Raw genomic sequence first — 144,179 nt, 5'->3', positions numbered from 1 at the left:
AATGGGATTTAATGGCCCATAATCTTGAACGCTGCACCTGCTACTCCCAAAAAATAAAAACCTTACAGGACCCCTTGAGGAACTTGGTTATATGGGTTTTCCAAGTCCACGTAGTACTTGTAAACTACCGTGAACCCTTCTCTATCCTTATATGGATGAAAAGCTGCTCCAGTTTTCCATAACTAGGATGGAATCTGCATTGTTCCTTATGGACCTGAGGTTTCACAAATTGACATACCCCCCTTCCCATGACTATAGCATAGACCTTCTCAGGGAGTCTGAGGTGTGTGATCCCCCTGAAGTTGGAACACATCCTCTGGTCCTCTTTCTTAGCAATTATGATCACTATCTCTGTCTACTAATCCAAAGGCACTATACATGACTTCCCTGCAATATTTAAGAGGTGTGTCCTCTAAGACGGCCCAACAACATAAAGAGCCTTCAAGAACTCAGGGCAAATCTCATCTACCACTAGGGCCTTAATGATGGAGAGTTTTTTTGACTACTTCAAAGATCTCAAACCTATGATTGGCAAGTCCTCCTCTGAGTCTTCCAACCTTACTTCCTCCAAGGAAGGCATGTCTCTGAGATTCAGAAGGTCCTTGAATTCCTTTTTCTACCACCCAACAATGTCTCCAGTTGAGGTCAACAACTCTCTTTGTACACAGCAGGGACGCCCTGTTTCTCCCTTTTAGGCATAGCCAAAGGATAGAAGAGTTCCAGTACAGTGACCTCAAGATTGCATCTTTGTTTTTTTCAGGTGATGTGGTCCTGTTAGCATCATCGAGCTGTGACGTGCAGCATGCTTTCCAGCTGAGAGTGAGGCTACTGGGATGAGGATAAGCACCTCTGAGGAAAGTTTAAGTATCTCATGGTATAGTTCACGAGTGAGGAAAGAGACAGGGTGATTGGTTTAGAGTCAACAGTAATGCGGACGCTGTACCGTTTTGTCGTGGTAAAGAGAGAGCTAAGCCGGAAGGCAAAGCTATCAATTTACCAGTCAATCCATGTTCCTACCCTCACCTATGGTCACAAGGTTTAGGCAGTAAATGAGATAGTGGGTGCAAGTGGCAGAAATGAGTTTTGTCCACAGGGTGTCTGGGCTCAGCCTTAGAGATAGGGTGAAGAGCTCAGACATTAGGTCAGTGCTCAAAATAGAGACGCTGTTCCTCTGCATTGAAAGGAGCTAGTTGAGGTGGTCCAGGAATCTATTTATGACTTCTGGACGCTTCCCTGGAGAGATGTTTTGGGCATGTCCAACCGGGAGGAAGTCCCAGGGCAGACCTAGGACATTATTCACATTGTTTGTTTCGGCACCACATTAGTCAATCATTCCATTTTTGCAGCTGCCATTGATAAACTTCCACACACTTCATATGCATTTTTCAAAGAGAAAAATACATAAGCAGACCAACAGGAACACATAATCCATTCATAAAGTATGACATGGCTATAGGTCAGGTCAGGTTGGGGAGCATGTGCTGATGCAGCGCGTTGTCGCACCCACCACATGGCAACTCCTCAGGGTCCCAGCTGGCGACCCTCTTGGCAGACATTCCAGTCCCACCCCCCGGAAATGGCCATCCATCTGTCACAGCCAGGTGTTACATGGTCCAGCTACTCGGCAACGAAGATCTTGCAAGCCAGATCACCCTCAGGAAAACGCACCACATGGTCATAGCGCTGTAACTGATGCTCCCTCACAATGCAGGTAATGTGCTTCATTTGGGACTCCTCTAGCAATCAATCATTTGACAGAAAGTGAAACAAATGGTACCCAAGGATTCTCCAAAGAGACACAATATGGAAGGAGTCCAGTCTTTGCCTCAGCTCATTGGGTAATGTCCATGTCTTGCAGCCATATAACAAAACAGGGAGCACCAGGATTCTAAAGATTTAGACCTTCGTCCTCTTGCAAAGATTTTGGAATCACCACACACCCCTTTCCATTGACATCATGACCCCCATGCTCTCCAAGTCCATTTGCTGACTTCATAGGAAGATTCACCAGAGACATGAATGTCGCTACCGAGGTAAGTAAATTGACAAGTTTGACATTCTCTCCGCAGACAGACACATTACTGATGGCTGTGTATCGAGTCAGAATAGTGCCCTATATACAGTACTTGTATGTGTACAGTACTTTCCAATTTGCACCCGTAAAATGAAATTTGCTCGCACTGAACACAATTTTCATTTGCAAAGTACTGAACAGAAATACGTGTCACGTGATCTGTACTTGTATATGAAGATTTGTGAATGAAAGTGAAAAACATTTTGCAAATACACGTCAATATTTTTTGTAAATGCGAAACCAAACACCTTCATAAAAATATTTTTTACAAGGATAGAATGGTTTTCAAGTACAAAACCTGTATTGCAAATCCAAGTCCTCTTGCAAATACCAACCTGCGAGTGCAAATTCACACTTGCGCACATAAATAATTTTGGCACTAACTTGCCTAGTGCTTTGCAGATAAATATTTGCTCGAAAATTAATTAATCAAATTAATTCATTCACTAAATGTCTGTCCATAGCTGTGCCTAAAAAGTCATTAAAGGCCTGGATCTTGCTTTTTATCCAGGACTCTCGCAATCCCAGCCACTCAGAGTCCTCACTCAGTCTCTTGAGAGCCCCGATCAGAGCCTCCATTGACTCAGCTAAGATCTCAGAACAGAGTAAGAGCAAGAACACACCCCTGGCAAAGCCCAAAATCAACTCGGAAGAACGCAGAGGTTCTCTTCCCACTCAGCACAGCATTCACAGTACCAGTGTACAGGCAAACCATGACGTCCAGCAACTTCAAGGGGATCCCATGAAGTCATTTTCCTGGAGAAATAAGATGTTCCACATGCCTACCCAGATGGGTCGCCTCAAACTGGGACCTAAGTGCCGCCATGTAGCGGGTGACGCCTCTGCATCACACCAGCCCCAATCCCCAACAGGCCTGATCCTATTAGCTCTCCGACAGTTTAGACTCTTCCGGGGATGAGACTCCCGTGGGCTTTCCCCAATCCCTGTCACGATGCGTGGAACCTTCCTGTGGGCAGCTGCAGCAGAGCTATTCCCACAGAGAGCAGAAGGGTGTCATGCCTGTTTAGAGTGAGCTGCTGTGAAGTGTATTACAGTAGTTGGAATGCCAATCCCGCTACCAACCCCCAAAATTTTCACTGCAAGTTAGAGAATCACTTTCAGGGCCGGATGCAGTTTAAAGTCATACCTAGGACATATAATACATTATAGCCATATTTATTATGCATTATGAGTGCTCTGTGAAGCTCTAATCTATAATGCACTATAAATAGCTTCATAATGCATTATACTGGCTTATACTAAAGGAGAAACTAAAGCATCTGCTAAAGAGATAAATGTAATGTAATTCTAAAGAACCTTACCATGTTCTCAATGGATAGCTGGAATGTGGTGATCTGGCGAATGATTTCATTGTCCCGTTTAACTTCATTGACACATTGTGCTAAGTCCTGTAAGACACAGGTGACAGCCCATATTACTGGTAAGTGAACAGAAGGATGATATGACAACTGAATATGCTCAGAAAAGTTGAACAAATAAGTGACAGGTTGAGTATTTATGGAGGGGAGAAGATGGACAGAGATAAAAGTAATTGGAGAAGATTAATCGGTAAATCAGAGAGATACTAAGGGCATGTTTGAGTGTCAGGGACTTACTCTCATGGCATCGAGGGCAGTACGCAGGTTCTCCTTCTCAGATGGGTTGGAGGTGTGCTTCACAAGCTCCTGAGAGCATAACAATACACAAAATCTGACAATAAATGTCTGTGCAATGTGTTTGTTGTCTAAGATACATTGTCATTTAAATGCTAGTGTTGTACCTGTAAAAGAAGATGGTATTTCAAGACCCTCTGCATGGGAACCATTAGAAGATCTCGAAGAGAAAATCTTCCACTGTTTGCTCTTTTGGAGCACTCCTGAGACAGAGGACAGAGAGAAAGCAATTTAGGCTGCACTTAAAGGTTGACGTTATCTTCTTAAAGATTGACCTTAGCGCTCAGTGTGAACGTCTCTTACCTCTAACTTCATTCGAACATCCTCCTTCATATTGGCCATCTTATCCAAGTGCTTTGTAGCTGATTCTACTTGACTACAATAGCGTCCATAAAGTAATAACCTGCGGATGCAGAATTATCGAGTCTAGTTCTACATACTGAAGGCTATAAAAGATACAACCATTATTTCAAGAGATGCAAAGAAAGATAAGATGGAACTTTATTGATCCCTATGGAGGGAAATTTCTTTATCAACTAGCACAGAAAGGTATATAATAAGGTAAATGGAAAGGAAAATCAGCAATAAAATAAGTTGTTCCAATATGGTAAATTTAGCGCAAATGGCTTTTGTGCAAATGGATTTTTTATATCACAGCTACATACCAGAAGAGATAAGCATAGACTTCATAAGTAGTTCATTATTTGAATTAAATGTATGTACATTGCTGTGCAAAAGTCGTAGGTAGTCAAAGAAAATGTGAATAGGATTAGAGTTTTCCCCATAGAAATGAATGGAGATTCCCCACAAAGACATAAATACAAACCAGTGTATGTGTGTGTGTGTGTATGTGTGTGTGTGTGTATGTGTGTATGTGTGTGTGTGTGTATGTGTGTGTGTGTGTATGTGTGTGTGTGTGTGTGTGTGTGTGTACCTCTCTTTGTATTTGATGAAGATCTGGTAAAGGTTCTCTGCCCCATACAACTGGATGGAGTTTCGGATCTCTTCCAGCAAGCTGTGGTGAGTCTCAGCAAGCTCCTACATCAATGCAATATTCACAGTGCAGATGGTCAACATTTCACCTGAATGCAACATAAACAATACATACTAGGTATGAAATGAATGTAGTAATGCTTGGATGTATGGCATATAAAACAAACATAGAAAGTGTATATAACAAAAATCACATAAGTAAAAGAAATACTGAATGAAGAGTTTTGGCTTTTCAGGGAACAAAGCATAATTCCTGAAATCCCTGAGGACTGGGAAAGAACTGTTAAGCATTTGTGTAGAGCACACATTTTAAAAGGTTCAGAATTCTATGTTCAGAGGAGTTTAAGTATTTTGGGGTCTTGTTCATGAGTGAGGGAAGAAGAGAGCAGGAGATCGACCGATGGATCGGTGCAGCATTGGCAGTAATGTGGACACAGTACCCTTCTGGCAAGGCGAAGACTGTGATGAACCGGAAGTCGAAGATTTTGATTTACCGGTCAATCTACGTTCCTATCCACACATAAGCTCATGAGTTCTGGGTAGTGACAATGAGAAACAATGAGATTGAGAATACAAATGGCAGAAATAAATTTCCTCCGTAGGCTGTCTGGGCTCAGCCTTAGAGATAAGATGAGGAGCTTGGCCAATCGGGAGGGGCTCAAAGTACAGCTGCAGCTCCTCTGCATTGAAAGGAGCCAGTTGAAGTGGTTCAAGCATCTATCTAGAATGCTTCCTGGATGGCTCCCTGGGGATGGCTCCCTGGGGATATGTTTTGGGCATGTCAAACCAGGAGGAGGCCCCAGGGCAGACCCAGGACATGCTGGAGAGATTATATCTCTCAGCTGGCCTGGGGAGGCCTTGGTATTCCCCTGGTGGAGCTGGAGGAGGTGGCTAGTGAGAGAGAGGGCTAGGCATCCCTGCTTATACTGCTGCCCCCACGACCTGACCCCAGATATGCAGCAGAAAATGGATAGTTGGATAGATGGAATTCTATATTTTGCCGTAAATGCATAATTGTAAAGGTTGAAGACTGTAAAAACAAAAGAGGACAAGTAAGAAGATTATGAAGCGACATTCACCTCAATGTTGATGAAAATGTTCTCCAAGTCTTGTGGCTGTAGGAAACGTTGAAGTGGCTTCATGAAGTGCTGTGGGAAGCAGAGTATGTCATGGAGAGCAACTGTTTTAGCACAGCACGTGAACCTGCACTATGACATTTTTGAAGAATATCTCTGTCTAACGTATTTTATTTCCGGTGTACCTGTGATAAACTCTTCTTCCTGGTTCAAACAGAATCATATTTTTAGTGTCTGTATCTATTTAACTGATATTTTATATATTTTTAAAATATAAATCTTCATAGCATAAAAAGTAACACCTGAATAACATCATACACTGTTGGTGTGAAAAATGATTCATTCATACTAAATAAAATGAAAAGTTTGTTCATGACTGTGGACTGCTGTTTGATCCACTGGTGATAGTATGTCTATGTGTGTAAATGTGTGTGTACATTTATAAAATGGACTCCAGCATCTCTGTGTATTTATGGGTGTGCTAACTTTATAATGAACTCCAGCATCTCTGTGTATTTCTGGGTGTGCCAACTTTATAATGGACTCCAGCATCTCTGTGTATTTCTGTGCATGCTACCTTTAACATGGACTCCAGCATCTCTGTGTATTTCTGAGCGTGCTACCTTTAACATGGACTCCAGCATCTCTGTGTATTTCTGACTGTGCTACCTTTAACATGGGCTCCAGCATATCTGTGTATTTCTGAGTGTGCTACCTTTAAAATGGACTCCAACGTGTCTGTGTATTTCTGACTGTGCTACCTTTAACATGGACTCCAGCATCTCTGTGTATTTCTGACTGTGCTACCTTTAACATGGGCTCCAGCATATCTGTGTATTTCTGAGTGTGCTACCTTTAAAATGGACTCCAACGTGTCTGTGTATTTCTGACTGTGCTACCTTTAACATGGACTCCAGCATCTCTGTGTATTTCTGACTGTGTTACCTTTAACATGGACTCCAGCATCTCTGTGTATTTCTGACTGTGCTACCTTTAACATGTACTCCAGCATCTCTGTGTATTTCTGACTGTGCTACCTTTAACATGGACTCCAGCATCTCTGTGTATTTCTGACTGTGCTACCTTTAACATGTACTCCAGCATCTCTGTGTATTTCTGACTGTGCTACCTTTAAAATGGACTCCAGCATCTCTGTGTATTTCTGACTGTGCTACCTTTAACATGGACTCCAGCATCTCTGTGTATTTCTGACTGTGCTACCTTTAACATGGGCTCCAGCATATCTGTGTATTTCTGAGTGTGCTACCTTTAAAATGGACTCCAACGTGTCTGTGTATTTCTCCTCTGTCTGTTTGATCTCCTGTAGGCAGCAGCCCCTCTTATCCACCTCGCTCATCTTCTGCTGCTATGGGAAGATCAGTTGGCTCATTATCATGAAGCTACCACAGAAGAAGTCAGTTACTTCACTGGTGATTGTATAAATATATTTCAGTTTATTCATTCATCATCCCTCTCTCCATCCCTCCATGCATGTATACATCCGTCCATGTTCTATTCACTTCTTAGGTACAGGGTCGTAAGGTGGCCCAAAGCCTCTCCTAAGCAATATAACACATTTGACAGGGCTACTCCCTGGAAGGGATGTCAGTCCATCACAGGGCACATTAAGAGCAATTCAGAGACATTAGTTTCCCTAATGGTACCGTAAAAGACAATTGTATTATCCAAAGGAAATCATAGGACATTACACAAACTCCACATACACAGATGCGGACAGGAATCTGTCAGTTATGGCCTATAGCTCAAAACCATTCAGTAAAGTTACATATTATATTTCATGGCTCAGATTCATTCAGGTTATTGTTTTTTTTTACATATGAGCATTACTATCACAGCTAAGACCACAATCGAGCCATGAATTTCACAGCCGTGGGTAGAGTCCATTCCTTGTACTCAAAAACATTTAAGCAAGGCACGCCACTAATCATCAAAGCATTAATCAGGGTTCTCTAATGACTCTTACAGTCATAAACAAAATGCTTGCCTGGTCCTTGCAACTATCAGCACAGTGTTTTCCATTACAATCTTTGCTATGTAAAGCTTTTTACTGTCAGCTTTTTTTCCCCATATTGCCCTGCTCACCACTTCCTGGGGGGCGTCCACTTGCATCAGGTGCTCATAAATCTCGTCCCCCTCATTGGCCTCATCCTCCACACAGTCATAAAGGTCATCATCTTCATCTGCTGTGTCACTGTGTAAACAATACATACAGACTGTACAGTAAGACACACAGAAACTCATTCACTACACACAGAATTACATGCTGACTGTTATACACCCGTATAATGCACACCATACATATGTACACTATGTACACAAACTGTGTTCAGGTAGAAGATTCAGACACAGATCACATGCATGTTCAAGCTGTCTGCAGACATTCAGACAAAGATGAACTCACTCTATCTGGTCAGAAAGACCACTGTAGATTTCTTCATCTGGAACACTACCCTCAACAGGAAACGGCCTGTAAAACAGGAGAAGTTAACGTCTGCTGAACCATCACTGGCTAGAACAGTCTAACCAGGAAATACATTAGTCTAACTTGGATACATACTAACCAAAGCAGACTTACCTGGAGACACATGCAATCTCATATGTACCAAGTTTGCATTGCCTGTCTTGCCAATCTGTCCTGGATTAATAACATCTAAGCTGATAGAAGTGAAATCCCTCTAAAGTGTTGTCTATTCATAAGAACATAAGAACTATACAAACGAGAGGAGGCCATTCGGCCCATCGAGCTCGCTTGGGGAGAACTTAACTAATAGCTCAGAGTTGTTAATATCTTATCTAGCTCTGATTTAAAGGAACCCAAGGATTCAGCTTGCACTACGTTATCAGGAAGACTATCCCATACTCTGACTACACACTGTGTAAAGAAGTGCTTCCTTAAATCCAGTTTGAAATGTTCTCCCGCTAATTTCCACCTATGGCCACGAGTTCTTGTATTTGAACTAATGCTGAAGTAACAATTTGGTTGAACAGCATCCAAACCTGTTAGAATCTTATAGACCTAGATCATGTCCCCCCTCAGTCTGCTTTGCTTGAGGCTGAACAGATTTAGCTCAACTAACCTTTCCTCGTATGACATTCCTCTAAGATCAGAAATCATTCTTGTGGCCCTACGCTGCACCTTTTCTAAGGCCGCAATGTCCTTTTTAAGATATGGTGACCAAACCTGCACACAATATTCTAGGTGAGGTCTCACCAAGGAATTGTATAATCTTAGCATTTCCTCCCTTGACTTAAACTCCACACACCTGGAGATATACCCCAACATCCTATTGGCCTTTTTTATTGCTTCCCCGCACTGGCGAGACTGAGACATGGAAGCATCAACATACACACCAAGGTCTTTCTCATAATCAGCTACCTTTATTTCAGTAGGTCCCATAAAATACCTGTACTTTATATTTCTGCTCCCTACATGGAGTACCTTACATTTGTCTATGTTAAATTTCATCTACCAGGTATCGGCCCAGTCACTAATTAAATCAAGATCCCGCTGTAGCTGCTGAGCTGCTAGTTCAGTATCTGCTACACCACCCACCTTGGTGTCATCTGCAAATTTCACCAGTTTACTGTATATATTGGTGTCTATATCATTTATGTAAATTATGAACAATAGTGGTCCTAAAATTGAACCCTGTGGTACCCCACTATGAACGCAGGCCCACTGTGACATTGTGCCTCTTATAACTACTCGCTGCTTCCTTTCTGTCAACCAGTTATCAATCCAGGTCGCTACAGTTCCTTAAATACCTGTCGCTTTGAGTTTAAGTAAGAGCCTCTTGTGGGGGACAACATCAAAAGCCTTTTGGAAATCTAAGTAGATGACATCATAGGCCTTCTTATCATCAACTTCCTGAGTAGCTTCCTCAAAAAACTCCAACAGATTTGTTAAACAGGATCTACCTCTCCTAAATCCATGCTGGCTATCCCTCAAAATGTTATTTGAGTCCAGGTAATCTACCATTTTCTCTTTGATTATAGCCTCCATAACTTTACCAGTTATACAAGTTAGACTGATTGGCCTATAGTTTGACAAATTACTTCTATCCCCTTTTTTGAAAATGAGCGTTATGTTGGCATGCTTCCAATCAGAAGGTACCATACCTTCAGATACGGATTTTTGAAACAGTAAAGTTAAGGGTCGGCAAATAATATCCCTCATCTCTTTTAACACTATAGGTAAGATGCCATCAGGGCCCTGTGATTTATTTATTTTGAGCTTAGCTAGGCTTTGCAAAACATCAGCTTCAGTTATATATATATTAGTTATAGACGATGCTGGATTAGTAATAAGAACTGGTAAGTTACTAGTGTAGTATTTGTTTTCAATTATAAGACTCTTACTATCCTGCAGATTAGTAATTTCAGCTTTTAGAGCTCTTTTAGATTTAAAATACTGGAAGAAACTTTTAACATCATCCTTAGCCTCCAATGCAATCTTCCTTTCAACATTCCTTTTAGCTCATTTTTTAACTCAGCCTGTAGATTTAGATACTCTTGCTTTATTCTGTCATCGTCAGTTATTTTCCATTTCTGGAACAAAGCCCTTTTCCTCCTTACTTTATACTTTATTTCCCTAGTAAACCACCTAGGTTGCAATTTCCTAGATTTATTCTTGCAGGAAACAGGTATGAAGTCCTCTTGCACTTGCAATAATGTGCTTTTAAAAAAATCCCACGCCTCTTCAACAGTTTTGATATTTAACTCCATCCAGTTCACAGTTTCTAGTTTTAATCTCATACAATTGAAGTTATCCTTTCTAACATTATATATTTTTGATTTGGACTTTGCTTTTCGGGCACTAGACTTAACCTCAAATTTAACCATGTTATGATCAGGTTAAGCTCATATCGTGACAGTAACCTGTTATTTAGACTACAACATGCACCACAACAGTAACATAAGGAAAATTCTGGTACTTACTGTATTCCACGTTCAATTGCAATTGATGTGTATGATAGAATGGACAGTGTATCGATGACCTGAAACACAGGAAGCAATATCGTAATCAAATCGGCATTAAATAGTATAAGCTATAGCACAATGCTGCAATGTTCTTTATTGATTTTTCCCAGTAACACTTTACTTGAGGAAAAATAAATTATGTAGTGTTATTCTGTTACTTATGTATTAATTAACCACAAACTAAGTATTGATTACATGCTTTGATGCATCTTTTATCTCAAATTACTATATTTGTTACTATATCTGTTAATTCTGTAAACCATTGTGAACTACTTAAATAACTACTAAAGAAACTACTGAAGGTAATAGATAGCACAAGTGAAACACTGGTCTCAGGTTTGTTTATTATGAATGAATCTTGATGCATCTTTTATCTCAAGTAGCTGCTATATTTGTTAATGATTTGTACTTCAGTAATAACTGAGATACTACTAAGTATTTGTGCCCCCTCAAGTTTTTCCCAAACAGAAGTTAAAAAAGACAAACCAAGTTCACCAATATGGGATAATGTCATTTTATTTCCTTACCATGTAGGGTGACAGAAAATGGACATTTAAAAGAAGTTTTGTGAACATGATTTTAGACATATTGTTCAGGTGAATTTTTTTATCAAGACTTATTTAAACATTTACATTTACGGCATTTGGCAGATGCCCTTAGCCAAAGCGACTTACATATGTCTAAAAGTAAACATATTTCTAATGGCTTAATCTGCTTATGCTTTGTGGAGCTTTTCTAAGAGTGTTTCTCAAGGATCCAAAGCACTGAAAGTCAGTTACTTAACATGTTTGTTGAATGGAAATTGTGTTTTCTTAAGTCTTCCACACATCATACCAAAAAATACACAATTGAACAGTCAGATTTTTGCAGAGAATCACTATTTGTCAGATGTTAGTGTCAACACCCACAACATATATTCTTGATTATGATATGACAATCAATTCTATTAACTTTCAAATTAACAGTCCTACATAGGATAGGTTTGGGAGCATGCACTGATACAGCACGTTGCCACATCCAAACCTCAGGATCTCTGTTGGCACCCCCGCCTAGGCTGACACATGGTCCAGTCCCATCCTCTGGAAATAGCTGTCTGTCTGCCACAGCCAGGTGTTATGTGGGTGTGTCCTTAACCTGGTCCAGCGTCTCAGGTCCTCAACAATGAGGGTCCAGTGAGTCACATCACCCTCAGGGAATCAGGCACATGGCCATAAGGCAGTAACTGACATTCCCTCACAACGTAGGCAGTATGCTTCATTCAGGACTCTTCTAGCAACCGCTCATTTGACACAAACCAGCGGTATCCAAGGATTCTCCAAAGAGATTCAGTACCAATGGAGTCCAGTCTTCATCTCAGGTCACTGGATAGTGTCCATGTCTTGCACCCATATAGCAAAGCAGGGAGCACCAGGACTCTAAAGACTTGAACCTTCATCCTCTTACAAACATATCAGGAGCACCACATGCCCCTTTCCAGCGACCTCATGAGCCCCCATGCTCTCCCAATCCTTCTACTGACTTCATGTCGCTGCCAAGGAAAGTGAACCTCTCAAGGAGGTCGGCATTCTCTCCGCAAACAAACACACTGCTGATGGCTGTGCCCAAGAGGTCATTAAAACCTGGATCTTGGTTTTTATGCAGGACACTCATAATCCCAGACATTAGACTCCTCACTCAGTCTCTTGAGAACCCCGATCAGAGCATCCATTGATTCTGTGAAAATCACAGCATCTTTGGCAATGTCAAGATCAGTAAAAAAAATTTCACCAACAGATGCCCCATGTCCATTGCACCCCATGATCCTGCCCGACACCCAGTTCATGGAGTAGGAGCAAGAACACACCCCTGACAAACCCCACAATTGAATGGAAAGAACGCAGTGGTTCTGCCTCCACTCTGCACAGCACTCCGAGTACCAGTGTACAGACTGGCCACGACATCCAGCAACTTTGGGGGGAACCTGCAAAGTCTCAGGATGTCCTACAGGGCAGGACAATCAAAAGTTGATCACTTTACAAAAATAGACAAAGCCTGCAAAGAAACTCCAATATTAGGGACAACAAGTTCTGTTTTCCAGACAGTTGGGATGACGCCTGACTCCCAAATGGAAGCAAAGATTGCTTGCAATGCCAGGACAGCCTTACCACCAGCCTGGAGAAGTTCACCCCAGATACCACAGATTCCTGCGGCCTTCCCTGCCCCCAGCTGATTCACCACCTGTAAAATCTCAGTGAAATTGGGTGGTTCACAGCTAATCAGAGGATCAGCCTCAAGAACTGTGGACCCAGAGATGTCCACCATCCTAGCCGGTGCATCAGCTTTAAACAGCTGCTCAAAGCTGCCAGCCCAGCAAGTCACAACTGCAGCATCATCTGTAAGACTGTTCCATCACTCATCCTAACTGCAAATTTCGGAGGAACAGATTCAGATGTGCATAATGCTTCGATTCCTCTGTAAGCAGGATGTGTGTTGCTAGACCATAGATGGTGTGACACTCATTAGAAGATGGTGTGACACTCATTAGAAGCAGCCTTATTTTGAAATTTGGCCAGGTCTAGCCTCATTATCCTAATATGTGGTAGCCTACCGGACCTAAGCTGAATCTTCAGAATAGCAACAACAAACAAACAAATTTATTTTTGTATAGCACATTATCACAACATTACAAAGCGCTTTACAGCATCCACACCCAAAGCCCCCAGTGAGTAAGCCAACAAGTCTGTGGTGAGAATTCACAAACTGGGCACTTCTGTAGACCCTGCACTTCTGTAGTAGCCTCCAGCATCTTCCCATAAGGATGTGATCGATCTCCTTCGCCAAAACAACAGTACTGGTGTACCAAGTCCAATGATGCAGCTCAGGACACTGGAACCAGGATCCAGCAATCTGCAACCCCTGACCCACTTTCCCCCGTGTTCCCAGACCTATGGGGACTGACACAATCCTGTCAGTGCCATTGGTCACACTGCAGTCACCCATGACCAGAGGAGTGTCACCTCATAAGCACCGATCACCCAGCTAGCAAAGTTGTGAATAAAATATCTCCCTCTCTGAGACATCACTCACCGCAGCATAAGCATACACTGAGACAACAGAGAAGATAACCAGAGAGTTCCATAATCTGACTCTCATAATATGCTCGTTGAAAGAGTGACATCAGCCAATCCACCACAGCAACAACTACTCCCTGAGTATGGCAGTCATCATGGCAACCAGACCAATAATATGTATACCCACCTACAGAGATCTGGCCACTTCCTGGTCTGTGTACCTCAGAGAACAGTTTAACATCATACCCAGTCTTACATAGTGATAATTAAATGAAAATGACACAAGTCCTCATGTTCAATGTCAGACTTGAATGCTTGGTTTCCTGGCGTCATCTTTAAGAATCTGATTTGATGTTGATGAGTTGCTGTCTTTCTCTCGTTAGGAGTTTATCAATAACCTCTGGCTATTGCCCCACTGTTTTCACATAGTCACATGTTCTGCTTGCCTTTCATATACATATATGCACACACAATTTGGTTCTCAGCAGTCAGTCAGAAACAATCTGGGACCAGTTGCCCATGATTGCTCTTAAAATAAAAGAAACATTTCATAACATTTAATTTATTAAAATCTAAATCTAACAACATTTAATTTATTTAGGTAGCTATATTATTACAATGTAAATTTGTGACATTAGATTGGATTAAACCTCTCAACCAAAAACTAAGATCGTTCGTTTATTAAGACACAAAGGAAATGAAAATGATGTGAGGGAAAAGAGAGAATAATAAAAATATAAAATAGAGAAGAAAACAGCAGCCTGCTCATTGCCGAGGTGTATTTGCATAGACATGATCAAGAAGCTGAGCCCTTCGACTACTTGCACACCCTGGGCCTTGTCACCATGCTTCCTGAACTCTGCAGCGAAACCAAGAGCAAAAGCGTGACCCAGATATGTGATGCCTGTAAGAAAAACCACATGCAGGCAAGAGTGAGTGAGCGAGTGGGTGGGGAGAGGAGGGACAGTGCTGGGAACGTGCATTATGCTCTCATTGAATGGGTGAATTGGAATGAAGAGGAGTCAGGGTTAAAGAGGGATGAGTTACTGGATGAGACAGATAGGAGTGAACTGGAATGAATCAGAGTCCGGGCTGTAGTGGGACCAGTTAATGGATGAGGCAGAGAGGGGTGAACTGGAACGAATAGGAGTCAGGACTAAAGAGGGATGAGTTACTGGATGAGGCAGAGAGGAGTGAGCTAAAATGAGGAGGCCAGGCTAAAGATGTACAAGTTATTAGATGAGGCAGAGAGGAGTGAGCTGGAGCTGAATGGCCTTAGTACCACATTGTGAAGACTGCATTAATACCATGGCAGCTAGCTGTCTTCCATTCATGTTTCAGTTCAGGCATGATAGCTCAATCTTTCCAGAAATGCTCATCTAGACATTTGATTTAAAAAAATATCCTCTCTGTGGTATTTCATGCAGAGTGAAGAGAGTTTATAAATCAGACACTAAGAAAGAGTATAAAACTTAGCTGCAGTTGTTTTCTGTATGAACAGATTGCTTTACAGAAACAAGTGTTCCTATCTCTAATAAAGGCAACGATCACAAGTTTTATTATGAAAAATGTCATTTACATTAACAGTATAGGCACTTCCAATAACTTCCTGTTTCTTAAGGACATAAAAGGATTGAGACACATGTTTAAGACCACCATCAGCCTTGTAGAAAGCACAGAACCACCACAATAGCATGTAGAATGTTACAGACTCCTGGCCATCAGGGATACATGCAATCTTAGAACATGCCACTGTTGTATCAGTCCCATGCATGGATTATTGGAAGGAAAAAAGATCATATTCTATATATCATTCAATATTTAGGTATGTTCATACCACGGCTGGGGAGAGCATCAGTGTTCGCTCTGGGCACCCTGCCCGCGATGCTACCAAATGCTGTGGACACTTTCTAACGTAGATGGAGTAGACAGTGACAAGGTTGCTCAGAATGCTAAGTTTTGCAAAGTTATTAAAGCAGCCACAAGGCAAACAAATATGTAGCTTATCTTTGTGCTGACTGCCGATAGGGTGTAATTTGTCAAATTGGTATTGTTGTGAGTCAGTTAATTGCATTCCTGCTTAAAATCAAGTGTTCCGGAAGGAAAATGTTGCCTATAAATTGTGTTTTATTCCTTTTCAAATTTATCTTTACACTATGGATAATTGAGAGGTAGTTGCTTATGCAGCACAGCATTTGTCCAGCTGGGTGCCTTGCAATTTGTCTACAGTAAGTTCGATTTTTTATTATATTTTTTTTCCAGTGGTACATGCCAGTACTTAGTCTTAGCCAGAGCCCAACACCACCACACCTTCGTCCTCTTGTGTCTGGAGTGCCACACACCCCTTTCCAGCAACCTCATGACCCCTATGCTCTTCCAATCTGTCAGCTGACTTCATAGGAGTCACCAGAGGTTGACACCTTCCCTAGAGACAGACACACTACTGATGGCTGTGCCAAAGAAGTCATGAAATATTAAATGCCTGGATCTCGGTCTTTATCCAGGACACCCACAATCCCAGACATTCAGAGTCCTTGCTCAATCTCTTGAGAGCCCCGATCAGAGCCTCCACTGACTCCGCTAAGAACACAGAACAGAATATGAGCAAGAACACACCCCTGGCGAAGCCATCAACTGGGAAGAACGCAGAGGTTCTCCCTCCACCCTGCACTGCACTCACAGTACCAGTGTACAGGCTGGTCATGACGTCCAGCAACTTTGGGGGATCTCACGAAGTCTCAGGATGTATGACTAAATGGTGATCTTGCCGGAGAGACAAGACCTTCCACATGCCTACCTGGATGGGTTGCCACAAACTGGGACCCTAGTGTCATGCAGCAGGCAACGCCTCAGCACCACACCAGCCCCGATACCCAGCAGGCCAGACCATATTAGCTCTCAGATGGTTTTGTCTCATCCAGGGATGGGGCCCCCGTAGGCTTTCCCCCATCCCCATCATGGTGCGTGCTGCCTTCCTGTGGACGGCTGCAGCAGACCTACTCTCATGGAGAGCAGAAAGGTATCGTGCCTCTTTCAATCGAGTAGTTGTGAGTTGTTTTACAGTGGCTGGAGTGCCAATCCTGCCACCAACCCCCAAAAATAGTTTCCCTGCAAGTTGAAGGACCGCTTGCAGGGCCAGATGCAGTTTAACGTCATACCCAGGACACTTAAATGTTATATGTGCTTAAAAATAATATGCTCAAACATTACATTACTGTGCCACTACTTCATATTTTTAATGCCATTTATCATTATTTTCTCCAGCTAAGCAAAGTGTGCTCTTTGCCATGTATGATGTGCTGGTAAAATTAAAAAAGAGGTTAACAAAACTGCTCATATTAACATTGCTTACATAGCTAAAGTTTAAAATTTGTACTTCATATTTAATACGAGGTGCAGTGGTTAGCACTGTCGCCTCACAGCAAGAAGATCCTGGGTTCGATCCCAGGGTGCCTTTCCGTGTGGAGTTTGCATGTTCTCCCCGTGCATTTTGGGTTTCCTCCCACAGTCCACAGACATGCAGATTAGGTCAACTGGCTACTCTAAATTGCCCATAGGTGTGAATGCGAGTGTGTGTGGCTGTTTATCTGTATTGGCCCTGTGGTGAACTGGCAGCCTGCCCAGGGTGTACGCTGCCTCTCACCTGATGATGCTGGGATTGGCTCCCCATGCCTGCATTCCCACTTGCCTCTCCCTCCTACTTATGCTGCCATAGCCATATCTGCCGGAGCTTGCACAATGCACTTCATATTGCACTCACCTAACTGTTAGCACTGCCTATAGTCTTCCCTACTTTGACTAATTGCACATTTTATTTCCCCTACTCCTCCTGGGGTGTGCTGCCTGGAGTCCTCAATCTATCAAGATGTCCAGCACACCCTGCTACATGAGACGTCGCCACTACCCATGACGTCCTTGCATCCAGCTCGCTGTTCTGCCTGTGTCATCCTCCATGTATGACCCGCTGCCTTACTACTGGTTGCCTTGTTGGAAAGCTCTGCCTCCTCAGTGAACAAAAGGCCCTAACAACCGTACCATTAACATTCCAACTGACCATTGGTTTGGGGACTTATCTGACCAATAACTTATCAGTATACCTGAAGGGGATTCCAAAGAGATCACAACCTTAAAGCAATATACAGGAGTACAACAGTAATCCTAACATCTGGTCAGAGATTGGTGTATCACCATCTTCAAAGAAGACCCATTGCTTGGTTTAGTATTTAAGGAAGGGTTCACAAGAAAGTTGGGGGGCATATTCTGTAGCTAGAACCCGTACATGGTAAGTGTGATTAGCATATTCACTGTGAGTAGCCTTTACAGAGCTCCGGTTAACTGCGGTGCAATTAACATCTGTAGCCGGTTCTGTCTCACAACTACCATGTGCATCTTCTGTTAGGATATCTATAACTTTGTCTCTGTGCTGTCTTGCATGTGTATAATGTATTATATCATTATCATTATAACATTATATCAGTCCCTGTGTTGTGGTTTTCACTGGTGATGGATGTTTGTTGTTTTACAATGTTTTGATTATTCTGGAAGTATATTTTACTACTTTACCTTAAGGCAATCTGCACTGAGCACTAAAGCAGTTTCTTTTCTTGGATTACTGGTCATGGGAAAATGAAGTTCAGAACAAGCAAACTTTCCCAACAGGGTGTGTCCATCCATCCATCCATTATCTATACTGCTTAATCCATCTGGGTCGTGGGGAAGCTGGAGCCAATCCCAGCATCTTCAGGTGAGAGGTGGGGTACACCCTGTGCAGATCGCCAGTCCATCACAGGGCCAACACAGACAAACAGCCACACACACATTCACAGTCACACCTATGGGCAATTTAGAGTAGCCAGTTGACCTAAGCTGCATGTCTTTGGACTGTGGGAGAAAATCAGAGCACCCGGAGGAAACCCACGCATGCATGGGGAAAACATACAAGCTCCACACAGAAAGGCACCCTGGGTGACCCGGGGCCCAAACTCAGGACCTTCTTGCTGCGAGGCAACAGTGCTAACCACTGCACCACCGTGCCACCCACAGGGTATGTCGTGCTTAATTTGCATTTAGCCAAAGATGGTGATAGGCTATATTTGAAAGTCTGTAAGGCTGGTGATGAAGGCAGTGGGATCTTCTGTTACTTCTGGAGATCTACAAGGTATGCATTGATCCATGACCAATATACGGAAGTCCAATGTTTTCTTCTACTGAAAAGATCTCTGCAAACACCCATTTCCAATCACCAAAATAGCTATTCAAAACTTGCCTGTTACTTCCTCTTTTTGTGAGTTTTGTTTCCCTGTTAGAATTATAAAACGCTGAGTGGATGTGTGTATGTTCTAGACCAGGGGTGGGGAACCTGATCCATAGAGGGCTGGTGTGGGTGCAGGTTTTCGGGATAGCTTCTCAATCAGCCAATAACAGTTGGTTCCCAGGACTGGAGTTGAGAACCACCGCTTTATTATTGGCTGATTGAGAGGTCATACCAAAAACCTGCACCCACACCGGCCCTCCATGGAACAGGTTCCCCAACCCTGTTCTAGACACTATATCAAAATATATCCTAGAATACTGAATGGTGTTATACAAATTCGCAGGTACACATTTATTAGATATGCAGAGCATGTAGTCTTACCTTAGCAAAGTCCCGCACATCAAACAGGTCAAAAGCTTCAAAGAGCTCATTCTTCTTCAGCCCAAAGGATTCCTGGCAGGCATTCAGGAAGGTCCTGATGTTCTTCAGGCAAAGGAACTGTGGATGGCAAGAAATGTCAGCGGAATATCCACGTCTATGCTAGTATGAAGCTGGAATTCACCTGGGAGTTACTAGGGTCAATGTAATCTTGGATATGAGCTCTATTTCTGTGAGTAGTGTTCTATGCTCATTAGAGCAGGAGAAGAGGAGGAGTCGTAAGGAAGATCTCAACAGGTCCTAAAAACATGTTTTAGTTATTTGTGGTGGGCACAGGCACACAGAGGCATTCCTATGGCCATTTGCTGATGGATGATACATCAACAAGGACAGTATCAAGAAACCAGCAGAGCAATAAATATGTGCGAAACAGCACAGCAGAAACTGTGGCTAGAAAACTAATGTTCAGGGGTGGCAATCGAGACTACAGAGGGTACAGACAAGAGATTTGATTCTGACAAAACTAAAGTAAAAAGTAAAAGTAGTGTGGACTTCCTTACAAAGTCTTTTTTAGAATTATCCTCAGCTGTGTAACAGACTTTTTGACAGTTTGCTTGGATATGTGCCTGGTTTCTATGGAATGCATTTAAATGAAAGCTGGGAGCCTTCCCATGATCCTGATCAGGATAAGAAATTAGAAGATCCCTCAAATCACCTGAGAAATACATTTAGTCAGGGACTACTGCTTTTTCTGAAGGTTTTCTTGTTTATTTTAATTGCTCACTCTCACAGTGCAGGGAGCAAAGGTTATGTGAGTCTAAATCCCCACTATTTAATTGAGTGATTGTTTGATATAGTAAACTGTCAAGGGTAATGTCAAGAACCAATTTTATTAGGAATACTGTATATGCAGTTTTTAAACATCAATTACTATGGTATGTTCTATGGAGTAATTTGACAAATATCAAAAGATTTAATAATCCTATCAACCAAAGACCACACACACACACACATTCAAGATTTAAGCAAATTATTGCCATTGTGTAACTCAACAAAATTATGTTTATGACAACCCCAAAGGTGCATTAATAAGGTGCCAGCCCAGGGGAGGTCCTCTGTGATGGTGACTCCCATAAACTTGAAGCTGGATAATCTTTCCACAGCCTGTGCTTTGATTCTTACTGGATTGTGATTGATATTTTTAGTATTCCTAAAGTCCTCAATGATTTCTTTGGTTTTTTTTTTGGTATTTAAGACCAAATTGTTGGTGTCACACCATGCTGATAGGTTCTGAACCTCCTCCTTATATGCAGCTTCAACATCATTTGATATGAATCCAATAACAGTCGTATAATCTGCAAATTTAACAATAATGTTTGATTTGTGAGTGAGTTGACAGTCATGGGTGAAAAGTGCATGGATGAGGGGACTTAGCATAGAGCCTTGTGGCACACTGGTGCTCAGGGTGAGGATGGATGATGTGCACTTTCTCAACCTGTCAGACTGGGGGCTGTTGGTGGAAAAGTCCAGTAACCAGTTGCATATGAAGGGGGTTAAACTGTGTTGAGCTTGTTGATCAGGTGGCTTGTTTAAAAGCCTTGCTGTAGTCAAGGAAGAGCATCTTAATGTAGGTGTTGGGCTTTTCCAGGTGCAAGAGGACAGCATGCAAAGCCACACAGTTAGCATCCTCAGTCAAGCGGTCCAATAGGCAAACTGGTGCTGGTCTAGATCAGCTGGGACAGAGGCTTTAATGTGGGTGAGTATCAGTCGTTCAAAACACTTTGCGATGACAGGAATGAGAATAACTGTTTGGTAGTCATTAAGACAGGTAATCATAGGAGTTTTTGGAACAGGCACTATGGTCGTGGATTTCAGGCTCACTGGAACTGTACAATAGGAAAGAGAGAGGTAGAATATTACTATTAGCTATAAACTATTAACACTTCACAGCAGCTCAGTCTAAACAGGAACGATACTCTTCTGCTCTCTGCAGGAGTAGCTCTGCTGCAGCTGCCCACAGGAAGGCTGCACACATCTTGATGGGGATGGGGGAAAGCCTTCAGGAGCCCCATCCCTGGTAGAGTCGAAACTGTCTGAGAGCTAATAGGGTCAGGCCTGTTGGGGATCGGGGCTGGTGTGGTGCTGAGGCATCGCCTGCTGCATGGCAGCACTTATGTCCCAATTTGAGGTGGCCCATCTGGGTAGGCATGTGGAACATCTTGTCTCTCCAGCAAGATGACCATCTTCCTCTGCTGTCAGGGGAGCTTCGTAAACTCAGCATTTCGGTGGTGGTACTCTGTGAGGTACACAAACTGGGGAGTGGCCTGGTCTCTGTAGGTGGATGCCCTTAGCCTCATCATTGAACTTGTTACTCCAACACTGATGGTGTGGCAAAGAATATCCTCGTGGGCAGACACTGGACGCTCCTGCAGAACTGCAGAGTCTACAGAAGTGCCCAGTTTGTGAATTCTATCTACAGACTTGTTGTTCCCACTCTGAAGATTCAGTTTAGATCCAGGAGGCTATCACCTACTATGAGAATGAGGCTGGACTTAGCCAGACTCCAAGATCAAGATGTTTGGGTGCCAATGATGCTGTGATCTTCGCAGAGTCAATGAAGGCTCTGATCAGGGCTCTTGAGAGACTGAGCAAGAAGTCTGGGTATCTGGGTTTGCGAGTGTCCTGGATAAAAACCAAAATCTAGGTCTTTAATTACATCTTAGGCACAGCCATCAATAGTTGGTTTGACTGTGTCAAATGAGAAGTTGCTAGAGGAGTCCCAAATGAGGCACATTACCTACATTGTGAGGGAGCATCAGTTACGGCACTACAGCCATGTGATTTCCCTGAGGGTGACCCGGCTCACAGGATCCTTGTTGCTGAGGACTCGAGGGGCTGGACCAGGCTGAGGGGATGCCCACATAACACCTGGCTGCAGCAGATAGATGGCCATTTCCAAAGGGCAGGATTGGACCATATGTCTGCCTGGGGGGTCGCTAGCCAGGATCCCGAGGAGTTTCGCCATGTGGTGGGTACAACAACGCACTGCATCAGCACATGCTTCCCAATAGTGATGTGCGGGTCGACCTGTGACCCACGGGTAACCGCGGGTGACCCGTGTGTGCGGGAGGTTTTAAGGCAGACATTTTAAAAATATCGTGGGTGCGGGCGGGCGGGTCAAAAAGTTACAAAACGCATTTCATTATCGATCAAAACATGTTGTGAACGGGGTCAGTGTATATTTTTCAATTTTGGAGTTTTCAATTTGTAGGATAAGCTACTAGTTTGGTGAAATATCATGTGTGTGTTTGTGTGTGTGTGAGAGAGATGTCTTTCGTGCAATTTTCCGCAACCCTTCAATAAATAACGACGTAAAAATCGATCTTTCAGTTTCTTTCTTGTTGCTTGGTACACAGTTAACCTTGCATAAAATTGTGTCATCATCTTCAATTCAGGGTACCTGCGGTAATGGAAAACCTGGAAAAGTTTTGGAATCTCCTGACGGGTCAGTTTGGGGCGGGTGTTAAAAAAAGCCGACCCTCGGAACACTAGTATTCAGTATGCTGGAAAATCTCCAAAAAAAGGCAACAGTGCCTTGTAGTTTTATGTGTTGCAATATCCAGTCGGAGCTCATCCATTTTGTTAGTGAGTGATGTAGCATTCACAAGAAGAGCACTAGGAAGAGGGGTTCTATGCAGAGCAGCTTTTAGCCTAGCTAGCAAACCCGCGCATTGCCCCTCTTCTGCTTCCTCTCCCTGCACCATCTGCATCATCTCCCTCCAGGGGTAAGAGTCAGCGTAAGTCCTGGTGATCTGAGTATCTTTGCTTCCAAGTTATAATACTGATCTGTACAGTTCGAGACGATCTGTAAAAGCTTCTGGCGACTATAGTATACAGTATGTTCACCTTTGTTTGTAGGACAGGAATAGTCAGTATTAAAAATGTTATTAAAATAAAAGAACACCTATTGGGGGAGCATGAAGCCACTGCATCTATGCGTGCCACCATCTTGAATCTTGTATAATAAGACTGTCAAATATTTTCACAAGTAAAAATATACACACACAATAATGGCTGCATTGACCAGATCATATCAAAGAAGTCCTTAAAAATTACTTCCTCTTCAGAAGCTGCTTCAACTTAATAATCATTTGTCCAGTAGTGGTGGAAAGTTCAGGTTCACAACAAGATTTTGTTTTAACCAACTAGTTGAATACTCTGTGAATGACTCTTTATACTCAACTGGTTGGTTGAAACAAAATCTTGGTCTGGATTTTTACTTTCTGAACCTGAACTTTCCACCTCTGCTGTCCAGTTCCTCCTTCTGAGTTGGATGCTTGTCAGTGTCACAGAGAATGTTACACTCTATGATCTGGCATGGCAAACTCCCATCACTGGTCAGTGGCCCTGCTTAGGATCAGCCAAAAGTCTCATGATCTTTGCATTTTACATTTTACTTTATTTAGCAAATACTTTTATCCAAATGACTTCTAGGTGAGAAAATTAATAATTACAAAGAAACAAATAATCTTTGCAGCTCAGAACTAAAAAAAGTGCCCTCCAAAACATTTGGGACAAAGACACAATATTCTTTGATTTGCCCCTGTACTGCACAGTTTAAAATTTCTAATCAAACAATTCAAAAGTGATTAAAGTGAACATTATAGACTTTAATTTAAAGGTATTTGCATACATTTTGTTTTCAGCATGTAGAAATTACAGCATTATTACAGAGGGCAGTGTATGTCTGATGGGAGAGATCACATGACAATGCTAATAAAGTTACAACTAATTAAGTAATTAGTAGTCATATAGCAGGAGGTTAGAAGAGGTGCCTGTAACTGGATGGTCATAGAGTTGCAGAGTCATGTCACTGCTGGATCCTTGACCAAGGCTCTCAAGCCTGCTTTCTGAAAAATGCATATAATTTTGGATAAAAGCATCTGCTAAATGAAGAAAAATGTATCTATGACATTGCTAGTATGAAAAAAGACCATCAAAAATAACTGTGCCCTGGGAAACTACAATTTCTGTGAAAAGAATCAGAAACCTTCTCCTGCTGTTTTAAGCAGGCTGGGCAGTTCTGTATAAAGTGCAGTCACACAGCAGATAGCTTGGTTAGCAGGAACAGGGGAGAGCTGTTCGGAAGTGGAAACAGAATTGGGTAACCACTGTGTAATGTGAGATTCGGAGAATCAGAGCCTGTAGTGTGATTCTGTCAGTGTGCAGTGCTGTCCCGTAGTAAATCACAGACACCAGAGAGACTGCATTTTCATAGCTACCTGCCAGTCAGTCATAACGTGTGAATAGACAGCTTTCATTTAAAGGATAAAACTGTAAATTTGGATTTTTTTTTTGTTAAAAGAGGAACTTCAAATAATCAGGCAGTGGTGAGTCACAGTGATTTTAGTTCACTGGATAATGCCATTACACAGCAATGGTCATTTTGACCAGAGCAGGCTTGTGAGTGACGCACATTTTCACACAGTTTGGTACAGTATGGAGCCGTGGAGTATCCTTCCTCTGTATTTATTCTGTTGTGACCAAGTTCCAATGTTCCAGCAGGACATGGTGGTTAGCAGTCAGATCCTTTGTTACTTCAGGGGATCTACAAGGTCTGCATTGATCGATGACCAATATACTGAAGTCCAATGTTTTCTTCTATTAAGAATACCTCTGCAAACACTCTATTCGAAAGCTCTACAGAAGGAATATCTCACCAGATATCTTTCTCCACAGGCTCAAAGAGGGGAAAAACTTTTTTTTTCCCATTAGAGAGTTCCCTGGTACATTAATATATAGACTATCAGGTATTCATGAAACAGAAGACATGAGAATTCAAATGACATGATTTTCATATCAGATTCAGTGAGATACAAGGGCAGTATGAACATTTTGTATGGAAATCTGTATGTAAATTATCCAGGAAGTGTTGCTTAAGCTTTTTACAAACGAGTGGAGGCTATTTGGCCCATCAAGTTCGTTTGGGGAGAACTCAACCAATAGCTCAGAGTTATCAAAATCTTATCTAGCTCTGATTTAAAGGAACCCGAGGTTTTAGCTTGCACTACACTAACAGGAAGACTATTCCATACTCTAACTACAGTACATGCTGTGTAAAGAAAAGCTTTCTCAAATCCAGTTTAAAATATTCTCCCGCTAATTTCCACCTATGGCCTTGAGTTCTTGTATTTGAACTAATATTGAAGTAACTATTTGGTTGAACAGCATCCAGACCTGTTAGAATCTTACATACCTGGATCATGTCCCCTCTTAGTCTCCTTTGCTCGAGGCTGAACAGATTCAGCCCAGCTAACCTCTCCTCCTAGGACATTTCTCTAAGACCAGGAATCATTCTTGTAGCCCTACGTTGAACCCTTTCTAAGGCAGCAATGTCCTTTTTAAGGATTAGGTGACCAAAACTGCACACAATATTCTGGGTGGGGTCTTACCAAGGAATTGTATAACCTTAGCATCACCTCCCTTGACTTAAATTACACACACCTAGAGATGTAACCCAACATCCTATTGGCCTTTTTAATTGCTTCCCCACACTGGCAAGAGTGGGACATGGAAGCATCAACATACACACCGAGGTCATTCTCATAATTAGCTACCTTTATTTTAGTGGAACCCATAAAATAACTGTACTTTATATTTCCACTCCCTGCATGGATTACTTTACATTTGTCTCAATTAAATTTCATCTGTCAGGTATCAGCCCAGTCACTAATTAAATCAAGACCGCACTATAGCCTCATCTGCAAATTAAACCAGTTTACTCTATTCATTGGTGTCAATATCATTAATGTAAATTAGGAATAACAGTGGTCCTATAATTGAACCCTGCGGTACCCCCACTATGAACGCCGGCCCACTGTGACATTGTGCCTCTAATAACTACCTGCTGCTTCTTGTCTGTTAAGCAGCTTTAAATCCAAGCTGCTACAGTTCCTAAAATCCCTGCTGCTTGTGGGGGGCAACATCAAAAGGTATCTGGAAATCTTAGAAAATCATGATCACATCGTAGGCCTTTTTGTGGTCAATTTGTCTTATAGCTTCCTCAAAGAACTGAAGTAGATTAAACAGGATCTACCTCTCCAAAATCCATGTTGGCTATCCCTCAGAATGTTATTTGAATCCAGGTAATGTACCATTTTCACTTGGAATTATAGCTTCCATTACTTTTCCAGCTATGCAAGTTAAGCTAATTGGCCTATAGTTTGATGGATTACTTCTATCCCCTTTTTTGAATATGGGCGTTATAATACCATGCTTCCAGTCAGAAGGAACCACACCCGCAGATAACAATTTCTGAAATAGTAAAGTTAAAGGTTGGCTAATAATATCCCTCATCTCTTTTAAAACTATAGGTAAGATGCCATCAGGGCCCTGCAATTTATTTATTTATTTATTTAGAACCAGCTTCAGGTATATCTATATTGGTCATGGACAACACTGGATTATTAATGAGTCGGTATGTTACTTGTGTCCTCTGTAATGAATACCCATGCAAAACAATCATTAAACTCATTAACTATATCAGTTTAATTTTCAGTTGTAAGATCCTTACTATCCAACAGATTAGTGATTTCAGCTTTTAGAGCTCTTTTGGAGTTAAAATATTGGAAGAATCTTTTAATGTTACTCAGCCTTTAATGTAACTTTCCTTTCGACATTCCTCTTAGCGAGTCTAATATTATTTTTTAACTCAACCTTTAGACTCCTGCTTTATTTTGACATCATAAGTTATTTTCCATTTGTGGAACAGAGCTTTTTTCCTCCTGACTATAGTCTTAATTTCCATAGTAAACCACCTTGGTTACAGTTTCCTAGGTTTAGTTTTGCTGGAAACAGGTATGAAGTCCTCTTGCACTTGCAATAATGTGCTTTTTAAAAATTCCCATGCCTCTTCAACAATTTTGTTTTTAACTCCACCCAGTTTACAATTTCTAGTTTCAGTTTCATACTGTTAAAGTTAGCCTTCCTAACATTGTATACTTTTGTTTTTGACTTTGCTCTTCAGACACAAAAATTAACCTCAAATTTAACCATGTTATGATCACTATTATCAAGTGGACCTAAAACCTTAAGTTTTCCATCCTATCCTGGTTATTAGAGAAAACAAGATCGTGAATGGCTTCTCCCCTGTTAGGGGTTTTAACAAACTAAGTAGAAAAGCAATCCTGTACCATCTCATTTAGTAGAGCCAGAGATGTCCCACTGTATCCCAGGTAAATTAAAATCACCCATAACTACAACATCATTTTTATTGCTCATAATCCTGATCTCGTCGTATAACATTTTGCTTTCCTCTGCAACTACATTAGGTGCTCTATAGCAAACACCAACTTGAGTTTTTAGCATTTGTGATTTTAGCAACTAGTTTTTTTTTTATCAGTGAGATCCCTTGCCTGCAAGTTTTCTTTTACATATGCTGCAACACCACCTCCCCATTCAGTCTCCACAAAACAACGTGTAACCATTAATATATTCTTCTCCATCATTGTCACTCAACCATGTTTCTGTTACTGATCTAGTGTTAGGGGCTGTGTGTGGCTCAGTGGGCTAAGCCTGTGTGCCTGTATTCACAAGGTTGCTGGTTCAAACCCAGCCTCAGCATGTCTGTGGGTCCTTGAGCAAGACCCTTAACTCCCAGCTCCCTGCTATGGGTGGCTGCCCTTTGTGGAGACCTTACTGTACAAAGAGCAAGTTGAGGGAGGTGTGAAGATAATTTCCCCAATGAAAGTATTGATTATTATTATAAGAGCCTTATGAAATAAAAGCCTTTAAGTCATGAATTTTGTTTCTACTACTCCTTGTGTTTGCACACAGCAAAGAGTAGGCCTTTTACAGTGCCCACTTTCATAATTATTTGGGGCTTTCCACCTTCCCCCTCCTACATTCTTAACTAACCTCCCTGCCCCCACCAGTCCTTAGTTTACACACTCCTCAAATACTCTACACATATGCCTCCCCAATACACTAGTTCCCTCCAGTTCAGATGCAACTCATCTGGCTTGAACAGGTCCCACCTGTTCCAGAAGGTCCTGCAGAACAGCCCTCCTACTCTTGCCTATGTTGTTGATGCCAACATGCATGACGACTACTGGATCCACTCCAGCTGGGGCCAAAAGCCTGTGCACAGAAGGTTCCCTACCTGCGCACCAGGCAGGTAAGATACCGTACAGAACCCTCTATCACATAACACATAACTTTCTATACCTCTAATAATTGAATCCCCCACTACCACAACCTCCATCTTCCTGGGGGGAGGGGGCTCCTCAGTGTCCATGGGCCAATCTGCCTCCCCAGTCTCATCCAGCTCTAAAGCTGGAAGCACCTGAAAAGTGTGTACACCCTTTCTTACTTCTCTGACCTATGGTCACCCAGCTCTCTCGACCTCTCTGTTCTTCATTCTCCCCCCTCCCCACTTGTGGTGTGCACACTATCTCCCTAAAAGGCATTTTAATCTCCTCTATCTCCATGTTGTCATGAACCTTGACCATGAGTGAGTCCAACAGTCTGACTGGACGCAAGATATCCATGCTGTTGCAGTTATAGTCTGCCAGAGTCAGACCCTGATACAGACTGGAATCCAATCAGCATACCAAGATTTAGATACAAGTCACTGAATGTCACAACAAGGAATCCAATCAGCATACCGAGATTTAGATACAAGTCACTGAATGTCACTACAAGGAAGGTAATCAGCATACTGAGCTTTATATACAGCCTGCTTAAGCAATTGATATGGTTATATATATGTATGTATGACAATGACCATCACATTGGTATTATTTGTTAAACACTATGGTATCACCATATTTATGCACACATTTCATAGAAAGCATAACTACTCCGAAAAAAAACAACAAATCACATTATTCGATCTTTATTCTTGAATCTTTGATCCTTTGAAATACTTTGATCCTGTGTTAAATTATTTGTTTAATTATTTGTTTTTTTTTATAACATAGGCTGTTTGCTATTGTAATAAATATTGCAAGAATACAGATTCCTGTACAAATATATGTAGCTGCAAGGATCAGTCAAATAGGAGATGCATGAATGTCTCATATATGGCTTCGGGCTGTACAGGATATGAACATGGCTGCCAAAACATTACATTTGAATGAGCCAAGGCCTCATAAAATGCTATTGAATGTGACAAAGACATACAGGGCAGGGCTCAAATCTTATACATCTTATACATCTCCACAGAACTCCTGCCTGTCCAATACCTAGTACTAATACACAGTCACTGGCCCACACACATGAAACTGGCACATTTACCAAACACCAACACATCAGCTACCTACAAGCCTTCCCACATGCCTGTTACACCACACACCAGCCATGCACCTATGTTTGCAAGAGTGCATGCCTATTTGTGTATACAGTTACCCCTTCGCATTGCAAGGGTTGGAGTGGAAGATCCTAGCAAATGTGAAAATTTGCAAACAATACTTGGGCCCATTACTATAAATGCAAAATTAATGGCACTGAAAAAGATTAAACCTACTATGAGAAATGCTAGATTTCACAGTCACAAAGACAACTAACACGTGAGTGAGGCTGGCTGCTGAGATGCATGGCATGCCAAAGCCAAGATGTATAGATGCCACTGTGCAAATTTTTGACAAAAATCTTCCCATTTAGTTGTTCTCGGCCAACTCAAGAATGATCGAAACTGTGAATGCCAAATTTGTGAATCTGGAGGGGAAGCTGTAATTGGATGTGATAGTATGACCTTAAATATCTATGTTTGCAAAATAGTGCCATTCTGTTTTAATTTACATTTTATGCAGTGTGGGTTATATAGCAACAGAGGATAATCAAGAGGCTGCTAACCCAGCTCTCAGGATGGACTCATGCCCGTTTATAGAAGTATAATCACACAGTATAATTGGGCTAGAGCCTGTGAGCGTAAATGAAGGAGGCTGTGTGTAATAATGGATGCACACAATGTGACACATAGATGTGACACGGACAGGCTGGAAATGGGTGAAGTAGCTCACCTGTGACATTTGTGGTCGCAGATTGATGTCCCTCAGGTTGATGGACAGCGGACGCAAGTTGTTGAGCAGTTGACAGAGGAGAACACCATCCCGCAGTGCGTGGACCAGCTCGCACACCTGGGCACTGTCACAGGTGACCCGGTGCTTTTCAGGCAGGACCCGGCACTGAATGAGCCACGCTGCACACTGCCTCCACAGGTCCATCTCGGGTCAAAAGGAGGCTCCGTTGCTCCCACTGCTTGTCTTTGTGCTCTTTCTGTGCTCCTCTGCTCTGTCTGTCTTTCACTGCCTGGCGGATGTTCTGCAAGTTTTAGCTGCACACTCAACTTCCTCTTTCCTGACCGCAGTTATGAGCAGTTTGTCTGTTTGCCTACAGATCTGTACTTGTTTTTGTGCACCTATAGGATTATATGCTTCTGCATGTGACTGTTACTCCACGCAGCCACGCTTGGTTGAGAAAGACAGTTTACTTCACTGGGTATCTGTTGGTGCTTGCATGTCTTTACTAATAAAAGAGAAGCCTTGCAGTTACAGAACCAACAGGAAGTTTGCAGCAAAGGCATATGGTAGCGTGGGAGCTGTAGTGTGCAAAGGGGAGGAGCTAAACAGGCAAACTGACCTGCATACAGCTTGTGCCTATGAACATACATAAAGATACAGTACTGTACAAAAGTCTTAGGCAGGCAAAGAAAATGATGTTTAGATTATCCTCATGTTGGTGTAAAACTATGATATTATGCATGTCAAAGTGTGTCAGCGTAGCCATTTCAGAACCTCTGCTAAAATCACCCCAGTATTTGCAGTGACTGTCCAGTGCAGCCATGTATTTTTTGACTTGGCTACTAGCATACCTCATACAGCTAGTCAATCTGTCACTGACTTTTAAACCAATTTATTTAATTATTTAACTGAAATTTAACAAAATCATGGAACGGCTGAGGTGCCCCTGAGGAGAACTTCCAACTAGATATCAGTAACTTTTTAGAAAACAGAAGAAATTATTACTAGTTTTTATTGCGTTACTCTTAATTTGCACATGTTCTAATGTTAAATTGTGTTTTTTGTTCTAAGCCAAAGTACACTTGCTACCCAGATAAACAGCTTTAAACATTTATTTGGACTGCCTAAGACATTTGCACAGTACTGTATATCTCCACTACTTTTAATGTTAAAGTTCATATTCTAATTGCTTAGCATAAGAAAGTGGCTGTGTGCACTTGTGATTTGGAGCAAACAACAACAGTGAACTAAATGTATTGCTTTGATTACACTCAACTTTGTAATTAGTTGTTGAATACATTAATTTCTTCCTTCCTTCATTTTTGTTCTCTTGGTGATTTTCACCACCTCCTGCTTTATACTGCACTGTGCCCTGCAAAAAATGCTGTTTGACACCTTGTATTGTGGTGGGAGAGCCATCTGCTGGGGGACAGGAAGTCTTACCTCAAACAGAAACACCTTGCCTCAAAATTGGATGATGTTGCTTCTACATATGGTGTGAGGACACTTCAACCAATCAGTCTTCTAATTAGTAATCTAATTAGGGAGTTGCAGAGAAAACCTGCACACGCAACCGTTTGTGGATAAGATTGCCCACCCTTGCCGTTGAAGAACATACTTTTCTTTTGAACATTTTCACTGAACAGTATAAATGAGTAAAACTGTTAAATCTTAATGAGTACTCAAACAATGCAATTTCATAGAAGCAGTGGAAGCCTGCAGTAGTGATAGGAAATCCTCCTAGTGTGCTGTGGGACAATAGCACCCTGTAGTAATATTGTGTCCCCCTTGTGTGTGGTGTGATAAGAGCATCCTGTAGTGAAATGTGCCCCCCTAGTGTAGAGTGCGAGAAGAGCACCCTGCAGTCATAGCATGGCCTGGCCCAATCCCTGACTGTGCCTGGATTATCTAAAGGAAAAAAAGGTACTGTATATTCTATATAATATTCATTATTAGTAGTACACATTGTGGCCCAGGAGTAGGGGCAACAACTCCCTCACTGTGCCACCTGCTGAAAATTTTCTGGCTGCTGTGCCAAGGGGCCAGGATAGAGTAATTCTGTGCAATTTGTTGTCTCTCCAGAGTGATAGCGTGGTGCGTCAGATGCGGAGTGACACATCTGCCGTGGTCTCACAGCGGGCAGCACAGCGTGGCTGGTGCTCACAATGATGTTGTGGGTAGGGACAGGAATGCTGCTGCTATCTCTGCTTTCGCTAGGGCATCAGCAAGTGAAGCTGGCACCCACAGCTAGCCATGCTGGAGTAGCTGCTCTGGTGACAGTGCCTTGACAATGGCATGGAGAACCAGCTCCTCCTGTAAGGCACTGGGTGGAGTGAGTAATCGCTGTCCTGCCTCTACTGACTCACCATCTGCCCTCTCATAGCCCATTCTGATAGCTGCTGTTCAACAGGGGTCAGACTGTGGAGGATGTGAACTGTTTCCCCCTCCAGTGCCTGGTGTGCCACAATCTCCACATTGGCCCACTAATTGTGCCAAGCCACATGGTGCACTTCAGCAAGATAAGGCTCCAGGGGCTCCTTCCTACCATAATGCGAGAGCAGTCTTCATCCCAGCCCTGCTGCCTCCACTCCCACTGGCGTGCTCTGCTGCAGAGCCATGGCTCCCTCGTCTGGCTGATAGGGGCAGCATGGTTGATGGAAGATGTTAGACCCATGGTATCGCCCAGGGAAGGCACAATGCTCAGTCCCTGGGCTCACAAAATGAACGTGCCATCTGTAAGTCTTTTGTTTGAGACCAAATGTATGTTATTTATATAATATTTCATATGTTTAAATTTAGCTTAATGAAAAAGTGCTATTTTAGAATTAGTGCACTATTTTATATTACAATCTTAACAACAGTTGAATTAGTTGAGTCATTAAAGACCGCATGTTCAAACTTAAGACTATCGCATAACAGATTTACAGTTGTTTTTTGGAGGAATCTGTGGAGGGTAGAGGGAGACCAAAAATGTGTGTGTGTGTGCGTATGTGTGGATTATGCTTATAAATAGTCCCAACAATGTAATACATACCTGTTATTTTTACGCTGTGGGGATCATTCTTCAGGTCCTTACAAAGATCTGTGAATGCAATCAAAAATCTAAAAATGCTAAAACCTCGACCCACGAACAGTCCTGTTCACAAACATTCACACATAGTGGCAACTGTGTATTGTTTGTTTACAGTACAAACAAAGAAGTTCATTGGCATACGTGTAGCATCACGAAATGTACATAAAAATTTTAGACATATGAAAATAACGTACAGTATAATAAAAAAAAAATCACATTTTCGAAATTACTGTATTGTTTTTCACTGTTACTCAGTCTTTTAATGTTAATTGTTTAGCTTTTTGGGAGGATGTTTTGTGGTTCTATTCCGAGTTTTGGTGTGACTAGCCTGCCAACAAGCCTATGCTCAGTTGTGTATTGGTCTCCCTTCCGTAAACGTATGCTCTCTCTCTCCCTTTTTTGCTCTTTAAGGTTATTGTAATTTAAGTTTATATTGTTGGTCACAGAAAAACAAAAAAACTTGAAAAAAATCAGTGTTTCTGAAGTTCGAGCGAATTATTTGTATTTACATCATTTTAAATGGGAAAAATTGATTAAGGTCGTGAACTTTTCAGGTTTCAAACTGAGTTCTCATACAATTTAGGTTTGTGAGCCAATGTATGACTGTATTTTGTTTGGTTTCTTATGGTTAGGGCTGGGTAGGTGTAAAATTCGTCATGTTGGGCTTAGAGTTTTCCCCATAGAAATGAATGGAGAGTCCCCAAAAAGGTATAATTACAAACCGTTTCAGTCTGAGCCAGTCACTCAGTCCACTGAGCTACATGGCAGTCCAGGGAGCAAGGAAAATACAAAGATTGAATGAATGAAGGAAGTGACGGAGGACAGGATGGTCAGCAACACCTGCTGGTCAAAGGGGGAGGAGATTCAAAGGGCTAGGTTGGACGGGCGCTGATCCTGATACAGACACGGAGGAAAAGCACCTCTATTCAGATTAAACTACTCAGCACTCCAAACAGCATTACGCAAATACAGACACGGAGGGAGCGCATCGCGGTCCGGGATCGCTTACTCAGCCCTCCATACGGCATTACGCAGATACAGACACGGAGGGAGCGCACCTCGGTCCGGGATCGCTTACTCAGCCCTCCATACGGCATTACGCAGATACAGACACGGAGGGAGCGCACCTCGGTCCGGGATCGCTTACTCAGCCCTCCATACGGCATTGCGCATGTACAGACACAGAGGGGGCGCACCTCTGTCCACGCCTGGCGCTTTTGGGTGCGGCGCTCGGGGTTGTGCCAGCTGCTGGTGTCACAATAACTTGTACGCTGTTTATCTCCGGACCTTGCTTGACAAATGTGTAATGCATCCGGTAGTCATGGAAAAGGTTGGGACCGGTCGAGCGACAGTTAATTTTTCCGAAGTATATTTATAACAGAATTATTACATCCACATTAAATCTCGTATGCGATAAAGTAGCAGATGTTTGAATAACTAAGGTGGGGCAAGGGTTGCACCCAGCGAATACGAAGTGGCAGACGGTCAAGGTGTATATACGACCTGATATACAGCCGTCGGTGGCTAGTTTTCCCACATGGAAAGCCTGATCTGACACCGTGTGGAATCCGTGGAATTTCCCTGCGGAAGGGGCTCCGAAAGCCTGTGAGGACTCGCCCAGGTGAGGCACAGTGGAGAGGAGACGGAGTTTCAGTACGTATGGTGCTCTGGATTAATGATAAGAGGATAAGAACGTGCTTTCTCCATGAATACACGGGTAAGTGGCCGTTCGCTTTGCTACTGCGCTGCTTTAAGGATATTCTGTAATGCCCAAAGTTAATTAATAACTTATAACTACGGAAATGTTTGATAAGAGCCCAATATAACGTTACTGTGTCAAAGCAACCATTTGTTTTTCTGGGAAAAGATCGTTTTTTTAATATTATGATATTAGGATAGTAAGTTTTGTGTATGTGATATACACAAATTAAATTAAAAATAAATTTAAAATGTGATATAGATGACGACCCGAGCAGTAAACCGGCCTTTCTGTAGTTTTCGATTTTAACATCGATAAATTAGTAAATAAAAAGGAAAGAAAAAAGGAAAAATAAACAGTATTAGTCATCGTATTTTCTCTTCTGTCCTTCACACATAACACAGGGAACTGGAGTAGGTAAGGACGACTAAAGTGTCTCAATATTGAGACTTTACTAATTAACGCAGTATTAGGTTTCACCTCTTATTTTTTGTAAAATTTACTTTATTCAGCTGATTATCTTTGCGATGCAGATTTGTGCATTGTCCATAATAAGACACCAGAGTTAAGATAAGATGGAGAATGTATTCCTGAGAACAGTTCAAAAGTCTTCATCGGTGTGACATTACAGATTTCCACAGCATGTGCTGTTTTCCCTTTATCCGGATAGACACAAAGCGCAGGACACCCGTTTGGGGCACGGATGGGATGGGTCAGGAAGGAAATCGCTATAAAAAGGCAGCATATCTCACATTAAAATTATGGTCTTGGCAGCGTGTTTATCCTGTACAGTATGTGTCCTGAAGTACCACAGCAGCTAAGCTGAATAGCATATGCATGTATTTTAAACCACTATATCTACATTATTTGACAAAATCCTACTTGGTTCTGTATATTTGCCAGCTGGGTTGAGATCAGTTTTTCCCATACATTCATACTGTCCAGACATTATAGCTTGGGGTGTTTAAGTTTCAAACGTTTCAAACTAAAGCGTTTTTAACTTTGCCAGAGAAGAAACAAAACTTAGCAAGCGTTGCAAGTTTAGTTATTGTTGTTTTTCAAGATTATCTAGTATAGGTTTTAGAAATCATCTTAAAGTTTACCTCTGCTTTTGCATGAGCTCTGCAGGTGCTTTCAGACCCATTCATGATCATTTTTATCCTTGCTGTTTAAATCACTCCTAGAAGGGTTTTTGACAAATGTACTTCTTTTGAACTCCATTTTTGCTATATAAATATCACAATGTTTACTACAACAAAAATCACAGTGGGATATTTGATTTTTTCCCCCAATATCATGCAGCTCTAGCATATTAGAACAAATACTTTTTTATATCTTGTCGTGCCATCCAGATCTTCTTCTGGTTTGTCCAACCAGATCACAATTAAAGCTTGGGTCTCTTAATTCACCCATGCATTCATTATATAGTTTATCATTCTTTTCTGAGTCCGTAAATTTTTCAGGAGGGCAGTTATATTGTGTTTCAGAGGCAGGTTATTTGCATAACCAATCAACAAAGAAAGTGGTTGCAAGTCCCACACCAAAGTACCAAAAAAAGTTCCCCAGCTGGTTTGGCGCTTTAGGTACTTGAGCTTTTGGTACTGGTACTTGACCGGAAGGGAAAGTACTGAAAGAACCATACCTGGTGCAGTGGAAAAGCATCCTTACACAGTCAGAGGCCCCTGGGCTATTTGAGTGTTCAGAGACCCCCTAATATATTCTACGATGATGAAGCAAAGGAGGGAGAAACAAGTGCAGACATGGAAACCAATGACTGTAATAAATGTATTTCAAATGTAATAAATATTTAGTGAAAAATAAGAAAGTCCAGCAGACAAATATCATAAACAAGGAACACTCAAGAACAAGTAATATGATCATTCAGGAACAAGCAAGGAATCAAAAACAGGTAAAAGAAGATTGCTTGGAGTTAGTCACAGACGGTAAATATATAAATACAAACAATAAATAAGTAAAATATGAAATTTGGAGAAATAAACAAGCCTGAGGATAACGGCATCAAGTGGATTCATAGAGGAACAGGCTCTGAAATGCAAAAAGAAATTAGTGCATAAAAACAGTTAGAGAAAGCATAAACAAATGTGAATATAATATATCTTTTTAAATAAAATGCAAATAATAGAATAAAGCAATGAAAAAGTGTGTTGCCTTCAGAAGTACTTTCACCTGAGTTTGTGGATGGGAAATTACTTTAATTTCTGTAAAATCCAGCCCTGAAAGGCCGTTACTAGAGATGCACCAATTGCAGTTCTCTTAGCTGATTCCGATTTATGACTTTTTTTGCAAGAGTAACCGGCAAGTGCCAATTTTTCCTGATTCCAGTTTTCTTTCTAAGAACTATAATTGACAGCATATACAAACAACAATCAGCTTTTCTTCAATGCAAAATTTTATTTTCATAATAAAAGAAATAGTTCAACTGTACAATATCCCCCAAATTGCAAGTTACAGGATCTTCTCAAAGTGCTCTGTGACTGGAAAGAGGTACAAATAACAAATTCACTGAAAATGAGTTGCTTAACAGCCAACTTTATCTGACAAATGTTACTTTACCAGACAAGAGCAAGTACAACAGATTTGAATAACAAAACAAATGTCAGTTACTTATCATTTTTCAGTATGTGTAAATTCACCAGGTAACACAACATTGAACTTTTTCTCTTTTTTTACTTGTCTTAAAATTAAAAAGTCCATAGGTTACAAATCTGCAAATAAAACTGTACCATACTTTTCCAAATAATTATAGGTGCAGGGTAATATTATTAATACCAACATTGCATGTTATGCACATACAATTCTTACATTGTTAGTAAACTAGATTAAGATCAGATTTTTTCATACTTTATACTGAATAGACATTATAGCGCAAGGGGTTAAAGTTTTGCTAAAACATTTTTACTTTGACAGGGAAAGGCCTTAGCTAGCTTTGCAATTTCAATTATTATTCCTTTTCAAGATTATCTAGTATATGTTTAATAATCAGTTTGAAGTTTACCTCCGATGTTTCCCCACGTCTTCATGGTGGTTCCTCCATGGTTTACTTTGGCTTTACATGTATTACAAATTGCAAGCTTTGTGTCGTCTTCACTCACAGTGAAGAACTTCCACGCTAACAACATGCTAGTGTGTGGCTGTGAGTGTGTACGCAGCTGTGAGGCTATTGCATGTGGTTCAGTATTGGAAATATATTAGACTGATTGGCCGGTCTCCAGTCCGGGCCGAACATGCTGAAAATTGGCCAATTCCAGTCCCTGGATGATTGATTGTTGCATCTCTAGATGCTACATCTGTTCTTAGCTTCATGCATCATCCTTACTGCAGCTACAGCAGCAGCATCAGTGCTCAGGGTGGTGGAGAATGCTCCCCCTACTTTTGGTTGCTATGTCCTTATGTGGTAGTTGTCTCAGAAGGTGCAGTATTGTGGTTAGCAACAATACTTTAGGGAAATGCACCCTAGGTTAGTTGAGACGCCTCTTTAGCAGAAGCCCCTGAGTAAACCCATGCATCTGAAGATGACAGAAGATGATTGAATGTACCATATAGTCAATGGCCTTTTACTGTACGTGATCATTTTTATCATTGTCCAGTGAAATTTAAAAAATGATGTACCTTCATTTTTTTTCTGGAGAATAACTTAAATATACACTTTTAGTATATTTAGTACAAGGTACACAGTAAATTATCTATGACTGGAATCTGTTAATGTCTACAGAAGGTCAAAATGACCTTGTTTTTTTTGTTTTTTACAAATTCCATTCCATTAACTCCTTCTCTGCATGCCTTTTTAAATTCCTGCACATGCAATGACATGTAGGTAGGCTTGTACTCTGCACTGTGTGAATGTGACGCGTGGCTCTGATTTGGATCCCTGATTGGCAGGTATCAGGAAGTAGCAGAGGGATGGATTCCCTGAAGAAGGAGCTGGAGGAGGAGCTGAAGCTGAGCACGGAGGACATGAGGAGCCATGCCTGGTACCACGGTCCAATCAGCCGAGAGGTGAGTGGCATCACCCAGATTCTGAGCTTACAGTTGTTACCTGTCACTGGTATCATAAAAGAACACAGATCTTATACTACCCTGCATTTCTCCTTCTTCTGGGTCTGTGAATCAGCTCCCGTTTTTTTGGCTGAGCTGTGCACTCTGCTTCCCTAACAGTAACTTTGACATTTTGCCTGTTTTTCCCCCTTGACCTGAGCTTTCTCCTGTGTAGGGTGCAGAGGCACTGCTGCAACGTGATGGAGACTTCCTGATCCGCGACTCCTGGAGCAGCCCAGGGGACTATGTCCTGACATGTCAGTGGAAGAATGAGCCCATGCACTTTAAAATCATCCGAGTGGTGCTGCGGCCCAAGGAGGTACAACTCTGGTCTTGGTTCTATTTCTGGTCCACTGTAGTGGACTCGCACACAGTGTACACAGTGAACTGTAGCATCACTGTAGGTGTCGTTCTGAGCCCTATCCTAAATCATGCTGTTTCAGGGCTACTCGCGGGTGTTGTTCCAGTTTGAGCAGGACCGCTTCGACAACATCCCAGCTCTGGTCCGGTTCCATGTGGGTGGCAGGAGGCCCATCTCTGAAGCTTCAGGAGCCATCATCTTCCAGCCCATCACACGCACAGTGCCTCTGCGCATTATCAGTGAGCGTGAGGCTATGTGTGAACGTGGAGGCAGACTGTGCAGGTCAGGAAGGGCACAGAAGCAGCGTCCCGAGGCCAGTAAGAGACTGAGCTTCACCTCCAGCCAGATGGACACGCTGCACCTCAGCAGTAACTTGCTCAGGTATGTCACACCAGAAAATGTACAGAAGCACATTCTGCTCTTCAGCTGTGTCCTTTGGAAGTATGAACTGGAAGTATAACATGTGTGTGGGTAAGTGCAGAGAAAATGGCAGAGCAAGAGACAGAAAAGGATGAGAACAATGAAATATTAGAACTATAACCACTGATCAGTGCTGCTGATCATCTTAATCTGAAAAACTGGAAAATGAGCATCTCTAACTGCATAGCTGCAACTACCAAAAGTCCCCGCATGTCAGAACCATTGCTGAGTGCATCCATCTGTCTTCCAGCCTCTTATCTTTTTTTTCATTGTGACCAAATCCAGGTTTTAGCATAAGAAGCTACTCTAGTAAGCCATATTTGCTGTTATCAAACTGGTATCAGAGTGACTATCTAGCCTGTATACTGTCTTGTATTATTCATATGCGTTTATGTCTGCTAGTTGATTAGCTTGTGTTTCTTCTTCACTTGTGGCAAAATCCAGTCTTTCACAAGTGCAAGGCCTCTCACTTTTTCAAACTCTGAAGGCACATTATCTGGGTGATAAATTAGAATTTATCAAATTTTAAGACAAATTGTCCCTAAACTGAAGCGGCTAAGATGACTAAGACAGTTTACCTTTAACGCAATAACTCAAAAGGTAAAGACTAAGTACACAGAGTTCACTAATGTTAGTGCAAGACTGCAACAATTAAGCTTACCTCAAGTTTTACAAAAGCAAGAGAAAATGTCCAAAGACAGCTCACGGGCCATAAAAATAAAAGAGGCTCTTACTCACTTTACTGCGCTCCATGACCAGCCACTTTTGGTTGTTGATAATGTTGGATTTCGCTGTCTTCTCGGCATGGTGGAGCCAAGATATGAAATTCCCAATCGTCCCTACATCACAGACGTTATGTTGCCAAAGGTGTACGATGGTGTGAAAAATCATGTTAAGTCCTTGGTGCATGATCTTGTGGCATTAAGTTAAAGTTTCGCAACTGATATATGGACTAGTAGCGTCTGCCCAATGTCTCTCCACAGTTTAATGGCACAATGGATAGATGAGGCGTTTACACTTCACCACATTACATTACGAGTGAAAACTTTGTTTCATTGAAATGTGCCAACTGAGTAATGGTTCTGCTCACTTTTGTTAAGTTGGCTGTGTTAACAGTACATTTCATTTCTTTTTTTCTGTTTATATTTACATTTTGTCTAATGTGATGACACTACTTCTGTGTATTTTTGGCTTGGAATAGCTTTCTGTTAATGGTTTGCCTTATTGTAGGCTTATTATAATCTGCAAAGGAGAAAATAAAACCTGCCTCCCAATTCATTGCACTTTCATGGAAACCCAATCTAATAAATATCGGTATCAGTACTCGGTATCAACAAGTATGCAAATAAAAATACTCGTACCTGTATCGGTTTGTAAAAAAGTGGTATTGCGGTAGAAATATTATAAATCCCCTCTAATAACTCCAGTGAAGCCACATAGAATAAAACTCAGGACCTCTTGGTTGGTGAGCAAAGTCTCTTTTATTCGAGCAATCCAGCAAAGCGCTCCCGTCACACTCTAGGACCAGGTACCAAGTACCCCAGCACCGAAAGCAACCAGTTGATAAACCATAATTCTCAATTCCAGATAAGGACTTCTAAATCCAGATTGGTCACAAAACACCAACAAACCAGGCTCAAACATCAAACACAATTCTCCCGCTCTATTGGTTCCCCTTGGCAGCAAGGTAAAATCCACCCATTTTTTCTCAATTTACCAGAACATGTCTTGACTGCTAGGCTTCTATTTGAGGGAGTGAAAATATGTATATGGATATTGATTATATTGACCAATTTCAAATTTCAAATTTACTTTCAACAGTAACAGTAACAGTAATTATCACGGTATTTTTCAGTTTTGGACGGTGATGGTATTATATCAGGGTATTACTTTTTTCAAGTTTTAGGAGTAGCAGCATGTCCTATCTCTTTATGTAAATAAAAAAAAAATATTTCATGATATATTAAATACACTTTTAATTGTTATGGGCTGTCTTATTTTGAAACGATAGGTACAAAAAGTGACATAGCTAATGTCTTCTCATTTGTTTTATAATTGTTGGAGTAACAATGCAAACGGAATGACAAACCCCTTCAACCGAAAGCAGTCCATTTTACTTATTATTTTAAATAAAATCCTGGGTTGCCAACTTAGGTCATCTGGCTGCAGTGACATTTTCAACTAGAGACAAGTCTGCACACATTTACATTTATGTAACAGTTTTATTACCTCGTAATACTTTTATGGTTTGCAAAGCACCCCAATACTTTCGATGTAGCTAATTTTAGGTTTACAATGGAATAATATATATCTGCCATGAGATTTCTTGCTTGAGCACACGAGTCTGAAAGCATGTCACGCCAGATGCGTGAGAGGTGGCAACCCAGCATTAAAAAACGTATGTTTTTTAATTCTTTCACCTGAGTTGATTTGTATGAATAGCATTACTTTATACAGTTGTTAAAAACATGAACTTTGACAAACATGAAATCAGGCCTATGGAAATCTTGTGGTGGAAGACGTACATTTTCAGTCCCTGACGTAGATGCGAAGGCGCTCTGTTATTAATAGCAGCGGTGTTGGGCTCAACACTGGACTAAGAAGCTTCTGCTGCGGCAGGGTTTGACGGCGTCTGCTTTTTAATGAGCCACCTAATCATTGTGTTTGTTTGTGTTACCCTAACCAGTTAACAAAACTGTTTTTATCACAATGATTGTGTACCTTTTTAGAAGACAACTGCAGTGACTATACTAGTGATATAACTATCTGTCAGCCAATCCAGTAACTAGCAGGCAAGCACAAGCAGCCTGCTGTATCTGGTCGACATAGCTGACAATTAACGTGATTTTTAACAAATCAAGTAAATGCTCAGATGAAACGTATAAACTCAACTGAAACTACAGGACTATTAGAAAATGTATAAGAACTGGAGAATGAGATGAGAATCAAATTTATGAGTTGTTTTAATTTGATTGCAGAAGGCTGCCAGCAGGTTCAAACTTTATTGTATGGGCGCAAAGTAAACTGTGTCTGCACATGGTGCTTTCCTAGGTGAGCGGAGGAGGCACTAACCAACACGCCCCTACACAAATGGCCCAATTGGAAAGCAGTACAGTTTTGACAATCGTTCTGTAACCTGAAGAAGAAGATTATGGTGGGAAAAAAATAAAAGCTATCTGCAAACTTTGCAGATATATGGCTTTTATTATTCCCACCTGAGTCTTGAGGGGCTCCGTGAGAATACAAGACAACACCAGAGTAGTGATGTGTTGGCCGCGTTGCGAACGAACTGGCTCTTTGAAGTGAACGATCGGAGCCTGCCTGGGAGCTGGAGCCGCTTTTTTTTTTCTTCCTCTAATTGTTTCTGTTCAAGCCACATGTGATTGGTCAGATACATGATGTGTGGTGGCGTCTATGTGTCCACACTGAACAGGAGGGGGAGAAGCAGGGGTTACAGACACAGCACACACATACTGAAAGAGAGAGAGAGAGCTCATAAATAGTGGCACACTAAATGTATTATTTTTTCTCCAGTTTTCATTGGACAAACAGAGCAGTTCTCAGGGTGAGCAGGGCTTGTCCCTGGGGGGCACTGCCCACCCCAGCCCCCCACCCGGTCACGCCCTTGCACTTGATGTGGTGTCGTAACCGAAATGTATATTTGGGTGTTGTCAGCATAGGGGTGATAGTTTACATTATGTTTTCTCATTATATTACTTAAGGATGTTGCGTTCGGCAACGGAGGCGAGCAGGGAAGCAGGCGAATCAGCCAGGACGTCAGGTAACGGGGATTTATTGGACTTGGAAGGCTGACACTATAAACAAGGTAACAATACAATGACGGATCTCGGGAAACTAACTGAGACACGGACTAAATACAAAAGACTAGCCAGACATAACAGGACACAGGTGATCATAATCGGGGATTCACACGAGGTAATGAGGGGGGCGTGGCACACATCAGGATCGTACGGAGCGGGGCGTGACAGAACCCCCCCCACAAAGGCGCGCACTCCGGGCGCGCCTCAGGGGAGGCGCCGGATGAGACAAGACCAGGGAAACAGGACCTGGAAAACAAGAGCAAAAACATCAACGAGGGACCGGGAACAGGATAGAGACACAGAACAGGAACAAGGACCAACAGAAAGACAGGACCTGACAAAGATCAGGAGACGCAGACAGGCAGACAGAGAAGGGAGACACAGAGGGAACACCCACAGGCAACACGAAGGGGCCAGGAGTGAACAAAGGAGGAACAGAAGGACGAGGAGCAGAGACAGGCGGAACGAAGGGAGGAGGAGCAGACAAGGGAGACCAGACATGAACGGACGGAGGACAAAGGGGAGCCCAGGGGAACCCAGGCGGGCGAGGGAAGGCAGCCGCAGGGGCCGCAGGCGGACGGGAGGCCGGAGCCGGAGGGGACCACACAGGGGGCAAGGAGACAGACGGAGGGACCGACAAAGGAAACGAGGAGGGAGCAGGAGGGAACAACGGTGCAGGCAGGAGGGGGAAGCCGCGGCAGGAGAAGGCGTAGGCGGCCGACGAGGCACCGACGGAGGGACCGCAGGTGGGCGACGAGGCACCGGAGGGGGACCCGGAGGCGAGACCCGAACCGGTGCCGCAGGACCCGCAGGCAGCCACCGAGCCACAGCCAGGGGATGCACGGGCGAGCCAGGGGACAGGGCGGGCGGGACCCAGGCCCGACGTTTGTGTCCCCTTCCTTTACGGGACACAGAAAGGCGGGGTCCTGGGAGTTGTCGGGCTCGCCGAAGCAAGGGCGAGGGAGTCATGAGGGAGGTCCCCGAGGGGTCCCTCTCGAGCTCCTCCCCTTCCAGGGAAGAAGGAGCGGTGGTTGAAATGTCTGGGACCTCCTCAGGGACTGGGACCAGGGCTTGGGGAACTGGAGTCAGGGCCTCTAATGAGGCCACAGGCGTGGCCGCAGGCGGTGCAGCCAGAGCCGCGGGTGCAGCGGCAGGCAGTGCAACCGGAGCCGGGGACAGGACTGGCGAGCCGGGCTGGACGGGCAGGACGGGAGAGACAGGCAGACCAGACGCCGGCAGGACAGGCGAGACAGGCAGACCAGACGCCGGCAGGACAGGCGAGACAGGCAGACCAGACGCCAGCAGGACAGGCGAGACAGGCAGATCAGGCGCCGGCAGGACAGGCGAGACAGGCAGATCAGGAGGGGGCGCCTCGGCAGGCGCCTCGGCCGTGCGGCCAGTAGGGGGCACCTCGACAGGCACCTCAGTCATGTGGCCAGCAGGGGGCGCCATGGGCAGAGCGGCTTCCTCCGCTGCAGGCAGAGGCGAAGCCAGGCCCTCGGGCGGAGCTACAGCAGGCACCCTCAGTTCCCGGCCAGCAGGGGGTGCGCCGGTGGGCACCGCCATCACGCGGCCAGCAGGGGGCGCTTCCGCTGGCGCCGCCATCACACGGCCAGCAGGGGGCGCCTCGGGGGGTTCCTCGTAAAGAGCGGCGGCAGCTGCAGCAGGGGGTGCAGCTGGAGCCGCGGGCAGGACGGGAACAGGCGGGTCAGGAGCAGGTGGGTCCGGAGCAGGCTGGACCGACGAGCAGGACTGGACGGGCAGAGCGGCGGCCTCAGGCAGGGCCGCAGGCAGAACAGGAACGGCGGCCTCAGGCAGGGCCACGGGCAGGACAGGAACGGCGGCCTCAGGCAGGGCCGCAGGCAGAGCGGGCGTGCGGCCAGCAGGGGGCGCTTCGGCGGGCGCCGCTTCACGTGGCCAGCAGGGGGCGCCGCAGTAGGCACCTCGGGCAGAGCGGCGACAGCTGCAGGGACCGAAGGCTGGGCAGGCGGGTCAGACAGAACAGGCGGTGCCGCGGGCAGAGCGGCGTCAGCAGCAGCAGGCGGTGCCGCGGGCAGAGCGGCGGCAGCAGCAGCAGGCGGTGCCGCGGGCAGAGCGGTGGCAGTAGCAGCTGGTGCTGCAGGCACGTCCGGATCAGGCAGGTCCGCGATAGGCGCCAGGATCGGTGCCGGGCGTACAGGCGCTGCCCCTTTAAGGGCCTTGGGGATCCGGGGAACCGCATCCCAGACGGCCCTGATCTCCTCATATTCCAGGTGACCCCCCTGGAATATGCAGGCTGCTGGTGACAGCGGCTGCGCGGTTGCTGTGATCCCCACTGGCTTCTGTATCGGGAGGGGCTCCTCCCGACATTCAGCGGGGAGAGAGGCATAACGGAGAAAGCAAGCCCCCAGGGAGACAGTCGGGGTCTCTTCCAGTCCTTTTCCCTTGCGCCTCTTCTTCTTTCTCTGGCTTTGGCTGGGTGGTTGCGACGGGGTTGCCCCGGAGAGAACGAGCGGCCGGAGCCACTTCTCCGTCACCCCGTCGACGAGCAGCCGGAGGTTCTTGCGCACTACCGCCAGTACGCGCACTGCTGTGAGCGGGGTTATCTCTTCCAGGAGGGTCCCGCTCTTGCTGGCTAACTCCAGTAATCCGGAGTCCTCCCGGACCTCTATAATTTTGGGTGAAGCCAGTAGAGGACCTCGCGGAGCAGATCAATGCGTTGGTCATCGATATGCGGAGGTGCGTTGGAGAGATCCGTCATTATGTTGCGTTCGGCAACGGAGGCGAGCAGGGAAGCAGGCCAATCAGCCAGGACATCAGGTAACGGGGATTTATTGGACTTAGAAGGCTGACACTACAAACAAGGTAACAATACAATGACGGATCTCGGGAAACTAACTGAGACATGGACTAAATACGAAAGACTAGCCAGACATAACAGGACACAGGTGATCATAATCGAGGATTCACACGAGGTAATGAGGGGGGCGTGGCACACATCAGGATCGTACGGAGCGGGGCGTGACAAAGGAAGCATGTAGAGAGAAAATAATAAAGGAACAAGAACTGATCCCTGTGGCACTCCATATTTGACAAGTGACATTGATGATGGAGTACAATTATTTGAGACCACTTCAATACCATTCCACACAACTCAACATCAAATTTAAGTCTTTGTAATACAATAAAATTATCAACCATGTCAAAGGCCACAATAAGGTCCAAAAGCATTAGCACAGTTGCCTTTATGTCATTTATGACTTTAGTTAAGGCAGTTTTAGTGCTGTGTCCTGGGCAGAAGCCTGACTGGAATCTATCCAGTATGTTGTGTGTCCCAAGTATCACTGAAATTGATCTTCTCCAGAACTCCAGGACAGAAATGGTACATTAGAGACAGGTCTGTAATTGCTGAGGTCCTGTGAACCCAAACTTGGTTTCTTCAGTAATGGTCTGGCTAATGATTTTTTAATTGGTCAGGCACATCACTTGAGGACAGTGATGCATTCATTATGGCAGTTATCGGCCTTTCCAGAACAGAAAGTAGTTGGGTGGGGACTGAGTCCAGTGGACAGTGGTCAGTTTGGTTTTAGTTATTATAGTTTTTAGCTCCTGTTCAATTAACCCTCAGGGGACTTGGGGTAGGGAACACACTTTCACTGACTGGGGCATAATCACACATTTCTTTCAATATAAGGTGACATGGTTTACTTTTTGCCGATTTAACCTAATTAAAAAAACTTTAATACTTCTGACAATGGACGTTTTGAAAACAAGACTTACGGGTTTAGTCAGCGTTTTTTTTCATGATTCTTCGTAAAGATTTAAGCGAGATATAAACTGAAATATACGCGAAAAATACGCTACATCGCCGACGATGCGCTCGTCCCCAGAAGGTTAAAAAACATTATGGATGTGTGCTCCTTCTATTTGCATCAGTTATTTGTGTTATTTGAACATGTTTGAAGTCTTTGTAATTTTATTGTTACTAAGGCAGTAATTGTTGCTACGTAAGTCAGCAAGACGATCCCCAAATTCAGTGTTGCTGGTCCAGGTGGTCTGTATTCTATAAGAATATAGATAGGTGGGTCAGGCACCATTTGAATAAGCATAAAATCTTCTATAATTTTGGGTTCAGTTTTTAACAGTGAGTTAAAATAGATGCCAGGCTGCCTCCACACCCAGAGCCACGTGGTTTCTAAACCCATCAGGTGAGGTTTCAACAAGAGGAATAGCAGTGTTTCCCCTATCATTATATTAGGGGGGCGTCCCGCCCCCCCAACGGCACCTCCTGCCCCCCCTTGAAGGTCAAGTTAATTTAATTTAATTTTATTTTCTATATAGCGCCAGATCACAACAGGAGTCATTTAAGGTTACATTTCTTATAGAACAGGTCTATACATTGGCCATTTATTAAACATTATTAAAAATTATGTTATTTATCTTATTTACACAACAGCTTGTCATTTTTGTCTCTACACGGTCACGCGTTTACAATTCTCCCCTGCTCTCTGTATCGCGCATGGCAGAGTTCCGCCCCGGTGCGCGTGCACAGACACGTGCGTGCACACACAGGTGAGCACACTCCCACAAGCGGACAGAGAGCGCGCGTCGGAAAATATGTCATTGACAAAAAATTATTTACTTCCTAAAGAGCAAATGTTCAATAGTCAGCATTTTATGTTGGGTTTATATTGTGATTCATGAAATCTTATTAATGGGATTGATATTAAGTTATCCACACAGCAGCTGCCAGTGGAACGTTTAGGTCGAAGTCTTGGTCTCATAATAGTTACTATATTCTTTCTAGGCTCACTGAACTATATTTCTAAATAGTTGTTAGATTTAGGGCACACTGTGTTATGGAGCATTATATTAGAAAAAAAGCAGATGAATAACAGTTCATCTGCCCAGTGGACACATTTGATTTAATTCTATATCTTTGTAGTGGTTTTTATATATCATTGTTCAGTTTTATTTTAAAAAGAGAGTTTTTAGGAGCAATGTTTCCCATAAAGTTCATATTTGTAAATGTTATTTATATATAGTAAATATTTCAATCAAATAACTGCAAAATTTGGGTCATACTGTTATGAACTACATAAATGAGCCTTGGTTGGCCTGCAAATTCATAGGCAGGCTTTAATTTGGTCTTTTCAGTCTACATTTGACCCTGGTCAAGACATTGCGGTATATCGTATTTTGATGATATTTTAAAAAGCAATATTCTGCTATTTTAAAATCTTGGTGATTTACTGTCTTTGAACCAGGAGTAAGGATAAGAGTGGCAGTCACCCAGCCAACCTTGAGATTCTAGGAAGAAGACCATCTTTGCAGTCTGCTCAGTCTGACAGCAACCTGTGCTCAGGTAGATATTAGAGTCACACACACAAAAACCCACACACAGATCTATCACAGATCTGTCTGGCATGCTTTCCTCTCACTGCCATCCATGTCTCTGACTCTGCTCTGACTAGGAGCAGCACCTGAAGTACCTGTGGAAGCCAGCCCCACCACCATTTCTCCTGTCTTCCGGACAGGCAGTGAGCCTTTGTTGAGCCCTCGTATGCCTCAACATGTCCAGTCCTCTCAGCCAGGAGGGGGCACCACCCCGCGAGGCTCTGATGGACAGCTGCACTCCCGGGCGCCTCCCAAGCCCCTACGGGTGTCCACCCTATTCCCCTGCACCTCCTCCCAGACAGAGGAGGATCCCAGCCACCCATATGACGAGCTTATTCCACGTGCCCCTGTGACAGTGCTTCGCAGCCATGCTGACCGCCTGCGGGCTGAGGAGAAGTGGCAGAGTCGAGCCCGCATCACCGAGACCAGCTTCAACTTCCTTGAGACAGCTCCGGAGTGGGAGGAGCCACCAGAAGGAAATGAGCCACAGTTTGTGCGGCCAGAGTTTGAGATGTCCTCCTGCTTTCGCCTGGAGCACTTCCATTCCCTGCTGCTTCCAGACAACAATCGGCCTTTAGAGCCCACGGTCCTGCTGGCCCTCAAGCAGCTGTTTGCCCGCAGTGATGCCAGGACCACGGCTTTGCATATCCTCAGCGTCGACTGCCAGGTGCACCCCTATCCCCAGACAAACCAGTTACCTTCCAAAGGGTTTCTCCCTTCAAAAAATGCTTAACTTCACTTTACTTCCTGTATGTTACAGGGTACAAACACACACACCCACAGGTTTGCCATTATATATTTGTAGGGACTCTCCATTCATTTCTATGGGGAAAACTCCAATCATAACATGACGAACTTAACCCCTACCCAGCCCTAACCTTAACCATAAGTAACCAACAAAAGGCTTTTGGTATTTTTACTTTTTTGATGGCATTTTTGTGGGGACCTCACAATGAAATATAAACCTAATTCACACACCCACATAAAATTCCACTTTGCACTCAGAATAGAAAGACTGATCAATCTACTTGCATCGCTTTTGAATGTGGGAGAATAAGCAGAAAATCCTTCTGAAGAGGGAGAATAAGTAAACTCTACATTTAAATCTCCTGGGTTAGATGGTAAGGCAATACTGCTTTGTGGAATACCCCTTTGTGAGGGTCACAAAGACCTCAGCTCTACCCCCAACCTCAGTATCTGTACCCATCCTACTTCTGCAGGTAGCACGGATCACAGGCGTGACAGAGGAGCAAAAGAGACTGATGGGTGTGAGCTCTGGCCTGGAGCTCATCACACTTCCACATGGGCACCAGCTAAGACGGGACCTGCTGGAAAGGTGGCTGTATATCAGTGTGTCTGCATCTTTGTTCCTGAAGAACATCTCACCTGTGGGAGCAGTGCAAATGTGCTTCAGCTCCTTCTGAGGGTCTCCTCTTTCTATGGCAGCACTAGCTCCTTCTGAGGCTCCCCTTTGGCTGGCACCAGCTCCTTCTGAGGATCTCCTTTCTCTGTGGCAGAAACCAGCTCCTTATGAGGCTCCTCTCTCTCTCCGGCAGGCACCAGTTTCTTCTACCGCTTCCCTTGTCTCTGTGACAATCACCAGCTCCTTCTGAGGCTCCCCTCTTTCTGTGGCAGCATCAGCTCCTTTTGAGGCTCCACCCTCTTTTTGGCAATACCAGCTCCTTCTGAGGCTCCCCTCTTTCTGTGGCAGCATCAGCTCCTTTTGAGGCTCCACCCTCTTTTTGGCAATACCAGCTCCTTCTGAGGCTCCCCATTCTCTTTGGCAGGCACCAAATCCTTCTGACATCCCCTGTCTCTGTGGTGGAACCAGCTCCATCTGAGGCTCTCCTCTCTCTGTGGCAGGCACCAGCTTCTTCTGATGTTACCCTATTTCTGTGGCAGGCACCAGCTTCTGACGTTGGGGTTGGCTATAGACATCCTGGGCTGCACCGGTACTGTGGGCCAGAGAGCTGCTGTGTTGCACAAGGTCATCCAGCTGGCTCAGGAGCTGCGGCACACAGCCCACGACTTCTATGCTTTCTCTGCTGTCATGAAGGCCCTGGATCTGCCACAGGTGCCCCATCACACCTTTTTATGATAGATGAAGCTTTATCCTCATACCAGGGCCTCTCCTGGATGTTATTAGTATTGTAAGCACATACCATTTATTATAGGTGATGAAAATCTGTTTTGGTATGTTACAGCAGTACAGTCTTGCTATAAGTTAATATGCGTAGATGTTGGAGACTGCCAGGTGGGCTGTAAGTGAGATAGGACTGTTTTTATTTGCTTATGCCTATGAAATGGGTACTGTGTGTTAAACGTGACTTGCATGCATTAAAATGGCACGCAGGTTTTTTGACCGGTTTCATCTGCTGTAGCACATATTGTGCTGATTTTGGCATGTTACAGGTGGTCAGACTGGAGAAGACATGGCGAGCCTTAAGAAGGAACCACACTGACAGTGCAGTGTCTTTTGAAAAGACACTCAAGCCTTTCATGAAAGCTCTGAACGAAGGAGATGGTAAGAGCACCAAGCTCACTGGTCCTAGCCCTGATGGCATGTATTCCATGTCAGTGTTGACAGCAGCAAGCAGGCTAGTTTCTGTTTCCTAGGTTATTTTCTAATAACTACTATGTGCAACTATGTAATGAGTTTGCTATGTGACTAGTTCTCTGTAAATTTAAATTAGCTAAATCAGTTATTGCATATCATAGTCATGTATTTAAGATGCACTAAAAACATAGTAAGGGAGAGAAGGAAACAGCTTATTGTGTGGATAAGTGATGTTGGGAGGAGTTATAGAGTGATGGCTGTGGGGAGGAAGGATTTCCTGTGACATTCAGTGGAGCACTTCATGCTAGTCAGTCTGCAGCCAAAGGTGCTTTTCTGTCCAACCACATCCTTTAGTGGGTGATCCACATTTTCAATAATAGACTAAATTCTAGCCAACATTCTCTTATCTACCATAGTTTCCCAGGTGTCCATTTCTAATCATATAATGCATACCAGCAATACTGTGGAGCTGGGCCAGAGCCAGTGGAAAAGCATGAAACCAGTTCCAAATTAGGCACCAGCTCAGGACCAGGACCAGTACCACATTGCTGGAAAGGGCCATCTAGAAATTTTGAAGCATAGCAATCTAGCTTTTCAATCAGTTTTTGAGAAATGATTGTACTGAACTAAAATCCAAAGAGCATACCAGTTAGTGCTGGGTCCAGTAACTTGCAGGGGAAAAAATTTGGGAGTTGGATTGGTACTCTCCTCACCTGAGTGTCCAATACATGCGGCCGCAAGTCTGATGACATGACCACAAAGCTGATCATTGAACTGCGGCCTAGGGTGTCCTGGTGCCAAATGCTTCACTTTGGGGTTCGCCACGAGGTGACACTCCTCTGGTTATGACCACTGACACTGTTAGGACTGGCTATGAGGATTGTGTCAGTCCTCATGGGTCTGGCAACCATGGTGAAAGTGGCTCCATGTTCCTTGACATTGTAAAAGGTCAGGGGCTATGGGTCGCTAGATCCTGGTCCAAGCTGCATCATTGGACTTGGTACTCCAACACTGGTGGTGTGGTGAAGGAGATCGATCACATCCTCATGGGCAGATGCTGGAGGCTCCTACAGTACTGCAGGTCTACAAAAGTGCCCAGTTTGTTAATTCTGACCACAAACTTGTTGTTGCTAGTCTGAAGATCTAGCTGAGGTCCAGTAGGCTACCACCTACTAGGAGAATGAGGCTGGACCAGGACAGACTACAATATTAGGCTGTTTCTAATGAGACTGCATGCAGTTTTTGTGTAGAACTTGCAGACTTGGGTGCAATTGCTGATTCTAATGTGATGTGGGCAACCTTCTATGACAAGACCCAGAAGGAGGCTGAGTTTTGTGGATGTTGCTGGTGTTCTCAGAAGGAGGTGTTTCATCTCACAGGGCACCCTGGATATTATCGAGAGCAGTCGAAAGTGATTACTTTGATGACAATTCTGTTCTATACCAGTTACTAAATTGGACGGCTGTGAGGGCTCTGATGGCAGATAAGGAGGTATTTGTTAGAGGAATCTGTAAGCAACTGACACCATCTATTGTCTAGTGACCCACATCCTGCTTAGAGAGGAATTGAAGCATTATGCACATCTGAGTCTGTTCCTCAGAGGGTCACAGTCAGGGCGGGTGATGGAACAGTCCTTATGGATTATGCTGCAGGTGTGACCCGCTGGGCCAGTTACTTTGAGCAGCTGTTTAAAGCTGATCCTCCAGCTATGACGTTGGACATTTCTGGGTCCACAGTTCTTGATGCTGATGATCCATGATCACTTGCTCCCCTATCAGTGACTGGAGCAGTTTGGTTTTATGCCTAAGAAGTCTACATTAGTCGCATCTGGGCACTGAGGGTTCTTAGTAAGCATAAACATGAATATTGGCAGAGTTTATTTGCAGTCTGTCGTTTTTCATAATGCGTTAGACGCAGTTGATGGACCTGTCCTGTGGGACATCCTGAGACTTTGTGGGATCCCCCTGACGTTGCTGGATCTCATGGCCAGCCTGTACACTGGTACTGTGAGTGCTGTGCAGAGTGGAGGCAGAACCTCTGTGTTCTTCTCAGTTGATTCTGGCATTCATCAGGGGTGTGTTCTTGCTCCTACTCTGTTCAGTGCCTGCATGCACTAGGTTCTGGGTAAGGATGTGGGGTCCAGTTGCTGTTGTGCATCTGTTAGTGAAAAAAGATTCACTGATCTTGACTTGTTGATGACATTGTGATCTTCGCAGAGTCAATGGAGGCTCTGGTTGGGGCTCTCAAGAGACTGAGCAACGAGACAAAGTATCTTGATTTGCAAGTGTCCAGGATCAAAACCAAGATCCGGGCCTTTAATGATATCTTGGGCACAGCCATCAGCAGTGTGTCTGTCTGTGGAGAGAATGTTGACCACACTGAGAGGTTTACTTACCTTGGCAGCAACGTTCATGTCTCTGGTGATTCTTCCTATGGCGTCAGTAGATGTATTGGGAGAGCATGGGGTCATGAGGTCACTGAAAGGGGGTGTGTGGCGCTCCCAATTTCTTTGCAAGAGGACAAAGGTCCAAGTCTTGGAGTCCTGGTGCTTCCTGTCTTACTATATGGCTGTGAGACATGGTCGCTATCCAGTGGCCTGAAATTAAGACTGGACTCCTTCAGTACTGTGTCTTTTTGGAGAATCCTTGGGTACCAGTGGTTTGATTTTTTTGCGGAATGAGCAATTTCTCAGGAAGTCCTGAATTAGGCATTTTACCTGCATTGTGAGGGAGTGCCAGTCACAGCACTATGGCTAAGTGCTGTGATTCCCCGAGGGTGATCTGGTTCACAAGATCCTCATTTCTGAGGACCCAAGAGGCTGGCCCAGGACAAGGGGATCCCCACGTAACACTTGGCTGTGACAAATAGGCATTTCCAGAGGGTGAGAAAGGACCTGTTGGCCTGGGGGGTTGCCAACCGGAATCCAGTGGTGTTTCGTGGTGTGGGTGTGGCAATGCACTGTAGCAGTGCACGCTCCCTAACCAGGTCATTTCAATTAATGTCACTGCCTGAATAAATATTTAATATTCCCTTGTTTTACCTGATGTTTCATGCCAGTGGCCATGGACTGTGAGTCTGCCTCTGTGCCACACCTGGTGCCACTGCTCAGGCTGATGGAGGGAGAGGATGCAGGTGAACACACAGGACATGGCTGCCAACTGCTCCTCAGCATCCTACAGTCCGCCCGTAACTCCGCTCTCAATGCTAGGCAACACCAGGCCCACGCTCATGCTCTGCTAACAGGTGGGTCCTTAACCAAGCAACAGCCCAAAACCTACCCCCAGTGGTGTTAGTGGCTGGGGTTGGATTTGTAGTTTTTCATACTGTCAAATTATTTTGCAAAATATTGAGTGCCTGACATTTTATTGCTTCTTTAGCAGGCTGGGAACCAATCCCTGAGCTTTTGGAGGCCTTCCAGACAGAGTTTGCCCTTCGCCTCTTCTGGGGCCAAGCAGGGGTTAGAGCAGAGCATCAGGAACGTTACAAGAAATTTGATGCGGTACTTAGTGCTTTATCAAACAAGCTGGAATCTGCCCATGACTCTGACCTTTGAGTCAATGTCAGCTCTATCTCCCAGATCCTGGAGGATCCACACTATAAGCCATCATGGATGTCAAACAAACCCTTTAATGAAGAACCCTGGCAAGTGAGAGACAGATGCATTAATCTACCTATCCATTATGTTACACGGATGTAGTAGGGGAAAGCTTCTATTAGCAGAATTGGAACATAGTAAGAAGTCCTTTTTACAGGTAATGTAAAAATCAGAGACCTTACTGGGAATCGTACTGAACATGGTAAGGAACAGAAACCTTTCAGGGCATCAATGCAGTATAACAATTAAAAATTTCAGCGTGGTGTGTGGCTCAGTAGGCTAAGCCTGTGTGCTTGTAATCAGAAGGTCACTAGTTCAAACCCAGCCTCGGCACGTCTGCGGGTCCCTGAGCAAGGCCCTCAACCCCTGGGTGCCACACGCATCTTACTCTACAAAGAGCAAGTTGAGGGAGGTAAAAAAAAGACAATTTCCCCACAGGGATCAATTAAAAAAATATCAGTTGTCATATTGAGCATGAGGAGGAACAGAGACCTTACTTGGCATCCGACTACAGTACAGAACAAAGCCTGTACTGGGAATCAGACTGGAACTAGTGCTAAGCAGAAGGAGGAACAAAGATGGAGTTATGTACAGTTATGTATCCACAGGGGACTGGTTCCAGGACCAGGTCCTTTATATACAATGATGTAGTATTTGCATATAACCTGCCCACATCCTCCAGGATACTTTAAATCAATTCTAGATCACCTACAATACCTAATACAATGTAAATGATATGTAAATATACTGTATTGTTCAGGGAATAATGACAAACAAAAACTGTATATGTTCAGTACAGAGGCAACCATCATGGCCCATATAGAAATTATAAATAGACATAAATTCATTTTCTCTCTAACGCACACCATAACCCTAACCCTAACACACATGAACCCTGTGTTAACACTCACCAGCACCCAAAACTACACATAACTTCATTTATTCAGTATAGTGCTAGGTGCGTGGCAATTTCAAGTTTTACTTTTTGTAACTTTACAGAATGTTTTTTTTTCTGAATATTTTCAATCCGCAGTTAATTGAATCCATGGATGTGAAACCCACAAATATGGAGGGCTGACTGTACTTATCCACACTGAGGTTACCAAATAAATTGATAACCTTGCCATTCTCTTACAATGTAATGCATTTTTTCTAATATGTTTTTATGTTAGTTTACCTTTATGGAACTGAAATAAAGACCAAATACTATCTGAATTATGTCTCTGGCTCATGAGTTTTCATGCCCACTCACTATTAATCACTAAATTAAAAAAAAAGTGGGCACTGATGGCTTAATGATTAGGGAAGCAGTCTTGTAACTGAAAGATTGAAGGTTTGAATCCCTGACCAGCAAGACACCCCTGAGGTATCCTGAGCAAGGTACCGCCCCCAAGCACTGCTCCCCTGCTATGTCACATTGTCACATATGGGTTCAATGCAGAGGACATATTTCGTTGTTGTTGTGCACCGCTGTTTGTCCACTCCGTTTGACCCTTGCTCTGCTTCTCTGTCTGGATTCCGCCCACGTCTCACAGCAAGACCCCGTCACTTCCATCTGCCTGGAGTGAAAACGCCGCTGGTTACCAACCTCGGGAGCTCTGCCCATACTGTTGTTGGTTTGCTTTTTTTTGGTTTGGATTATTGTGTTTGACAGTTTCGGTTTATTGGTTTATGATTATTCGCTTTGCCCCTATCTGTACCTTTGCCTTGATCTGTTTGCTTTCTGGTTTCTATCTGCCGCCCGGTTTTTGGTTTACGTTTTCGCGCGCCCCTCGGATTCTAACGCTTTGCCCTGTGTATGTTCTGTGTGTTTGTTAGGTGCATAGAGAGTGGTTGCCGTTTTGTTTACGAGTTTTGTGTATGCTATTGTTTTGGATAGGGAGTGAGGAGTAGTACTTGTTGTTTTTGTTTTTTGATTTCTCTTGCACGTAGTTAAGTTAGATTTCGGTTAGGGTTAGGGTTAGATAAAGATAAACCACCGTGTATTACAGTATCTTAAAAACGCTGCAAAGGACAAAGGAGGACTAGATCTGCCTAACTTTCACCACTACTTCTTAGCCAACAGGATGGCAAAAACATACCCTCTTAGATGAACCTTAGCTAGATGTAGAACAGGCACTATGCAATAACAGAGATTTCGGATCTACCATTCATTAGCTCAAACATTAAACGACACGAATGCTTCAAAAGCATCAGTATCAGCTCTTCTCTGACAGCATGGTGGGAGTTTCTAAAAACGACTGCGTCTTCATTAATCCCATGCAAACGTACTCCCATCTGGAACAACCATGACATACCACTAAACAATAATATGATAAATTTCCCGGATTGCAGTTGTAAAGGTATTAAATACTTGTAACATATATTCGAAGAAATGGACTTTATCCCCTTTGACCTATTAGTTAAAAGATATGGGATTAACAAGAATAGATTTTTAGAATATCAACAAGTTAAATCTATAGTAAAAAGGAAATTCAAGTCTGATCAAATCAAATTACAAATACCACCAAGTGTGGCAGAATTCCTTAATCTCAAAACCCCCAAATTACTGTCTAAAATATACAGGACACCTTCGAAAATGGATGAATCAATATCCCTTCCTATTGCAAAATGGGAGGCAGATTTATCAATCAGCTGGGACCACAATTTCTGGTCTAAGGTTTAAAAACCTTTGAACTGATTAGAAGTCCCAGTTTACAATTAATACAATACAAAATCCTGCATAGAGTGCACCATACAGGGCATCGGATGTTCAGGATGGGTTTTACGTCTTCTAACAACTGCTCACACTGTCAAGGGGATACACCTGACAATTATATCCATGCTCTTTGGTTCTGTCCACCTCCTCAGATGTTCTGGCGCAGGATTTGTGAGGACTTATCAAAGTGTCTGAAATGTACCATTCCAGCCTCTCCTTCAGTCTGCTTGTTGGGTGACCCAGATGGTGTCACTACAGAGATTAACACAACCCACATGGTTTTCACCACTTTATGCATTGCTAAGAAGACTGTCCTCATGAACTGGAAAAATGAAAATAATCTTAATATCAACCAATATTGAGAGAGATTGCTGGACCATATTAGTCTTGATACAGCTTCTGCGGCACATTAGACCAATCTCTCTGGGCTCCTTTGATCAGCTGCATCACCTAGTGGCGGTGGGGGGTCGCAGGTTTGTCCCACTTCGGTCTTTGTTGTTGGTGTGGGGGGGGGGGGCATATGGGCTTGGGGCGTCTGGGGGTTCCTGGGGGGGGGGGCGGTTTCTGGGGGGGTTCGGTGCTGGGACTGCGGTCCTGGCCTGGATGGGGCTTTGGGGGTGTGTCGGCGGGGTGTGGGTTGGCACATGCACTGGGGCCCAGCCCCAGCGTGGGGGCTTTTGGCGCGTCGGAGGGGCTGGGGGCTTCTTTAGCTGGTGGGGAGGTTGTTACCATCTGTCCGCAGGTGGTCCCTGCCTTAGGGTTATCCACACTGCGGGGGTGGGGGGGAATCCAATAGAGCAGAATGGACCCAACCTGGGTGTCTATTGTCTTATGTAGTCTGGGAGTTGACTGAATGGGTGTAGGTGTAGTTTTTCCCTCTGTGGTGGGGTCTGGTTGGCTGCCCCGGGCTCTGTGGTGTCCGGTGGTGCCGCTGCTCTGGGCCCCGGACTGGATGGGGTCCAGTCTGCCCTGGTGTGGCCGGCCGTCGGCGGAGCCTGCGGGCTCACCGCCACGGCCCCCTGGGGCTCCTGCGATGTGGCTGCCGGATGGCCCCTCTCCGGAGCACTCCTCTGCCCTTTTCTCTTTGGGGAAGATGGTGGCGCAGGAGGTAGTGCTATTGTTTGGCAACCAGAGGGTTGCCGGTTCGAGCCCCGGGTCCTCCTGACCCCATTGAAGTGTCCTTGAGCAAGACACTGAACCCCAAATTGCTCCCGGTGTGCAGGTTGGCGCCTTGCATGGCAGCCTTCGCCACTGGTGTGTGAATGTGAGTGTGGATGGGTGAATGTGAGGCATGTATTGTAAAGCACTTTGAGTACTCGTAGGAGTAGAAAAGCGCTATATAAATGCAGTCCATTTACCATTTACCATTTTCTGGGTGGGGGCTGCAATTGTCCCTGCGGTGGTCCTCCTGGGGTTCCTGTGCCCTGGGGGTCCTCTGGATGTCTGGGGCCCGGGTCTCCTCCGTGTCAGCTTCATGTCCTGGGTGGGTGGGGCTGTGGCTCCCCACACACACTACTAGGCATTTACATGGAGAAACCTTAGGAACACCAGCGCGCTGACACACACAGGTGTGCACACAGGTGCTCACGGACACACACTGTCTTGATCGGCTGTTGCTTCTGGGCATGTGTTGTAATGTTGGTCGTGTGTGCTGTTCAACAACATTTAATGTTTGATTAGTACAGATGTATGTTGTCTTTCTCTTTTCAGCAGACATGGAAGCAGATTATCTGTTTTGTTTTTTTATTTTCTCCTTTTTTTTCCCTCTCTCTCCCTCTCTCTCTTCCCCCCTTCTTCACATTTGTTTTCCCCCCCTCTCCCTCTTTTGAGGAAGTAAAATAAATAAATAAATAATAAAATAAATACAAATAAAGTAGTCCTCCGCAGAGGTGGGGTGGAGGAGGGAATATTAAAAAAAAAAAAAAAAAAAAAAAACATTAGATTTGGGTTGCGTTCAGTAGCTGGGTTTTTGTTTGTTATTTTGGCTATAATCACTCCTGAGTCCTTCTGTAGGGCCCTATGAAATCCGTTTTGTTTTTTCCTAAATTCTGTTTTATTTTTTCCTAAATTCCATTTTTTCCATTTTTATTCTTCTGAATTTTGTGTTTTACGTTATAAACATATTTGTTTATAACGTAAAACTGGCTAATTATGGAGTGGATGGGGGAAAAAAGAACAATGCAATAGGAAAAAATCACATTTAATGACTGCTATTCAGCTTCAACTTCAAGTGCTGGGTGTGTGGCATCACACCTCTCAGAACATCCTTGTATGCTTTAAGGCAGTAGGCTGCATTGTCTGTGACCACTGCCCAGACATCATTGAGATCCAGTTTGTTGTTGTGGAGGGAGCCTATTACTGCTTGGGCAAAGGTTGAGTAGTTGCATCGCTCCATGAAAATTACATCCACCAGAAAGTACTGGCCTTCAAAACCTGCACAAATAAGAGAAATAAGAAGAAACTTTTAGTTAACTTTATTTTAATTAGCATCAGAATAACAACGGATAATCACCAGTAATCACCTAGTAATTATTCAGATTCAGTTCATTTTTACAAAAAATATTTCACAAGAAATATGCACATTTTTACGTATTGGCATAACTAATACGATTGCAATATTGTAATGCATGTAATTCGCATTACATTCTAATAAGTATATTTAAATTTACTGGTGTGAATGTGGTCTACTTAATTCACTCACCAATGACGATGTTCTGAACGCTGCAGTCTCTTGCATCCGTAGTTTCGTCAACAACGACTGATATTTTTTTTCCTTGAAGCTTGTATACATCCGACTTGAAACACAACACGGAGGGCTGCCATCTGCAGAAATTCTCAGATGACTCAGCTATAGTTGGATGCATCAGGAATGGAGACGACTCGGAATACAGGAAGGCGGTGGACAGGTTTGGAATGGTGTGAGCTGAACCAACTGCAACTCAACATCAACAAGACCAAGGAACTGGTGGTTGACTTAAAAAGATTACGGTCTCCTGCTACTCCCCTGTCCATTAAGGGGGTGGATGAGGAGATCGTTCAGGACTACAAGTACCTCAGCGTCCACCTGGACAATAAGCTGGACTGGTCAAAGCATTCACTGGCTACCTACAAGAAGGGTCAAAGTAGGATGTACTTCCTAAGGAGACTCAGGTCTTTTAGAGTCTGCAACACCATGCTGCGGATGTTTTATGAGGCTGTGGTGGCCAGCGCCATTTTCTTCTCTGTAGCAAGCTGGGGTGGCAGCATGAAAGTGGCAGAGGCCAAGAGGCTCAACAAGCTTATCAGGAAAGCGGCTTCTGTAGTGGGTGAGGAACTTGACAGCTTGGAAATGGTGGCTGAACGGAGGATATTGTTCCGACTTCAGTCTATCATGGACAATGCTGATCACCCGCTCCACAATGTGGTGGCTGATCAGAGAAGCACTTTTAGCTACAGGCTGACTAGCTTTAAGTGCTCCACTGAACGCTACAGAAGATCTTTCCTACCCACGGCCATCAGACTATATAACTCGTTAAAATGATCTCACACCCAGCCTCAGACGCTAAAATAAATAAATAAACTCCATCCCGCCACACACCATACCTACCTTACATACCTTACATACCATACCTTAGCCTGGGCAAGAAACCTGCTGCTATTTGGATGTGCAATGTTCACACAGTAATTTACCTGTGTAAATTACCACTTAACAGTATTTATTCTATTTATATATATTGTATTTCTGCTTCTGTATTTATCATGGTGTACATAAGCGCAGAGTCTCTTATAACTTTATTTTTAGTTCTTATTCTTATATCTGATATTCTTTTCTTTTATGTTCTTGTCCTGTGTCTATGTGTGACCGTCTGTAGTAACATGAGCAATTTCCTCCGGGATAAATAAAGTTTTTCTGATTCTGATTCTGATTCTGATTCTGTCGCACAGCCTCCATATGCTGCTCGAACACACGGGGTAAGTGGATTTGAAGGAGGCTGCTCTCGTGTTCTGGGGGGTATTCCAGAAAGCAGGTTATGTGACATACCCGGGTAAGTTTAAGGGTAAGTTAGTGGATAACCTCATCTTTCGGTTCCAAAAACGGAGGTTAACTTTCTGGGTATGTACGTAACCATAGCAGCTTACTCTCTGAAGATAACCTGCTACTGAGCAGGTTATGTTCCAGGGTCAGTTTGTTGCAGAAGGTTACTGAGCATGGCGTGCCCTTTTGATGACGATCCTGTGGACGTGGAGGCATAAATTATACAAGGTTTTTTTCGCCGGGAGAGAGTTATAAGACCGCATATTGATGTCTTTTCATTTCCTAATGATTATTTGAAAAAGCGTTATCGGTTTTCAAAAGAATCGTTCATTTACTTAACATCTCTTGAAACCGCATATTGCAAATGTCACAAACCCAAACCGCGGGTCTGCGTTTAGCACAGAAAACATTCTGTGCATAGCACTTCGGTTTTTTGCGTCAGGGCATTTTTGTACAATATGGGCGACACAGAGCATGTAGGAAAGGCAACTGTGTGTAGAGCCGTTCGCACAGTATGTCTGGTACAGTACTTAACGCTTCTTACACACGTTTGTACAGTTCCCTGTCCATAAAGCTCTGCGTGTTCTTATGTTCTAATGGCTCAGGTAGCTGGTATGGCTGTTATTTAACCCCTAAAGTCCTGCCCACCCCTTGGCAGGAAAAGTAAATGCTTTCATAGTGATTTAACAGTCAAAAGGATGCGGAAGGGTTACGTGTTTAATTATTTTGCATTATAATAAAAGGGGAGGCGATGTCAAATTTGCAATTTAATACACACGCATTTACTCTGTCCGTTATTTTTTGCCAAGCCAACTCTTTCTTTAGCCGTTGCTTTTTTTCATTATTATTGGCTTGAATTCCCCATATGCGTGCATTAAAACTTCCAACTTGAAGTTGGAAGCCTCTGTGAAGTATGCCGCTCTCTTTTTTTCACTTTGATTTTCCATTCTGACTCGTGAAATCGGCGATCAATTGAAAACGTCTTTATGTATGCACGGTGCACGCGCATTAACTCTGGGTAACCAATAGGAGGTTGATTGAACTTACTCTTCTCAGGTGTTTTGGAACAGACATACTCATGGTATGCGGGTTTGGGGTATATCAACCCAGAGGTTAAGATTTACCAAATGGTAAGTTAACCAAGCTTTCTGGAATACCCCCCTGGCAGCGCTCCTCCTTGTTTACAGTGCTTGACCAAAAACGGACGTAGCTTTTTAATTTTTTCTAAAGGAATGTCTGACTCGGCACATAGAGCAACAAAATCTTCAATAAACTCACGTCTTGCTTCAGCTAATTTTTTTGCATGACCAAGACTTTGCTGGAGTGAGCGGCTCGCGCTAGTCTGCTTCTTGTCTCTGTTTCTGATGTGAGTCTTTGACTGTAAGTGGTCATCACATGTGTTCTTGCGGGTCCAGTTTGCCATGTGCTGGAAAAACCTACAAAAGAGTTGTTCTCCGGATTCATAAAAATCGTTTGGTTATTGTTCTGCCCTAAACTTAGCACTAAGAGTCGAATTATGTAATTTTTTTGAGGACTTCGGTGTTTCAGCGAGCCTCTTCGCCATAGCTGACTTTTTCCCCCGTGTCTGTACGTTTGTGTGTGAGTCCCGCCTCAACAGGTAACACATACAGGGGGCTGCAGTGGCCAAAATTCATTAGAAATAATTGCGTTGCTTTGCCCACACACTGATATCAGCGAATTATACGACATTCCGCGTTTTACAACGGAATCCATTTTATTTGTTGAATTCTGCGATTCCGTCCGCGTTTTCTGCATCGCGGAAATCATAGGGCCCTACTTCTGCACCAGGTTTATTTGTTCTGTGTCTGTCACGTGTAAATAAAAACCAGAAAAACATAAAAATATACCTCTTTGTCCTCGTTTGTTCCCTTGTGCATCACACCCTGTGTTTCCCTTATTCTACTTCCCCTTTCCCTTCCACTCTGTTACGCCCCAACCCTAGACTGGGCCTCGTAACAGAAATTGGGGGCTCGTCCGGGATAGAACTGTTAAATTTTGGTGGCATCGTCCCCCTGTTTTGTCTATGTCACTCAGTTCCTGTGTCTTTTTCGGCTTTCTTTGGGGGATTAACTGTGGTAGGAAAAGTCTCTGTAATTGGGATTAGCATGGCTATGTTCAACCTCCTTTAGTTTACCCTGAGCCCCACACAGGAGCAGTTTGATAGTTGCAGGAAGTGAGACCTGGATAATGGCTTTGGAGATGGAGGCAGATTGGGATGCTGCCTTGCAAAAGGCGAGGGTGGGCCAGCCACAGCCTATTCCTCAGCCTTGTAAGGTAAGCTCGCCCCTTGGAACTGCTTGCTCCATTGCTTCCTTGGCTTGTGCCGGTGCTAGCCCGCCGGACGATGCTTCGCATCCTTGCACTCAGTCTCAGACAGTTCCAACCCGGTCCCCTGAGAGGGAGAATATTGGATTTGATGTGAGTCGCACGCACGCACCTTTGGTCGCTTTTGCTGCAGTGCAAACTCATGGGGAAAGCTCAAGAGGTTTGTTCAGCTCTTGGTTTAGAACAGAGCCTTGATTATGATGTTGTAAAGGCTACTGTCTTGAGGGCATATGAGTTAGTGCCTGAAGCTTACCAGCATAACTTCCGCAAGCTTTGTAAATCCGCCTCTCAAACCCACGTGGAATTCGCTCGGGGGAAGTTACTCCACTTTGATAAGTGGTGCACTGCTAGTGGTGTGACGGATTTTCAATCACCTCAAGGAGCTGCTTTTGCTTGAGGAGTTTAAAAACTGTGTACCTGACCGTGTTGTTATCTATTTGAACGAAGCCGCTATATATAAAACACATAAAAGAGAAGTACCCTCTCCCCAAATGATCCAAATGGCAGATTTCAGTTTTTTTGTAATGTAAGACTCATGTTGACTGAAAGTATTATTCTGAAAGAAAAAAAAATACATAATTTTGTTATGACCCCAACCATGACATACTACTTGTTTGATGCGTCCTGTTAAAGTCTACTTTGATCAGGGGACCTCTGGAAATGCTGGGGGCATCCAAGACTGCTTCTGAATTGCCAGTGCGTATGCTGGACCTGGCTTCAGCTTTGGGTGACAAATTCTTTATCAATCTAACCATAAGACCACAGCCCAATAATGTGGGGGAATCACATACTTCATTTCCATCAACATGGAACCAGTGCTGGTCTGGGTCTCACTTGGTGCCTATTGAGAACCTGTCCTTGTTTCCATGGTTTAAAAAAAGAATGTAATGTAAATGTTACATAGGCGGAAGTGAGAGTAAAGGTTCATATGAATTCTATTTTTTTTTTATCTGTTTTGGATTTTAAGCTTTTATAAGCTTCTCCCCAGTCTCTGTGTATAAGTCAATATGTTCTTTAACTGTTCTTTCAAGGATCACAAAATAAAAAAGCATGTTAAAAATGAAACTTTGCTGTCTGCCTCATTATATCTTTGCTCGAGTACCACAATATTTCATTTATTTGACCTGTGACATGTTTTTGCTTCTCATTACATCTGGCCACCCCTCCTGGAGCCGACACCTTATCGTGGTGGAGGGGTTTGCGTGTTCCAGTGATCCCAGGAGCTAAGTTGCCCGGGGGTTTATGCCCCTGGTAGGGTCACCCAAGGCAAACAGGTCCTGGGTGAAGAACCAGATGAAGTGCGGCTCAAAAGACCCCTTATGAAGAAAAACAATATGGAAACACGTTTTCCCTTGCCCGGACACGGGTCACCGGGGCCCCCCCTGGAGCTAGGCCTGGGGGTGGGGCTCGATGGCGAGCGCCTGGTGACCAGGCCTATACCCATGGGGCCTGGTCGGGCACAGCCCGAACAAGGCACGTGGGTCCCCCCTCCAATGGGCTCACCATAGGGGTCGGGTGCATTGTGAGCTGGGCAGTGGCCAAAGGCGGGGACCTTGGCGGTCCGATCCTCGGCTGCAGAAGCTAGCTCTTGGGAAATGGAATGTCACATCTCTGATGGGGAAGGAGCCTGAGCTGGTGCGCGAGGTTGTGAAGTTCCGGCTAGACCTCGACGCACAGCTTGGGCTCTGAAACCAGTCTCCTCGAAGGGGGTTGGACCCTCTTCCACTCTGGAGTTGCCTGCGGGGAGAGGCACCGAGTGGGGGTGTGCGTACTTATTGCCCCCTGGCTGGGCGCCTGTACATTGGGGTTTACTGCAGTGGACGAGAGGGTAGCCTACCTTCGCCTTCGGGTGGGGGGATGGGTTCTAACTGTTGTTTGTGCTTATGCACCGAGTGGCAGTTCAGAGTACCCACCCTTTTTAGAGTCCCTGGAAGGGGTGTTGGAGAGCACTCATTCTGGGGACTCTCTTGTTCTGCTGGGGGACTTCAATGCTCACGTGGGCAATGACAGTGAGACCTGGAGTGGCGTGATTGGGAGAAACGGCCCCCCCGATCTGAACCAGAGTGGTGTTCTGTTGTTGGACTTCTGTGCTCGTCACGGATTGTCCATAATGAACACCATGTTCAGGAATAAGGGTGTTCATATGTGCACTTGGCACCAGGGCACCCTAGGCCACAGTTCGATGATCGACTTTGTAGTCGTGTCATCGGACTTGCGGCCGCATGTCTTGGACACTGGGGTGAAGAGAGGGGCGGAGCTGTCAACTGATCACTACCTGGTGGTGGATTGGCTCCACCGGTGGAGGAGGAAGCCGGCCAGGCCTGGCAGGCCCAAGCGTATAGTGTGGGTCTGCTGGGAACGTCTGGCAGAATCCCCTGTCAGGAGGAGTTTCAACTCCTACCTCCGACAGAACTTCTCCCATGTCCCGAGGGAGGCGGGGTACATTAAGTCCGAATGGGCCATGTTCCGTGCCTCCATTGTGAAGGCGGCTGACCGGAGCTGTGGCCGTAAGGTGGTCGGTGCCTGTCGCGGTGGCAATCCGTGAACCCACTGGTGGACACCAGTGGTGAGGGATGTCGTCAAGCTGAAGAAGGAGTCCTATCGGGCCTTTTTAGCCTATGGGACTGCAGAGGCAGCTGACAGGTACTGGCAGGCCAAGCAGGATGCAGCTTCGGCGGTCGCTGAGGCAAAAACTCAGGTTTGGGAGGAGTTTGGTGAGGCCATGGAAAACAACTTCCGGACGGCTTCGAGGCGATTCTGGTCCACCATCCGGCGGCTCCGGGCGGAAAAGCAGTGCAACATCAACACTGTTTATGGTGGGAATGGGGTGTTGCTGACCTCAACCCAGGATGTTTTGGGTCGGTGGAAGGAGTACTTCGAAGACCTCCTCAATCCCACCAACACGCCTTCCAATGTGGAAGCAGAGTATGGGGACTTGGGTGTGGACTCCCCTATCTCGGGGGCGGAGATCACTGAGGTGGTTAAAAAGCTCCTCAGTGGCCGAGCCCCAGGGGTGGATGAGATCCACCCGGAGTTCCTTAAGGCTCTGGATGCTGTGCGGCTGTCCTGGTTGACACGCATCTGCAGCATCGCATGGACATCGGGGGCAGTGCCTCTGGACTGGCAGACCGGGGTGGTGGTCCCCCTCTTTAAGAAGGGGGACCAGAGGGTGTGCTCCAACTATAGGGGGATCACACTCCTCAGCCTCCCTGGTAAGGTCTATTCGGGGATTCTGGAGAGGAGGGTCCGCCGGATTGCCGAACCTCGGATTCAGGAGGAGCAGTGTGGTTTTTGCCCCGGCCGTGGAACAGTGGACCAGCTCTATACTCTCCGCAGGGTTCTGGAGGGTTCATTGGAGTTTGCCCAACCAGTCTACATGTGTTTTGTGGACTTGGAGAAGGCATTCGACTGTGTCCCTCGGGGAGTCCTGTGGAGGGTGCTCCGGGAGTATGGGGTGCCGGGCTTCCTTTTAAGGGCTGTTCGGTCCCTGTCTGACCGGTGCCAGAGTTTGGTCCGCATAGGCAGCAATAAGTTGGACTTGTTTCCGGTGAGGGTTGGACTCCGTCAGGGCTGCCCTTTGTCACCGATTCTGTTCATAGTTTTTATGGACAGAATTTCTAGGCGCAGCCAAGGAGTTGAGGGTGTCCGGTTTGGTGACCTCAGGATTAGGTCTCTGCTTTTTGCAGATGATGTGGTTCTGTTGGCCTCATCGGACCGTGACCTTCAGCTCTCGCTGGGACAGTTCATAGCCAAGTGTGAAGCGGCTGGGATGAGAATCAGCACCTCCAAATCCGAGACCATGGTCCTCAGCCGGAAAAGGTTAGAATGCTCTCTCCAGGTCGGGGATGGGGTCCTTCCCCAAGTGGAGGAGTTTAAGTATCTCTGGGTCTTGTTCACAAGTGGGGGGACGATGGAGCGGGAGATCGACAGGCGGATCGGTGCAGTGTCCACAGTGATGCGGGCACTGCATCGGTCTGTCATGGTAAAGAATGAGCTGAGCCGGGGAAGACCCAGAACACGCTGGAGGGACTATGTCTCTCGGCTGGCCTGGGAACGCCTCGGGATTCCCCAAGAGGAGCTGGATGAAGTGGCCGGGGAGAGGGAAGTCTGGGTTTCCCTGCTGAGACTGCTGCCCCCGCGACCCGACCTCGGATAAGCGGGAGATAATGGATTGATGGATGGATTGATGGATCCTTTTCCACAGAGTAAAAAATTATGCAGCATTATTCCACTAATAAGACTATAGTCATGAGCTATGGGTAGTGACCGAAAGAATTAGATCGCGAGTATAAGTGGCCAAAATGAGTTTTCTCTGCAGGGTGGCTGGGCTCTCCCTTAGAGATAGGGTGAGGAGCTTGGTAATTCGGGAGAGACTCAGAGTAGAGCTGCTGCTCCTTCACATTGAGAGGAGCCAGATGAGGTGGCTCGAGCAACTGCTTAGGATGCCTCCTGGACACCTCCCTGGTGAGGGTATGACAGACAGGTTTCAGTACCCTGCCTCTCTATGTACCATTAACTCTTCCATTGTCGCCGCCTAGTGGTTCGGACGCATACGTCCAAATTTTCAATAACAAAAAAAAATGACGTTCAATAAAAGAAACAAATGTATCAAATCAACCAAAAACGGCTTGTTACACTACAAAAAACCTTTCAGATAATATCTGTAGAAAGTTGCGCAATTTTTGTGCCATGGTTTTTTTGTAACAAGTAAAAATAAAATGACCATGGTAGCCATCTTTAAACGGGTCGAGTGTCAGGAAGTAAAATATAAGTGTTAATAAAATGAAAACTAAGCACTTCAAACTATTTCTTTCACGGCCAATAATTCATAAACCGTCACAGTATTAAGACAAAACACGCATTTTTCCATAAATATGACTGTAATGCTCTGAAATAGCTTGCTCACTCATCGCGGAAAAATGTCAGTCGGCATTCTGTACATTCGTGCAATGTTTATTATCTTCGGAGTTTTAGAAGAAAACCAATGAATAAAATGACAAAGTTACCCTCGTTTGAAAGCTTGATCTCTTATGTACATAAATCAATCACTGTAATCCTTCATTGTCAAGTATTTTTTCAGATATATGCTCTGCTTCCCTGCTAGCACATTATTTTTTACGCACTGAACCTTTGCCCATGGTTATGTTTCACCATAATAAACTTTTTACATGAACATCAAATTACAGTGTCATTTGCTTCATCCAATAGAGGTGTGTCTAAGGTTTGCAAAATGGTATGGGATGTGCTGATTGGGCATTGTTTTTCGCGCTGGGGACATGAATGCGCAACTTATTATCTGCAGGTGCAGTATTTGTGGGAGTGTCTCGATTACGCATTGCGCACGTAGTCTCCGTGAGTTTACCCAGTTATTTTCGGACAACAACTTTTTTGACTGAAGAAAAATGGCTCGGATGACTTTCACTGTTGAGAAAGCACAGAAGATGATTTTGAAGAGTGGTTCGGGGGAAGAAAGTGTCGCTTTTATCCATTGATTCGATGGAGGAGGACGCTTTTTTGCGCGGAGAGGATGCAACGCTCGACATAAGTACATTTATTTACAGTTTACTCTTTTATTCTATAGATTTTTATAATTCCGTGATTCAGTAAATTACAATTAACATTTGCTTTGGTAACACTTGTATTGTGGTACATTGGGAAAAGTTCCGCATCGCCTTTGTCAAGCTTTGAAGTGTGCAAAGTAATGCAGCGCTTTTGGCTTTCACTTGGGCAAAGTTACGCGGGGCTTTGTTTGGGCAAAGTTATGCGGGGGACTTGTCGGCCTTGTTTGAGCAAAGTTATGTACAGTACTTGTCGGCTTTGTTTGGGCAACATTATGTACGGTACTTGTCGGCTTTGTTTGGGCAAAGTTATGCGGGGCACTTGTCAGCTTTGTTTGGGCAAAGTTATGCGGGGCACTTGTCGGGCTTTGTTTGGGCACAGTTATGCGGGGCACTTGTCGGGCTTTGTTTGGGCACAGTTATGCAGGGTTAGGGTTAGAAACAAAATGTTTCTTATGACCCATAAGTGGTAATGCATTTAGAAAGAAAGACGCTATCCCAAAACACTGCTAGTTACACTGCGGCCATTTTGGATAGGTTTGGCACAAGTCGTGTGAATAAAATATAGATTTTCCTACAAATGTGTGGTGATTTTGTGTGACAAAATGTTACTTATGACCCATAAGTGGTAATGCATTTAGAAAGAAAGACGCTACCCCAAAAAACACTGCTAGTTACACTGTGGCCAGTTTGGATAGGTTTTGGATAGGTTTTGGATAAGTTTGGCACAAGTCGTGTGAATAAAATATAGATTTTCCTACAAATGTGTGGTGATGATGTGTGACAAATTGTTACTTATGACCCATAAGTGGTAATGCATTTAGAAAGAAAGTTGCTACCCCAAAAAACACTGCTAGTTACACTATTGCCATTTTGGATAAGTTTCAGATTAGTTTAGGTTAGGTTTTGGATAGGAAAGGCTCCCAGTTGCACCATTTGCTCTTTCCTCCGTAAAACCTGTTGGGCTGCATCAAATGATATGAAATTGGGCACACATGTAGAAAACAAGTTTGGGAACCAGATTTTTAAAATTGGACCTATTCCATCATGTAGTTTTTGAAATATTTACAAAAATCCAAGACACAAAGACAGGTTTTTGTATTTTTCCAGCTGTTTTTGTTATATTCGCATGTCCATAAATTATACACAGGTTATTCATTTCGTTATTGAACTTCCTACAATCAATTGTAAAGGGGTCAACTTTGATTTTAGGTATCAGGCATGTGTCTGTGACTTTTATATCTGAAGTTATAAGGTAATTATTCCAAAGAGGGAAGAAATGCCCCCCCATGCAAGGGGCCCCTGGTGCCCTCCATAGAGTTAATGTCTTGTGCTCGGAACGGGGAAGCAGCACAGGATCCAATGAGATCAGGTGAACACGGGGGTTATAATTAAGCAGACAAATCTGGAACATCATGCACACACAAAGGACAGACATCAATGACCGGACTGGGGAAACATACTCCAACACAGACTTAAATAGACCAGACTAATTAACAACAATAAGAAACAGCCGGTAACACGGGGATTCCACACGAGGTAGATGAAGGGGCATGGCACACAGGAGGATCAGACAATCAGAGCAGGACAGGACCCCCCCAAAGGCTCACACTCCGGGCGCACCTAAGGGGAGCGAAGAGACGACACCTGGGACATGATGGCACCAAGGGAAACAAAAGCAAGAAACAAGCCATGGGAAACAGCAACTGCACAAGAAATAAACAAGGACGTCAACGAGGCAACGGGAACAGCACAGACACACAGAACAGGCAGAATGACACAAACCACAAAAACAGCTGACACACCACAGGGAACGCTGACACACAGGGGCACCAGAAACGGGAACACAGAAACCAAGGAGGGGAACAACAAAAGGACAACACCAGAGGACAAACCAACAGGAGGAGCACCAACAAAAGGAGGAACCAAAGAACCAGGAGGGAAAAAAGGTGAAACAGAAGGACGGGGAGCAAACATAGGGGGCACAAAACCAAGGGGCATAGAGGCAAAGGGTGGGGTGTACCAGGGTGCCAGAGGGAACCCCGGCGGACGGAAGGTGGGAGCTGCAGGGGCCACAGGCAATTGCGAGACCAAAGCTGGAGGGTCCCTTAGCGATTGCAAGGCATGAGCTGGAGGAGACACTGAAGCGGGCGAAGAGGAAGGCAGAGGGACTGCTGGAGGAGGTGAGGAGGGAGGTGAAGGGGATACTGGAGAAGGCAAGAAGGGAGCAGAAGCTGCTGCAGGTGAAGGCGTAGCCACAGCCGGTGAAGGCAACTGATGAGTCGGAGCTGGGGGACCTACAGGTGATCACCAAGGTGCCTGGAGGCTGCATTTGACAGCTGTCAATTGAGGGTGTTTGCAGGGCAGGTAAGCACAGTTCTGCTGGTATCTGGTCACCTCCACTAAACAGCAGGTTTCACAGGTGTTCTACTTTGTCAAGATACTGCTGCATACATCAATTTTCATGCAGTGCAAATCTTAAGTCTCTACAACTAATGGTTAGAAAAGAGATAGGGTTATGATTACCTATAATGACTTGAGACTTGGACATTTTGAATCAGCACCCTCTGAAACTACCATGAAAAAAGTCTGCAGTCTGTACCAGTGACTCTTAAAGAACAAAAAACTTTTACTTTTTATTCTTAACTGAAATGACATACAGGCACAAATCTTGAGATCTGGCATCCAGGAACACAGAGGAATGCAACACACAAGTCTGTACAACCAGTGCTGCCTGAGATACAAAATCAAATCTAAATTTCCCACAAATTCTTTATCTCATTTATATTTTTAACTTTTTACTGAAATGACATGCCCCAAACTTAAGATTTGGAATGAATGTGTGAAGGCAAATATGCTGCACTCCTATTGATGTAGCACCACCTGGCAGCTACTTAGAGAACACAGTTTTCTAAGTTAAATATTTAGAATAAATACTGTCTAAAATCCTTATATAAGTGTCACACCCGGCTTGTCCAATCCTCGTGTGTGCCACGCCCCCCTCGTTACCTCATGTTAATTTCCAATTATATTCACCTGTTGCCTGTTATGTTTAACTTGTTACGTGTATTTAGTCCGTGTCTGAGTCAGTATTACCCAGATCCGTCATTGATGTTTGTCGCTGTCTGCCCTGTCCGTATCAATAAACCCCTATTCCTGACTTCACGGCTTCGCTGCCTTCCTGCCCGCTGGGCGAACGTAACAGAATGACTGATGTCCAAGAAGAAATGCTTCCGCGGACCGAGGATCAGTGCCTCGGTCTGCTTCAAGAAGTGCTTTTCTAGCTGAACCAGCCCGAGGTCCAGGAGGACCCGGTGGCGCTGGATTTAGCCAGTCGGAGCGGCGACCTCCTGATGGAGATGTCCCCGAGCCGAGGACATGCACCGCATGGCAGAGGTGCATGAAAACCTCTGGCTCCTGGTACAGCGCGTGACCGACAGGAGGCTGCCGCTGGTCACGCCGCTCGCAGCAGAAGCAAGGGAGCTGCCGCTCGTCCCTACGGAGACAGCGCAACCTCCCTCCACAACCGCGAGCCAGAGAAGAAAGAGAAGGAAGCCAAAAGAGAGACCAGAGGAAGCCTCAACAATCCTCCTAGGAGCCGCCTTTCTCTCCCCAGCTTCTTTCCCTGCCAGTCATCGGGGGGAGTCCCTGATCGCCCCGGACATCACCACCGTCATGAAGTTGCCTTCGCAGGCAGCTTCCCCCTTCCGGGGAACTCGTTTGGTGCTTAAAGGGGCCAGGGCAGTGCTGGACACTATCCCGCAGGTCCCGCGATCCCTTAAAGGGACAGCGCACAGCCAGGAAGCAGCGATCCTGGATGCTATGGTACCCCCTGCTGGCCATGAGTCGGCGGTGTCTGCTGCGGCACCCCCAGCTGGCCACGAGTCAGCGGTTGCTGCTGCACCACCCTCGCCTGAGATCCTGCCAGATCCCCCGGCATTGCCTCCGCTTGCAGCCACGCCCGAGGTCCCGGCGTCACCTCCGCCTGCTGCGGCACCTATGGCCCGCTTGCCTGCTGCTGCCACTACGCCCATGGCAGCCCCTGCTGCGGTCCCACCTGCTGCCGCCCGTCCTGCCTATCTCACCGACTTCGTCCGCTGCTCTGCCCGAGCCTCCACCCGCTGCAGGGACCTCGTGACCCTCCGTCATTGATGTTTGTCACTGTCTGCCCTGTCCGTGTCAATAAACCCCTATTCCTGACTTCACGGCTTCGCTGCCTTCCTGCCCGCTGGGCAAACGTAACAACAAGTTTCTAGTCTATACGATTAAAGGTTCTTCAGATATAATATTAAAACTGAAATTAACATTAACATCTCATGAATGGCAGAAGATGGAAATAAGCAGTTTTTTTCTACTAAAAAGGGCTCAATTGGATGTCTCCAGAATACTAAATAATAAAATGGTCACTAAGGTCACCATGACTCTAAAGATATGAGCTTGAAATGATCTGAAGCCTAGTGTGACTGTGGTAGAAAAATTATAAATGAATCTCTCTGATAACTCTAGTCGAGCCACTTAGAGTAAGACTCTGGACCTCTCAGTTTGGTGTGTAAAGTAATGTCTTTTATTTAAGCAATCCAGCAAAGTGCTCTCGTCACACTCTGGCACTCGGTACCAAGTAACTCCGAGCACAAAGAGCAACCACTTGATAAACCATAACTCCTAATTCCCTATAAGGACGTCTAAGTCGTGATTGGTCACAAAACACCAACAAACCAAGCTCAAATGTATAACACAATAATCCTGCTCTATTGGTTCACCTTGATAGCACGGTGAAATCCGCCCATTTTACTCAATTTAACGGAATCTGTCTCGACTGCTAGGCTCTACTTTAGATATGTATATAGATATTGATTATACGACATTGAATCATTGTTAATGTTTCGGTGTTCCATTGATTAATGATTAACACATTGACGTATTGTCATTGAATCACTGCAAATACATGGTTAAATATGTATATATTTCCACAGCTGTATCATATTCCATAATTCTCTGACCTTTTATATTAGCACCTGTACATACTGTTATGTATGTATGCCACTGTCAGTCCAAAGGCCTATTTGGCATCCATAATTTTTTGCTGCTTCCCTGATGAGGGCAAGGCAGCCTGAAACAACTCCAAGGTCAGTGTAAGGGCAAATACCTACCTGTCAGTGTCGCCGCTGCTCCATCTGCTCCTCCGGGTTGGCTGCCTGGCGTCTGGAACTCTCCTGGGACGAAACCAGACCTTTTACAGGGGGGGGGGGGGGGTAAGGATGCCTGAGCACTGCCCATTCTGTCCGACAGGGGCGAGACCAAACCTTTTACAGTGGGGGGGGGGGAGGTAAGGGTTCTGGACAGGGTTCTGTCCAAAGGGGACGTAACAAGACCATTTACAGTAGGGTGGGAGGGGGTAAGAGTGCCTGAGCATCTGCCTCTTCTATCCGACAGGGTGGAAACCAAACCATTTACAGCGGCGGGGGGGGGGGGGGGGGGGGGTAAGGGTTCTGGACAGGGTTCTGTCCAAAGGGGATGTAACCAGACCATTTACAGTAGGGTGGGAGGGGGCAAGAGTGCCTGAGCACCTGCCCCTTCTGTCCGACAGGGGCATAACTGGACCTTTTACACTGGGGTGGGGGGTAATTATTTAATAAAACAAATGTCATTATTCAATCAAATAAATAAATTATAATTTCATTTATTTTAATCTACTGAACCAGGACAGTAACGGGATATAATTATATTTTCCAATGTTTTTTTTTCTGTTATGTCTCCAGTTAAATGATTATTATATACAGTACATTGATTCGGTGTCATTGTGTTAATGTTCAGCTGCAGCAGTAAAGTGAATTTAACTTAATCCACCAGACTGTAGTTTCATTATGTTACTCAGTTATGCCTTGGGTGACGCTGAAGCAGGACATTAATAGGACAGAACAGAAAGCCTTTATTGTCATTGTACAAGGAGGAAATACAGTAAATAGACATAAATATATAAAATGTACATCAGGATCACATTTAGTTACATTTTAATCAGAGAGGAAAAACTACAAAATTATATTTTTCTTGTTTATTCAGCTCACTGAACACAGGCATTTAGTTTTGTCAAACATACATTTCAGATTATAAAGGTTAAAAAGGAGAGATTTTACCTTTTTGCCAGGAGAACCAGCAACACATCACAGCGACACTGAGGAGTTTATATCAACATAAATCCCTGGATAGAGGGGCTCAGTGAATGAGGAGATAAATCTGTACAGGGGGGTCAGTCCATCAGAGGAGACTCTGTAGAAGGACAGAGCACCAGCCCCCCAGTCCAGATACACTCCTACTCTGCGGGAGCCTGAGGGCCGTATGGGTAGGGGAGTCTCTTTATTATTGTGCTGGACAGAGTAAATGTCAGGATAACAGTACAGACACCATGACTTGTCATTGCATCCAAGCCGACAGTCCCACCCTCCTTTCCTCCTGATCCCTTTATAAGTCACTCCTATTTCAGCTCCATATCCATCCCACTCAGCCTCCCAGTAACAGCGGTCAGTCAGACTCTCTCTGCACAGAACTTGGGGGCACCAGTCAAATCTCTCTGGGTGATCAGGATATGGCTGCACCTCTGCCCCCCCTGTCACCTTCCTGTTCCCCCCTGACAGAGACAGGTGTCGGTGTGCTGTGTTGGGGTCCAGTGTCAGCAGGCAGGAGTCTGTAGGCAGGAGGAAGAATTATTAATACCATCAGGCAGCCTGTACTTTATGTTCCTGTACAATATAAAAACAGCACAGCTTCCCCTAACGAAACGGAAACTGAAGTTTATGAAATAGCTCAGGAAATGTCAGTCGGCGCACATTCCGGCGCTGGAGATGCGCTCCATGAGGCTCCAGTATTTGCAGTGATTGTCTGACATGGTCTTTAGTCACAGTAAAGCCGCTCTGAATGGATTTCACATGCATCGGCTTATTTCCGTGAAGCGTGTCAGACTGTATCTACTGATCCGGGAGAAACACTGCGGTGTCAAGTGGGGCGGAATAGATGCCGTGCAAACTAATGATAATACCGTCTACAAACCATCATGAAAAACAGAAAGATTATACTCAGTGTAGGATCACACATGCACATATCACAGGGCCTAAATTCCAGGTGGCCTGAGACAAGGCCGAGCCTGGTACGAGAGGCACCAAAGGGGGGTTACACACATAAACACACACACACAGATATCAAGAGAGGCTAGCACTCCAACTTTTATTGCCCAAAGATTTAGGGACCTACAGACAAGCAGAGTGGACTTCACGGACAGGGGTCCCTCGACTTGGCACACAACCCCCTCCCCATACATTCCGCCTTACATTTCACTCACCCAACAGACAAACACCCTAAAGGAAATTTCATTTAAGTTTGGCTTTTGTATACCCTGTATATTGATTTACTCACAACTACTAGTCTCAATATACAGATAGGTTATGTTTGTATGTGTCCTTAGACAATCTCAGTGTTTTGTGTGCCACCCTTATAACCATGTTCACGGAGTATCACCTATTTTACCCCTTTACACTTGAACACGTATAAATTTAAATAAATAGATAGGTATAGCTACCATTGTATATATGTTCTCATGGTATACCAGAAGAATCTGGAAAGTGAGTGTAAACAATGTGTCCTAACTTTTAGAGAGAGTTCTTTGTTAAAACCCCCCCTTCTCTTCCAACATTCCTTTGTGGTCCTTATCTGATCTTCATAATTACATTGTTTGTTTTATTCCGTTATTTCGTGTTTGTTGTTTGTGTTAGGTGTAATGTCTGTCTTATGTCAGTTGTAGTGTTAGCTAGGAATAAATGCATGTCTTTTACACAACTTTAGCCTCCGTCATTGTGTGTCTCATAATAAGTTCCTGCCATTGTGCGATCTTGCTACACGCTCTGAACCTTGAACTCGCCTGAAACATTGCGAGACTCTCTCTCATTGGCCGTGAGGGGAGCTTCGCTACCAATCGTGTACATTACCTGGTGATGCAGCTCGCTGGACGAGCCTTCTAACCCAGGTTACTAAGCGATACTGGTAATTAGTGAATCCCATTTAAGTCTCACATTAACAGACTCACAGGGATACCGCAATTGAGTTTGGAGGAGCCGACCATTCGGCATAACAATTGATTAATAATCAGCATTAAATAATAATTAATTAAACTTTAATTAATTCAAACATATTGGTGGAGAATATTAAAATTTATTTGAGCTATTAATTCCTACATCAGAAAGACAGGGAGATTCTCATTAACTCAGGAAAACAGAAAAATATTGCACTGAAAAACAGGATGATTATTACATTGATTAGGAAAAACAAAACTGATTATTTTAAGATGAATGCAATAATAAATGAAAGTGAAAACGAAAGTTCAAACAAGGAGACCTTATGGACGTCGTCATGTCCAATCACAGCGGTCCAAGTTCTATATAAAGAATAAGTCTAACCCACTTCTTTGCCGTTACAGCTATTCGGTTCGCTGTTTTGCTCCGTGTTCCGCTGTCTAGGCTCCTCCCTGTCTGGGTCATGTCTGACTCCGACGGTCGGCCCCCTTTTGGGGATTTCGTTTCTCCTTCACCTGCTCTCAGTGAAGGTTTTGGCGCCTCCCGTCCCTTGCGGAGAAGCGCGCGGCTATCTCAACTGTCTCCGAGTCGGGACATCCGTCTATGGTCCGACCAGCATCTCCGGAGTTTTGTGGAGGACGAGGGGATTCCCGTCGCTCCCGATCTCTCCCGCTCGGAGATCTTGCAAATAGCCCTTCACCTCCCAGGGGTGCCCGGATCCTCCTCGGCCGTGCTCGCACCGGCCGTCTCCTCTCCGCTGGCGCCCGCTGTCCCTGCGCCGTCTGCGCCCTCTTCGCCCGCTAGGCTGCCCGCTCCTCTGGACCCCCCTGCTCGACAGTCTCGTGGATGCAAGAGGTCTGCCGCCCGGATTCGCTCCTCTTGCCCGAAGCGCTCCTGTCCTGCTGACTCCGACGCCTTGGCTTCACAAGTGCATTCTGCGATCTCTTCTCTGACCCGCACCATGGAGTCCTTCGGTGATCGCCTGCGCGCCTTGGAAACCTCATCGCATGTGCCTGCCCGTCCGGTGCCCATTCCGCCTGTCGGCTCCGCCATTCCAGTCGCCCCTCCGGCGTCTGTGAGGTTCTCCCTGGCCACCGCTGTCCCGGCTGCACCCTCTGGTAGACCATTCATATCACCCTCCGCCGCCGTCCCGTCCCGTATGCAATCTCGCATCCTCCAAGGTAAAGACGTTAATTTGGTTTCTTTGCTTTTACCTTCGCCCGAGTGCGACAGGCGTGTTGTGGACTGCGGCGACGTTTCTGTATTACTTAAAGCTTCGGATCCCCGGCTTCACCGTAATCTGTCCATCTCCGAATTCGTCGTCGCCTTCGGCATCTATAGAGATGTTATTTGCTCTGTGTTCCCGGATCGACGTAAGGAACTGGACACTTATCTGTCTTTGATTTGTGACTTGAATTTGCGATATGGGGGCTCCCTATTTTACGAATATCACAAATCATTTTCAGCTAAAGCGGCTTTGCTTATTCAATTGTCGAACACTCGTATTGACTGGTCGTGCCTAGACTCCGACCTTCTTATCCAACATTTTGGTGGACATAAAGCTATCCTGTGTTCGCTTTGCCGTAATCAGGGTCATTCACCGGAATTTTGCCCAAAATCTGCCCTCACCTCCGCGACTGCCGCCACGAGTTCTGGTCTTCTCCAACCCACGACATTCCCTTCATCCACCTCATTCGCAAATTTGGCTACCGACAAGAAAGGGCGTGAGGTCATTTATTTCAAGGACATGCCTATTTGTAATAATTTTAATGAAGGAGTGTGTTCATGGGGTAACTGTCATTTTTTGCATGTTTGTAGTTTGTGCCAGGACCCTCATCCAAAAATGGTCTGCCCTCGCCGCCCATCGCGTTTCCGTCCTTCGCGGGGAGGGAAGAGCAATTCAAATTCAAAGACCTTCTAAAAATCCATCCTTCTACTCCTGTCCACGTCCAAGCTCTTTCCTCTGCTCTGTCCTCTCACCCTGATTTTGTTTTTGTGGATTATTTACTCACAGGTTTAACTCAAGGCTTTAAGGTGGGCGTTATTGCTGATCTGTCCAAAATTGTCGTTGCGCGAAATCTTCAGTCTGCCATGCAAGACCCTGAAACAGTTTCCTCTCTTCTTAAAAGGGAAGTTAATAAAGGTTATTTGATCGGCCCCTTCGTTTCTCCCCCTTTTTCTACTTTTCGCACAAGCCCTATCGGTGTAGCCACTCGGAAATACTCAGGGAAAAAGCGCTTGATATTTGACATGTCTAGCCCTCGCTCCGGTTCATGCGCAAGTGTTAATAGCCTCATTCCTCATCTCCCCTTTTTGCTTTATTATGCTTCGGTTGACGACGCAATAGACTTGATTATGTTAGCGGGTAAAGGCTCTTCGCTCGCTAAGGCCGATATTTCGGATGCTTTTAAAATAATTCCAATTCATCCTTCCCAATGGCCCTTGTTTGGTGTTAAATGGCAATCTCGTTTCTATTTTGCGGTCCGGCTCGTTTTCGGTTGTCGAAGCAGCCCGTCTATATTTAATTGTCTGGCTTCTGCCTTATCCTGGATCTTGCTGAATAAAGCACAGATCACGTTTGTCCTGCATCTCCTCGATGATTTTCTCGTGATCGATCCACCTTCCTCAAAACCCGGCACCTCACTGTCCAAATTAAAACTTACGTTTTCCGAATTAGGCATCCCCTTATCGGAGGAAAAAACCATCGGTCCGCTCACTTCCCTGGAATTTTTGGGTATCGTGCTTGACAGCATTGAAATGAAAGCTTCTCTACCGCTAGACAAATTGAACCGCATTCGCGAAATCTGCCACTCATTCCTGCACTCTTTCTCGGTTTCCAAACGCGAATTGCTTTCCCTTTTGGGGCATTTAAACTTCGCCATGCGCATCATCCCGCAGGGTCGCTCGTTTATATCGCGTCTGCTCGATCTGGCTAAATCGGTTTCGGAGTTGCAGGACATACTTATTTTAAACGACGGTTGTCTTTCTGACCTTAAATTCTGGATCGCGTTTCTCGATCACTGGAATGGCATTTCGTTTTTTTACAACAAAATTACAGATACGTCTCACTCTCTATGTTTTTACACGGACGCCGCACCCTCTGTCGGTTTCGGCGGTTATTATCGAGGCTCCTGGTTCGCGTCGCGTTGGCCCGCAGATTTTGTAACTTTATATCCCATGCCCGCGTCCTCTGCCATCCATGAACTGTATCCCATTGTAGTCGCTTGTGCTATATGGGGAAAAGAATGGTCCCGTAGGAGGATAAAAGTGTTGTGCGATAATGAAGCTGTTGTTTACATAATTAATAAGGGTCGCTCTAAGGTCATCTCCTTTATGCCCCTTGTACGACGCCTTACTTGGCTCTCACTCTCGCATAACTTTATTCTTACGGCCGAATACATTCCGGGTTTTAAGAATCAAATAGCTGACTCCCTGTCGCGTTTCCGTTTTCAGGAATTCCGTCGGTTGTGCCCAGGCGCCAACACCCTTCCAGATTCATGCCCCCCTCTTTCAGACCTCATACTAATTTAAACCCGCAATACATTCACCTACTGAACTCAACCACTAGGTACATCAGATTGGGTCTCTCTGCTTCTACCATAAATCTTACGACTCCGCCTGGAAGGCTTTCACTTCTTTCTGCCGCACCTTTGGCCTACCCGCACTCCCTCTTTCCTCATCTGTTGTTTGCACCTTTCTTACTTACTCTTTTGAGCACAAATGCCTTAGTCCGGCGTCAATTCACGGTTTGGTGGCAGGTATTCAATTCCACGCCCGCTGCTCCAACCCTTCCTTACCCAGTCTGTTTTCGAACCCCTCTGTTCGTCTCTTACTAAGAGGCTTTAAGAAATCTTCTCCCACTCCCATTGATAAAAGACTTCCTATCACTTTGGGTATTTTAAAATCTATGATCACCGTTCTTCGTCATGGATGTTTTTCACTCTTCACTGACACTCTGCTAGAAGCTGTTTTTCTTCTTGCTTTTTATGGTCTTATGCGACCCGGGGAATTCACCTACGTCAAATCTCTCCCTAATCGTACTCTTCGCATCTCTGATATTTCTTTTTCAGCCTCATTCTTTTCTGTCTTTCTAAGCAGTACTAAATCAAATTCGGGTGGTGCTGGCACTACACTCTACATTGCATGCAACAAGACTTCATATTGTCCTTTTGACTCCATGATAAAGTATCTTCGTCTAAGACCTCGTTTAACTCCCTCAATCTCTCTCTTCATAACTCCTAACGGCACACCCATGTCTTACCCCTGGTTCACCTCTCATTTAAAGACCCTCTTATTTATTTGTGGACTCCCTCACTCTCATTATTCTGGGCACTCCTTTCGGATTGGAGCGGCATCTGCTGCATCACATCAAGGAGTTCCGCCATCAATATTGAAACTCCTAGGACGATGGTCCTCCTCTGCCTTTGCATCATATGTCCGTGCTGATACATCCATGATCCTCGAGGCTCAGCGAATCATCGCTGCAGCGGATGTAAGTATCTCTCAGATAGCCGTTGGTGGTGGTTTAAACAATACCCTTTCGGAAATGTTATGTCTTACCTATATTGCCATTGATCATCGTCGTCTCCTCGATGCTTGCCTCGTCATCTTAGCGGCTCCAAACCGCTGGCAAAGCTAAAGCATATCCATAATGCTTCGTTGTACCAACAACGACCTCCCCTATAAAAGCGCTTGGCGTCTCCATAACGCCCCTGCAGTAACATAGCGGCTCCATACCGCTGGCAAAGCGCTAAAGCATATCCATAATGCTTCGTCATACCAACAACGACCTCCCCTATAAAAGCGCTTGGCGTCTCCATAATGCCCTGCAGTAACATAGCGGCTCCATACCGCTGGCAAAGCGCTAAAGCATATCCATAATGCTTCGTCATACCAACAACGACCTCCCCTATAAACGCTTGGCGTCTCCATAACGCCTTTTCGTTACACCAGTGGCTCCATACCACTTTCGAAATCATTCAGCATCCCCATACGGTTCTCCATGAAGTCTACGGCTCTGCTCTTCTCTCAGGTCGCATAACATATTTCAATAGCGCTTCAACGGTTGTTAAAGGTTAAGATCAATTTCTACATTCAATAAGTCCACGTCACTGCTTAAACATTTCTTTCTGTTTCTTCCCGACAGGTCTAGTGCATCGCCTGATAGCCCAAGTGGTACAGTTATCCTACTTCTCACCTTCTTCACTATATTAACTTTGGGGGTAGGCTCCTTCGCCTCCTGCCTGGTCGCCCAGCCAGATCTGTCGGCTTCAGAGTTGGTAGAACCAACGACCAGGAGACGGGCTTCGCCAAAGCACTCTTCTCAGACTCATTTAAAATGTTTAACCAAATAAACAGTCATGTCACCTGCCTAAAAGGTCTCCTTGGTTGAAATGAAAGTGAAAACGAAAGTTCAAACAAGGAGACCTTATGGACGTCGTCATGTCCAATCACAGCGGTCCAAGTTCTATATAAAGAATAAGTCTAACCCACTTCTTTGCCGTTACAGCTATTCGGTTCGCCCACCTCCTCCCCTCCACCACCTTCGGCTCCCCGTCCTGGTCCGAAGGGGTAGGCTCCTTCGCCTCCTGCCTGGTCGCCCAGCCAGATCTGTCGGCTTCAGAGTTGGTAGAACCAACGACCAGGAGACGGGCTTCGCCAAAGCACTCTTCTCAGACTCATTTAAAATGTTTAACCAAATAAACAGTCATGTCACCTGCCTAAAAGGTCTCCTTGGTTGAATTGGTAATACTCGTCCAAGCCACAAAGCTAATATTTTGGTTAGTATTTTGTAATCCATATTGAGCAAACTAATGGGTCTAAAATTAGATGGGTCCATTATGTCTCTGTCTTTCTTAGGGATTAGGGAATTTAAGGCTTCATTAAATGTTGGTGGTAAACGACCTTTCTCAAAAATTTCAATATATACTTTCAGCAACACTGGGGCCAGGACAGCTATATATTCTTTGTAATATTCTGCAGGTAATTCATCATAACCTGGAGATTTCCCAGTATTCATTAATAATACAGCTTTCCTTATTTCCCTTTCAGTTATAGGCATCTCCAATTTTCTTGCTTGTTCGAGATGAATTTGAGGCATTGCAATATTGGAAAAAACAATTCTTGTTCCTTACGATAACTGTCACAAGGTGTTGTTGATAAATATAGATTTTTATAATACTGTTCAAAAACCTTGTTTATATCTTTAGTTGAGGTTACCAACTGGTTATCCTGTTTGATGGCTGAGATAGTATTTGAGAAATCCTTTTCGTTTACCTGTCTAGCTAATATTTTCTCGGATTTTTCCCTCCTTCATAAAAATTAGATCTGAGCCTATATAAAGAATATTATATATTTTTGTTATATATCTCATGCAACTGAAACTTTAGGTTACAAAGTTCTTGATATTGTGGTTGGGAGAAATGTTTTGCCATTTTTTTTTTCTTTTATTTTGATGTCAGTTTCTAATTCTTTAATCCTAATGGCACTCTCTCTCTCTTTTTTTTCACGGAGTGTGCTATCAATTTTCCTCTAATATACGCTTTGGAGGCCTCCCAAACTGATGAAATATTTTCCGTACTGCCAATGTTTATTTCAAAGAAAAACTTGAAGTCCTCTCCTAACAATGTTTTAAAGTGTTTGTTTTGCAGCACTGACATATTCATCTTCCATCTAGACCTCCTCTCCGTATCCAGTTCCGATTTTATACATATTTCCACTGCAGCGTGGTCTGTAATGGCGGTAGTTTTAATATCACAACTAGCCACTTTATCTGTCAGGTAGCTTGAGATTAAAAGAAATCTATTCTTGAGTGTGATTTATGGCAATGGGAAAAAAGGTGTATTACCATTCACATGGGTTGGTAAGTCTCCAAATATCTATCAGTGCCTTATCCTCCTGTAGCATGTCGATTGCCTCCCTGTCACCTGTCATTAATGGGCCTCTAAACCTGCTCTTGTCTAGTATGGCATCTATTACCTGAATGAAATCGCCTGCCAATATTATCTGTCCATCCATATCCCCTAATACTTTATTTACTTCATGGAAAAAATTTGGATCAGCCTTATTTGGAGCATAGATGTTGCATAATATTACCTGTAAACCTTGTATTAGTGCTTGCACACACATCATTCAACCTTCTTTATCTTTAATTTGCCTTTGTAAAGTAAAATGTATTCCTTTATTCACTAGTATCATAACCCCATTATGTGAACTTGAAAGCGAGCTGTGGAATATATACTTCACCCAGCCTGTTTTAAATTTTAGTGCCTCCCCCTCATTTAAATGAGTTTCTTGTATAAAAACTATATCTGCCTTATTGGTTTTCAAGTAAGCTAATACTTTGCGTCTTTTTAAAGGGTTTCCACTCCCATTAATATTCCAAGACATGTATTTTATAATTTTGCTAGTCATGTTTATGTTTTCCGGTAAGTACTTCTGTTATAGTATGCTCTAGGAGGCATTCCCTTGCCGTCACCCTGATGCTCTGAGTGTGGCTAAATGTCTGCTGAAAGAGGTGATTCCGTGGTGGGGCATCCCATCTAAAATCACCACAGACAATGGTCCTGCGTTTGTTGCAGAGACCCTGGCTAAATTGTCCCATTGGATGCAAGTTGATTTGAAACATTATTGCGCCTATCACCCCTCGAGTGGGGGGATGGTGGAAAGGGCGAATCAAACTCTGAAACTGAAATTGGCAAAAATGACTGGCCTGCCCTGGGTTGATGCCCTGCCCCTGGCATTGTTATTCATGCGAGCCAGGACACACCACCAAACAGGGTTGGCTCCTTTTGAAGTGTTGACAGGAAGGCCAATGCGTGTTTTGTCTCCCTCGCGATATGTCACACTGGAAACTGTGGATGGGGACTTGCTGACTTATCTTACAGGTTTGCGGCAAGCGATAGGTGCAGCCTGGGACCAGGTTCGTGCCTATTGGAGGACTCCAGAGGGAGAACCACTACGAGCTGTGACACCGCTTGACCCAGGGAGCTGGGTGTTGGTTCGTGACCTGAGGAGAAAGAGATGGAACACCCCGAGATGGAGGGGACCACACCAGGTGCTGATGGTGACCCCTCACGCAGTGAAAGTGGAGGGAATCGACGCCTGGGTCCATCGGGTCCACTGCAGACCCTGGTGGTTCTTTCAAGACTGGCCCCTGAGAGGGTCACAACTGTGTTGCCTTTTTATGATAACTATTTTTATTGTGACTGTTATATTTGGGATTGATGCTATAATGTTTTGGAGAACCGCTTTTGCTTGTAGTGTTGCTGGTAATCTTTTTGCTGCTTAGGTGTTGCTCTAGTGTTCTGTCTTCCCAGGCGAGCTCTGTCATGTTGCAGCGTGCTTCCCATGATCCATACGGGGATGATCCTCTCCTCCCGGCCTGGCTCTTCGACCCACAACCCCAGGTCGTCATCGATATGACCAGCAATGCCGACTCTGCTGGTGACTCGTGGTCCATCCAACCACCGCCAGCGCCCGTCGCCCCGCTGCGCTATTGTCCGGAGTTTTACTACACTGTGTACTCTGGTTCTGTGTGAACAGCGTGGATTTCGCGTGTTCAAAAGGGGGGAGTGTGGAAGTAAAATTGGACATTAGTAGGCCCGGGAGGGGAGGCATATTGGGTCTGTTATGTCTTAGGCCTTAGGCCAGAAGAGATTGTTTTGAATACTGTGTGACCTCACTTTGTGATAGCTGCCTGCAGGTGGCTCCACAGAAGCTCGGACCTTGGAGGGGCAGACAGTGGAGCAAAGGGGGGGAGAAACCATTGCAGGAAGAGACTCAAAGCCATCCCAACTGGTACACAAAGACTTATAGCTTAATAGAATACTAGTAGTAGTCAATATAGAATATGTTATATGCAATTGATCGCATTATGTTAATCATACTAATCATATGTTAACCATGTATTTTCAGTGATTCAGGGACAATACGTCAATGTGTTAATCATTAATCAATGGAACACCCAAACATTAACAGTGATTCAATGTCATATAATTAATATCTATATACATATCTCATGTACAGTCTAGAAGCCGAGGCTGTCTCCAGTAATTTCCGTACAATGGGTGGATTTTACCTTGCTACCAAAGTGAACCAATGAAGCGGGAGAATTGTGTTTGTTGTACGTTTCAGCTTAGTTTGTTGATGTTTCATGACCAATCAGGCCTTAGAAGGCCTGGTAGTTATGTTTTATCTACTGGTTGCTCTGTGTTCCGGGTGTGACTTGGTACCAAGTGTCAGAGTGTGATGGGAGCGCTTTGCTGAACTTGCTGGAATAAAAGAGATTTTCTTTACTCACCAAACTAAGAGGTCCAGACTTTTATTCTAAATCCTTGATTTATAATTTTTCTACCACACTCCAAGTATTATTAATGTTCCATTTTTGCCTTTCTAAATTATTCTGTTGCAATTCCCTGTACACAACTAGTATACAAACATCAAACCTGGACTAAGAACATTTCCAGTGCAGAACAAACCAAAAACAAACTGAAACAAATACCTTTAACCAAAATTTAAGCCAGACACAGCCTGACAATCCCAGAGCTGTCATCTGCAGCTTTAAAGTAGTAAAAAAAAAAAAAACCTTATCTGGTCCGTGGGTTACCGCTCTCCCTCCTCTCCCTCCTGCGTGTCCCCCAACTGTCACCGTCACTGTTTGTACATGGTTCTTCAAATTTTCTCATCTTTATCCATATTAATCTCCATCCTGAGCATTGCTGTCGATGAATTTCTCCGCTGCAGTGGCTGTGGTGAAACTCAGATTTTTACCTCCCCACTTGAACCGCAATGTGCCCGGGTATGCCAGCGTGAATCTTACACCCTTCTGCTGGAGTTTGCACTTCACCACGGTGAATGTCTTCCTCTTCTCCATCATTTCCTTAGTTGTATCGGGGAATATGGACAGTCGACATCCTTCCCATTCGAAGCCGTGTTTTTCTTTCGCTGCAGCGACCACCTTGTCCCTTGCTGATTGCCTTAGGAAGCATATGAGCACCGGTCTCGATCTCGAACTCTGAACCTGCTTGAATTGCAAGTCCTTCCACTAAGACCTTCTGGATGCAGATCATTAATGTTCCATTGGTCCCAAAAGTTTCTTTAAAACCTATCAGTCTCACATTATTTCTCTTGCTGTTATTTTCCATTATTTCAATGCAGTCCCACATTACTTCCATCATCTTCCTCCTCTTTTCCCCATCAGCGTGCAGCCGTTCTGAAGTCTCCTCCAGGCCGCCTATACGTGTTTCGACCTCCGCTATCTTCCCCTGCATAGCCGCTACCACTGTCTTCAACTCTGTTGTCGTTTCTTTAATAGTTGAAATATCCATAGCCACATGTTGGAGTGTAGTGCTCATTTTACAAATTTCCATAAACACATCATCGAGACAACGGGGCGCGTCATCCATCGATCCATCTTCCTCGCTTGGAGGACTTTTTTCCGTCGCCATTCAGCCCCCGCTTTTGGGTTGGTTCGATGTCATTTCGCGAGAACTTTGACTTTTCTCTTCATAATTCCACGGCGTCTGTTTATAGTGTTTACAAGTAAGATTAGTTTAAGTATAATACGAGCCTGTACTTCTCGATAATTCATTATTTTATCCGTCGGGGGAGAGACAGTCCTTAGGCAGCTGCCATCTTGTTCGCCGTGCCCACGTGACTCCAGTTCTTTCCCTGTTCCACCATAAAGGATTCAACTCAAGAGCTGTGTGGTAATTAGCACAATCAGTTGAATCAGGTGTGTTAAATGAGGTGAAATCCAAAAATGTGCAGGGCTCTGGCCCTCCAGGACTGGATTTGGGCACCCCTGGTCTAAGGCATTCAGTGGCCAATCAGGAATATTCTCTCATGAATATTAAGGAGTGTTCCAGAACCACCCTGTAAAAATGCAAATTCACATCTCACACTGGAGGAGAGAGTCCAGTATCACTGCCTATGGGTGCCGTCTTAGGACAATACTAACAAATCTCACACAGAAAACACATACACTCACGGCATGTGCAAAAAGAACAAATGCAAATGATTCTGTTTTGTGAAATTAAAGATGTAAAACATCAGAATATATTTTAACCATCTTACACTCCCACACAAACACAAAGACAATATGAGCAGCTATAAAGTATTTGTAAAAATATTTTTAAAAACTACTAAATTAATTGATAGTGTTTTTGCTGATGATTTTGATGTTTTATTTTTCTCATTTTGGATGTTGTCTAAAATGACACAAACAGAAATCTAAACACAAACATGGAAATCCATCTACACACAATGCAAAAAGCTGCACTCATCACAACAATTGTGTGAATACAGCCATAACATAGTATTAATGGTATTATTAAAAAAAGAACATGCAAACACACTTACATTTCTGTAAGCCTGGTCTGGTCCTGCATGCTCCACTGTGATCCACACTATAGGAGAAGCAGAATGACATAATAATAATTTATTACATAATAATCCATTTATTTATTGGTGCCTCTTCTTCACATACATGCATAAGTATCTGTAGCGTGTCAGACACACACTCTGTACTCACTTCAGCTTCTCCAGTTTACAGTTGGGATCCTCCAGTATAGCAGAGAGCAGCTTCACTCCTGAGTCTCCTGGGTGATTGTAGCTCAGGTCCAGCTCTCTCAGATGTGAGGGGTTTGACCTCAGAGCGGAAGCCAGAGAAGTACAGCCTTTCTCTGTGACTCTGCAGCCTGACAGTCTATAGAAAGAAAATCACAAAATTTTGGACCAAATACAGGTGGCAATGATTCTTCAGAATGCCAGTGCTGATGTGCCCAAAGCGACCAGCGACTGGCCTGGACCCACCAGACAAACAGCCCATCAACACCAGCCCCTATGCGACTCCTCCCATGACATATTCAGACTAATAAAATTTCTTCCACAGCAGCCGTCAGCTGTCTTTCTGCCAAGTGGCCCCAGACTGACTAGTAACTCTGATAGGAGGAGATGTGAACATCCCCAGCAGCTAATGCAGGCCAAGCAGGCTGTGTTAGTTCTCGTTCCAGCCTAGCTGATGCAAGGCTTTTTTTATGTTTAAATTGTACAAATTATTAATTTAAAAGTTAATTTAAACAAATTCAGGATGCAACAGTACTTTCAGGAATTATGTTTGAGGGACCTTAGCACATGAACATTTTAAACACTGTGGTCCACACAGATCTGTACAGTGCAGTGAGAGCTGATTACAGGAGTGATTCCTCTCTCATAGCTGACAGACGGCTGATGTAACACAGAAATGTGCCCATGCAGCAGCTACCTAAAATAAGAGTATTTTATTTTGTGTAATTGCACCTGAGCAAATGTGATTTAGGTTTCTCTGTTATGAAACTGTGACAAGTCCAGCCGGTACATTCACTTTAGTATAGAGTATAACAATATTAAATCAGTATGACAATACTAAAAGAAAACGTGCATCATGTCCTCTTTTCTGAAAAATATAAAGAACTGGAAAGTAAAAAGTGTAAATTGGTACCTACTTAGTGGGAATGAAATGGTGTGAGTGCAGCGGTTCGATTGTCTGACTTGCATTGCAGCCACAGAAACACTTTATAATATTAACGTACCAGTTTAGTATTTGTACCGTCAAACTGGACTTACCTCAGTATCTCCAGCTTACAGTGTGAATCCCCCAGTCCAGCAGAGAGCAGCTTCACTCCTGAATCCTGCAGCTCATTGTTGCTTAGGTCCAGCTCTCTCAGGGGTGAGGAGTTTGATCTTAAAGCTGAAGCCAACGCATCACAGCATTTCTCTGTGAGATTACAGCTGTTCAGGCTGGAAAAAGAAAATATGTTAAGACACAGACACATATATAACCTACACATTGTTAATAGTACTGACAGCAACATTAAAACAAGCGAGCAGCACAGGCCACTGGGGGACTCAGAGGGGGAATGGGGGGGGGCAGTCGCCACCCTAGTGAATGCATGGCTGAAAAAATATCAAATAATTTCCCTATGTAATGGTGAAAATGCCACTATTAGCTGCTCATCACACGATTTAGCATCATCTAGGGTGCCCCCTTCATGGGAGATGGTGACTTACAGAGGAAGAAGATGCGATGAAGTGTATTAATGAGAGCCCTTCTAGTGGAGAGAATGTGATGCAGTGTCATATAAGGTGTCCTTACAATGGTATAAGCGGCTCCTATTGGTACCCTTCTAACGGAAAAGGGTACCATTATGAAGTGCCCTTCTAGTGGAGAATATGTGAAGTAGTGCCCTAAAAGGTGCCCATATAATGGTATAAGCGGTCCCTTTTTGTATCCTTTCAATAGAAAAGGGTGCTGGACCAACCTATCCTGGGCCATCAGAGTGGCAAATAGTGCAAATGCTCAAAGAATCCACAGCCACTTCCAAAACTAGGGAGATGTACGACACATGTGGCAGGGCATCTACTGTAAGCCATCACCCACTACAGGACATCTCCACCTGCCTGTGACAGTGAAACCTCTCTTCCAGATACACTGAATCACATCTATGCACGGTTTGAAGCACAGAATGACATGGCAGCAAGGAAGATCACCCCTCCCCCCAAGGACCAGGTGCTCCGCATGACCATCAGTGATATTAGGAGAACTATGTTCAGAATCAACCCACAGAAGGCTGCCAGACCAGACAACATTCCTGGTCTTCTGCTCAGGGGATGTGCAGACCAGCTGTCCTTACAGACATCTTCAGTATCGCTGTGAGCACCAGTCGTTCCAACATGGTTCAAAGCCACCACCGTCATCTACATGCCAAAGAAGTCTTGTGTCCTGCCTCAATAACTACCATCCCATCACCTTCACACTCATAATAATGAAGTGCTTCAAGAGGCTCGTCATGAGCTACATAATATCACAAAATCTTCGTTCGGTGACTCTGCAGCCTGACAGCCTATAGAAAGAAAATCACAAAATTATGGACAAAATACAGGTGGCAAAGATTCTTTGGAATGCCAGTGCTGATGTGCCCAAAGCGACCAGCGACTGGTCTGGACCCACCAAACAAACAGCCCATCAGCACCTCCTCCTTTTCCTCCATCCCTGTTCTTCCTGTTCCTGATAAAAGCTGCCATTCGGGGGTAATATTCTACAGCTGAGTTTGCCTGTGTCCCCCTGTTCCTGCGGCCGCTACACACAGTTCACTGAAGCTCATCTTTTAGCCCCACTGACTGTGTAGTAAAAGACAGAAATGATCAGCTCAGGTCAAAATTTAATCATCCAGTGACAGTGACCCACTGCATGAAACTTAGAACAACAGGATTCCCTGGACTCCTGCCACAAGAAGAGCACTGATGGCAGAGAGGATGATGCCCTGGGATGATGCCAAGAGCAAATGGTGTGACATCACAGGTGCAGGAAAGTCGGCTAAACCCGATCAGCACCACAGCACTGGATAGAAACTGCTAGATCCCCACAGTTGGCCGCAGAAACACCCGTGAGGAATGCCAACAGGAGGCGACTGGGAGCTGATAAGAGCTCTAGAGAGGGGGCAGTATCGCCTCCCCCAGTACGACTCAAAGTCTGCATCGTGGACAACCACACAATGAAAATTACTTCACTGTGATGGTGCATCTGCATCTGTGTGAAGTATGAACCAGCCCTGGACAGCAGTGGGGGAGGCTGACTGATGAGCAGGCCACTTGTCGTCTCTCTCTCTCTCTCTCTGATGACAGATGGCCTGGAGGATGACCACACGGAAGGGACTGCCACCTCTCGCCTGCTCAGCCCGTCACCAAAGAGCCGGGCCCAGCCATGTGCCCTTTATAAATGTACCCCCTTTCCCCCCTAAAATAAACACTGCTCCTTTTTTGGTGTCCACTGCAACCCAGTGTCTCCTGCCTCATTATCCAACACAGGAGACTAACCTGGGAAAGATTAACTAACCTTCACATCTAGATCATAACAGAGCTGGGAAACATTGCCATCTGACTGCCGAGGAGAATCGCTGACTGTACCCCCAAGGAGAAGGCTATACAGAGTCTGCCATGTTCTGGCTGTGAAAACACTGGCAGCAGGTAAATATGTGTACAGTGGATGTCAAAAGCTGACACACCCTTATTATATCTGTACGCTGACCTAAAGCTTTTCAAGCTATTTTCTTGAAATAGTTCTCACCATGCAAATAGCTGCCATTATTTATTTTCATTTCAGCCTTTACACAAACAGAAGGTGACATTTGAAAAAGTGCAGATTTTTTATTTTTATTTTATTTTATTGATCCATCCATCCATTATCTCCCGCTTATCCAAGGTCGGGTCGTGGGGGCAGCAGTCTCAGCAGGGAAACCCAGACTTCCCTCTCCCCGGCCACTTCCTCCAGCTCCTCTGGGGGAATCCCGAGGCGTTCCCAGGCCAGCCGAGAGACATAGTCCCTGCAGCATGTCCTGGGTTTTCCCTGGCGCCTCCTCCCAGTGGTACATGCCAGGAACACCTCACCAGGGAGGCGTCCAGGAGGCATCCTAAGCAGATGCCCGAGCCACCTCATCTGGCTCCTCTCAATGCGGAGGAGCAGCGGCTCTACTCTGAGTCTCTCCCGAATAACCGAGCTCCTTACCCTATCTCTAAGGGAGAGCCCAGCCACCCTGCGAAGGAAACTCATTTCGGCCGCTTGCGCTCATGATCTCGTTTTTTCGGTCACTACCCACAGCTCGTGACCATAGGTGAGGGTAGGAACGTAGATCAATTAGTAAATTGAGAGCTTTGCCATTTGGCTCAGCTCTTTCTTCACCATGACAGACCAATGCAGCGCCCGCATCACTGCTGATGCCGCATCGATCCACCTGTCGATCTCCCGATCCATCCTTCCCTCGCTCGTGAACAAGAGTCCCCGAGGGACACGGTCGAATGCCTTCTCCAAGTCCACAAAGCACATGTAGACTGGTTGGGCAAACTCCCATGCAGTCTCCAGGACCCTGCTGAGAGTATAGAGCTGGTCCACTGTTCCACGGCCAGGGCGAAAACCACACTGCTCCTCCTGAATCCGAGGTTCAACTATCTGACAGACCCTCCTCTCCAGCACCCCTGAATAGACCTTGCCAGGCAGGCTGAGGAGTGTAATCCCCCTATAGTTGGAACACACCCTCTGGTCCCCCTTCTTGAAGATGGGGACCACCACCCCGATCTGCCAATCCAGAGGCACTGCCCCCGATGTCCATGCGATGCCGCAGATGCGTGTCAACCAAAACAGCTCCGCAACATCCAGAGCCTTGAGGTACTCTGGGCGGATCTCATCCACCCCCGGGGCCCAGCCACCAAGGAGCTTTTTAACCCCCTGGGGTCGGCAATCCCGCCGGCGGGATCTGACAGAATTCTCGCGAGACCGTTTAAATAACTCTGCGAGTTTTTGTCATATACACATTTTAAAAATACCCTCAGAAACTTTGGACGGTCTACTTTTCAAATATATATAGGTAGAAACTAAATATATTTTTACAGCTTCGTGATACGAATAGAAAGAACAAGAGTGACTGACTTAAGCGTCTGCGTCTCGAAGCGGCTCTGATCACCCACCCACTTGCAAATCGCGCTATTCGCATGATAATAACATGATAATCCGACAGTTAGTATTAGGTAAAGAAATATGTGAATACGCCCATTGTGACCGAAATAAACAAGAGCACATGTCTGGGTAGTGTTTACACTGATCTGCTACAATATAGCACACAGATACGTCTCTGCCGCTGAAGCTTTGCGCCAGTGTTGCCACTTTCAGCAGCGAAGCTCATACCTGCGTTCATGGCTCAATGGGCTAAGCCTGTGTGCCTGCAATCACGTGGTCGGCGATTCAAACGCAGCGTATTTAGAACGTGAATAGCGATCTTCCGCTGAGAGCGGTCCTACACGCTCCCGACGCAAGTAAAACAAAGAAAGGTGACACGATTTGCTTTTTTGCCTATTTAACCTAATTTTAAAAACTTTAATACTTCTGACAATGGAAGTTTTGAAAAGAAGACAGATAACGGATTTAGTCAGTGTTTTTTTCATGATTCTACATAATGATTTCAGCGAGATATAAACTGAAATACACGAGAAAGATACGCGGTCGATGATGCCCTCGTCCCCGGATCCAAGCCGAGTACAGATCAGGCCCTTTTAATGACCTTGTCCAGTCTGTTTCTGTCTGCTGCTTTCATGTTACAGCTCCAACAGACCACAGCATAAAAAAGGACACTCGGCACAACAGATTTGTAAAACATCCGAAGAATGGTTTTACAGATGTTGAATGACCTGAGCCTTCTCAGAAAGTACAACCTGCTCTGTCCTTTCTTGTAGAGTGCCATTGTGTTAACTGACCAGTCCAGTTTGTTATCCAAATGCACTCCCAGGTATTTGTACTCAGAAACCATATCCACTGTCTCACCCTGGACAGATATAGCAGTCACAGGGGTACCACTTTTCCTAAAGTCGACCACCAGCTCCTTCAATTTCTTGATGTTGAGTTGTAGATGGTTACGCTCACACCAGAAAACAAAGTCATCTGGTACTCGGAGATGTCACCGTCCTTAATACATCCCACCATCACAGAGTCATCAGAGAACTTCTGTAGATGGCATGATTCTGAATTATATTTAAAATCAGATGTATAGACGGTGAAAAGAAATGCAGACAAAACAGTCCCCTGAGGAGCACCAGTACTGCAGCTCACTGTGTCAGATACACAGTTTTGTAACTGGACATACTGGGGACAACAGGTTAGGTAGTGCATTATCCAGGAGACCATGTGAGCATCAATTTGCATGATCCTTAGTTTCTCCCCCAGTACTGCCGGTCGTATACTATTAAAGGCGCTGGAGAAATCAAAGAACATAATCCTAACACTGGTCCCAGGTAACTCTAGGTGGGAGTAGGTTTGGTGGAGCAGGTGTATAATAGCATCATCAACTCCCAAGAATGGCTGATAAGCAAACTGAAGAGGGTCAAGAGAAGACTTCACCTGGGAACGAAGTGTATCCAGGATAAGTCTCTCAAACACCATCATAATATGTGATGTTAGAGCGACAGGCCTGTAGTCGTTCAGGGCAGAAGCTCGTGGTATCTTGGGGACAGGAACAATGCAGGATGTTTTCCACAGAGCAGGGATTTTCTGTAGGGACAGACTCAGGCTAAAGAGGTACTGTAGGACCCCAGATAGTTGAGGAGCCTAGGTTTTTAGGACTCTTGGGTTGATTTTGTCCAGACCTGCAATTTTTGTAGAGCAAAGTCTGCTCAGACCTGGTCATCTGAGATGTTGATAGATGGAATTGCCGAAGCAGTAATGGCCGGTTTCTGTGCGGGGGTAGATGGGAGAGCAGGGGAGCCTGTATTAACCCTTAGGAGTCGGCGGACCCGCCGGCGGGGACACGCATTTTTTTCTGGTAACCGTGAAAAGAACTTAAAATGCGTCGTCATGTTTGATCATACACGTAAGTGTAGTACATCATTTTAATCTGTAAATTGTCTACTTTTATTCATGTATACTCACAATATCCACGAAATATTGTGCTTTTGTAAAATAAAGAAAATAAACAGGGTGCGCTTTCAGCTGTCTCAGTCTCCGCGAAAATCTTTTTGAAACATGTCACTAAAATGAACTGAAACTCCGCGAATACTGCACAGACAGACATGAGAAATATATCTATAGAAAGCTTAAAGTGTCTACTTTTAAATACAGCAATTTAAATTAAAAATAAATATTTTCAGTTTATGTAATTCATGTGAAACCAAGGAGAGGCACAGAATTTCTGTCGCACTTCATTATCTGCTAATGACCCGAGGCAGGGCACGCCCACAGCCATTCACACGGAAAACAGTCCGGGCAGCATGCGTATAAGGCCACGCCCCCCGGCTTAAAAACACATACAGTCTAATGGTGCGTTCGTTTTTCTCTCGGATCTCGGAAATTCTGAGTTGAGTGACATTATGGTGCGTTCGACTATTTCTCTCCAAGTCGGAACTCGGATGAAAACGTTACGAAACGTCAAGAAAAACGTCGCTTCCCGTCGGAAACAAGCCTCTTTTATGACGTTGAAGTCGGACAAGATTTGCCCCAAGAGCCTGTCAGCCAATCAAAAAAAAGAAAGGGTGTACACAATAGCCAATCAGAAAATAGTACTATTGTATCTGGGTAAAATAAAACACAACAACCAATGAAAAGGCATCCTGTGGAATGTCACTCTTGCCTGTCTTCAAAACTTGACAGCCCTGGGGTAAGTTATTAAGTCTTATATAACTCTTATTTTGATAATATTAAACTAATATTAGTAAATATTTTCCTCACTTCAGCTAGCTTTTGTCACCTTATGTGAAACATTGGGTTTCAATGCCATTTACATAGGTTAGTGTAGCATGTAGATAACTCTGCTAACATGCTGCCTTATGTAGCAAACATGTTGTTTCCTGGTGGCTAAGATAATGCCTTATGGAGTTTACAGATGTTTGTAAATGTTCTAATGTATTTCACCTCGTTTTGGATAGCTTTAGATTATGGTTGCTAATATATATTTGGCTCCGTTTTGATTAGCCTATAATACTGCTATCGGTAATGTTATTTAGCACAAACATTTCGGGTGTAAACATTTTTTTATTTATTTGTTTGTAGGAATGTGTCTGCATCACCCTTGCCTTCACCAGCACCTCACATCGGGACATGCATGCTAAATAAACCACAAACCAAGAAATATGTTTCTGTCCTCAAATTATTTTCTTGTAGCACTTTCCTCTGTCCCATACTTGACTGAAAGGGGTAATTATACAGCTCATTATGCAGGTCTTTGTCTTCTCTGGTGTGAACTACAGCATTATTCATGAGCATTCCCACCTCCTCGCATATGGCCTTTCTAAACAAAAAGTGTCTTAGAAAATTTAAATGAATGTATTGTTTTCTGTAAATGAGTGAGTGAGATGATTGTCACATCATTTTGAAGTAAAACCTCTACACTACAAGATACAGGTCACAAAAGTCTTGTACACAAATGTCATGAATGTGTTTTGTGGTCTAATTTCAGTGACTTATTTTTTTGTTGTTTTCAATAATCACGCATAACTGTTTTTTTCTCCAATATAAGGACTTGTACATACATACTGCTCATATATTATTGTAACCCAGTTTCTGCTGAATACAATGTTATCAGACTTTAGACATTTATATGTTTATAAGTAACTGAAAAATGCACAAATGTCAGGACATGTCAGAATCTCTTCAGGGCTCCAAAACACCTTCAGACTCCTAAGGGTTAAAGCTGAAGTTGATGGTGGTGTGACACGAGGGGACATCATATCTGTTAAAGAAGGTGTTGAGATCGTTAGCACGTTCCACATCACCCTCAATAGCTTGGCCACTCATCTTGTAGCCAGTAATGCTCCTCATGCCTCTCCACACCTCTCTCATGTTGTTATTCTTCATCCTTTGTTCCAGTTTTTTGCGATAAGACTCTTTCCCCTCCCTAATTTTGACAGCCAACATTTTTTGAGCCTTCTTCGCTGCTTCCTTATCACCTGACCTAAAAGCCCTTTTTTTCTCATTTAAGGAAGCTTTAATATCCTTGGTGACCCAGGGTTTATTGTTGGTGAAACAGCGAATATTTCTCATAGGTACACAGGTCTCCACACAGAAATTTATATACTCTGTAATGCAGTCTGTCATACCATCAATGTCCTCTTTATATGGTTCACAGAGAACTTCCCAGTTTGTAGCCTCAAAGCAATCCTTAGAACATTAGTGGCTCCTTCTGACCACCTTCTCACATATCTCACTGTAGCAGGCTGCCTCTGAACCAGGGGTTTGTATATTGGCTGGAGATAAACTAGGTTATGATCTGATTTCCCCAGAGGGGGCAGGGCTGTAGCACTGTAAGGACTTTTAACATTAGCATACAGAAAGTCAAGTGTCCTATCCCCCCTGGTATGGCAATCCACATACTGCATGATAGTGGGGAGAGTCTTTTTCAGGGATGCGTGGTTGAAATTGCCGGAGATCAGGATAAAGGCATCTGGGTGCCGGGTCTGGAGTTTGACGGTGACTGAGTGGATGACATCACACGCTGCGGCTGTGTTCGCGGACGGAGTAATGTACATAGCAGTTATTATAACATGAGAGAATTCTCTGGGTAAATAATATGGGCGAAGTCCGACAGCCAACAATTCAATATCCGGACTACAAACGCGCTCCTTAACAGTCGCATGACCGGGGTTACACCACACGTCGTTGATGTAAACAGCCAGCCCCCCTCCTTTCCTCTTACCACTCTCACTCTTCGTCCTGTCACTCCTTATCACGCTGAAGCCACCCAGTGTAATATTATAATCCGGCACATCACTATGTAGCCAAGTCTCTGTAAAACACATCAGACTGCTCTCACAGAGCAAATGTGATTTAGGTTTCTCTGTTATGAAACTGTGAAAAGTCCAGCTGATACATTCACTTTAGTATAAAGTATAACAATATTAAATCAGTATGACAATACTAAAAGAAAACATGTGCATCATGTCCTCTTTTCTGAAAAATATAAAGAACTGGAAAGTAAAAATTGTAAATTGGTACCTACTTAGTGGGAATGAAATGGTGTGAGTGCAGCGGTTCAATTGTCTGACTTTCATTGCAGCCACAGAAACACTTTATAATATTAACATACCAGTTTAGTATTTGTACCGTCAAACTGGACTGACCTCAGTATCTCCAGCTTACAGTGTGAATCCCCCAGTCCAGCAGAGAGCAGCTTCACTCCTGAATCCTGCAGCTCATTGTTGCTTAGGTCCAGCTCTCTCAGGGGTGAGGAGTTTGATCTTAAAGCTGAAGCCAACGCATCACAGCATTTCTCTGTGAGATTACAGCTGTTCAGGCTGGAAAAAGAAAATATGTTAAGACACAGACACATATATAATATACATTGTTAATAGTACTGACAGCAACATTAAAACAAGCGAGCAGCACAGGCCACTGGTGGACTCAGAGGGGGAATGGGGGGGGCAGTCGCCACCCTAGTGAACGCATGGCTGAAAAAACGTCACTAAATTTCCCTATGTAATGGTGAGAATGCCACTATTAGCTGCTCATCGCACGATTTAGCACCATCTAGGGTGCCCCCTTCATGGGAGATGGTGCCTTGCAGAGGAAGAACATGCGATGAAGTGTATTAATGAGAGCCCTTCTAGTGGAGAGAATGTGATGCAGTGCCCTATAAGGTGCCCGTACAATGGTCTAAACTTGTGGTGGGCAGTCCAGAAAGGTCTGCTGGGTATGTGGGTTTTCACTGCAACTCACTAATCGGATTATTAATTAGAGCACTGATAGACTGAAGAGTCCTCACGCCTGGGTTTGAACAGCTGACCTAACAGACCTGACAGACTGCTGGTTCGAGATTCGGCAGAATAGTCACGTCTGTGAGCCCATGAGCAAGGCGCTTAAACCTCCAGTTCCAGGGATGCTGGACGCCAGCCGACCCAGTGCTGTGACCCCTAAGCTTGTTCTCCCTGTAAATGTGTCTGTCTCTCATGGAGAGTGAGAAGACAAACATACCAATATACCTGTACTTGTGCAAATAAAGGATCATTTCACTTATAAGCCCTCCAGATAAAGAGCCTTCTTTGTTTCTATAGCAGGTTAGGATGTGTTTTTTACTACCTCACTACCTTCAGTCATTATAAAGTCTGGGTTCTGAATATCAAAAAACAAATCTAGCCAAGTTATCAATCCATGAGAAGGAAGAAATTGTATGTTTGATATACACTCACCTAAAGGATTATTAGGAACACCATACTAATACGGTGTTTGACCCCCTTTCGCCTTCAGAACTGCCTTAATTCTACGTGGCATCGATTCAACAAGGTGCTGAAAGCATTCTTTGGAAATGTTGGCCCATATTGATAGGATAGCATCTTGCAGTTGATGGAGATTTGTGGGATGCACATCCAGGGCACGAAGCTCCCGTTCCACCACATCCCAAAGATGCTCTACTGGATTGAGATCTGGTGACTGTGGGGGCCATTTTAGTACAGTGAACTCATTGTCATGTTCAAGAAAACAATTTGAAATGATTCGAGCTTTGTGACATGGTGCATTATCCTGCTGGAAGTAGCCATCAGAGGATGGGTACATGGTGGTCATAAAGGGATGGACATGGTCAGAAACAATGCTCAGGTAGGCCGTGGCATTTAAACGATGCCCAATTGGCACTAAGGGGCCTAAAGTGTGCCAAGAAAACATCCCCCACACCATTACACCACCACCACCAGCCTGCACAGTGGTAACAAGGCACGATGGATCCATGTTCTCATTCTGTTTACGCCAAATTCTGACTCTACCATTTGAATGTCTCAACAGAAATCGAGACTCATCAGACCAGGCAACATTTTTCCAGTCTTCAACTGTCCAATTTTGGTGAGCTCGTGCAAATTGTAGCCTCTTTTTCCTATTTGTAGTAGAGATGAGCGGTACCCGGTGGGGTCTTCTGCTGTTGTAGCCCATCCGCCTCAAGGTTGTGCGTGTTGTGGCTTCACAAATGCTTTGCTGCATACCTCGGTTGTAACGAGTGGTTATTTCAGTCAAAGTTGCTCTTCTATCAGCTTGAATCAGTCGGCCCATTCTCCTCTGACCTCTAGCATCAACAAGGCATTTTCGCCCACAGGACTGCCGCATGCTGGATGTTTTTCCCTTTGCACACCATTCTTTGTAAACCCTAGAAATGGTTGTGCGTGAAAATCCCAGTAACTGAGCAGATTGTGAAATACTCAGACCGGCCCGTCTGGCACCAACAACCATGCCACGCTCAAAATTGCTTAAATCACCTTTCTTTCCCATTCTGACATTCAGTTTGGAGTTCAGGAGATTGTCTTGACCAGGACCACACCCCTAAATGCATTGAAGCAATTGCCATGTGATTGGTTGATTAGATAATTGCATTAATGAGAAATTAAGAACATAAGAACATATGTTCTTATGTTCTTATGAAGCAATTGCCATGTGATTGGTTGATTAGATAATTGCATTAATGAGAAATTGAACAGGTGTTCCTAATAATCCTTTAGGTGAGTGTATTTCAAACAATATTAATAATTTACTGCCAGATAAGACATGTTTTTACATCCTCACATCACTTACAGAGCTGTCTTGGATGTCTTTACCACAGGCAGCAGCCTCCAGTGCTCATTATCTGATCTGAAGAATTTCTTCAGATCAAACACATCCAGATCCTCTTCTGACATCAGTAACACAAAGGCCAGAGCTGAATACTGTGCAGGTGAGAGATCTTCTGCTGAAAGTCTTCCTGAATTCAGGTATCTTTGTCCCTCCTCTACTAGAGAATTGTCACCTAGTTCATTCAGACAGTGGAACAGGTTGATGGTCCTTTCTGGAGATAAATTCTCCTTTATTTTCCCCTTGATGTATTGGGCTGTTTTCCCAATGTTATGTGAGCTGAGTCTTGTCTGTCCCAGTAGCCTTTCTAACAGTGTCTTACTGGAGTCTGTTGAGAGGCCCAGGAGGAAGCGGAGGTAGAGGTCCAAATGTCCATTCTTGCTGTTTAATGCCTGTTTCACTGCAGTCTTCAGTAGGCTAGCTGATGATTTTGATAGAACCACATATAAAGCGGCAAGATACTCCTGGATGCTCAGATGCACAAAGCAGTACACCTTCTCCCGATACAACCCATATTCCTTTTTAAAGACTTCTGTGCACACTCCAGAGTAAACTGAAGTTTCTCTGACATCAAGGTCACTCTGTTCCAGATCTTTCTCATAAAATATGAGATTGCCTTTCTCAAGGTTATGAAAAGCTAGTTTACCGAGTTTTATAAGGAAGCATTTAATGATCTTGGTTTCATTTTTTTTCATCCATCCATCCTTCAGTTTTCTGTACCAGCTTCGCCTATTCTGGGTCGCAGAGGTCTGGAGCCTATACTTGTCATTTTTTAAACTTGCCTGAAAGATCAGGAAGTGTGTGTACATTTCAGTCAGAGTCCTTGGAATTTCTCCACTGTCAGTCTCACAAAAAAGACTTTCAAGAACAGTGGCTGAAATCCAACAGAACACAGGTATGTGGCACATGATGAAGAGGCTCCTTGATGATTTCACATGTGTTATAATCCTGCTGGCTAGGCTCTCATCACTGAATCTCCTCCTGAAATACTCCTCCTTCTGGGCATCACTGAACCCTCGTATCTCTGTCACCTGGTGGATGCACTCAGGAGGTATCTGATTGGTTGCTGCTGGTCTGGAGGTTATCCAGAAGAGAGCAGATGGAAGCAGATTCCCCATAATGAGGTTAGTCAACAGCACATCCAGTGATGTTTTCTTCATTACATCAAACCAGCTCACATTGTTCTGAAAATCTAGAGAAAGGCAACACTCATCCAGACCATCAAAGATGAACAAGATCTTGCACCTAAACAGCTCAGTGGATTGAAATAACTTTAGTTCTGGGTCAAAGTGGTGAAGAAGTTCAATCAGACTGAATTCACCCTTAAGCAAATTCAGATTCCGGAAAGGAAGAGCAAATATGAAGTGAATGTCCTGGTTTGCTTTTCCTTCTGCCCAGTCTAGAATAAATTTATGCACAGAGACTGTTTTCCCGATACCTGCAACCCCTTTAGTGAGTACAGTTCTGATAGGTGTCTCAAGCCCACATAAAGGTTTAAATATATCATTGCACTTGACTGTAGTATCTTCTGTTCGCCTTTTCTTGGGTGCTGTTTCAATCTGTCTCACTTCATGTTCATCATTGACTCCTCCAGGTCCACCTTTAGTTATGTAGAGTTCTGTGTAAATCTCTTTGAGAAGTGTTGACTCCCCTTCCTTAGCTTTCCCTTCAGTTACAAACTCAAATTTATTCTTCAGGTTACATTTTATTCTGTCCAGCATAAGTTCCCCTGAAGAAATATGGGAGGAAAATGCACAATTTCTCAAGAAGATCCTGACCAGTATGAGAAGAAGAAAATAAACACACACACACACACACAAAAACACACGTTTTTCACTATTTCACTGTGATGAATGATACTTTAAGTTTCACATCATACACATTTATTTCTGAAACACCACATACATAATAGCATAAATATCTTACTTTTCTCCAATATGTCACCCAGCTCACTTCGTACTCGGTTACCTGAAATTAGAAACAATTTCAAAATCATTTCTATCTTCAACATCAGTCTGTAACAAACTGTTCATCATTTCCCATATAATGCTGTATAATATATGTATGTAAGAGGTTAAAAAGATTACATTTTATATGAAAAACAAGAAATGTTAAAAACTTGATTACACAGTCTCTTAGCAAGGTCATTCAGGGTCATTTTCTTCAGGATTTCTATTGTGACTTCAAGAGCACCAACTTCCATGTAGTAACTTATCATCGTGTCGGCAAGGTCTGTTTTATCCAAGTCCTTCACCTGACCCTTGGGAAGGGGCTTTAACTCTTTATACTTTGTGTGACTCAGTTTCCATTTAAACTTCTTCAGCTGTTCACCATCGAGCTCCTCCAGATACTCCAGCAAGAGGTTGGGGAGCGAGGTCTGGGTCTGCAGAATGTCAGAGATGAGTCCATGAGATCTCACAGAGCTGTTTATGGTCACTCACACACATGCACTGAACTTTCCCATAACAGAATTCAGTTTCCCTGCTCACAGTCTCATGTGGCTGCTGAAGACACCTGCTATGATTTTTCTTTACTATAGGAGACACACGTGTGTTTATTTCTGCATTATTATTTAACCTTTTTTAACCAGGTTAGTCTCACTGATTTAAAAAATCTCTTTTACAAAAGAGACCTGTCCAATATAAAGAGTTTAAATTTAAGATCCAATGGAGCACATTAAAACAATAGGGCCAAAATCAAAACAGACTACAAACATCATGTTAAGATAGCATCAAATATTATTATACATATTTTAGATTAAATTATTCTGTTACAGCCCATCTGTAACATTTGGTGTAGGGCGGTACGGTACGGAAGTAGCCGTGTGGAAGAGCACTGCGGAGAGGGAGCTTATTGTCTGCTATGTTCAGCAATCTTTAGCTGAAAATATTTACTCAACTTGTGCTTTCATGCCTTTCAGTGTCTGGTGTTTATGGACAAAATATACAACAAATGCCGAAATGCTGTAGCCAAACCTCTTGGTGAGCCATTGCTTAGATGTTTATGGCTGTAAATAAACCAGGTCCTGTGTATCAGTCTGACTGTAATAAAAACCAAAGTTAATGTTAGCTTTACATTCAAAAGTCAGTTTAGCAGCTGTAATATTTTACAACCACAGCAAACTGGACAGTTTACATTGCATGTTTCTTCACTATTCGATGGGTACTTTGTAAAAGAAACTATATGCTTTTCAATCAATGTGTTCAGTGCTTGAAGTGGGTCAGTACTCACAAGTATGCAACACCAGCACCTCTTTATTTTTCTCTTTAGAGTACCGGCACCACACAATATCTGCTGAGAGTACTGGCACCTGAGACTGAATAACAATAGAATAAAATAGAAGCTTTATTGTCATTGTATATAAAATATACAACAAAACTAGACATGTTGCTCCTGTTCAATGCAATAAAGAATCAGAAAAACACAGTCAAACAAATAAATACTTCTCTGTGTTTGCATATGTAAGAAACAGCCAACCGAAGGAGGCAAGTAGCAAAAATCAATACTTTGGAAGAATAAGATGAATTGAAAAGGATTAGTATTATTAAACTGGTTTCTGTAATCACTAAAGACAAATATTGCACACAGATTATTTTTTGTTGTTGTTCAATGATCTTTTGGCCCAAGGGAAGACACTGTCCTTGAGTCTGGTGGTGCGTGTTTTGATGGACCTGTAGCACCTACCAGAGGGCAGCAGGTCAAACAAGTGGTGTCTCTGAGGATATTTTGGGCTCTGGAGAGGCAGAGGGATCTGGAAATGGCTTCCAGGTGTCACGCACGTACAAGGTATGGACCGGGGAAGCAGAGGCAGGAATTGGGGAACACAGGGTTTAATCAAAAGGTAGAGACAAGCAGGGCAACAGAACAGGCAACAAACTCAAAATGACGTTGATGACCGGACTGGGGAAACCTACTCAAACGCAGACGTAAATACATCAGACTAATTCACAATGAGAAACAGCTGGTAACATGGGAATTCCACACAAGGTAGCGAGAGGGGCGTGGCACACAGGAGGATCGGACATGCAGGACATGAGACCAGGGATGACAGAGAGCAGCTGATGGTTTTTTGGGCAGAGTTCCTAACCCTCTAGAGGACTGTCCTCTCTGCAGATGAGCCCCCGGCATACCACAGTGTAATGTAGAACACCAGGATGCATCTGATGGCAGATCAATCAAAGGCCACAAGCAGCTTCTGATCCAGCTTGTTTTTCCTGAGTACTCTGAGAAAATGGAGTCGCTGTTGTGCCTTCTTAGCAAGTGTCAAGGTGCTGGCAGACTAGGAGAACTTCTCAGAGATGTCTATCCTCAGGAATTTGATGCAATGGTCCCTTTCCACAGAGACTTCATTGATGTAAAGTGGGGAATGATCACCTCTGTGCTTTCTGAGGTCAATGACGACTTCCTTTGTTTTTGTGGTATTTAGCACCAGGTTGTTTGTTGAACTCCACCCTGTCAGTTTCTGAACCTCATCTCTGTAGGCTGACTCATCACATCCTGAGATGATCACGATAACCATGTTGTTGTCCATGAATTTGATTATGTTATTTGTGGGATGGGTGGGAGTGCAGTCACAGGTATACAGGGCATAGAGTAGTGTGCTTGGCACACAGCCTTGTGGAGAGCCAGTGCTAAGTGTGAAGGAGGAGGAGAAATAGGAGCCACATTTAAGGGACTGGGGCCAGTGTGTGAGAAAGCTTTTTACCCAGGCACAGGTTGTGGGGGGGTTAGATCTAGCAGTTTTCTTGCATACAGTAGCTTCCGGGGTGATCAAGGTGGGTCAGCACGGTATGGAGCGCTATGTTGATGGCATCATCAGTGGGCTGGTTTGATCTGTAGACAAATTGGTGGGGATTGAAGGAAGGAGGGAGGCTGGTCTTGATGTGATGTGCAACCAGCCCCTCAACGTACTTCATCACCACTGAGGTGAGAGCGATTAGCCTGTAATCATTGAGGCAGGATACGTCAGGCTTTTTTGGACAGGGATGATAGTGGATGACCTCAAACAGGGAGGGATGGTTGGTTGTGATAAGGAGAGATCTTGGTGAGGATGCCAGAGAGCTGGGAAAGACATGCTTTGAGTATTTTGTCTGATCCTCTGTCAGGACCAGTAGCTTTCCTCCGGTTGACTTGACTGAGTGCTCATCTCACTTAATGTTCCTGCAGAGTGAGTGTATGAGTGCTGGAGGCTGGGGGGGCAGTGTGACTGTGTCTGACCTGTGTGGCTCAAAGTGAGCAAAGTAGCTGTTTAGCTCCTCTGCTCATGGGGCGTCTGCATGAACAGTAGCGGTGTTGTTGCCCGTGAAGTTTGTGATCTGCATATTTCAGTCCACTTTACAGTACACAGGACAACAGATTAGAGGTGTTTTTTTCATACACTGTACTCTTACTCTTGGTTTGGTAGCTGATTGAGTTATAATAATCGTATAATAGAAATTATCAAGTAGTTTGTGTTTATTGGTTGACGTACAGTATGAGTTACTGTAATAAATTGAAATGTAACCCATTTTAGGAAAATAAACCAAAAAAAAAAAATAATAATATTGTCTCAATTAATAAAAAAAAAAGATAAAATAACAATAAAGTAGTAAATTACGGTGAAGTACTGTACATCATCAGAATTTATTTAAAAAGCTCAGGCATGCGCAGAGAACTGCTCAACTATACTTGGCGCGTTTTACGGCAGTTATTTTGTGGACATGCCATAACAAGTTTAGGTGCAGCCGGACGTCATCTCAGCAGTTGTGCTCGCTGTTGTCATCATACCAGTGACTGTGGTACTTGGCACACTAATTCGGTGAGTACCTTTCTTTTAATCCTTTTTCACATTGTTTTACTTTTGTTAATGAGCGCCAGTCTGTTGTGCTTGCACGGGAGAGAACTTGTGCTAAACTCTGCCACAGCCTTTGTCCATTATCACAGAAAGTCAGTTGCTTTTCCTTTTTTGCTTTTGCTTCTTGTCCATTGACACCATTCCTTAATTTGGGATGAGAACAGGAAAGTGTTAAACTAACCCACAATCGCGTTGTGAATGAAACAGTGCATTTATATATTTGTCTTAATGTATATGTTTGTAGAGTTGCGTGGAGCGAATGTAACGTGCAGAACATTAGGTGATTTAGTAGCTGGCTTGCAATAATTTTCTCAGTTGTCTAGTCAAGAAGGGGAAAAAAAATTCAATCTTTAATGTTAGCTGCGCTGGATCCCTGATAACCTGCATTTGAAAGTCGCACGCATTCAGCGTCCACTGTCGACGTCATGCTAAGTAGCGCATGTTGAACATGACCTGCTTTAGGGACATGATTTTCAAACATTGTGGCAAACCGCTTTGTTATCTAATTTAATCATACTCCTTTATGTAATTATTTTTAGTACAGTTTGTACTAAAGGCCATGATGAAAAAAGCCTTGAAGATGACAGAAATATGCTCGTAGAGGAGATGAAGAAACAACATCAAATGGGTCTCATCTCAAAATTAATGGATCGAACATTTCCATTGCGCAAGAGATAGTGAGAAACAAGGCTGCTGTCCATGACATGGCTGAACGTTGGCCAGCACTTTTCATGGAGAGACAGGTAAGCTACTATTAAACTGAAAAGATCCTGAAAAGTTAAATTTTAAGGATAGATTTTACAGGGCTTTGAAGCAAAAAAATAATCTCAGAAGTTTATCAAATTGTTAATATTTTATTGCCCTGAATACGTTTCAAATCAGTGTTTAATTCCAGTTTGTATGAAGTCAATGCATCAGCCTTTTTTAAGTAGTATTTGAATATGAAAGAAATTTATCTTTTTTTGTCTTGTAAGCTTTTAATGTATTGTGAGTACAATTGTTATGAATGTAATTGATTACTTAAGACTGTCTTATCCTTCTTCCCCTTTCTCTTTTTCAGGTATTGCTGAGTTTAACAGAATTGCCAGTAAGAATCTTGAAGGAGATTTCTTTGAGGCTCTGGACCAATAAACACCAAGCTTCATCCAACTGTTCAGTTGCAAAAAAGGAACTGTTGGAAAGAAACTGACAGAACTAAAGCAGCAAATTGACTTGATGGTGAGTGACTTATAACTCTTTTTCATCATTGTTGTTCCTATGTTGTTACTTCAAAGGTGTACCATGAAAAGTTACCCCCCTATCTGATTAAGATCATGTCATCAATCTCTTTTAAACCATATTGTGAGGCATTGCATCAGACAAGGATGGGGAAAAAATGACCAGATTCTCAAAAAATTTCCAAAAATGTTTATACACTAGCATGGGGTGACTAATGTATAAAAACTATGTTAAAGGTTTTTACATCAAACAATATAGTCAACAGTATAGTCATTGTGTGCTGCAAACAACAATATTTGTTTTTTTTTTTGGAAGAATTAGGTGTCAAGTAGGCTAAAACACCATCAATATAATCAGTCCTGATTCACAGTTTTCTTGGTTTTACATTTCAAATTTGCCTCACTTTTAGTTGAAACACAGATAATATAATTTTCTATCTCAGCCTGTGCATATTTTTCAGAAATTGTTTCTTAGAGTAGTTTTCTGTATCAACAGACACCAGATGTGACTGCACAGTGTACATTTGTCCTCAAAGGCCTCCGCATTGTACTAGGCGATGACTCTAGTGACTTCTACGTGTCATGCTTCGTAAGTTCTCTACTTGTCTACTAAACTTTGCATTTGTCCAAAACTAACAGTAGTAAAATATTAATTTTCCTAAATGCATTAAATGCATTACTTTTAACTTGCAACAATTACATATGCCCTGTATGATGTACAACTACCAACATTATACCTGGACAAAGAGGGTAAAATAAATAATTAAGGTACTTGGCATGCAACTAAAACAACTTAAACTTTTATTACACCGGTATTACACTGTGTCAGCCCAGCTTTCATTGTTAAAGCACTGAGATAACTACTTTTGTTGTACCATAGGTTCAGTAGTCACTTCCAGTGAGAGCAGAAATGGTAAAACAACGGTCTGGTTGAAACTAGTGTCTTTAGTTCTGGGTGTCCAAGTGTATACTAGATGGTTCTGGAGTAAATTGCCTCAGATTACACACTCAGAAAGCAATATTTGAGAAAACTATGAGGGGTCAGTATTGCCTCCATACCATTATGTTGAGATGGTTGATCACCAGAGTATCTTGGAACTAATAGAATTATTAACTGATCAATATTTGAAGGTCTAACAGGAAACACAACACACTATTATAATGTTCTAAAATGTTTAAAAATGCTTATCCATAGGACACCACAAAAGAAGAAGCCTTGGCCTCTCTGACAGTTGGTGTCTTGACTGTTATGAGTGAAGATGGCCCAAGTTCTCTGCTCATATCCACAGCCATTGTTCTTGAGGGAGGTATTGCCATGGATAATATCAAGAACTTTCCTCAGGCAGTTTTCCTGTTGTTTGGGCTGACGTATGCGTTACACTTGAACTATCCAAAATGCATGGCAAACACTCTGAAATTCATCCAAATGGTCATGCTGGGTCTGCAAGGCAAAAGCCTCCCACCAAAACTGTTAACACTTAAGAACAGTCTGTTGGTAAACTAGCCGAAGACTTTGTTCTGCAAGTTGCACTTTTCTCTAATAAATGTTCTGTGAGAAACCAGAAGAGGCTGACTGCCTGTTTCTATATACCATTCAAAAGGTTTTATTTTTGTGAAAAAATGTACTTGCATTTTATAAGTAAATAGTTTATTTTTTCTGAAATGATGACTGTTTTGAGAAGATGGCATGAAACTTAACCATAATAAGGATACATCTCGTTAAAGCATTTCAGGTCTACATTGTGGTATTATGATTTCCTTAGAATTTTGTTTATTTTACTTGCAGTACTTGCAGTACCTGATTACTCATACCTTAAGTCTGCAATATATGTTTTAAGCACTTCAGCACTGGTTTTAAATAAATGTCTGGAGGTGCCTCATGTTCATATTTGATGTCAGAATGGGAAAACCTGTGCAGCTAGTTATTTAAACGTTTTGAAACTCGATTTTGCATTTCTAAAATAAATATCAGCTGAAATAACTCAATGTGTGTTGTTAAGACATTGTTTTAAATTGTGATTTAATGTGAATATTGGTAAATGAAGTAGTACTATAGCTGGTACAGTAGAATTGTGGCAAAATTAATGAATAGGGCTATGAAAATTTTGAATTAAATTATTTGCTTAAGTTAGGTCAACTGAGTTTTATCCTGTACACTGAAAATGAAAATAAGTTTACACAAAGCATTTTCTTTAATTTAAATATACTGGATAGCTTTAAGTTCTTTTAATTACATTATGTAATTACAGCATACTTAGATTTATTAAGTTCTGCTAACTTAAATATTACAAGTTAATTGTACTTATTTTATTTTATTACAAGTTTTAAAAACCTTTTTTTTTTTGAGGCAACGAGTTTGCATACTTTTTTTAAGTAAAGCCAACTTATTAGGTTTTACAGTGTAGTGCTGAATAAGAAGGGGAGTACCGGCACATAGTACTGAATTACAAGGGGTCGGTTTGGTCTAATAGATCACTGCACTGCAAAAAAAATATTTCCTCCTTCAAAATCAAAAATTTGTAAGTAAAAATAGTACTTTTGAATAACCCATTGATGATGGGCTGTGTGAAATGGTGTTGAATTGGTCTAAATCCTATTTGACTAATGCTGCGTGTTATTGTTCTTCTGCACATGTGTGTCATTTCAGGACTGTGACCAGTTCACACTGGAATCTGATACTGGCCACATTTTAAAATCAGGCTAACAAAAAAATCAGATCTGAGCAGAAAATCCAAATTGAGCACCTGGGATTGCTGTGTTGTCACCTGCATTGAGAAAACGTGCTTTATATTTTTATTTCAAGTTCTTTATACTCATAACATCAGTTTGAAACAAGTCATATTTTGAAAGCATTCAGGAAGCTCATTTTTGTAAGTTTAACCTGTGGATTTTTTTTTACAGTGTATAAGTGAAGCTTGAGGCTTTTTTTATGTTGTATTAGGGAAATTCAAAACATATTATGCAAAATATTAGTTTTATTTTAGAGGTCAATTACTCTTAAAATAAATTCATAAGTTTCTGTTTTGTACTTTGTGCTGAGGCTGGTCAGACAGGTCCTGCAAGTTGTACAGGAGCAGGAAGTATGTGTAACACATACATCACACAGAAAACAAGCCTTGTGTTTATTACTATTATCACATTGGTCTATTCAGTAACTAATATAACAAAGTACTCTTTAAGTAAGAATTGCTGCACAAAACAGCTTACAGAGAAACACTGAGATACCCACGCAAAGAGATAGCAACATTCTTATGTGGCTGATTATAGTGATTTAAAATTATTAATTCACAAGAGTACATTACTTTTACTTGGACGTTAAGCATGTCACACTTCGAATCCTGTAATTAAATATCATAAACTTCTACAAAAGTAAGTAAAATCATTTTGTTAAAATATTTTCCGTCTTACCTTGAGATCTGAACAGGAAGGCAAACAAAACCCAGTGATACTGGCTTTGGAGAGATAAATCGCTAGTTCTAACGATGTTACAACAAATTTTTTTGTAGTTATGAGGCAGGATAGAACACATGAAAGTGGGAAAGGAGGGTGGAATACCTCCCTCCACCTCCCCCCCAGACCTGTCTGGGCAGGCTGTGCGGAGACGGCAGCAAGCTGCCACTGCTCTTATTCTGCAACCCCAGCCTGCCCCTCTACTCCCTGCATCAGTCCCACATGCTCCTTTACCTGCCCCATCGACACCTCGACTACCAATAGCTCCCCGGTGACACCACAACAACCCATAGCCCCCCAAGACACAACGACCAGCCATAGCCCCCCACTGACACCTCGACCAGCCATAGCTGGATAGTTTTGCTGAAGTAAGGTGTATATAACACTTTGTTTCCGAATAAAAAGCTAAGAAAGTTATTTTTGCAGTTATTTTCAGAGCTATGGCTGGAGCTGGATTCGGACCCACAAGCTTTTGGTCTGGAGCCCAGTGTTTCAGCCCTAGGCAGACATCTCAAGGGGAAACGGCACTAGGGTATGTGGGGCCCATAACCCCTGCCTCTTTGACAAGTCAGCCTCCGAGCGACAAAGCTGACCATCCATGGTGAATTTCAGGGGCCCTCATGGCAAGTGGGGCCGTGCTGGGGCCCCTATGGGGGCCATGCTAACCTTCTCAATATCATTACATTTTTAGTATATGTGCTGCCATAGCAAGCAAAATGCTTCTATTTTTACATGACAGATGTACAAACAACATGTAGCCACAAAGTTACAATAATGTTCCTCAGAGTCCGTTTCTGTACCTTAAAAGATACATTTACCTACAGTTAACCCTCTGGGGTTGAGTGCATCATCGGCGACGCAGCGTACTTTTCGTGTATATTTCAGTTTATGTCTCGCTGAAATCTTAATGTAGAATCATGAAAAAAGCTGGTTAAATGCGTAATCTGTCTTCTTTTCAAAATGTCCATTGTCGAAGTATTAAAGTTTTTAAAATTAAAAAGTAAATCATGTCATCTTAGTTTGTTTTACCTGGATCGGGGGCATGTAGTACCGCTATTCACATTGTAAATAGCCGCATTAGCCCATATTCAAATCGCATTCGCATGGTAATTTGATTAACAGCGCAACCAGCGCGATCATGAAACATCCCCATCAGCGCCATAAAAGGGGGGTAGGGACGTGGCCAGGTGACAATGGCTCATTCATACACATGAAAGTTGCTACATATTCAATGAAAGGAGCCAGAACTTACATGAATTAGCTTTTTCTTATTTATTTATCTAACTGAATGTTGCAACTACACCATTTAGTCATCTTCATGTAGCCAAGACTTTGCTGATCAGATATCTGGGATCAAAACAAACTGCCAGCATTGCTTACTATGTACTTTTATAATGTTTCTGGATTTCTGCAAGTGTTCCAAACTGCATTTTGCAATGTCTATACTTTGATGTCAAATTACAAACTTAACATAAATCTGACATATTTACAATATACATTAAAATAAAAATGAGTGTAATGGCAAAACAAATATATAAGAAATAATTTGCCATAAATTAAGGTTATGATTTTTAAAGAAATGTGTGACCATGTCCCAGTCAGTGTACAGTGTGTATTATAACAAAAATATATACTCATGTATTTGTATTGTGCTAGTTGTTGTGATGTAAATAGACTTAAGACACAGATGTCATAACAGCAGGTGAGGTATAGTTCCTTGACATTTCACAGTGTGTTATTATGAACAGTTAAAAAGCTGTGGTGGTATGTTCTGATTTAGGAGTTTAATGACCTGAGCTGGGTGGTATGATGGCACAGTGGTTAGCGTTGCTACCTCACAGCAAGGTTCGATCCCAGGATCAGGTGCAGGTCCTTTCTTTTTGGAGTTTACACACTCTCCCCATGTTCATGTTCTGGATTGCTCCCATGGTCCAAAAGGTGTGCAGGGCAGGTTGATTGGTAAGTCTAAATTGGCCCTGTGTGTGCCCTCTGCAGTGTGTTGGTGACTGCCCAGGGTAGGTTCCTGCCTCTGCCCCTTGTTCCTGGGATAGGCTCTGGTGACCTCAGTTGAGATTAAGTGGTTACAATGATGGATGGATGGCCTTAGCCTAGAAGCACTTCCCGAGTCTCTCTGTTTTTTCCATAATACTTCTGAAGCATTTTTCTGATTTAAGCAGGTCAAACAGGCGGTTACTGGGGTGAGACAGGTCTTTGACGATCCTGGCTATTATTGCATCTCCTGATGTAAATGTCCTACAGAGACTGTCAATCTGATCTGATGTAGGGTTCTGGCAGCCGGATTACTCTCTGTAGACCTTTAATATCTGATGTGATGAGGTGATGTTCTCAGTCAAGACACTTTCCACAGTGCCAGAGTAAAAAGTCCTTAGCATCACAGGAGAGAACCGAAACTTCCTCAGGTGTCTCAGGTGGTAGAGATGCTGCCTTGGCTTTTTGGACAGGATTTTTGTATGTATGCCCAGATATTTGAAGCAGGTCACCCTCTCCACTGCAGTCCCATACATGTTGACAGTAATGTAGAATCTCTGCTTGTGGATCTTTAAACGCATATGAGGACCACAGACTGAGCCAGAGACTCGTTGAAGATGGAGGTGCAGACTCCAGTCAGCTGGTCAGTGCAGCACAGCAGGCACCCAGAGATGCCATACAGATCTAGCACTTTCCCGGTGTTGATCCACTGTGGTGCCCTGTGCACGTCACGCTCTGCAATGGTGATGATTTCACCGTACTCCATTAGCAGGTTATAGCTGTCACTAGCTGTGTGGCTAGTGTAACTATGTAAGTCTCCCTCTGCCTGCCTAGGTGGGCTCTAGTACCTATTAAATCACTACTAGTCAAGTCTACTTACTCTGTCCAAGATTCGTACAGGAGGACTGCAGTAGTGAACACTGATTATTGCATTACGCCAACCCACAATAACACAAACACCAATCAGGATTTATAAAAGGGAATCTTGTATTGTTGATTATGGCTCCAGGTCAAAATATGTATGTATATGTGTACATTTCTCACGGTATATTGGGTACTGTTAAAAAAAATAAATAAATAAATAAAATCCCTTAACAGTTCTGAGGTAATATGAACTCCAATTCAGATCACAGTTCACTTCAGACCATATAGAACAGACACAGTATGATATGAGATATCAATGTAAACCATTAATAGGGTAACCACAGTATGGCATGGAATAGCAATATAAATCGCTAACACATTAGAACACATTAGAACACGTTGGATCCAACAACCCCCCAAAGGGGAGTATATCAGTCTTTAAGGTTCTGCGATCTTAGGAAAAAAAAATGGGTGTGTGATGAGTTGAATCAAATATGATTTGTGTGTGTGTATGGGAAAAGAGCTGAGTCAAAACAGCAGAAAGAAAAAAACCATTATGGGGAAATGTTCCGCGTTCTGATTTAAAAAAAAATAAAATAAAAAAAATGCATTTCACAGTATTCCAATCCTACCACTCCCTTGTTGGGAATCTATCAGTCCATGGAAGTCAGAGGATAGCGTAGCAGGTGCAGTGGAATCCTCGATGATGCACGGGCCTCGAGAAGGGGGGAAAAACCAGCCAGGGTATCTTCAAATAAAAGACAGAATTTCCCAAGAAAATCTGCAGGAAAACCCTCTTAGTGTCCGTGTATGAGGCTGTGTAGTGATGTTCGGTGTGTAATCTAAAGTTAACGTCTCCTCGCTTTTCTTTTCCGGGGTGAATTGAGCATGGGGGGGAAAAAAAATGAAAAAAAAATTCTTCTCTCCCGGGAAAGTACTTAGGGAGTGTCTGCAAATAACCCACCGCTACTAATGCGTTTAGGGAGTATCCACTCTGGGTGAATGAACGAAAATCAAGGTGTAAGTATAATAGAATAAGAATTCATTTGAGATGCAGTAATTCCATAGGGGTTACACTAGCATTAGCACAATTAGCCTCAAAACAAGCATAGAATGCATTAAGTTTCCGCAGTGGATTTACTTTTAAAATGCGTGATTGTGTGCAGTCTGTGCCACATTTCGCAGCGGCAGAGCTCCCCTCACCCAGCACTTCTCACCCGCTGCGGCAGAACCCCCCTCACTCTGCACTCCTTACCCACCGCAGCTGAGACCCCCTCACTCGCCATGGCAGAGCCCCCCTCACTCTGCAGACAATGATATTACAGATGTACTTTCTGCTGCTGTGTTACACTTGGCCTAACTTCTACATCTTTCTGAGCAGCTGCCTGTTGGGCCAAGGCACCGGGACTGCACAGTGGCCTCACGTAAGCCAGATGGCCAGGAGATTGATGTAGTGAGGCTGAACTGCTGGGCTGCCATCCTGCATAACTACAGCATCATCAGACAGCTGGTCCAATGCAGTCTGTACACTATCTGTTTACTAAATGTGTTGAGCCAACATTTGGGATCACGTGATAGAAACTGGTTTTTAACGCTCCAGTGTGTTTCCTGAAACATTTTTAGTTAACCCTCTGGGGTCTGAGGCTTCTTTTCCACTTTCGGGGTAGTCTGACATGCCTTGACATTTCAAAATATTTCACCTATCTAAAAAAACATTTATCCCAAAGTGTTACATTTGCTTTTATTCAGCACAAACTCAGCACCAATAATCTGAGACCTCTTAGAATGTTATTATTCTATTTTTTGTTAAAATCAACTTTAAACATGTACTTTTCAAAAAACTATTTTCAGACATGCTGAGAAATTGTAAAAAATCACATTATAGACATTTCTAGGTAAGACTTTTGAGCTCTGAAGCTTATAGACACAGGGGTTGGCTACACATAGGTGAAAGTGACATTCTGAAATTTTATGTGGTTTGATTACTAAAGTGTTAGCACTTTAGAGTGACACTCTTTTTCTCAAAGCCAGTGGTCTTCACAATGCATATTGATGAGATAGGTGTCCTCACACCTGTAGTAGTTTGCATACTGTCAATGGCCCATCAGTCTGGAATGTCACTGCACCCCACACCCATCACTTTGGAAAGGCAGTTTGAAACGCAAGAAAAGTAGCAACAATAAAATCCCTTTCACAGTTTAAAAGTGGGATGTGGTTTTCATTCCACAGGTAGATGGAATGAAAAATGAAAAACTGTGACTATATAAATATAGAAAGCGATAAATATGATGCAGTGACTATTATTAATGCTCTGGGGACGAGGGCATCATCGACCGCGTATCTTTCTTGTGTATTTCAGTTTATATCTCGCTGAAATCATTATGTATAATCATGAAAAAAACACTGACTAAATCCGTTATCTGTCTTTTTTTCAAAACTTCCATTGTCGGAAGTATTAAAGTTTTTAAAATTAGGTTAAATAGGCAAAAATGCAAATCGTGTCACCTTTCTTTGTTTTACTTGTATCGGGAGCGTGTAGGACCGCTCTCAGCTGAAGATCGCTATTCACGTTCTAAATACGCTGCGTTTGAATCGGCAACCACGTGATTGCAGGCACACAGGCTTAGCCCACTGAGCCATGAACACAGGTATGAGCTTCGCTGCTGAAAGTGGCAACACTGGCGCAAAGCTTCAGCGGCAGAGACGTATCCGTGTGCTATATTGTAGCCGATCAGTGTAAACACTACCCAGACACGTGCTCTTGTTTATTTCGGTCACAATGGGCGTATTCACATATTTCTTCACCCAATACTATCTGTCGGATTATCATGTTATTATCATGCGAATAGCACGATTTGCAAGTGGGTGGGCGATCAGAGCCGCTTCAAGACGCAGACGCTTAAGGCCCAATCCCAATTCTACCCCTTACCCCTACACTTTCCCCTACCCCTCCGTTTGGCGCGTTCAGGGGTAGGGGTGTCTCAATTCTCTTTTGATTGGAGGGGTAAGGGGAAGGGCTAGATAGCCCTCGAAATTAAAATTTTTCGGGACCTCACTTCAAACGAAGGGCTAAGAGAAATTTACAACATGGCTGCCCACTCAAGCAAGCAGACCCATAAATGTAAGTAATTTTTGCCATTAATAAGGATTTTTCTGACATTTTTTCATTACATGTATATTACCATCAATCTTGTGTTTGTGTTTACGGTGATGTTCTGTAAAGAAACGTTTGAAAAAAAATCGCTAAAGTTTGCTTGCGGATAGCACTGATTGCATAATATTAGGAAATATATTTTTATGTCATATAACGTTACCCGGTAACTGACTGCATGTGGTAACGCATTGTTTTGTTTTGCTTACGGCCATATGTGTACATGTAAATGAACGGTGCTTACACTATTCGTACTTATTGCAACATGACAACAAAATTATATTCTGTATAGGGACAGCTGAGGAAACCCGAAGGCTCATACGTTTTCGAGGTGAAAACGAACATCTGTTTTGGCGCAAAAAAACTTTGGGAGTGAGTAATCTTTACATGCTATGATGCTTTTTTTCTGTTCCATTGGATGCATGCACTTTATTGCTGTTTACATGTTATAGGACATTCATAAAAGATCTGGGGTTGGAGGGAATGGTGACAGGCCAACAGGCATCCAAGAAGTGGGAAAATTTAAAGAAGAAATATAAGGTAAGCAACGTGGTGTTATGACAATTATAGCATTTTAATTCTTTGTAGTCATTTCACTGCTTGTTTTACATTATTCTTGTGTACACACACACACACTAATGTAAAACATGCACTGAAATAAGAGGAAATATTATAAATATAAATAATGTGCTTGTGTCTTTTTAGGATTTAAGAACACCGAAAACAGGCTCAGGAACAGATGCTGGACAGGTAACAGCTGCTACATGGCAATATTTTGAAGATATGCATGAGGTGTTGGGTGCCAGGCCTTCTGTGGACCCTCCTGTGGTGGTTGCATCACTCACTGATGAGGATCCAACCGCAATCCTCATGGTAATACAGTTTTTTTGTATGGTCAGTAATTGATTGTTGTAGTTTTGCAAAAGAAATGTATCGCAAATGATGTATAACCATATTGCCCATTTCTGCACTAAAGTACTTGATTTGTTCTTCTAGGACATTGTTGAACCCAGTACTGCTACTGCAACCAGTACTATAGAAACCTCACCTTTGCCGAGTACATCTGGAGCCAGCACAGCATCTCCCACAGCCATAGCAAGCCCCTCAACTCCTTCCCCGAGGAAAAGAAAAAAGAAAACTAATCCAATTGTGGACTTCTTAGTTGCGGAGTCCCTTAATGACCAGAAACGCCATGAAGAGAGTGAGGCCAAGACTGAGAGGTTCCTCAATCTTTTTGAAAAAATGGTTGACAAAATGTAGTTGTTTTATATTTTTCGATTTTACACCAATTTCTTCGAGTTCTGAAAGCTGCACTACTGTTTACAAGTACAACAATTCTAGGCATTTGTTGTTTGTAATTTAAATACTTTAAAAATGCCATTTTTTATTTTATGCCGTTTTATATTTTATTTTCTTAACATGTTTATATACATTTAAGTGCAATATCGTTATTTAAAGCAATTTAAAGGGCATTTACCTACCTATTTATATTAAAGTTGTGTATATTTGAGGCAATAAAAAGCAACATTGTTTTACTTTAAAAAAGTGTGTCTGGCATCATTAATGATACAAATGCTAAGTGCCATAAAGAAATACACAATTCGCCATGTAATATGAAAACATTTTTATTATACATAACATAAATGGATAAAAGGCATGAAAAGCAAATCCACTAATCCTATGAAACAGTTATTAGTGTAGCAACATGTGTATCTATATATGTAGTATATACTGTATGCATATACACTCACCTAAAGGATTATTAGGAACATCATACTAATAAGGTGTTTGACCCCCTTTCGCCTTCAGAACTGCCTTAATTCTACGTGGCATTGATTCAACAAGGTGCTGAAAGCATTCTTTAGAAATGTTGGCCCATATTGATAGGATAGCATCTTGCAGTTGATGGAGATTTGTGGGATGCACATCCAGGGCACGAAGCTCCCATTCCACCACATCCCAAAGATGCTCTATTGGGTTGAGATCTGGTGACTGTGGGGGCCATTTTAGTACAGTGAACTCATTGTCATGTTCAAGAAACCAATTTGAAATGATTCGAGCTTTGTGACATGGTGCATTATCCTGCTGGAAGTAGCCATCAGAGGATGGGTACATGGTGGTCATAAAGGGATGGACATGGTCAGAAACAATGCTCAGGTAGGCCGTGGCATTTAAACGATGCCCAATTGGCACTAAGGGGCCTAAAGTGTGCCAAGAAAACATCCCCCACACCATTACACCACCACCACCAGCCTGCACAATGGTAACAAGGCATGATGGATCCATATTCTCATTCCGTTTACGCCAAATTCTGACTCTACCATTTGAATGTCTCAACAGAAATCGATACTCATCAGACCATTTTTCCAGTCTTCAACTGTCCAATATTGGTGAGCTCGTGCAAATTGTAGCCTCTTTTTCCTATTTGTAGTGGAGATGAGTGGTACCCGGTGGGGTCTTCTGCTGTTGTAGCCCATCCGCCTCAAGGTTGTGCATGTTGTGGCTTCACAAATGCTTTGCTGCATACCTCGGTTGTAACGAGTGGTTATTTCAGTCAGAGTTGCTCTTCTATCAGCTTGAATCAGTCGGCCCATTCTCCTCTGACCTCTAGCATCAACAAGGCATTTTCGCCCACAGGACTGCCGCATACTGGATGTTTTTCCCTTTGCACACCATTCTTTGTAAACCCTAGAAATGGTTGTGCGTGAAAATCCCAGTAACTGAGCAGATTGTGAAATACTCAGACCGGCCCGTCTGGCACCAACAACCATGCCACGCTCAAAATTGCTTAAATCACCTTTATTTCCCATTCTGACATTCAGTTTGGAGTTCAGGAGATTGTCTTGACCAGGACCACACCCCTAAATGCATTGAAGCAACTGCCATGTGATTGGTTGATTAGATAATTGCATTAATGAGAAATTGAACAGGTGTTCCTAATAATCCTTTAGGTGAGTGTACATTGGAGACTGATATGTTAGCATGACCGAGATCCCGTCAACAGGTATGTGTTACAGTTTTTGCCTCTAGTTCAGAAGTACTTCATTGATTTGGATTATTATTTATTATGTTTATTGTACTTGAAAGTAAGCATAGACATTATTTTGTTTCACAGGACCAATAAGATGATCCGGTGCTGAATATTCCCTCTGCTGTGGTAGCCCCTGCTGAGCCTGTTCCAAGTTCTGAAGAAGAATCATATCAGGGGTATGGAACTTGTCACGGCCCGCTCCGTCCGCTCCCGATGTGTGCCACGCCCACCTCGTTACCTTGTGTTCAGCCCTAATTGTGATCGCCTGTGTCCTGTTAAGTCTAGCTTGTCTTGTGTATTTAGTCCTCATCTGAGTCAGTCTTCCCGAGACTTGTCATTGTATTGTCTGTCGATGTCCGTACCTGTCAGTCCGTTCGTGCAATTAAACCCAGTTTCCCTGACTTCCTGGCTCCGATCGCCTATTTCCCTGCTCGCCCGAGTCCGAACGTGACAGAATGACAAGTCTCCGTGAAAGCACAAAGCAGCAGACCAAGCACGTTCGGCTCGGTCTGCTGCAGGATTTTGTGTATTGGCGAACCCAGCCCGAGGTCCTGGAGGACCCTACAGCCCTGGAGCTGGCTCACCAGGGGGCGGACCTCCTAACAGAGGATCGCCCACCCGGACAACAATACCCGCTTACAAGAGCCCGGAAATGCCTTCGCCGCCTGAACCAGCGCCTGAAGAGCAACTGGGAGAAGCGGAACAGAGGGAAGAAACCCCAATGCTCTTCCTGGGAGCTTGCTCTCTGCTCCCCGACAGGGAATCAGCTGATTGGCAAGTGAGCTCCCCGCTTGCCTGGGATGACACCGCCGCTACCTGCCTGGCGGGCTTCCACGCGGAGAAGCCACCTCCGCTGGAGGCTTGCTTTTACCGGCCGGAGCGTCTGGGGCACGGCGACAGAAGCGCCGTTAGGGACGCTATCCCTCGGGTCCCTAGAGCCCTTCAAAGGACGGCGCCTACGCGCTCAGCACCCCTCCTGCCTGCTCCGGACTTGTCCGATCCGGATCTGCCCACGGCTGCGCTGCCTGCTGCCGCCGCCGATCTTCCCGCGGCTGCGCTGCCTGTTGCCGCCGCCGATCTGCCCGCGGCTGCGCTGCCTGCTGCCGCCGCCGTTCTGCCCGCGGCTGCACTGCCTGCTGCCGCTGCCGATCTGCCTGCAGCACCGCCTGACCCGCCTGTCCTGCTTGACCCGCCTGTCCTGCTTGACCCGCCTGTCCTGCCTGCTCTGCCTGCAGTCCCTGCAGCTGTTCCACTCTGGCTGCGGCACCCGCCGCGGTGCCCCGGCTGGCCGCGAGATGGCGGCACCCGCCGCGGTTGCACCCCCTGCTGGCCGTGTGATGGCGGCGCCCGCTGGGGCGCTCCCTGCTGGTCGCGTGCTGGCAGCGCACGCCGAGGTGCCCCCTGCTGACCGGACGCCCGAGGTGCCTGCCCAGGCGGCCCCTGCTGGTCGCACGCCTGCAGCTACCACCGCTACGCCTACGGTGCCCGCCGAGGCGCCCCCTGCTGGCCGCGTGATGGCGGCGCCCGCTGCGACGCCCCCTGCTGGCCACGTGATGGTGGCGCCCGTTGCGACGCCCCCTGCTGGCCACGTGATGGTGGCGCCCGCCGAGGCGCCCCCTGCTGGCCAAGTGACTGCAGCGCCCGACGAGGCGCCCCCTGCTGGCCGCACACCCAAGGTGCCCTTCAAGGTGCCCCTTGCTGGCCATGTGACGGCGGCGCCCGTCCTGCCGGCACCTGAACTGCCCGTCTCGCTAGTCCTGCCGGCTATTGACCTGCCCGTCTCGCCTGTCCTGCCGGCTCTTGACCTGCCCGTCTCGCCTGTCCTGCCGGCGCCTGAACTGCCTGAGGTGGCCGCGGTTGCGCCCCCTGCTGGCCGTGTGATGCCGGCGCCCGCTGTGGCGCTCCCTGCTGGTCGCGTGCTGGCGGCGCCCGCCGAGGCGCCCCCTGCTGACCGGACACCCGAGGCGCCTGCCCAGGCGGCCCCTGCTGGCCGCACGATGGAGTTACCTGCTGCGCCACCCCCTGCTGGCCACATGCTGGTGGTGCCTGCTGCGGCGCCCCCTGTTGGCCACGTGCTGGTGGTGCCTGCAGCTGCGTCTGAGGTCCCGGTGCCGTCTCCGCCTGCACCCACGCCCACCGAGGCGCCCCCTGCTGGACACATGCCCGCGGCCCTGCCTGAGGCCGCCTCTCCCGTTCTGCCCGCGGGCGGCCCTGCCTGAGGCCGCCTCTCCCGTCATGCCCGCGGCCCTGCCTGAGGCCGCCTCTCCCGTCATGCCCGCGGCCCTGACTCCCTCGCCATTACCCCGGCAAGGCCGACGCCCCCCAGGACCCCGCCTCTCCGTCTCCAGCAAGGGGCGGGGACATAGGCGTAGGGCCCGGGTCCCGCCCGCCCTGCCCCCTGGCTCGCCCGTTCGGCCCCTGGCTGTGGCTCGGTGGCTGCCTGCGGGTCCTCCGGCTCGGGGTCGGCGGTCCCCTCCGGGTCCCCCCCTGGATCCTCGGTGCCGGTCCTCGGTCCCGCCTCCGGGTCCATGTCGGCCACCTCCGGGCCCCCCTGCTCCGGCTGAGCGTCGTTTGTTCCGCCTTTCTCCCCTTCTGTGTCTCCCTTCCAGGTCTGTCTGTCCGCTTTCCCTGTTCTTTGTCGGGTTCTGTCCTTCGTCTCGTCCCTGTTCCTGTTTTGTGTCTCTGTCTTGTTCCCTGTTTTTGGTTGATGTTTTGCTTTGTCTTCCAGGTCCTGTTCCCCGGTTCCGTCTCGTCCGTCGCCTCCTCTCGGGCGCGCCCGGTGTGCGCGCCTTTGGGGGGGGGTTATGTCACGGCCCGCTCCGTCCGCTCCCGATGTGTGCCACGCCCACCTCGTTACCTCATGTTCAGCCCTAATTGTGATCGCCTGTGTCCTGTTAAGTCTAGCTTGTCTTGTGTATTTAGTCCTCGTCTGAGTCAGTCTTCCCGAGACTTGTCATTGTATTGTCCGTCGATGTCCGTACCTGTCAGTCCGTTCGTGCAATTAAACCCAGTTTCCCTGACTTCCTGGCTCCGATCGCCTATTTCCCTGCTCGCCCGAGCCCGAACGTGACAGAACTGGCTTTATTCTTAAATTATTGCTGATAATTTAAGGTGTCCAAATTGCAATCTCTGTTATGATAGATATGTACAACTATATATAGCATGCATGCAAAGGGTTGCTAAATTTGACCTCATGACACCCTTCATTTCAGCCCCCCAAAAAAGTGGAAAAAGTCCATGATGGGAATGCAGAATGAAGGCTGTTCCCAGAAACATTCGTTGGACCCCCAGGGCTCCTTGACACCAAGGCAATGCCTTACTGTCTTGCATGCTGCCAAGCAAGACTTCCTGAGAGCCATCGGGATGCTGACAGGACCAGAGGCGATTATGGGAGATCAGTTGTCTAAGCCAGAGAGACAGCTGATCCAGTACTACCTTCAAGCTGTTTTGGTACTGAAGCACCAGCAGCGTCCTACGGTGGTGGAGAATCTGACTGTAAGTATACTTTCTACCACAAGGGCCAATCTTTTTGACTGTAATTTTTTTGTTAGTTTTCATGCTTCTAATGATCACAACATTCACCTTATCTAATTTTGTTTGTTGCAGGTCAATGAATGGGTGAAAAGGACACGGGATGCAAGCCACCCTGGGCATGTTGTGATTCGGGGGCCTAAATGCAAGACTGCTGCAACACAGGTGGCTCTCTTTGCACTGTCACAGGAGGAGGAGATGGTAAGATGGCTATAGTCCCCCCCCCCCACACACACACACACACACATACTGACTGCTTTTTATGTATCCTAAGCTGGAGCAATTTTATTATACCATTCATATAGTGGTTTCTAATGATTTGCTTATTTTTCTATTTACAGTGGTTCACTGTGTACTACACGGAGGTTCGCCCTGCCATGTTTGGCAGAATTCCGTGTCAGCCAGAAGTGGGTGGCAACGAAAAGTTCTTCATCTCCTCCTCAGGCAACCCCATCTACAACTGTTCAAACGACTTGCGTCACCTCCATGAAAAGTAAGGGTGCTTAAAATACAGCTTTGTTTGCATAAGTTGTGTCACAACCATGTGGTGGGTGGTGATATATTAACTCTATGGAGGGCACCAGGGGCCCCTTGCATGGGGGGGCATTTCTTCCCTCTTTGGAATAATTACCTTATAACTTCAGATATAAAAGTCACAGACACATGCCTGATACCTAAAATCAGAGTTGACCCCTTTACAATTGATTGTAGGAAGTTCAATAACGAAATGAATAACCTGTGTATAATTTATGGACATGCGAATATAACAAAAACAGCTGGAAAAATACAAAAACCTGTCTTTGTGTCTTGGATTTTTGTAAATATTTCAAAAACTACATGATGGAATAGGTCCAATTTTAAAAATCTGGTTCCCAAACTTGTTTTCTACATGTGTGCCCAATTTCATATCATTTGATGCAGCCCAACAGGTTTTACGGAGGAAAGAGCAAATGGTGCAACTGGGAGCCTTTCCTATCCAAAACCTAACCTAAACTAATCTGAAACTTATCCAAAATGGCAATAGTGTAACTAGCAGTGTTTTTTGGGGTAGCAACTTTCTTTCTAAATGCATTACCACTTATAGGTCATAAGTAACAATTTGTCACACATCATCACCACACATTTGTAGGAAAATCTATATTTTATTCACACGACTTGTGCCAAACTTATCCAAAACCTATCCAAAACCTATCCAAACTGGCCACAGTGTAACTAGCAGTGTTTTTTGGGGTAGCGTCTTTCTTTCTAAATGCATTACCACTTATAGGTCATAAGTAACAATTTGTCACACAAAATCACCGCACATTTGTAGGAAAATCTATATTTTATTCACACGACTTGTGCCAAACCTATCCAAAACCTATCCAAAATGGCCGCAGTGTAACTAGCAGTGTTTTGGGATAGCGTCTTTCTTTCTAAATGCATTACCACTTATGGGTCATAAGAAACATTTTGTTTCTAACCCTAACCCTGCATAACTGTGCCCAAACAAAGCCCGACAAGTGCCCCGCATAACTGTGCCCAAACAAAGCCCGACAAGTGCCCCGCATAACTTTGCCCAAACAAAGCCCGACAAGTGCCCCGCATAACTTTGCCCAAACAAAGCTGACAAGTGCCCCGCATAACTTTGCCCAAACAAAGCCGACAAGTACCGTACATAATGTTGCCCAAACAAAGCCGACAAGTACTGTACATAACTTTGCTCAAACAAGGCCGACAAGTGCCCCGCATAACTTTGCCCAAACAAAGCCCCGCGTAACTTTGCCCAAGTGAAAGCCAAAAGCGCTGCATTACTTTGCACACTTCAAAGCTTGACAAAGGCGATGCGGAACTTTTCCCAATGTACCACAATACAAGTGTTACCAAAGCAAATGTTAATTGTAATTTACTGAATCACGGAATTATAAAAATCTATAGAATAAAAGAGTAAACTGTAAATAAATGTACTTATGTCGAGCGTTGCATCCTCTCCGCGCAAAAAAGCGTCCTCCTCCATCGAATCAATGGATAAAAGCGACACTTTCTTCCCCCGAACCACTCTTCAAAATCATCTTCTGTGCTTTCTCAACAGTGAAAGTCATCCGAGCCATTTTTCTTCAGTCAAAAAAGTTGTTGTCCGAAAATAACTGGGTAAACTCACGGAGACTACGTGCGTAATGCGTAATCGAGACACTCCCACAAATACTGCACCTGCAGATAATAAGTTGCGCATTCATGTCCCCAGCGCGAAAAACAATGCCCAATCAGCACATCCCATACCATTTTGCAAACCTTAGACACACCTCTATTGGATGAAGCAAATGACACTGTAATTTGATGTTCATGTAAAAAGTTTATTATGGTGAAACATAACCATGGGCAAAGGTTCAGTGCGTAAAAAATAATGTGCTAGCAGGGAAGCAGAGCATATATCTGAAAAAATACTTGACAATGAAGGATTACAGTGATTGATTTATGTACATAAGAGATCAAGCTTTCAAACGAGGGTAACTTTGTCATTTTATTCATTGGTTTTCTTCTAAAACTCCGAAGATAATAAACATTGCACGAATGTACAGAATGCCGACTGACATTTTTCCGCGATGAGTGAGCAAGCTATTTCAGAGCATTACAGTCATATTTATGGAAAAATGCGTGTTTTGTCTTAATACTGTGACGGTTTATGAATTATTGGCCGTGAAAGAAATAGTTTGAAGTGCTTAGTTTTCATTTTATTAACACTTATATTTTACTTCCTGACACTCGACCCGTTTAAAGATGGCTACCATGGTCATTTTATTTTTACTTGTTACAAAAAAACCATGGCACAAAAATTGCGCAACTTTCTACAGATATTATCTGAAAGGATTTTTGTAGTGTAACAAGCCGTTTTTGGTTGATTTGATACATTTGTTTCTTTTATTGAACGTCGTTTTTTTTTGTTATTGAAATTTTGGACGTATGCGTCCGAACCACTAGGCGGCGACAATGAAAGAGTTAACATCTGAAATGTTTTCTTGCAGTTACAGCCTTCCAAATATTACAAGTCTGGCTGCCAGACAGGCCTTTGAGACTGCCACCAGGCACCTGTCACACATGGATAGGTCCGTGGTGGCAGACTACCTCTCCCCCAGCACGTCCACCAAGTCAGGCAATGTGATCCGGGCATGCATGCTGCTAAGTCTGATTGCTGGTGAATCAGAGTAAGTAAATAGATTTCTTGTAATTTGCTGAAAAAATGCTTTGTTTGGTCAACAACTACTTAATTTGTCCACATACATATAGCATGATATTTATTTCTTTGTTCCAGTTCTGGTTCCGGTGAGCCTGCACCTCGTACCTCTGGTGCCGAATGTCCACAGATGGATGAGCGGGCTGCCTATGACTTGTTCATCAAGTCTTTCCCAGTGGCCATTAATGGAAGATGCCCAGGGAAGTTAGTGCGGACTGAACTTGTGGGGATCACCTATGAACGTCTGTGCTACGACCACTGGCGCAGTGACCAAAAGACTCTTCGTATGAAGCATGTGATAGGTGAGTGAAATTCATACCACTTGAATATCATTCATATTTCTTAGAGCTGAAACACTCAGTTGAATCTACATATATTGACTAAAAATAAATCTCTTTCTTGGCAGAGCACTTCGGTCGGCGCCTGCCCACAGAGCACAGGGTCCATGCCTGGATGGAGAAGGAGGGTTGGACTTCCAACTGTCCTGATGTTCAGCAGATCCTGAGGCAATGGAGGCCTTCTGGTTCAGTGGACACTGCTGTAGACTGCTCCGTGATCAAGAAGCTCCTCCAGTATCAGAGGTGGATGGGACTGATCATCGTAGAGATTGAAGGGAAAGGAAGAGGAGTGAAAACAACAAGAAAGTTTGTGGCTGGAGAGGTAGTCTGTGACTACCACGGCAGGCAAGTCACAAGGCAGGAGGGTCTTCAGATCCATAGTCAAATGGCAGAAGGACAGAGTGGATATATGTTTTTTTATAAGGACAGAAATTGACAGGCCAAATGCATAGATGCAAATGATGAGCACTGCCAGTGCCATCCAGACATGGATACATTTGGAAGGCTAATAAACCATTCAAGCAAGGAAGCTAACCTCCGGCCAAGATTATATCGTTTTGATGACAAGGACATTCTACTATTCTTTGCAATGAAGGACATTGCTGTTGATGAAGAGCTCTTGTATGACTACGGGGTCAGGAGGAGGTCCTTTGCTGGCGAAGGACTGGACCTGGACTGGCTGTGATACAGTAGATGTCCAGTAGATGGCACTCTTACATTATCAACACATGTGTGTATGGATTTCACCAGTAAACGTTATAAAAAGTATTTCCAGGTTGTGACCAATAATTTATTTCAAAGACAACACACCTGTGTACACATCCAACACAATACATTGGTGTTACTTACTTTAGCCTGTTGGTTCATGGCGGACTAGTCCTAACCCTAAGGGTCATTTAACACTAGGTTCTCAAACTTAACCACCACCTGATTCTAAGGATAATATAACCCTTAGGCATCAGTGTGGGAAAAGGACTGGGATGCACTTAGCCCTGTCGCTCTAGTGCCATCCAGTGGCCACTTGGAGAACACAGCGATTTACATATTATTCTTATTATAAGTTATTCATATCCTTAGGTGGAGGACATTGCAGTTGATAATGAGCTCTTGTATGACTATGGGGTCAGGAGGAGGTCCTTTGCTGGCGAAGGACTGGACCTGAACTGGATGTGATACAGTAGATGTCCAGTAGATGGCACTCTTACATTATCAATGCATGCGTGTATGGATTTCACCAGTAAACGTTATAAAACGTATTTCCAGGTCGTGACCAATCATGTATTTCAAAGACACCACACCTGTGTACACATCCAACACAATACATTGGTGTTACTTACTTTAGCCTGTTGGTTCATGGTGGACTAGTCCTAACCCTAAGAGTAATTTAACCATAGGTTCTCAAACTTAACCACCCCCTGATTCTAAGGGTAATATAACCCTTAGGCATCAGTGCGGGAAAGGGACTGGGACTTTGCCACTTAACCCCCTCATTCTAGCGCCACCCGGAGGCCACTTGGAGAACGCAGCGACTTGGAGACCGGGCACTTGCAGATTCTGAACCGGCACTGCCTGGGAGACGCGTGTACCAAATTCCAAGTCTCTGGAGCCGACGGTGCCTCAGGAATTAAACTGAGAATTAAAGTTGAGAATCAGAGATGCAGCAACACATGTGTTGCTGGGACTCTGATTTGGGGAAAAAGGAGCTAGGCCTTGTCAAATGCTCATAACTTTTAACTGGAATGACTTACAAGCATGAAACTTGGCATACTCCCTCATACATACATCTAGTTGACGAAAGCCAAACTTCAGCCGTGACGGACCCCCCAAGTAATTTATGAGGCCTTTAGCTCCCTTAACTCTATGGAGGGCACCAGGGGCCCCTTGCATGGGGGGGCATTTCTTCCCTCTTTGGAATAATTACCTTATAACTTCAGATATAAAAGTCACAGACACATGCCTGATACCTAAAATCAGAGTTGACCCCTTTACAATTGATTGTAGGAAGTTCAATAACGAAATGAATAACCTGTGTATAATTTATGGACATGCGAATATAACAAAAACAGCTGGAAAAATACAAAAACCTGTCTTTGTGTCTTGGATTTTTGTAAATATTTCAAAAACTACATGATGGAATAGGTCCAATTTTAAAAATCTGGTTCCCAAACTTGTTTTCTACATGTGTGCCCAATTTCATATCATTTGATGCAGCCCAACAGGTTTTACGGAGGAAAGAGCAAATGGTGCAACTGGGAGCCTTTCCTATCCAAAACCTAACCTAAACTAATCTGAAACTTATCCAAAATGGCAATAGTGTAACTAGCAGTGTTTTTTGGGGTAGCAACTTTCTTTCTAAATGCATTACCACTTATAGGTCATAAGTAATTTGTCACACATCATCACCACACATTTGTAGGAAAATCTATATTTTATTCACACGACTTGTGCCAAACTTATCCAAAACCTATCCAAAACCTATCCAAACTGGCCACAGTGTAACTAGCAGTGTTTTTTGGGGTAGCGTCTTTCTTTCTAAATGCATTACCACTTATAGGTCATAAGTAACAATTTGTCACACAAAATCACCGCACATTTGTAGGAAAATCTATATTTTATTCACACGACTTGTGCCAAACCTATCCAAAACCTATCCAAAATGGCCGCAGTGTAACTAGCAGTGTTTTGGGATAGCGTCTTTCTTTCTAAATGCATTACCACTTATGGGTCATAAGAAACATTTTGTTTCTAACCCTAACCCTGCATAACTGTGCCCAAACAAAGCCCGACAAGTGCCCCGCATAACTTTGCCCAAACAAAGCCCGACAAGTGCCCCGCATAACTTTGCCCAAACAAAGCTGACAAGTGCCCCGCATAACTTTGCCCAAACAAAGCCGACAAGTACCGTACATAATGTTGCCCAAACAAAGCCGACAAGTACTGTACATAACTTTGCTCAAACAAGGCCGACAAGTGCCCCGCATAACTTTGCCCAAACAAAGCCCCGCGTAACTTTGCCCAAGTGAAAGCCAAAAGCGCTGCATTACTTTGCACACTTCAAAGCTTGACAAAGGCGATGCGGAACTTTTCCCAATGTACCACAATACAAGTGTTACCAAAGCAAATGTTAATTGTAATTTACTGAATCACGGAATTATAAAAATCTATAGAATAAAAGAGTAAACTGTAAATAAATGTACTTATGTCGAGCGTTGCATCCTCTCCGCGCAAAAAAGCGTCCTCCTCCATCGAATCAATGGATAAAAGCGACACTTTCTTCCCCCGAACCACTCTTCAAAATCATCTTCTGTGCTTTCTCAACAGTGAAAGTCATCCGAGCCATTTTTCTTCAGCCAAAAAAGTTGTTGTCCGAAAATAACTGGGTAAACTCACGGAGACTACGTGCGCAATGCGTAATCGAGACACTCCCACAAATACTGCACCTGCAGATAATAAGTTGCGCATTCATGTCCCCAGCGCGAAAAACAATGCCCAATCAGCACATCCCATACCATTTTGCAAACCTTAGACACACCTCTATTGGATGAAGCAAATGACACTGTAATTTGATGTTCATGTAAAAAGTTTATTATGGTGAAACATAACCATGGGCAAAGGTTCAGTGCGTAAAAAATAATGTGCTAGCAGGGAAGCAGAGCATATATCTGAAAAAATACTTGACAATGAAGGATTACAGTGATTGATTTATGTACATAAGAGATCAAGCTTTCAAACGAGGGTAACTGTCATTTTATTCATTGGTTTTCTTCTAAAACTCCGAAGATAATAAACATTGCACGAATGTACAGAATGCCGACTGACATTTTTCCGCGATGAGTGAGCAAGCTATTTCAGAGCATTACAGTCATATTTATGGAAAAATGCGTGTTTTGTCTTAATACTGTGACGGTTTATGAAGTATTGGCCGTGAAAGAAATAGTTTGAAGTGCTTAGTTTTCATTTTATTAACACTTATATTGTACTTCCTGACACTCGACCCGTTTAAAGATGGCTACCATGGTCATTTTATTTTTACTTGTTACAAAAAAACCATGGCACAAAAATTGCGCAACTTTCCACAGATATTATCTGAAAGGTTTTTTGTAGTGTAACAAGCCGTTTTTGGTTGATTTGATACATTTGTTTCTTTTATTGAACGTCATTTTTTTTTGTTATTGAAAATTCGGACGTATGCGTCCGAACCACTAGGCGGCGACAGTGAAAGAGTTAAACTAGACATTTAAAATTACACCAGACAAGTTCTCTAAGGCGTGGACTCATGAAATTTTGCATACTCCCTCATACATACATCTAGTTGACGCATGCCAAATTTCAGACCCCTGGCTCGTAGGCTTCAGCCGTGACGGACCCCCCAATTCATTTATGAGGCCTTTAGCTCCCTTAAACTAGACATTTAAAATTACACCAGACAAGTTCTCTAAGGCTTAGGCTCATGAAATTTTGCATACTCCCTCATACATACATCTAGTTGACGCATGCCAAATTTCAGGCCCCTGGCTCGTAGGCTTCAGCCGTGACGGACCCCCAAGTCCGTTATGAGGCTTTTAGCTCCATTAAATTAGACATTTAAAATTCCACCAGACAAGTTCTGTAAGGCATGTGGTCATGAAACTTTGCACACTACCTCTTACCTACCTAGTTGATGCATGCCAAATTTCAGACCCCTGGCTCGTAGGGTTCAGCAGTGACGGACCCCCATGTCCGTTTTGAGGCCTTTAGCTCCCTTAAACTAGACATTTAAAATGACACCAGACAAGTTGTGTAAGGAATCCACTCATGAAACTTGGTACATTGATTCACACTTATACCTAGTTTGTGCACGCCGAATTTCAGCCCCCTAGCTCGTACGGCTCAGCTGTAACAGCCCGTCTGCTTTGTTCGAGGCCTAGTTTTTAATGTCCCCATTCGTGTGCATTGCCTAACTTGGCAAATTCAGAAGCCCACTACGGGTCTTTGGTAAGCGCTGCGCCCACTTGTTCTTATGTGCATCTAGTTTTTCAGACTGCTAGCTCCTACAGATACGCCGTGATGCCCCTTGATGTTAGTTTGAGGCCTAGTCAGAAAAAATGAAGCCACTAATGATAAAGCATGTGCTGGATTCAAATTAAGGAGGCATCATTTTAATGGATATGTATAAGGTAAATTAAAGAGCAGACTGTCTAGTTTCAGAGACACTTCAAATCATCTTCCTAGGTGACTCCTACACAGAGTTATGGCCTGTCAAATGACAGGTGGGGTGCCTCCATTCACTTAACATTGCCGACCTCACTGACTTTGAGGATCAATAAAAACTCTTCTATGAGGTGTACATGCATGAAACATTACAGGTGTGTTTGTCAATGTCCCTAGTGTCTCACACGGCTGAGGGTACAGGTACCTTTATGTGCTTTGCGGGCCTTTGGTGAGGGCTGCGCTCGTGAAAGTTCAGTATGTCATTTCAACATACATCTGGCTCCACTATGCCAAATTTCAGATCTCTAGCTCACACGGGCAGACGATGAGACCACCAGACACTAAAGGGTTAATTAAAACTGTCCCCTGTGGTCTAGACCCCCCAAATTTGGGTCACTGGTGCAGACCACACTCCCCTATCAGTCTTCCAGATTTCAGACCTCTGGCTCTAAGCTAGCTGGAGTTATGAGCTTATTTCTGAGAGAGACCCCTCTGAGCTGCAGCAGGCTTTCATTATGGGGTTGTTAGTCTAGGCACGCAAAGGCATTTTTTGGCCAGACAGAGGAAATCACATTAAAAATATGCTCCTCTCATTTGAAGGATAAATTAATTAATTAAAGAGGCGTAATTGTAATGGACAGACTGACTAGTTTCAGTAAAACTTTGAATCATCTTCCTAGGCCACTCCTACATGGAGTTATCGCAAAAGTTAACATGTTAGCATTGTTACCATCCAAACCGGAAGTGGGCGTGTCTCCGCCTGGGAACGTCGTAGACACTCGCAACAAAGTTCCTCAGATCCCTCTACACCAGTAGACACCACCGGCACCAATCAAATCAAAGCCTGCCTACATGGAAATAAGGTTATGAGGTTTTTTCACAATATCTAGCAAACGGAGCGAGATACGGCCTTCCTTCGCACGCGCGGCGCCTATGCTCCAGGCCACGCCCAGCCACGCCCCCTGCCATGGTGGGTGCAGATACGCCCATTGCACCCCCCTCTCACGATACTGTAACCATAACCAGTAACCATAACCGTAGCCGTTAACCGTAACTGTAACCATTATTTGTCATTATGAATCTGCGTGTTACTGAGGTGTTTGCTGCGCATTCAGAGCACAAGGATGAGACCTAACTAAGATTGTCCTCATGTGTCAGACAAAATAATTTTATCATATGGACAAGTTCATTTTAGTTAAGTGATGTTTGGTTATGAAACTGTACCATTAACAATGTTAGTCTAATATTAAATGAGCAGTATGAGCCGGCAACAGCGATGACAGACAGTTAAGAAAGCCTAAGAGCAGTCTTATGTAATAATCTTATGGAAGATTTACTTAACTCCCTGGGGTCGGCGGTCCCGCCGGCGGGATCTGACAGAAATTTCGCAAAACCGTTTAAATAACTCCGCGAGTTTTTGTCATACATTTTAAAAATACCCTCAGAAACCTTGGACAGTCTACTTTTCAAATATATATAGGTAGACAATAAATATACACTGACCTAAAGAATTATTAGGAACACCTAACAAAATGTTTATTCTAACCATAATCTGTATCTGGGAAACTCACGCAAATTAACACAAAGTTATAGTATACTAAAAAGATGTCCGTTAGAGATTTCACAGATGTAAACAGAAGACTTGGAATTCCTGAGTGCTTTATGCGCCTGAGCGCCCCCTCCCTCTCCCAAAACCCCTCTTTGGCCAACATCTGTGGCGATCGCGAGGCAATGACTAAGCACTAATAACCATATCAACCCCCTAAGAAAGGTGATTTCTTGAGGAAAGTTAGATTCACAAAACACTGTATTCAGATGCAAAATTATGGTCTAACATGGGAGAACTCCCAAACTGAATTTCGTTACACAAAATTTTAACTAGGAACTTATCAAAGTCATACAGTAGTTGAACGTGAACTATCCCCCCCCCCCAAAAAAAAACAAAAACATTTCTTAAAGGACGTTTGAAATCAGAATGTATTTGCATGAGAAAGATTACCACTTCGCTTCGGTTGTCAGGGTCAGCCCCCCGCTGTGGTCCTTCCGTTCCCCTTCCCCGTTTGACCAGCAGGTGGTGCTGGTCATCCCGTTCATACGTCAGTCCTTGTTTCTCCCCTTTCACTTGTCTGGTCTCGTGGCTCAATGTATTAAGCATGTGCTGTCTGTTTGCCCCTCGGTCCTGAGTTCCCTCTTGTTGTGAGTTCGAATCCCGCCTCCTCTGTTTTTGTATTTTAGCTCCCTGGTGTTTTCCTTTATGCTTAATTATTCCTGGTGTTTGCTTTGTAATTGGTTTTGGTTTTGTTTCTTGTTCCCCTGTTTATGTTATTGCCTATGTACCTTCTGTGTGTTGATATATGCTTCCTTGGTTAGTGTTTAGTTTCCCTGATTGTTAGTGTCTGAGTTAATTGGTTTCACCTGTGTCCTGTTTCCCTACTCTTTGTTAATCAGCCTCACCTGCCCTGTGTTAGTCATTACCCCCATAGTATATTAGTTCCTGCCTTTGTTCTGTTCCCCGCTGGTTCATCGCGTCGCGTCTTGTCTCAGTCGTCTATGCCCTTGTCTAGCCTTGTCTCTGGTTTTCCCTTGATTGTAGTTTACCTTAGTGTCGTGCTAGTTAGTTTTTCCATGTGTGTTATTTAGTCTAGTTTATTCCTCCCTGTTTAGTTTTGACCCCTTGTGGTCCTTTTGGTTTTGTGTTTGTAGTGTTTTCTGTTTTGATTAAAACCCTGTTTTGTTTGCTGGAGCCGCAAGTGGGTCGTCCGCCCTTTCTTTGTGCACCATGCCTCGTTCCAGTTCCCGTGCCGTCCAGAAACATGACATCGGTAAGTAACAAGGCAGCGAGCTGAACACGATTGTGATCCATGTCTAACACGGATTTGTCAACCAGACATCACTATTGCTGTTGGATTGCCCCCTCCTCCATTGGTACCTGGAACTGAGGGTTTAAAGATCTGCGAGCCGTCGGTATCTTCACGTCATCTAAGCCCTCGATGTACTTATCTGCGTCACCCGGAGATTCGAACGAATTCTTCTGGCCTTTGTAGGTGACTCTTAGTATTGCTGGATAGATCAGGAAAGTCTCGGCGCCTTTCTTATGGAGCTTTGCCCTAACGGCCGAAAATGCCTTCCTCCGTTGCGCCGTCTCCGGACTGTAGTCAGCATAAAATTCCAGAGTCGTCCCTCCAGGTAGAGTCGGCTTTGCCTTACGTGCCCCTTGAAGGATAGCGTGCCTGTCTGGATAGCGAAGAAGACGAAATAACATCAGGCGAGGCTTAGGTGAGTTAGAGTTCGAGTACACACGATGGGCTCTGTCAATCTCGATCGGGCACAGGCGCGCTGAGAGGTCGGGGATCCATTTGGGTAACATTTTCTGCAAAAAACCGACGGGGTCATCCCCTTCCATCCCCGTTGGTAAATTAACCAGGCGGACATTGTTGCGACGTGACCGATCTTCTAAATCAGTGTATTTTCGTTGCATCTGGTCGATCTGAGACAGACAAAGATTTGTATCTTTTTTCGTTTTACGAAGACTGCCTTGAAGATTGTCCATTCGTTGTGATATTCGCCAAACTTTTACCCAGAAACTCCATTTCTCCTTTCAGTGTTCGGAGAACTGCGCCATTCTCGGTAATATAGTCATTAAAAGGAATAAGAGCCGTCTTTATTGCCTCTGTTAGCATGCTGGAGACCATTTCGCGCATAGCCTCCTGTTGCGCATCGATTGCATGGCTAATAATGGAGGCCACGTCGTCCTCGAGCGTTTTGAGGCGTTTTCCGCTCGTAGTTTGCTTTTGAGGCGATATCGACTTCTTCCCAGTTGCCATATTTAAAGTATAACTGGTACGTTGACAAAAATAAAAATAAAATAAAATGATCTCTCCTCAATATGAAAGAAATGACAGAAAATAGGAGGTTTTTATCGGAGCCTAGTGCTGAGCTGTCATCCTGCAGCGCGTGCCACCGGAAGTCTCCTGGTTTTTCTTATTTATTTATCCAAATGAATGTTGCATCTACACCATTTAGTCATCTTCATGTAGCCAAGACTTTGGTGATCCGATATCTGGGATCAAAACAAACTGCCAGCATTGCTTACTATGTACTTTTATAATGTTTCTGCAAGTGTTCCAAACTGCATTTTGCAATGTCTATACTTTGATGTCAAATTTCAAACTTAACAAAAATCTGACATATTTACAATATATATTAAAATAAAGATGAGTGTAATGGCAAAACAAATATATAAGAAATTTATTTGCCATCAATTAAGTTTATGATATTTGAAGAAATGTGTGATCATGCCCCAGTCAGTGAAAGTGTGGATCATGCCCCTAGACCCCAGAGAGTTAAAGCCTTGGAAGTCAAACCAACATTTGCACCCCAAGTCATTGCTTCCTGTGCCTTTTTACACAATGTGTGTTTGGACAATGGGGACTTTCTACAACCCAATGACGACATTTCAAGGGAAATGTTTGACTCTGAACCTCCCCGTGAAGCTATGGCACAGACCGAAACGTCTGGGAATAGTACAAGAGACAGACTGGCTGCCGTAGTTTCAGGCATTGTGCAGGACTCATGAAAATTAGTAGATTTTAAATTTGTATGTACAGTACACATCTTATACTGTATGTTTGTACACAAATGTCATGTTGAGTGAAGTCATGGTCAATGGTTGATAACATGCTCGTACACATAAAGAATGAAATAATGTCATTTGATTGTGATTGGCCATTCCAGTGACACGAGGTGCATCTCATTCTGCTTCCCTTATATATTCCAAATCTCTAGTTTGGCACTTCTTAGTGATTCCAGTGAAAAGCTAAAAATGTATCGGTCATCTTGCTTGCACTTCTACACTTTTGCCACAAGACGGAGACAAAGAAACATACTCATAGAGAATTGAAATTTAGTATGTGGGGCTTTTAAACGACACTGATCTTTAACAGTTTAATGTTTGCATCCCTATCAGAACTTACAACTGATTGTTCTTTTTTTCTTATTTTTTCTTATTCCAGTGATTTAATGTTATTGTACTTTCTGTTTGTCCACATCTTATTCCTTTTCTTATTGCATGTAGCTGATGGTAAGCATGTTTTAATTTTCTGCTTCTTGATGATTTACAATGACAATGAAGAGTGGTGGCTACTGATGGCAGGAGTAACGACCTTCCAGACACTCAGGAAATTCCACACATTGCAGTCTCTTTGACAATAGGGAAAGGAATGTGGCAGTTATGATGCTGCTTTCACTCCAAGCAATAAAAGGCAAGGTTTGGGGCTTCACTTTTCATTTAGAAAGTTTCTCTGCAAGAGTCAGGAGAGAGCTAACACTGTGTAATTGGCAAAAGTCTTGTTACCAAACTAAGAAAATGTCTGGTAAGTAAGCCACTTTCATCCTATTCGGTAACAGTTTTCTGGATGTATGTGATTGTTTGTTTGTTCATTTTGAAGTGCTTTTAATGGGTCCACAGGGAGCATTTTGCTTTTAATTTTATATGTCAGGCACGTTTGGTTGCAGACGTTTGAACCTAGCTGTATGTGTGTGTGTGTCCGCTTGCCTCATAGATTCCAACTCTCAAGTTTGGCGTTTGTGAGTCATTATAGAAAAAAAGTTAAGAAAAAATATATAACGGTGTATCACTCATTTTGCCCGCAGTGCTATACTTCTACCACTTGATGGGGACAAAAAAACGTAGTCACAGAGACTTGAAATTTAGTGTGTGGGGCTTTTATACAGTGCAGATTTTGAACATCTGTAATGTAATGTTGCAGTTTGGCTGCTTTTTTTGTTTTTGTGGCCGCTTCCCATTTAGCTTAGTCTTGCATGCATTTCTACAGTAACCCCCACCCCCCCAAGTCATTAGTTGCTTGGTCGCTAGGTGTTCTCTAAGTGGTTGTCTGGTGGAACTAGACCGGCAGTACTCATTTAAGATTCCAAATGCTAGTTCTGAAATTTGGTGCCTGTAAGCAGTGAGGATTTAAAAATATATAATAGTGTTCTTGGCAATGTGCTTGATGTGTCTTTTCATACATAAACATTTCAGTCATAGCATCCTTATCAGAACTGACAGTTTATTGTTCTTCAGTCTCTTTATATACACTCACCTAAAGGATTATTAGGAACACCTGTTCAATTTCTCATTAATGCAATTATCTAATAAACCAATCACATGGCAGTTGCTTCAATGCATTTAGGGGTGTGGTTTTGGTCAAGACAATCTCCTGAACTCCAAACTGAATGTCAGAATGGGAAAGAAAGGTGATTTAAGCAATTTTGAGCGTGGCATGGTTGTTGGTGCCAGACTGGCCGGTCTGAGTATTTCACAATCTGCTCAGTTACTGGGATTTTCACGCACAACCATTTCTAGGGTTTACAAAGAATGGTCTGCAAAGGGAAAAACATCCAGTATGCGGCAGTCCTGTGGGCGAAAATGCTTTATTGATGCTAGAGGTCAGAGGAGAATGGGCCGACTGATTCAAGCTGATAGAACAGCAACTTTGACTGAAATAACCACTCGTTACAACCGAGGTATGCAGGAAAGCATTTGTGAAACCACAACATGCACAACCTTGAGGCGGATGGGCTTACAACAGCAGAAGACCCCACTGGGTACCACTCATCTCCACTACAAATAGGAAAAAGAGACTACAATTTGCACGAGCTCACCAAAATTGGACAGTTGAAGACTGGAAAAATGTTGCCTGGTCTGATGAGTCTCGATTTCTGTTGAGACATTCAAATGGTAGAGTCAGAATTTGGCGTAAACAGAATGAGAACATGGATCCATCATGCCTTGTTACCACTGTGCAGGCTGGTGGTGGTGGTGTAATGGTGTGGGGGATGTTTTCTTGGCACACTTTAGGCCCCTTAGTGCCAATTGGGCATCGTTTAAATGCCACGGCCTACCTGAGCATTGTTTCTGACCATGTCCATCCCTTTATGACCACCATGTACCCATCCTCTGATGGCTACTTCCAGCAGGATAATGTACCATGTCACAAAGCTCGAATCATTTCAAATTGGTTTCTTGACCATGACAATGAGTTCACTGTACTAAAATGGCCCCCACAGTCACCAGATCTCAACCCAATAGAGCATCTTTGGGATGTGGTGGAACGGGAGCTTCGTGCCATGGATGTGCATCCCACAAATCTCCATCAACTGCAAGATGCTATCCTATCAATATGGGCCAACATTTCTAAAGAATGCTTTCAGCACCTTGTTGAATCAATGCCACGTAGAATTAAGGCAGTTCTGAAGGCGAAAGGGGGTCAAACACCGTATTAGTATGGTGTTCCTAATAATCCTTTAAGTGAGTGTATATAGCTGTTTTTGGAAATATTAATAATATACTGTTATTGCACTTTCTGTTCATGTTTCTGATCTTTCATTCATGTTTTTTCTCAGTTGTCACTTGGTATTGCATGTATTACTAAATATTAGTACTACTACTGCTAGGATAGGTGCCATTGTTATTTACATATTGTTTCTCTTTGTATAGTCATTGTGCATTCCCTGGATGATGTGGCGATAGAGAACACCACCCACCTGCTCACTGCACGCAAGGAGTATTCTACAACGATGGACTTTTTGCGTAATGAAGATATGCTTTTGCCAGTTTTCAGCACAACAGTCGAGGACTTTCTTGTGAATAATTTGGAGGTGAAGCACGACTTGGATGGGTTAGTGGTGGAAATGAAGAGTCTAGCTGGACTGAAGCTGGGCTATAGTCAGCTGATGGTGAGGTCTGTTGACCGCACAAAAGTGAATAATCACTGGCGCTGGCTCAAAAAACATGTTCCACTTAAGGAATACAGCAAAGCTGGGCAACGTGCACTGAAAAACAGTTTTGGTCTGATCTTAACGGTGACTGATGGTGGGTACTTTTTAAACATTAGCGTTTTGCCTAGGAGTAAGACGACACCCTCACACAATTTTTTGCGGGAGGACATGGCACGTATTCAGGCAGCCAAGGTGTTAAATGTTGTGTTTGCTGATTTTAAACGACGCCTAAAGGAACTGGACTTAGTTGACATGATGCGGCCCACAATCATGAAACACAACCTTAATGATATTGACACCATGTGGGTCAGTGAAGGAGACCAGCAATTTATTCTTGCCATATTGGACCAGACCTTGATGATGTTTGATGTGCCGGATCAACCAAAGCTGATGCTGACTCTGGCCAAGTTTGGGCAGAAAAGCAAGACCAAGGTGTGCATCTCAGACCTGGTGCATGACAATTGCATGTTATCTATTTCGACGCACATGGCAATGACAGTAGCCAGCTTTGGCCATGGCATGCACTTGTTCTGGTCTCGGCAGGGGCTTCAGCAGGTTGTCGGTGACAAGGGCCGACTTTTCCCGGTGCTGTCGTTGGGTGAGGTGGCAAACTTCCAATCAAATCTGGATGGTCAAGGCATCGACCTGGCAAGGCCTCTCTGGAATGTGATGAAGCCACCTGGTGAACAACCAACTGTTAATTTTGTGCAGATATACTCCGTCACCCCGCACCTCCACTTTCCATTTGTGCCCTGTCACCCAGTCACAGCCACTATTGTGACATGTGGGCTCCATCAACGGCAGTATGCTTCTGCATTGAAGGGCAGGGCCGAGAAGTACCTTTCAATCTTTGATGACCTGTGTCGGAAGATGTGCATCAAGAGCTGCTGCCGGATGGAGTACGTCACTTACTTTGAGGCTCCCGATCTTCCCTTGGTTTTATTCCCCAAAGATTTTTTTGACACGGACAGCTTGGAAGCCTTGTTTGGCAGGGTGCCCATGGTGGTGCCATTTCTGGACAATGAGAGTGGCGATGGGCTGAGCAGTGTCCTGCAGAGCTGTGTGCAGGAATTGCTGGGTCGACTTGGCGACAACTTTCGAAGCAGAGCTGAGATGGGAGGCTACTATGCTGTGTGGGAGTCTTTTCAGACAGCTGGCATTGGAACAGTTTTTTTATGGGCAGCCTTTTCAGTCAAAGTGAGTATATATGCATACATGTATTTTTTTGGACTCAATCAACTAGTGTCATTATTTCTTGATATGTTTATCTCAACATTCAGTGTTATTGTTAAGCTGCCCTTGATCCTTGCAGATTGATTTACCTAACTATCCTCTGTGCTGTGTTTTTTCCAGGGTGTCCCAGTTCTGTCAGCCTTGGCACTGACACCACCAATGAGAACAGTGTAACACAGCGCAGAGGGATACTGGGCTTGTCACTAATTGGAAGTGCCAGTGTAGGGGAGAGTCCTCCTCCATTGGATATCTGGATAAAAGATGAGGTGCAATGTAGTCGTGTTGCCAGGTTGCTGCCGCTTTGTGACACCCTGGAGGCAGCTCCTATTGTTGTTCGGGAGGCCTTGCTTTTGGTTCTCCTGGGTGACATTTTTCAGCGGAATGACAGGCTACCCGTGGCACGGCTGAAGAGTTCAGATCCACCCGGGAAGTTGGTGTCGCACATGACTGTGTCTACACTTTGCGAACAGCTGTCATCAAAAAAGGCATTTGATTCGTATCCTCGGACCTTTGGACGTGCCAGGTCAATGGTGGCAAAGGCGGGGAAAAATGTTCAGCAGTGCTTGGAGCAGGCTCTAGGCAGCTTTCGGTATTTCCCGGCATTGTGCTACTGGGACCAGCAGGGGAGGGAAAATATGACATGGAACTATAAGACCTACATTGAGCTACATAAAACCTCGGAAGCTCCCTCAATTGCAGCGAGGGCTGCTGTTTTGAGCAGTGAGGTGGCTAGTGTGATCGAGAGGAGGGAGCTCACATACTCCCGTAACCTGGTAATGTACAAGGAGCATGGGATGCCGTGGATGGAAGGAGTGCTGTCTCGCCTGCCTAGTAAATGCAGTCCTGGAGAGATAATTAAGATTTTGACACTAGTCAGTTGCTCAGGCCTTATCCAGAATGTGGTCTATATTTCATATGAGAAACTGTCTGAAGTGATCAATGAGCTGCCCATACCCCAGGTCCAACTTAAAAAACTGCAGGTGCTGTCTAACCTGCAGCTCCTAGCACGCCCGGTTATCTGGCGTATCCATGAGTCCATTCCAGTCAAGCTCATTATACCTCCAGTGCTTCCTCCAGCTAAGAAGCCTGCCACAAGCACACGCACAG

General features: G+C 44.1%; 3 protein-coding genes and 1 long non-coding RNA gene across 12 annotated transcripts in view; 2 read left to right on the top strand and 2 right to left on the bottom strand.

The window, feature by feature from the left end:
* Window positions 1-30,935, bottom strand: part of LOC111835106 (proto-oncogene vav) — a 59,029-nt gene extending 28,094 nt beyond the window's left edge. The window contains exons 1-12 of one of the 3 annotated variants that reach the window (XM_072711767.1): window positions 30,521-30,935; window positions 19,503-19,619; window positions 10,776-10,834; window positions 8,239-8,304; window positions 7,920-8,028; window positions 7,084-7,182; window positions 5,820-5,888; window positions 4,682-4,785; window positions 4,051-4,150; window positions 3,855-3,950; window positions 3,691-3,759; window positions 3,397-3,483 (exon numbers count right to left, since the gene is read on the bottom strand). In XM_072711767.1, the coding sequence (XP_072567868.1) occupies window positions 3,397-3,483; window positions 3,691-3,759; window positions 3,855-3,950; window positions 4,051-4,150; window positions 4,682-4,785; window positions 5,820-5,888; window positions 7,084-7,182; window positions 7,920-8,028; window positions 8,239-8,304; window positions 10,776-10,834; window positions 19,503-19,619; window positions 30,521-30,724 (1,179 nt within the window). In that variant the 5' untranslated portion in view covers window positions 30,725-30,935. The remainder of the gene's footprint in view (window positions 1-3,396; window positions 3,484-3,690; window positions 3,760-3,854; window positions 3,951-4,050; window positions 4,151-4,681; window positions 4,786-5,819; window positions 5,889-7,083; window positions 7,183-7,919; window positions 8,029-8,238; window positions 8,305-10,775; window positions 10,835-19,502; window positions 19,620-30,520) is intronic. The other 2 variants (XM_072711768.1, XM_072711769.1) reach the window with 2 other exon arrangements.
* Window positions 30,936-34,447: 3,512 nt separating this feature from the next.
* Window positions 34,448-56,693, top strand: sh2d3a (SH2 domain containing 3A). 2 transcript variants are annotated; one of them, XM_023795074.2, is made up of 11 exons: window positions 34,448-35,310; window positions 39,193-39,309; window positions 39,524-39,667; window positions 39,792-40,090; window positions 49,197-49,294; window positions 49,404-49,993; window positions 50,547-50,662; window positions 51,229-51,400; window positions 51,739-51,850; window positions 54,941-55,126; window positions 55,264-56,693. In XM_023795074.2, the coding sequence occupies exons 1-11, from the start codon at window positions 35,299-35,301 to the stop codon at window positions 55,434-55,436; spliced, it is 2,019 nt and encodes a 672-aa protein (XP_023650842.1). In that variant the 5' UTR covers window positions 34,448-35,298; the 3' UTR covers window positions 55,437-56,693. The 2 variants fall into 2 exon arrangements, with proteins under 2 accessions (XP_023650842.1, XP_023650841.1); XM_023795073.2 differs by having other exon boundaries at window positions 55,261-56,693.
* Window positions 56,694-76,004: 19,311 nt separating this feature from the next.
* LOC111835111 (NLR family CARD domain-containing protein 3-like) lies at window positions 76,005-112,931 on the bottom strand. Of its 6 annotated transcripts, none has more exons than XM_072711761.1 (11): window positions 112,714-112,931; window positions 105,487-105,571; window positions 105,231-105,296; window positions 104,383-104,638; window positions 104,182-104,223; window positions 102,220-103,984; window positions 99,789-99,962; window positions 90,762-90,935; window positions 89,689-89,862; window positions 89,517-89,563; window positions 76,005-76,777 (listed from the first exon to the last, which is right to left on the bottom strand). In XM_072711761.1, exons 3-11 carry the CDS (start codon window positions 105,243-105,245, stop codon window positions 76,257-76,259), a joined length of 3,168 nt encoding a protein of 1,055 aa, XP_072567862.1. In that variant the 5' UTR covers window positions 105,246-105,296; window positions 105,487-105,571; window positions 112,714-112,931; the 3' UTR covers window positions 76,005-76,256. The 6 variants fall into 6 exon arrangements, with proteins under 6 accessions (XP_072567862.1, XP_072567864.1, XP_072567863.1 ...); XM_072711764.1 differs by lacking the exon at window positions 76,005-76,777 and adding an exon at window positions 83,902-88,826; XM_072711765.1 differs by lacking the exon at window positions 76,005-76,777 and adding an exon at window positions 88,696-89,030.
* On the top strand, window positions 107,979-111,291 carry LOC111835112 (uncharacterized). Its single transcript, XR_011991644.1, has 5 exons — window positions 107,979-108,052; window positions 108,628-108,831; window positions 109,149-109,306; window positions 109,802-109,894; window positions 110,501-111,291. It is a non-coding gene; the product is annotated as an uncharacterized lncRNA (long non-coding RNA).
* Window positions 112,932-144,179: the final 31,248 nt, after the last annotated feature.

The sequence above is a fragment of the Paramormyrops kingsleyae genome, chromosome 5 (assembly GCF_048594095.1).
Source record: "Paramormyrops kingsleyae isolate MSU_618 chromosome 5, PKINGS_0.4, whole genome shotgun sequence".
NCBI classification, from domain to species: Eukaryota; Metazoa; Chordata; class Actinopteri; order Osteoglossiformes; family Mormyridae; genus Paramormyrops; species Paramormyrops kingsleyae.
The sequence above is the reverse complement of the archived record's forward strand: the minus strand, read 5'-3'. Positions and strand labels throughout refer to the sequence as shown.

Coding starts and splice junctions, on each gene's coding strand:
- sh2d3a (XM_023795073.2), top strand. Junction 49,295..49,403: donor TGACAGCAACCTGTGCTCAG/GTAGATATTAGA, acceptor TGCTCTGACTAG/GAGCAGCACCTGAAGTACCT. Junction 51,401..51,738: donor AGGCCCTGGATCTGCCACAG/GTGCCCCATCAC, acceptor GGCATGTTACAG/GTGGTCAGACTGGAGAAGAC.
- LOC111835111 (XM_072711761.1), bottom strand. Junction 104,224..104,382: donor TGACCTTGCTAAGAGACTGT/GTAATCAAGTTT, acceptor TTCTAATTTCAG/GTAACCGAGTACGAAGTGAG. Junction 99,963..102,219: donor AAGACATCCAAGACAGCTCT/GTAAGTGATGTG, acceptor TTCTTTTTCCAG/CCTGAACAGCTGTAATCTCA.